Below are 144,179 nucleotides of genomic sequence, written 5' to 3' on the forward strand. Positions count from 1 at the left end.
GCCTAATTGGCTATTTATTCTTTTTGTCACTTTCTTGCCCCTAGGGGAGGGGGTTCCGTGGGGGTCAGAGCCATTGGTGGACAGATTTTGTAGGCCAACGGCTGTAGCCTATGAGCCTTAATATGACTTTGGCGGTGGGGCATCGGGCTGCCACGCCAGCGCCCCGCTGCCACACCGCCAAAGCAATAATGTGACTTCCCGCTAGATACCACCAGGAATCCAGGTCGGGCAGTTTTGCGGCAGCTGGCCCACAGAGGGTCAGTACTAAGGCTTATACATGTGCCTTAGCAAGGCACTACAATGGGAATGTCATTACAAATTACTGCAGGGCATGGACTATGACGTCCATGCTCTGCAGGATCTGGGGGTGCATGCAGAGAGGGGAGCACCCCATGTGCCCCCTATAATGCAGAGTCACCTTCCTCACGACACAGTTTTCATGGTGGGCTCACCAACATGAAAACTGTGGCAGTAAAGAAACTCCAAACATGCTTGTTGGTGCCGCAGTGACACCACCAGCATAATAGGGGCCTCAGACCACTGCAAGACCATCAGGAAGGGTGGATCCCTGGCGGCAGGGTGTCCCCAGGGCAGTCAGACCGACCAACTTGCTATTGGGCGGCAGGCCACTGGTGCAGCAGCAGCCGCACCTCCACCATGAGTTTGGAGGTCCATCGGACTGCCACATTTAAAATAAGGCCCTAAGTCTAAAACTTCCAGGTTTAAGGCAGCATGCACAGAGGGAACAAAATGAGAATGATAGAAGTTGGAAAGAGACAGATATGCAGCAGGGGCTGGTTTAAACATTTGTTCCAGGCTGCTTTCAGATCCCAGTCTGGTCCTGCTTATCGAGTTTCCAATGGTCGTGCAATGAGGTTTAGATCTAAAAGGAGCATGTCCAGTAGAATGCAAACTGCCTTAAAAAATAAGACCACAAAATATCAAATGAGAGGATAGGCTAAAAAATGTTGTGACAAAGTGAGTTTCTTGTGGAACTCGTACACAGCTGTGGGTGTGGAGCTGCACCGCCCCCCTCCCCCCCCTTTACAAGACTCCACACATCCCTTTAGGGCGGCATGCCCCAAAGTTTGAAGACCACTACGTTACTCCATATCGATGAGGCCATGCAAAGCCACACTGGTTGGCTTTGCATCACCTCATAGATATGCTTGAGAGGCCTGCGTCACTGAAGCCTCATAAAAAGTGACTCTCCGGTGGCACTGGACTCTTGTAAATGAGGCATAAAGTATGTAGGGACTTATTTATGAGAGCTCTGCATCACTTTTACACCACGTAAAGTGGTACATGCATGACACTGGGCTCTCATAAAGATTTATGAAGCCACTCAAAGCCACCCTGCATAGCTTTGAGTGGCCTCATAAATCAAGAGTAAGGCGACGCAGCGCAACTCAGTGCATCACCTTACTATGTACACCGGATGCATTCTATAGGCATTATGGTGGGTTTTCCCATGCAACACCCATGGTATTTGACGCTGCCCCAAATTTACAAAGTGAGAAAAACCTGGAGAACCACCAAATCTGTACAACTCCCGAGGTGAAGCATAACAAGGAGAAATATGTTTATTTTTCCTCGTTTTTGCCTCTTTCAATGTGTGCTAAAGAAATGCCTCTTTGGATTGTTTTTGTGCAAGAAGGTGTCCCATCCTGCACACAAACAATCCTGACTCCAATGGAGGCACCCTTACACCATGGTGCAAGGGTGCCTATGTTGACGCTATGCTGCGGAAACGGCGCCAGTGCAGCCAGAAAGGACAGGATTGCACTGCATTTCTTAAATAAGGTCCCTTCCTGCCCTTTCACTTTGGCATAGGGCAGCATAGCAAGGGGCCTTGCTGCTCTGCCCTATGCCAAAAGTGCATAAATGAGGCCCGTAGTTTAACTAGAAAGATGCATGTTCAAGAGTTTAACAATGATACTGCATTTTGTGCTTCCTGCAACTAACCAGTAATTACAATATTGACAGCAAATAGCATGTTCTTGTATTTTTTTTTACCACAAAAGCTCTGTAATTATGTAAAGTGGCATAATGGCACAATTTCGTGAATTTTAGGTAACAAGTGCATTGTGAAATTCCCTAAATTACATGAATTACAACATCAAAATAAAAATTTCACTCGGGGCCTAACTATAAGGTACTTGTAATCCAGTGGAAGGGACATTTAGCATGTTTGGGACAGAGAATTCTGCCTGCCACATTGTAAATAAGGCCCATAGATAATATTCATATCACTAAACTTGAAGCTCGCGCACATTCAAATAATGTGTGCTTATGGCACCATGCATCATAACATAAAGTAAAAAGTCAATATAAGATTTTTGCAGCAAATGGCATGTTTGCGTAATTCTTACCCACAAATGGCCCACCATTATGTGAAGTTACATAATGGTGTCATTTTGAGAATTTTGAGAATTTCAGGTTACAAGTGTAATGCGAAATTCCCAAAATACATGAATTATGCCAGCATAATTTAAATTTCACTACAGGCTTAGCTATAATATACTGTAATATGGTGGAAGGAATATCTGGCACGCTTGTGACCGAGTATTCAGATATTAAATAAGGCCAATAGTTAGTATTCATATTCACATAATGTGTGGTTATAGCACGATGCTTCATAACTAAATTTTGCAACAGCTTTTATTGTCACTCAAATTAATGGTAGCCAATACACCAACCCTGAACTATAAAAGGTTCAGTTAACATTTTTGTGATTCAAATCTGAGAAATGAAGCTCATAGGAGCAAGTGTTTACTCACTGATCAAGGCTCCCAATGTGCATTGAGAGCCTTCAATTTGTGGTTCAAATTTTCTACCGAAGATATACAACAGTATAGACAAAAGGAGTGTATATGTCAGCCTCTGGACTAATTATGTGTCTAAAAAGACTGAGAAAACTGTGTGCAAGATCGTTTTTGTTGCACGACGTAGCAAAACATAATGGTGTTCATTTTTGTAATTGTTTACACAGTAGTGCAGGCCTTTGTATGTTCTCTCAATATGGCGGACATCTTGTAATAAACCTGTCAGTTGGTTCATGATTCTCCAGGTAGAAACTGCTTCTGTGGCAGAAAGAGCAAAACTCTTTCTAACGCTTCAAACTCTGCCCTCTATCCCATGTATGAATCATGCCAACACACAATACCCCTACCAACTTACTTCAACCGTGGTGTTGCATCTACAAATGCATCCAGTCTTTCTGTGATTTTCAAGCATTCTAGTCCTTAATTCATATGTGAAAAAATCAGCAACACCAGAGCATAAAGGTATACTATGGAAATGCCCTGTGAAAAAATGAGCAAGCAAGGGAGAATGACGGGGTGTCTACTGTTAAAGGGGCAAATAAACTGATGAAAATAAAAATAATGAACGTTTGCAAAGCCACTTCGCCTGGCAATGGCTGCCAGCTTCTCGGAGTTTCCATTTTTCTTAATGTGTTTGTAAATATGTTTTTTAAGGAAACTTAAAAAAAATCTGTCTACCCATGCATGAACATGTATGTAGAGGTGCAGGCGGCCATCTTTGAATGTTTTAGTAATGAAGAAGCATTCTAAGATGGGCACTCTTGAGTAGGCATACTCAAGCACTGGTGGTAATTTTCGAGTGGGCGGAAAGTCTATTGAAAGATTGATACCAGTTCATGCTCGTGCATGCATACACAAAGACAGGCATTTTTGAACGGGTTAAATACTGATATCATCAGCCTCAAGAACTCAGGACCTCTTTTATGGGGAATTGGAGTTGGGCAATGTCGCAAATCTTCCTGCGGCGCTTCACTACGCCAATATGACAGGCAGAAATGCTCCCTATTTATGTAATACGGTGCATTTCTGTCCTTTATCCCTGTGCTGGCGCACAATTTGCTACCTTCTGCCAAAGCTAGCACCCTTGTATGGTGCAAGGGTGCCTGCATTGCGTGCAAGACTGTTTTTGTGCAGGAAGGGGCTCCGCTTTGTCCTACTACATATCAATAAGGCCATACAAAACCACGCAAAGTGTCTTTGTGTGGCCTCATAGATATGTTTGAGAGATATCCGCCTCTGAAGTGTCAGAAAACGTGATCCTTCAGCGTTCACAAGCCTCTCATAAATACGCCCGAGTGTGGAATCGGATGCAAGCCTAGTGATGGCAATGTCTGGAGAGCTGCTGAGCCATTGCACTCTTTACAATGAGTTAAATAAAAAATCCCCCAATTTCCCATTTGTCCCTGGCACTGAAATGGACTACTTACTCTGTAGGTAATGCCATTATGCTTGTGCTGAATGCCGTCGCTCACAGAGGAAGGGACCAATAGTCTAAGTGGACTCACTTATTGCCCAAGTTGTATGCTCTGACAGGTGGTAGAAAAATTGAACGGCACATGAACTGACCAATTGATCGAGAGGGCCCATTAAAAACGTGTATTTTATATAAAAGTTGCATCAAAATCAAGAAGTCTTGACAGCCCTAAAAACGAAATAGGGAACTAAACATCAGAATAACTGAACATCATGAAATACACTTTTCAAACGGAAACAAGTCTCCTGACACATTTATCGCAGAGTACCTATACAATATTTTGTGTGTTTCAGAACAAAATGGTTACTAAATCACTCATGAAACATAGAATTATGTGGTCAAGTCATTAATGCTCATCAAGTCATAATGCAGTGGATGGAATTCACCAGTCTCCGAAGGCACATGCGAAGTGTGGTTGCGACACTAGTTCAGCTTCTGTGTCCTATATTTTAGTGTCACTATTATGGAATGCACCTGTAATATTTTAAGCCTTTCGGTCAGATTATTGTTTTCCGTATTACAAAGGGGAGCACAGGCACCTGTGTGGCCCTTTTGCAGTATAGATCCGTCAGGGGGACATTTTGCACTTGTGCAAGTTCATGGGGGCGTTCACTTTGTATGGGGCCAGAGTTCCTTGCACATGCGGGAACGTGTTTGCCTCTGCAGTGCCATTGTGGGCTCAGGAGCGAACAAGCTATTAGGAGACATGGAGGCTACACTCTAGTCTAGTAGGTGTGGCAAAGTCAGTCCTTTCCATGAGGGCTCGTTTCTTGGGGGGCCATGGGGGCATGGGAGTTCAAACACCCCTCAGGAATCCACTCACAGGTGGCTACAGTCAAGCACTGCTCTGCTCCGAAGGAATCACTTCCTCCCTGTCTCCATTTTCCTTTTGCATCGAAAGACGGATTGGCATCATACCTGTAATTGAGCATGCAGTCCTAGTCTGTTCCTGGCATACACAGTGAGGGACAGTGGAGGACAGTTCATTTGATGACGTAAAAAATAGGCCTGTAAGAAATGTATTTGGAGGAGTAGAAGTAATTTCCATAATTCCACGTTACTCTTTGATGTGGAAGTACTGATAATAAATAGCGCGATTACACCTGCAAGCATAAAAGTAATATGGGGGACCCGAATCCTAAAATAAACGCACACTTAGCAAACGGGAGCAGCTGCTCGCACTGCTGTTTATGTTCTGCCACATTTAGTACTTTTTCCTTAGTGTAAAATGCATCCTTAAGTCTATTTAGAATACTGTAGATGGAAAATGTTACCCCAAGTGCACATTTAATGAGTGTGAGCGGCTGCATACTGACTGACAACCAGTACCCCCACTTTCTATTATGGTTAGTGCACTTTACTCACATTTTAACATTGTTGCAGTCAAAAACCTACAAGCAATCTCATAAAATGTGTATTGCATGGTTTTTGTCATTTTGCTATTGATAACAGTTCATGCATGTGGGTCTGCTTCTATACTTATTAATTACTGTAGTGATATACTGAATGAAGTATGTTTGCCACCAACTCAAACAATCAATATAGAATGGCTTTCTTGTACAGAATGATCCCTACTAAATATGACAAAGTGGGATGGTTTTACTCTCATAATTCTCCCAGACTTTTTTAAATCATTGTTGCAGCTGGAGTACAGTGTTAATTTCGAGTAGTTTTGCAGTCAGATAGTCGATCAGTGAGACTGTCATTTTCCGAAAACATGTTCATGGTTTTTGCCCTTATTTAGAGGAAAATATTGATTATATGTGGAAATGTTGTGTGACATTGGCTCAGGCTACTTATATATAGTGTTGGACTGAACATTTCACCAAAACACAAATTGTTTGAAATCCACCAACGGGGGAATTTCAAGGTCCAAAGGATTTACAGAAGGGATTCGCTGTGTGTCTTGCAAAACTGTTTGGCCTGTGTTTTGGGTACGTTTCATGAACGTTTGGGCATCTTGTATGGTTCTTGAATCACCATGAACCTCTGAAACAGTCCCAAATGTCATCATTTGGGGCATACCTTTTTACATATTTCCCAGAACTTAAAGAGATATTCAATAAAGTATGGATTTTTTCTACGGTTTGCCAAGAGACAAATCAAGCATTTGTAATGTAATAGGTCTCGGATGTGTGAGATTTTGAGCTATCGCTGTTGTAAATGACAATGCTTTTTACCCAAGTGTTTTTCTTTGAAGTTGTTCGAAATTAGGTTTCTGGTTGTCAGTCAGTATGCATTCTGTACAAGCAGGAACCCTCACTCTACTCAGGAAGAGTAAAGTAGATGCCTAGATTTACCTGCACTCACCCTCTGGTAGCAAGGCACAGAGAAGTCAGGCTTAACTACAGAGGCAATTTAAAAGCATTTGTGCAAACATACAGTAGGAGAGTGAAAATACCACAAGAGGACTCAAAACAAGTTTTGAAAAATAGCTAATATTCACTTGTGCAGTGTACTTGTGCTTACCACAACTTTGTGCATTTTAAATTATGATTGTAAATGCAGCCATGCAAACATAGAAATGTACATAGGCACATATGTAGCTATAGATGCAAACAAGAGTACATACATGTCTATTTATACATTTACAAATAGGCATACATATATGGGCGGATGTATGACATCACAACGCATGCTTTCACAACGCATGCCTTTACAACGCGGTTTTCACAATGCATGCCTTTACAACGCATAGTGCTTTGGGGCGCTGGATAGTGAATTGTTTAATTTACTATTCCAACTCCAGTCCCCGTGGATAGTAGGGAAGGTGTTGGATAGTAAATTAAACCTATTCCCTATCCTAGAGCGCCCCCCAGCGTAATGCGTTGTAATGGTTTGCGTTGTAAAAGTTGCATCGTAATGGCACTGCGTAGAAAAAGTTGCGTTGTAAAGGTTGTCTCCCTATATGGGCATATACTAATATGGATGCAGGCATACACACACAAATACATACATTTATACACACATGAGACATCAATACATACATACATGTACATTCATACATGGATATGCATATACTTGCATGTATACATACATGCATGGAATCCTATATGCATGCATGAACGCATACAAACATATACGCATGATGCACACACACATACTGTACACATGTACCCATGGTATATGTTTCTAGGAAATCAAAAGAAAATACAGGGAAAACTACACAATGAGCAGTATCAGCTCAATGTAGCACTGAACATGCCTCATGGCATGGTGCCCACTCTGTGAAATCTAATGCCACCACCCTAGGGATGCATTGGCGGCCAATTGGCATCAACAGCCAAATTCAAATGCTTCTCATTGCACTGCGTGGAAGAAGATAAAGTGTTGCAAGAGGCAGAGGAATTCTTGGCAGGAGACCCACGCGGACAAAAGCGCAATCAGCCACCACTTTCAGTTTGAGTCCACGGTGAGAGGATACTCTTGTGGGCTGTGCCTTCCCTGGAGCCAGCTCCGGTTAGGACTCTGCTGGAGCAATGGGGAGAAGGGAGCGAGGCACCAAGCTGCTCTTGCAGCTGCTGGAATCAGTGCCTAAGATTCAACTGGAGCATCATGCCTAGCGTGTGAAGCTACAGGAACAGGCAACATCTAAAAACAAGATTGCATGCAAAGTCAAACACTTTGACTGGAGAAGAGTCTCCCTCTGGAGCTGCGAGAAAACAAAGCCATCCCTTGAAGAAGAACCCGGCATTAAAGCTTCAGGATCTGGGCAGAAGAAATGTAACTATCTGCAAAGAGAGTTCTACAGCCACACCAAAGTGAAAGTGCCTCTCTCAGCTTCTTATATGAAACACGTGATATTGTGATTTTTTTTAGGAGCGGGGGCACAGGAAAACATATATATTTTTTAATTTTTCCTCAATGTGCACTCATTGCAAATAGTCAGAGTGACGTGCACATTAAACATGGTCTGTGTTCTTTCAAATGTCTCATCTACAGAAACAGAGAATGTGAAAACAAACAAGCATACATCCACAACCGTAACAGCATGTCCCTGTGCTTTTCTCTAGTCTCCTACCTGCTTACCTCAGGCTTGCTCTCCAGTCTGGTATTGGGGAATAGGGCTGCACAGCAGCCCGATCACTAAAGTAGAGTTGAACCTCGGCTTTAGACGGCAGAAGCAGCAGCGAATCGAGCCACTGCTACGAATGTGCTCATCGCTCTAGGTATGGGGACACTCAGAAGGGGTTTGAATAAAGTGCTTAACTGTTCCGTTTGAATACACCGTTAAGAATAGGAATAATAAAGATGCTGAAAGTTGCATCTGAGCATGTTACAAGTTGCACAACTTAAAAAAAAGAAAGTAAATGTGCTGGAGTTAAAGTGTCTCCTAGAAAGTAAATGTGCTGGTTAACAAGGGGTGTGCGCAATATTAACAAAAAAAGTAACATGAGTGCATGCATGCACGGTTATAAATAATAATGATAAAGTTGCCGAAAGTTGCAGGTGAGCGTGTTTCGAATTGCACTATATTAAAACAAATGTTACCTAATTCTGCTGGAGTTAATGCGTCTTGTTAACAATGAGTGTGCATAAAATAAATGTAAAGACTATAACACTTAAAACACATAGAAAACAGTGTGCAAAATGTTAACAAACAGGCTGGAGACAAAAGGCACAGAAACAGGAATATGTAAAAAATAAATGTACACGCTGCTAATAAAAAAAAAGAGTGTGCAAACAGAAAGGGAAAAAGCCTTGAGAGAAAAGGGATCCATAATAGGCCAATACTCTAGGGGGGAGAGGGACACAAGAAGGTGGGAAAAATAAGTGGCAGAATGAAACCCCACATACTGATAAAGCATTGCTCAAACGCATGAGTTGCCTAGGCGAGACCTAAAAAACTGGGCTGAGGCTTACCGATAATGGGTTTCCTTGCTGCTCATAAGGAGGTCTTTAAATCATTCCACGGAATTTGGTTCATATTCTTACTACATTATATCCGTTATTTCTGCAGTCAACTAGTGTAGTATCCTAGTTTACTGTCCATGCTTGTGTATGCCATTTTCCGCTATATGCTCTGCCAGTGGAATGTTACAGTATGATTATGTAGTACTGAATGTTGTGGGTCTGTCAAGAAAAGCCACATTTGTGATGGGGCTGAGCAGCATGCTGGATACTCCTTGTAGGGTTCATCTATATATCTACAATAAATCATCTTGAACTACATCAATCTGTCTGGACTTCATTACTAGATTTTTATGGCGATGATCTGGAAACCTACCCTCGTTCTACGTGCTCAACATGAGAAGTCAATGTCAAGGAAGTCTGGATGTTGAGAACAAGCATCAAACTACAATTGGAAGAAGGATCCTGGCATTCTGAGCCCCACTAGTGACCGCTACACCGGTCGCCCCCAACCTGTGAGTGCCAGATCCCACTTCACACAAGTGAACGGACTTCACAAGCACCACCCTGATTCTACAGATTTTTCTGTCTTCACAAGCGTTTCTCAAGAGTAAAGCAACTCAAGCGTGCTGTACTCTGCGTCATGTGTCTACATCAACAAGGACTGCGCCTTCAAGTACAGTATGTCACTACAGTGTCATTCTGCATCTTGACACTTCTACTAGAACTGCGCCTTTCATCAAAGAATTGTGAGCTGGAGGTTCTAGGTTCACTTCTACCACATGTGAGTGATCCAGTGACATCTGTCCTCAAAAGACTTTTAAGAAAGTGTTTACTGTTGTGATCCTGAGTAATTCCTTAACCTGGATGGGAGTTTGCAACATACAGCACCTGTTGATTTTCTAATAGAATTTGAAAGTGAAGGATCAGAGTCTACATATGTTTTCTGTGAGTGCCTCTTCTCCCACTCTGCGCTAGTATTCTGAATCGAGTTTTGTGGTGCATTTTTACGAGCAACTACACAAAAGGTTTTATGAACAGTACTTTGCTTTTCTGTAGGCAAGATGGTTCATGTGTCATAATTAAGTCCCTGTCTCATTATGAAGTGTTTACTTTGTTCCTGAAGATTTTACGGAGGTCCATTTGGGGGAAGACATTACATTTATTTATTTATTCTCTCTTTCCCCAAGACTGTTAGCAGTTGGAGCACAGCGTTTAAGTTTCAAACCGTGGCACGAGCTCTACATACCGCACGCTCTCTCTAAGTTTATGGACATCGTACGCAGCCTTACCTGCATCTTCTGTCCTGCCATGTCACCATGGAGGCTTCTGACTTCTCGGTCGTTTGCTGTGGTTTCCTGTTCCTACATGCCTGCATGTATGTATGTGCCGTGAGCCACCCAGCCAAACTTCACATACGTGCAGCCATCTTGTGGTTGTATGATGCAGTATCTGTAGAATTGGACCCTGTTTCATGCTTGTTTTCGCCAACCATGTGTAGTTCAAATACGCATTTGAGGTGTTTTTCTTTCATAAGGTGGCCAACGTTCAAGCCTACGTCAAGAGCAATCAGTGGTTGAAGGATGTGTGGGAGCAAGCAGCAAAAATATATTGGTGTACTCGAGTTATCTATCATGGAGATCTATTGGTCAGTGCAAGTATCTTCAAATGAATCTATTACATAAGGTGATTCTTCTAAATTGTGTGACCTTCTAACAGGGCGTTCTCTCTCCTGCCGTTGGCACCTGTATGATGTTGGCTTTTTGTTCACCAGTAATTTGAAAATTATTGTGTCTCCACATATTCATTGCTATCAAGAGAAACAATTTGTTTAAACTTCACACTGAGATGTGTTTGAGATATATATTTTAATGATAAGCCGGTTTTACTATATCCATCTATGTTGTTATACATTGCACGAAGTTACTGTTTACTCAAGTTTTATCCTTCAGAGGATTGTTGGTTGTTTTTTTTGTAGGCTCAACATGGTACTTATGTGGATCCTAGGCACACACCTTAAAGAGTTCAATTATTCGATTGTTTCTGTTCACATGCATGCATTCAGTTTTCCCTACGGAGAGATGACTATGGGTTTTAGTTCCATTTGTTCTATGTACATTTGCCCACTTGTACTACTCATGGTTTCTACCCTCACACAGGGCACATGTTATGTGCATGAGTGTTAGACCTTTCCACACCAGTTTATCAAATCAATTTCCAGGAATATGTCATGGGTACAGACCCATATATTCTACCTGTTTATATCTATCCTTCCTCAAGTTTGGGGGTAAGTTTTGGGTTCAGGTTCAATCTTCAATTATACCATTACACCACACAGCATGTGTAGTATGAGTTTTAGTTCTTGTACAGTGCATGTCAAGTGACCTCTACAAAAGGTTATCCAGGTTGCTCTTATTTTTAACTCACACAGTGTTTTTCCGATGGCCTATTGCCCCATTATTACAGCCCCCAACATGTGACCTCTTTACGAGGTTGTCTCTGCGTGTGTAATCCCTCTCTCAATTGTTCCTCACCCTGTTTTTCAGGTTGGGGTTGGTAATGGGTTTTACCCCATACTCACATATTTTGGCTACATCTTTACCCTTACATGGGGCGCTTTCCTTTTGAGCAATCTCCCTTGATGGATTTTGTTACATTTAGCTTATTGCTTTACAGTGTCAATTTTCCACTGCTGTGTTGTTTATAGGGAGGTATGAGTGATGTTATTGTATTCAATCATTCTCTTCTCTGTTTTCTTTATTTCTCATGCTGTGCTTTGCCTCCTGGCATAACTGTCTGGCCAGTGGGTGTGTCTGGATGTAAGGATCGGTGCTTTCATGTTCTTTCTTTGGTTTCTTTCTTATTTGTTTTGTTATAGAAGAAATGGAGATGTGTAGTATCCTAATTTACTGTCCATGCTTGTGTATGCCATTTTCCACCATATACTCTGCCAGTGGAATGTTACAGTATGATGATGTATTATGGAATGTTGGGTGTCTGTCAAGAAAAGCCACAGTTGTGATGGGGCTGAGCAGCATGCTGGCTGCTCCTGGTGGGGCTCATCTACATATCTACAATAAATCATCTTTAACTACATCAATCTGTCTGGATGTCATTACTACAACTAGACATTCAGTTATAATGTCTGACAAGTGTTTCATGGTGTTTTCAAGGACTGGAGTGGAGAGAGAATATTCCTTCTAGTCAGTAGTAATCACATGCTGCTTGTACGATATTGTGGAGACATACCAAATAAAGATTTTTTTATTCATGGTGGGTCGCAAATAAAGCAACCTCATGAATATTAAGGAGATAGGTCACAATTAGTGACCAACTATGATTTGCTAGCAAAAAAATGGTCAGGGGTTCTGCCCATTTAACCCTCCCATACCTGAGCAGGAGACATCCTAAGATGAAAAAGTAGCAAAAAAAGGTACCAAAGGGATTGATCCAAATTTAATTTTCAAACAAGAAACAATTAATTCTCTTGTGACACAGAAATCAAACATGCAAAAAATTCCATATGTAAAATCTTCGGCACACATATGAGCGGACATCAAGGGGAGCACAACAACCAACAATATATCTACAAAATATCACATATACATATATACAAATATACATTACATTTACAATAGCACGTTTCTATGTACCCCAAACACAACAAAACAAATATATATAAAATATATATATATATGTATCCTAATTTGGATCAGTGCCTCCACTTAGTTTATAATGAGAGCACAACACAATGGTAGTCCCAAGAGTGAAGCACCTGGGGGTTATAAAATCAACCCAATCTATATTTATATAGGTGCCAATCAGAAAAAAATCCAACAAATTATTTCAACGTAACAAGGGACTCCAATTGAAGCAAAAGGTGTTGACGCAGTCGCGGTCGCGTTTCAGCCAGATGATGTAGGCTTCATAAGGACAATGGGTACTCTATACTTATCGGTCCTCTTAGATTCTCGGACAGGTGTTGGCAGCCTGCAAACACACCCACCCTCAAGGGAGGGGTGTGTGGGGGAGGGGCAGAGATCACTATCTGACCCCAAGACAGGGTAATCTTCCTTAATATACACGTAGTGAGACCACTTGGATGAGTCAAAATTGGAACAGGCGTGGCTTGAATTCCACGTGCTGTCTGCAGTAACAAGCTTAAGGCAACACGGACAACCGATGTTCGCTCCGGCGAGACCGAAAACTATGATTTGCTGCCATCACAGGGATGGTGGTCTGCTGGGGTCAGCTGCCCACCATGTCTATGAAAAACTTTAAATAAAGAAATCATTTTTTTTACATGCACCCCATTTTCCTTAAAAGAAACCTGGAAGCGTTTAAAAATAAAAAATGAACAGTTTCATTTTTGTGTTTTAATGGTAGGCAGTGGTCCGTGGGACCACTTCCTGCTCTTACATTTATTCAACCATTCTCAAAGAGAAAGGGGACCCCCCTCCCATTTATGAAAGGGTTACCATCAACTTTGACTTGCCGGTACAGTGCAAATGTTTTGCGACTGTATTTCAGTCGCAAAACATTCGTACATACCAATGCAAATCAGTATTTGGAAGGGACGCCCCAAACACGTCCCTTCGAAATATCGATTGGCAAATTGAAATTGCTATTCAGTAATATGCGATTTGTAAATTCTGGGAATGGGACTGTTTGCGAACACAAAAATGTGTCATACATCTAGCCCTAAGCAGGGTGTGTGCCATCATCTCAGACTATCATTGCAAGATGTTCTTGCTCAGACGCAATCTTTTTAAATACCTAATTGAGTATGATTTGCACTAGTTCTCCCACAATGGTTCATGGTAGTTGCAGCTGAGTTTTGCGACTTTGGAAAAAAAATATCTCTAATACGTCCTTGGGAGAGGCTTTGAGCAGAACAGGGAACTCCATGAAGCCCAGCAGTGAGCCCTGAGGATATCAATCAAATGCACACAGATCACCTGCCTGCACTAACAATTTCAGGAAAAGCAGAGCAGCTTGTTAATTTTCACTTCAGAGCAGGGAAACCACAGCTCCTACTCTCACACTTTAAGCCCACTTACAGATAGCAGGATAGCCCACCATTATTTGCATGTACATTTGAGTCTAGCTTGAGTTGGAATATGAGAGGAGCTGCCACTATTCACAAGTATAGACAGCAGGGGCCGTATTACACAAGTGCCCTGGAGGCACATCGGGCTTTTACGCCCACTTTACATACCCCTGGAGCACTTTGGTATAACATAAGGGGCAGCAAATGCTTGTGCTGCCCCTTCCGTAATACAGATAACCCTGGCATACATGCAGGGCCCGCGCAATCATTAGAGGGTGTTCCCTCATTTGCACGGGGGCATGATCCCATGCAAATGAGAGAATCTCATCGCCTATGCGCCTGCGCTGTGTTACTGACGTGGGCTCAGAAGCAAAGATGCCTTTTGTGGGTGCATTGAAATTGCACCACAAAAAGGTGGCGCACTATGAGTGGGCCTGTTAAATGCAGCCCTCTAAAGGGATCACATTGACCCCAGAGACATCCCTTTGTAGGTGGGTGCAGTCACTCACTGCACCTGCCTGCAAGAAGTTTTCTAATCCCTTTTAAAAGTGCATGTGGGTTTCCGCCTAGACAGAGAAACAAAGGGAAGCTTTAAAACAGATACTCCATATTTTTCTTGAATGCGCTGCCCTAGAGGGCAGCACGAGGTAGGGCCTGCCCCGGGGGCAGCGCATTCTTCCTGATAGGAAGCACTTTCCATATTTGCACCCGGCGCACCTTTTTTAAGGTGCACTGTGGCTCAAACATGGAAAGTACACCATAATATAAAAAGTGCCTCATGGTTGCAATGGGTGTTTGTGCCCGCTTTGTGCGCATTTGGGGCATTTTGGTATTACAGAAGGAGTCACAGACACTTGTTCGGCCCCTTCTGTAATACAGATAGCAGTGGCGCACATATAGCTCCAGCGCTAACATCAGAAGGAATTGCCTCATTTGCATGGGGAATGGCCCCATGCAAATGAGGGTATCTCTTTGCCTCTGTGCCTGCGATAAATTATAAGCGTGGATGCAAATGTAAAGAAGCTGTCAGAAGGTGAGCTGACAGTGTGCCCCCTGAATGCAGCCCTCTGGAGGGGAGAAAGGGGGTCCTATGGACACCCTTGACATACCCTTGCAGGCGGATGCAGTCACTCACTGCACCCGCCTGCAAGGGGATATCTCACCCTCTTAAAAGTGCAGGCTGGTTGCTGACTGCACAGTTAATTTCACTTGAATGTGCTGCCCCAAGGGCAGCCTGAAATCGCGGCTGCCCTAGGGGCAGAGCATTCAATATAACACAGTGCATTTTCCTTCTTAGCGCCGAGCGCAACTTTTGAAATGTGCAACCAATGCTGACAAGAAAAATGCGTCGCCTTGTATAATATGGCCCCTGGAGTTTGTGTTTCTTTCTCACCATGTCAGTATTAGAAGGGATGATGAAGGAAGTACCTTTGCTTTCCTCTCCACACCATAAGGGAAGTCCTGCCACAGTTACTAGAAGCAAGGACCTGCACTACTGTGGCTCCACTTCATAAGTGCCACCCAGATCCAGCAACCTGCACTTTGAGGGAAGAGGAGCTATTGGGGTCAGGCTTCCTTATGTACTCATTTATGGACTTTTTTCCAGCACTTTCTGCATGCTGAGTTTACTTCCCTTAAACTACATCAGAAAAACATTCACTAACATCTCCAGACACCTGTCTGTCATGCCCCTGTGCATGATGTCCTCGCCCGCTCCAACACAATATTAACCCTCTACCTCTAGTACCCTGCCAGGTGGGTATTGTTTCATCCAAAAATGGCAACACTACCCCCCCACTCTGAGTTCTCTGGGAACCTAAGATGAATGGCTAAATGTACTTTCTCATGATTTGTAACTTATTCATATTTAGCATCCTAAGCGCTCTGAAATAATTATTAAAATGGAGATAATAATTAAGAAGAAAAAGAATGGGCATTTAATGATTGACGGTAGTGCAAGAAAATCAACTGCCATTCTTAAATATGCAAATTTCAAAGTGTTAATATTTGTCACCCAAATATCCCGGATGTCTGCAGTATTTATTTATCTAGCTGAGAGGAGTAACTACTTTCATTTAATTTTGACTGAAGATCAAGTATTTCAACATTTCTAATTTGATGCATCATTTATGAAAATTAACAGAGCAATGGTTTCTCATTTTAGAGGATCTGGTTGGCATGCACGGGTAATAAGGCGTTGCACAATTACAGCTGAACTCTATTCTTATCAGCTACTGCATGGGGCCATTGAAGCTGGCTACTTTGGATATGTTGAGGCCATACATTCTCAGAAAGAGTACTAATATTAATGAGAAGCGGTCAAATCGTGTCACAGTGTAGAGCTAATAACACTCATCAATGTTGATCACTCTGACTGGGTGTTACCTCCTATTACCGTGTGTGAGTATTCATGATTGTTACTTCGTGGGGCCACATTGAGCTAAATTCTGTGTTAGGCTCTTGATGCACATTTACTGACTAGTGCCACTGATGCATGTAGTATCTCTGGCTCATAAGACACATACTACCTTAAATAAATAACTGTGTGAGATAATTGGTGAATGCGATTTTACATGTTGCTGTCAGGGCTAGTGATACATTAGTGCAAAGTAAAAACATCATGCTCATTGCTGTCTGGGCTCAATAACCCATTATTCCTATGAAATGGCTCGTGTTACAGTGTGCTATACAGGAAGACTCCCCGGCCCAGATCAGCAGGGATTGGTGCAAATGAATTTACGCATTATGAGTATGCAAGGGCACATGGTTGGTGAACCACTTTCGCGAAAAAGAGGACTGGTGAGGACCAGATAAGGTCAAACCTACTGCATTGGTGAATATTTGTTTTGCTTGACATTTGTGTTTATACACTGATTTACATTACGCCCTTGATATGGGCCAAACTGCAACTTTATTATTATATCTAATCTTTGCATGCGCTCTCTAGTCACACCATAACATTGTGGGCATTTCTGCATTGTTTGAAATTCCAAAGGCTATAAATATGCATATGTGTCTTGAGTCTGCATGTGACAGAATGTAGTCAGGCTCAGAAGCAAAATTAAATGACCAAGACATTCTTGTAATCTCATTTTCAGGGCCAGGGCTTGTTTCAAATCCACCTTAATTTATTAGCATAGTAATAGGAAGAACCACCAGGCACAAATACATCCAAGTAATGAGTTGAAGAAATAGATAAATTGCAACTTCAGACCTAATTATCTGGCACAATAGGGAGACTGTGACATGCTTAAAAGGTTTAAAAGCAAGTATTGACTGATTTAGATAATGTCTGAAATCATCCGCCACAGACACCTTAGCTATAGAAATGATTTTATTGAAACATGCGACTTGCTTTATAAAATGCACTAAAACGCTCTAGGCCAAAGATTGTAAGCCTCAAAGAAGCGGTGTCCCTGGCAGCTTCTTCTCAGTACTGCTTTCTCCCAAAAAATAGAAAAATATTATTAGACACTAATTAATAGGAAATGCCGTGTACCTGGCTTATCGCCCTGCAAACAGTATATCTGTGAGTAACAGAGTTTGTGTCAACTGCATTTAATTACTAACACATTTCATAAGGGATTTGCAAAATAAATTAAAAACATGTTTCAGAAAATGATTGAAGGATTTACAAAGTGCTCTCTTGGCTCTTCTTCCACTTTATCATAATTAGGAAAAATAAGCTTCCCAGGCTACACTTGAAGGCCTCAGCAGTTATATTCTACAAATCATTTATTACCATAACAAAGTTCAGACTGCTAATGAGCAGCTCATTTTGTAATTACTTTGCAAACACTGAACTTGCTGACCAGAATTCATTTTTAGAGAAGGACCTCTGAGATTCTGTGTGTGGCTGGCTCTGGGACAGAGAAGCATAACGCTGAAGTCAAGACACGAACACTTCCGTTTTGTAATTCTTAGAAAACTACAAGCTATTAGTATGAATATCCCACTCGCCTTCTATGAAACCCAAACTCATGTTCTGTTGAGTCTCCTTTTTATAGGCCCACACCGGAGGTTTTGGGTCCACATTTCTTACTTCAGTCCTTGTGTAGCTTTGTTAGATAGACTTCTTTAACCATCGCTTGAAATGGAAAAATAGAAGTGCAGATACTATGCACCAGAGTGCCTGCTCCTTTCTGAGACGTGCCAGTACTCTCCAATTAAAAGTATTACGTTCTTCTGGGAGTCTAGGTACTCGCTCAAAATAAAAAAGTGCCTGTACTCAGTACGGGACAATAGTGGCCCTTTTACATCACTCCTTTTACCTAGTTCTAAAGGAAATTATGTTTACACCACCATCCATTTCTATAGCAATTCAGCCGCTATATAAAAGATTCCACTGAGGCTAATTTGAGTGTAAATTTCTTCTTTATTTCGGAGCGCCGGTGTAACGCTCTGCCGCTATGGACTCCGGCCGGTGCACTGTCATGGCCGCCCTTCCGGTTCCGGTCTGCGAGTTCCTTGAAACACTAGACCGTCACCACATATCTCCCCCCTTTAACACAATGAACACAAAACAGGAACAGTCTTATTTGGTGCTCATGATAAAGTCTTCAAAATTCTTGGGGACTCTTACAACTCTGCCAGCTCTGGTTCTGTTCATCCCCTTCATGCACTGTCCATCTCCCAACCCGTGGGAAATTCCTTGCAGACTCTCCCCGGAGGTGCACCTTCGTTCTTGTTCATTGCGCCTCTTGTCTGCCTCCTTACTGACGCTTCCTCGGCGTGTCTCCACTCCCTTTCCTTTGTCTATCTCTTCTCCTGTGTTGGGAGCGGTGTACTCCTTCACATCTTCTCCTGCACCTTCTCCTCCTGGTCCTTCTGTCCCTTCTGCCTGATGCTGTTTATCTTCTCTTGTCTCTTCCCAGTTAAGCATCTTGTTGCATCTTGCCATCCTGTCTTGCGACCACACTTTCCCATCGCTGAGAAGTGCAGATCGGGCGAATGGCTCAATGACCTTGAGGGGTGGGGTGAACTTGCTTTCTCCTTTTCTTTTCATGATCACCAGTTTCACCCTCACCCATTCTCCTTTTTCCAATATCTTCCCTCCCACACTGTGTCTTTTATTGTAATGTTCCGCATATCTTGCCTGGGCTTCCTCTATATTCCTCTTTACCACTGCCGGAGACCACTTGCTCTGCACCACCATGTGCCTCCATGCTAGATTGTCCTTTGTGTACGGTTCTCTTCCTCGCAACACCTTGGACGGACTGTACCCCGTGCTTCCCGGGGTAATGCGGTATGCCCACAGCATTTTGGGCAGCTCCTTCTCCCAGTCCAATCCAGCACTGATCGCTGCTTGGGTCGTCCCCATGATCACTCTGTTGAACCGTTCTGCCAGTCCATTCCCAGCCGGGTGATATATGGGCGTGTGTTTGACCTCGATCCCATTCCTGGCCATAAATGCTCTCCATTTGGCTGACACAAATTGTGGTCCATTATCACATGTTATCACTTTGGGGATGCCTTCCCTTACAAATATTGCATTCAGGAAGGACAGTACTGCTTCAGTGTCCACTGTTCCTTTTACTTCCACCTCCGGCCATTTAGAATATCTGTCTATCATTACTATTGCATACTTCTGCAATCCTTCCTTGTTGAGGATGGGCCCTATGATGTCGATGGACACCATTTCCCATGGCCCGCTGGGAGTTGGAAACTTTCCTAACGGGGGTCTCATCAAGGTCTGTGACTTGTCCGCACGGGAGCACGACTCGCAATTCCTCACGTGCCTCTCCACCTGGGCATCTATTGCAGGCCACCAGTACATTTGTTTCGCCAGTGCCTTTGTCTTTGTTATCCCTTGATGGCCTTCATGTAGGATTGCTAGCAGGTGTTCCACTAAGGCCTGGGGAGGGATTACTTTCTCCCCTCTTAAGAGGAACATAGGATTTTCCCCCAAAGACAGTTCTTCCCGGACTTCCCAGTATTTCCTCATCTGGCTGTCCAGGTATCTTTTGTCCGGCCACCCATGCATCACATATCATATGACCACTTCCAGGGTCTCATCCTGTTCATACGCCTCAGCCCACTCCTGCGCGCTGATGCTCTGTTCCATATCCTCCATGGTGGCCACCATGTAACCCTCCCATCCAGGGCGTTCTTGTTCATCCACTCCTTCCTTCGCTGCTGCTCTTTGGCCAGGTATGTACTCCACCTTGTACACATAGTCCAACAACCTTAGTGTCATTTTCGCTATTCTAGGCGTTGCGTGTGCGTGTTCATTGGAGGTAAGCACCTTAATGAAAGGCTTGTGATCAGTGCATACTAGGAACTTGGCTCCCCACAGGAATTGTCTAAAACGTTCCATGGCCATACCACTGCTAACATTTCCTTTTCTATAACACTACATTTTTCCTCATTTGGCGCCAGGGATCTCGAAGCAAAGCAAACAGTGGATATCTCTCCCTTTGTCGTCTTCTGCATCAGCACTGCGCTGAGCCCTTTGTCGCTGGCATCCGTGGTAAGTATTGATGCTGCTGTTTGATCGAATCCTTTGAGCGGTATCGCCTCGCTCATCTCTTTCTTCAACGCCTCAAATTCCTCTTGTTCTTCTTTGTCCCACTTGAACCCGTTTTTCTCTTTCAGCAGTTGTCTGATGTGGTGGGTCTTAGTGGCAAAGTGGCAAAGTGTGGAATAAATGTACTATAAAATTCGGCCATCCCCAAGAATGACCTGACGTCCTCTTTCTTCGCGGGGGCCGGTGCATCTCTTATGGCTGCCATGTTGGCTCTTTTGGGCTCAATCCCTTTCTCGCTAATTTCATGTCCCAGGTAGGTCACTAATTGCTCTCCGAATTTGCACTTCCCCCATTCGGCCGTGAGTCCGTTGTTCTTCAGTATTTCCAAGACTTTGCGTAATTTCTTGTTGTGTTTCATTTTCGACCTTCCCATCACGAGGATGTCATCTTGGAAGTACTGTACACCTTCCACCTTCTGGAACATCTTGTGCATTAACTTTTGGAAGACCGCTGCAGCTGATGCCAACCCGAACGGCATCCTCACGAATTTGTAACACCCGAATGGTGTTATGAAGGATGTGAGGTGGCTGCACGACGGGTGCAATGCTACCTGATGGTATGCTGATGATAGGTTAGAATGTTTTTGTTCAGCTCACGAAGGTCGACACACAATCTCACCTTCCCATTGGGTTTCTGCGCCACGACCAAGGGGGACAACCATTCCGCGCTTTCAATCACCTTTATGATCCCATTCCTCTCCAACCTTTCTAGTTCTTCTTGTACCACTTCGCGGCACCGGAATGGGATGTTTCTGGCCTTGTGGCTCACCGGAATAGCTCCTTCTTTCAGGTGTATCATGTGCGTGTACTTGGTCAATCGTCCTATCTCCCCACTGAACACCTCTGGGTATTCCCTTTTCCATGCCTCTCCTGCGTAGACTTCTTCTGTGTCTGTTGACATCACTTTTTCTATTCCTCCTCGGTTAAGTTTGATGCCTAAATCGCCTTGGTCCCTCCATCCTAGCACCGAAGGCCCTTTTTCTGACACGTATAGCTTACACTCTGTTCGACGACCTCTGAACTCAAATAGTAACGGACAATATCCTACCATGGGGATTCTTTGTCCTGTGTAGGTGACTGGCCTCACGTCTACGGGTTGCAGCTCCCTCTGTATTGTCCCCATGAATTCTTCCTCCCATACCTTTCTCTGGACAATCGTGATGGGAGATCCTGAGTCCGCCACTATGTCAATCGTTACCCCTCCTATCTTCATCTTCAGCACTGGCTTGCTGGATGCCTTACAGTTTACGTCCAGTACTTGCGCATCTATGTAGAGAATTTCTTCGCCTTCCTCGTCTTCTCCTTGCTCTTCGTCTTCCTCTGCTTCGCCTTGGTCAACGTACTTTACTGCCGCCCCCTAGGGCTTTCGCCTGCAGACTCTTTCGTAGTGTCCAAATGTCTCACGATATGCGCACTTGGCCTTGAACGCTGGGCATATTTTGTCATTCCCTACATGCGATAAGCTGCCACACCGATAGCAACTTGTTTTCCTTTCCCAGTTCACTTTCTGTGCCGCTCCCGTACTTTGCTGTTTTTTCCTTGCAAACTGATTTCTGGGCGGTCCTGTTTGTCTTGTTTTTTTCTCCCTTATTCCTTACCATCACTCTGCATACTGTTTGTTTGTTGCTCGTGTCCTTTCTGGCTGCTTCCGCGCATCTCTTGGACAACTCCTCCTTCTTCACCAATGCCCATACTTCTTTGAGTGGCGCTTCCCCATTTACCCACAGCTTCTCTTGCACTGCGGTGTTTGAGGTATGCATTATGATTTGATCCCTCACTAACTCGTTGTGCAGGTTTCCGAAACTGCACGTCAACGCTAGTTTCTGGAGCGCTACAACATATTCATCGATGGTCTCGCCACTCTCTTGCTTTCTCTGGAAGAAATTGCATCGGCCTATGGCCACACACCCACAGTCCTCAAACGGCATTGTGGGTTTACCTCTCTTTGGCGAGGTGGAGGGTGTCGCCATTCTTACTCTGTCTCTCTGGGGCCCGTGGGCTTGTCCGCTGTTGCCTGGCGGGCTACATGGAACTGGTCTCTCCTCCCCTGCTGTGCTGGGGCTTGAGCTGTTTCCCTCACTTCCTGACGCACCTCGGGAGTCCAGGATTGCCTCCCGTTCTGCTCTTTGCCGCCCCCTTTGCTTCTTGCTATACTCGTGGGGCCTTGACCTTCACTTCTATGTTTCCTCCCTTGGTGGGCACCTGGTGGTGGTTCACTAGCCCTGTGCGTGGTCCCTGTTACAGCTCTGCTCCTAGGCCACATGTGGCTCTTGTGCACCTCTTCTCTTATTTTTTTTCGTTCGCGTAAAGCTGTGGCGCGTAGGCACGCGGTCTGGGCCGCCTGTATATTTGCACTTGAGCTTGGTAAGTATTCCACCCTTATGCTTGCAGAGTTCATCTGTCCTCTGTCCACTTAATGCCTCACCTGCCGTCCGTGGCCGCTATTTGTTTTGGATTTTCCCGCCACTCGGCTCTCCTCCTCGCTTCCTGTCGCGCACCACCTGCCTCGCCCGTTTCTCTGGCTGTAGGTATCGATGTGCTCGCCGGCGGCGTCCCTGCGTATCCTCTCTGCCGCGCTCCGTGGTGTGACCTTTCACTCCTGCCTGTGCACGTGGTTTGTCGGTTTAATATATATATTTTTTTTTACAGGATCCTGTGTGTAATTCGGCATCCCGCCTCGTCGCCATTTATAGCAGTTCAGCCGCTATATAAAAGATTCCACTGAGGCTAATTTGAGTGTAAATTTCTTCTTTATTTCGGAGCGCCGGAGTAACGCTCTGCCGCTATGGACTCCGGCCAGCGCACTGTCATGGCCGCCCTTCCGGTTCCGGTCTGCGAGTTCCTTGAAACACTAGACTGTCACCACAATTTCCAGAATTTTATTTTACGTTATACTTGTTACCCAAAGTGCCCGAGACTACACCCTTACAGTACGTCACCTAATCCTATCGCCCGAGCACCAGAACAACTCAAACAAACAGAAAGCGAGAAACTATTGTTCATGTCAGGTGCCATTTTGCTCTATTTTTTTTGCATAAAATGCACGCTTGTGTGGAAAATGAACATGAGAATGTATTTTGTGCTAAAGAATAGCACCCATTTGACATTTTGTTTAATAATGCATAAGGTTGCTGTAGAAAAGAGTATCAATTTAATTAAAATTGAAATTGAACTAGGCAAAATCCCCCCAAATGTTCAATTTTCAGGCATCCCGGGGTAGGGCAGAAAGGTCCAGGACCACCAGCAGGTCAGTCCCCCCTCCTGCCTGTCCAGTGCCCACATTAATAAAAAAAACCCTTCCAAGAGGAAAGTCCAGTAAATCAGTCCACATTTGGGGTAGCCCCCATTTCTGCAGCAAGAAATTCCGCCACAAGGCGTGTCGGTCACTGTCGAACTCGCCCTCCCCCCCGCTACCCCTGATGAGCCTCTTTAATACCACTACGATTGTGCTGTTGCCCACAAAAGGAGCTGCTGGTTCTCGTACGACCAAAGGTGCCTCCTCCCTAAGGGGCCTCTCTCCATCCCCCGCACCCTCCTCTACGGGTGCTTAAAGATATGCCTCTGTCTCAGATTCTCCCATGGGTACCCATATACTACTTGGTGATGACTGCACCTTGTACACTGGAAGCCATATCAACCTTGTTGTCTGGCTACTGACCATCCTAGCCTGCGTAGTTCGCTCCATTGTGATATTGTAAGAATACCCACCCCCAAGCTTGGCTTTCTCCAAACTAGGGGCTAATAAGACTCTATACCTGTTGAGCCCCTGGTAGATATACTCTTCTGCGTCCTCTTGCCATCCTCATATCTAACCTACGATTTAGAATCCTACGGATGTGTCCCCGCCACTGCTTAATATGCTCAGCTTACCTGACCCTAGAATCCTTCCCTTGCCTGCCGGAAACCTAGCTGCCGACCCAGTTGGGCCTGTGAGTTGTGAGAAGGGTGCTGGCTGCGGAATACCGAATACTTATCGAGTGACCTCGCACTCAGGTCCGGAATCCCATGGAAAACAGATCCAGGTGCTAACACTGACTCACCACATTTCTTTAGTGCCTCCGCAGCACCCTTCCCCACCCCCAGAGTCAATTGCTCCCCCATATGTCCCTAGTGATTCACACTCCGGGCGTAACTATGACCTTGGACCCCAGCGGAGCTCTGCAGGAAGGAAACCGGATTCTACGGCAACCTTAGTGTCACTCAGCTAATACAGACTTTCCCTTATAGGAGGATTGTTGGCCCGCCTACTTAGTGCTCAGTAAGAACCCTCCTCCTCCCTATTCCATCTCAAGGCACCTCTGACTTCGTACCTAGATGTCCTCAAGCTGCAGACTGTAAGACCAGCAAGGGGTCCTTATGATGAGTCATACCAATCCCTTACTGTAACCGAGCTCCCGCACTTCCTAAAGTGAATTGCACGCCCGTGCCAGGTGAGTAAAATAAAACCGGAGCCTGGACACCCTATGCTGTCCTCTGTTTTTGGCACCCGATTGCCACGGCAGCTGCCCTGCCGTGACCTCGCTCTGGGTGGGGGGGGAGGCACCTTGGGCAGAACGTACTACATCATTGCACCAAATTCATGAATCTTGGGGGCCCCAGCCGCGCCCTAACCCAGCGTGCTGCAGAGAGCCGCCGGGCTGTTCCCCATGCCATTATGCATTTTGAGGGGATATAATTCCTATTCCACCTACCTGGACTAAACGCCCTTGAGAAATACTGGTTTTCCTATATACAAGGTTAACGCCTCAGTCCCCACGACGGGGCTTTGGGCCTACCCTTGTGCTAAATGGGGGGACCCGCTCTTTTCCCTGAAGTGATCGCCTGCATCCCAGTGCTGTAGTGCGCAAAACTATACATTCATCATACCACTACGAGGCTCCAAAAGCCCCTGATTAATATAGAAAGAGGAGGGGGAGTACGAGACCTGCCAATACTGCAGTCATCTGAACAAGGATGCTACCCTGTCTCTGCATCTTTAAAATGAAACTTGCCTATCGATGCTTACCCATCTTACTTCAATCCTGGCCTGCTGGAGGCCACTGTTTACATTAGCCTGGTCCTGACCCCTGCTTACTTGTTGGATTGCTAATTAGCGACCCTATGCGGGCCTCTGCCAGGCATGCCAACCATACTGCGATGCTGTATCCCCCTTTAAGCCTATTGAAATCTCCCGAGCTGATTATACTTGTGTCTCTGTCTTGCACTGGCCCTGCTTATGGCCTAGTATATTAGCAGCTGCCCTGGCGCATCAAGTGACAACGGTCTGCAGTAGCACCACCCCGACGGCTATAAGATTTACTGGGTCGACCTTAGTGATGCTGTAGCCCTGTCCACGTACCTTGCTCCCCCGCGGTGGCAATATGTGTATCCCCTAACGCACGGTGTACACCTGATAATTGGTTATGGCCCGAAACGCCAAGTCATGAGCAGACACTGAACCAACCCTATGTAATGGCTCATATGCCATACCACACAGTGCTAACGACTGCATCATGTGAAGCGAAAACATGGATGTTGTCTAGTGTAGGCCTTGAGCGGTGTTGCCGTAGCACTACATCACCTCACTCCTCATTCTTTAGGCACAGTGGCCAACCTGCCACACCCTTACTTTGCCCCCATGTCCCTTAATGTTCAGGGGGTTACCATCTTGCTCCTAATGACAACTTGCTTTGGGCCTGACTATACCTTTCGCCCTTAAGACTCTCTGGTTTACTTGCAGCAACGTACATACCTGCACGCCCCAATTCTTGAACAAACCTGTTAGCAGCGACCCATGACCGCTGTACCAGCGACATCTTAGATACCCACGGCATCTCTGTGCCTGGCCTCCGGCATAGTTGATGGCAGTCTTAAACCCCATCTTCTTGGCCGCCGCAAGTGTAGCTGATGGTGCATGCCTAGCCTCCCCATCACTCGATGCAACTCCGAGACACATGTGGAAACAACGAGAAAACAACTGGTTAGAGTTTAACAGAGCCCGACCAGCATCAATGCAGCTTCATTTTTGCCAATTGGTTCATACTCTGAATTCGTAGGCTTCAAATTTTAAACAAGCCATGCCATAAATAAGGAATGCCCCAAGTTATGTTTACTTCACACAGAGTTCCCAGCCCCTTGGCAGCCCCTTCCCACAGTCCGTCCCCCATACCCTCTCAAAATGGCCTCCTCACGGAGGTCAGCAGGAAGGGCTGCCGATATCGCCTTTGACGGACCTGCTTTCCTAAAAGGATGTTGAAGGCATTGACAAGGCTCAACCCAGGCTGTGACTAACATAAAAAAGACCTGGCAAAACCCCCTAATTGCAGATACCACCTGTCCCAATAGGACATCACTTAGAAACAGTATCTTAAATTAAGGAGAGTTTTGTGCCTATGGCCAGGTCACCCAAATTATCCCTATTTATTGCATCAGATGAGCTCCCTCGTCACTGAGTATGCCTGCGTTTGGGTCAATTGTCTTATACGGCCCGCTATATCACACCGCCAACGACTATATGGTCCACAGCATTGCATTTCAGGATTTCATTTATTGTTTCAAACCCTAAAGCGGCCATGCAGGAGAGCTTTGAGCAAGAGCTCTACAGGGAGAAATAAACCTGAGAAAAGCGCAATTCTCCCTCCTGCTAATCACAGGTCAAAATTCATCCGCCGTTGTGTCAAACGGAAAGAACACCGTGGTAACTCCTCCAGTTTACATTATAGCACCTAAGCACCCCTGGAAAAGCGTTGCAATGTACTTGATTGGTTTAACATTTTACCCTGCGAGTGCACCAGTTGCGTGCTCTCATACTGTGATCTATGGCAAAATGACTAAAAAGGCTCCTGGCCGAGCTGCATGTGGACGCAACAGAAAACGAAGCGTAGATTGCACGATTTTTTGGGAGATAGGTGCCAGGAAACATTGTAACATTCAGTCATGGAGAACGACTTATATATGCCTTACATTAACGACTCCTCAAGAGCAGTGGCGACTAATTTTGAGAAACCTACAAGCTATTTCTATAGTAAATTTACCTTTAGTAAATCTCCATGTGCAGCTTGTGAATAGCTTGCTAGTGATTTGCCCGGTATCTCAAGATGTCGCGCAAATGCTGGTACTTGAACTTAAGGCCGGTCCACTGGGGCAGCTCTTCATGACTGCACTGATCGAGGTTCGTGACTCAAGCGGCCAAAACCTCGTATTTCGATGGCGCAACCTCAAAGGTCTTTGAACACTTTACCTGCACACCGGTTGCCAGAACCTATCCATTTCCTGGCAGGCATCAAGAGATTGAGTGGTTTGCCCCTAATTAACTCAAGCAGAGCATGCACCGATGCTCCAACCCGGTTCCCTGGTTCCAGTTCCAAAGGTGGCCGCTGAAAGGCCGCAACTCTCCCCTCTCCAGCCAGCAAAGTTAAAGATGCTTTGGTGCGCCGTACACATCTCCCCAGAGGGCATGTGCTCGAACCAACTTTTAGTCTCACTGCTTCCTCTACTGGTCGGAAGCACTCTTACTTAACTTGGCCCTGTCCGAAACAATTAAATATCTTTTCCTACGACCTTTCCCTCTTCTTCTAGTCCGTTGGTGTACTTGTGCATACAGCGGAAGTTACACCATAGTGGTTAATTAATCAATATTAATATACAGAGAGGCCTGTGAATTTCTCAGTTATTGCCTGGGTTTATTCAGCTCTTACTTCCTATATAAAGGAGCATGAAATCTCATTTTTATTTAGGGAAACAGTCGACCAATCAGTGCTATTTTGGAGACTATGTTCCATTAATTTTCGGAAATATATACAATCTTCGTAAAAATGAATTACGTTGATGTGATTACCATTTATCAGAACAATGGGAAGCAATTAAGATCGCGCAATGTATAATTTGTGTAAGACATAGAAAGAAATTAGACACTTGCATCTTGCGCTATCACGTCATTGTGCTTGTCGCTTCAATTGGTAATTTTAACAGTGTATTCAAGAACATTTCTGTGGGCCCTCTTACCCCACTTCGATGCCACGAACCAGCTTATTATCCTGCATCCCTGCTGATATCCGACGATAACTGGCTGCTGGTCCGGCATCCGAGGGAGAGGACAACGAGGGATCCGGCCGCCATGATGCACTTCAGCTTGCCTGCCTCGCGCTTCTTACTGTCCAACATCCTCCAGACACGTCGGTCGACTTCTTCGACTTGTGCTATCGCCATCTTCCGAGGAGTCCCGACATGCAACAAAATAAAGTAGGAGTTATCCTCAGCAGCCTGCTTTTTCACCGAAACAACACAATTGTAATGCTAGAGCTATAATACATTTTTTCTCCATGGCTACGCTATTGGTCATCCCCCCCACTGTGCCCCACCATCTACTGGGCTCACCTTTTGTGCCCCATGCGCACAACTTAGAACCTTGTGCGAATCGGGTGTGGTGGATCCCTGAGCTTGGTGGAGGGAAAAAGAGGCCGATCCCTCGCTTGCTGGGCCTTATAAGCTGCTGCCCCCCTTTGGCACCCTCCGATGATGTCATGGGTGTGACCCCTCCATTGTGCCGACACCGAGGAAGGACGACTCTCCACCCTTGGCTACTCCTGCCTGCATCGTGACTAAGGGCACCCCTCTGCTATGCGCCGGGTGCGCCTCCAGTATCTCAGTCACTTTCTTCCAGTAACCATTAACATCTGGGTTTTCCGTTACCGGATGAAAGTATCTTGTGTCAGAGAAAGAACATGTAGGGAACAGTATTAGTCTTTGTCATAGAGTGTATGAGGTTCCTCTTCCCGGTAGCTCAATTGTGGAGCTAGACAGAAGGACCTGTCCCTCAGTACAGTATCTAGCACTCCTGACGTAGCACTCGCCAACCATCTCTTTTCCATCTCTTATCCTGAATACAAGTTGCTTGGTCGCAAAGTAAATGTATGAGGTTCCGGAAAGGCATGTCAAAGGGGGGGACAGGGCATATATAGGTGAGCGCTTGGTCAAGATCACGCTCCCTTTCCAGCTTAACTCTTTTTACAGAAGCCTCTGAGGTTCCCACCACTCTCAAGAGTGGGCCAGGAATTGCTTTCTTGACCCTTGCATTCCTGTACAGTCCAGTTAATTGGCATGCCCGCCTCACCCCCCAACCCAGTGAACAATCCAGCTCTGTGGTATCGCAAAGTGATAGTGTTTGAAATGCACTGCACACAGGATGCCCTGCGGTATTGGAAATTCGTCTAATAGTGCACCAGATCAGCTGGGCCAATAAGGAATCTAGGGTCAGATGTATCAAGTCAATTTGTGTTCACAAAGGGCCTGATTCACAGGAAAAGGCGTTTTTGTATATATTAATCCCAAATCTCGATTTGGGTTGTGAGTACATTCAGATTTGGCATTGGGAAGGGGCGTTTATAAGGACTCCCTTCCAAATGGGGAATTGAAATGGTATGTATTCATGTTTTGCGGCCAAATTCCAGTCTCCAAATGTTCATATTTTACCACTAATTCAAAGTTGTTGATAAGCCATTCGCAAATGGGAAGGGGTTCTAAGGGACCCTACCCCTTTGAGAATGTTTGAAAATATTTTTGAGAGCTGGCATTGGTCCCGAGGACCATTGGCCCTGCGGGCCAGCCTACTCCTAAATAATGAGACTTATAAGTTTAATTTCCTTCTTTCAAATGCATCCTGTTTTCCTTTGAGGAAAACAGGCTGCATTTGTTAAAAAAATTACTTTATTAAAAAGCAATCACAGACATAGTGGTCTGCCTAACCCAGCAAGCCACCATCCCTGTGATGGCTGCTATTCCTTATGGGTTGCAAATTGCTTACTAACTCATTACAATTCATGATGTAGGTCAAATTGTAGCCTACTAGGAATCACTATTTGGAAATAAGAAGTTTCATATGTTAGGAATACCTATATCCTAAGTGTGATTTGTAGATAATCGCAATTAGCAAATTGGTATTCCTAATGTTAATACATCTGACCCCTAGTTCTCGAAAGAACATTCTAGGTGTCCATATCTGTTATTAGCAAAATAGTAGAGATGTTGGGGCAGCATTACCATCTTTGCAAGAGCTGTTTGCCCCTTGTGGAGATGGGCAGGGTGTTCCAAAAAATCTATCCACCCATTAAAAAGATTATAGCCGTTTCCCTGTCAGCAAAGTAGGAGGTCAAAATTGGAAAGGAATATTCGGATTCCTAGGTATCTAAATACATCTGCTTTCGAGGCTATAACCAGTCTGGTTAGGCCTCAATCTGGCAATGATGTAATTGGTAAGACACCTATTTTGTTCCAGTTGACCTTGAGACCAAATTATCAGCTAGACATTTGAAGGCCATTCATCATTGGGTTTAGATGCAGATCATGATATTTTGCAAAGAGTGATAGATCGTTTGTATATTAGCGATTGGTGTGCACTCCGTCAGAAAACCACAGTCCCCTCCCATTTTCCTCTTTCCTTGTATTGCTTGCACAGGGCTCCATTGCTAAGACAAATATCATTGGTGACAGCAAGCATTCTTGTCTTGCTTCTCAAGAAATTAGTATGGGGGATCAGTATTATCTTGCTCATGTTGGCCCTGGCATAGGGTCTGTGATATTGCAAGAAAATCTAGCATACCACAGCGCTTTCAACTCCCACGTGGCCAAGTACAGCAAACATATATCTCCAGCCAAGTGTACATCCCCACGCACATATCGAAACAGAAAGACAGACACAAACACACAGTAGCATCTGAATGTAACTCTTACAAGAGCTAAATATTTAGACTTTTATGAAGTCAACCAGCCAGGGGGAAATACCCTAAACCAGGGCAGCATCAAGAAGGGACCCCCACCTCGCTGATCACTGTGGTTTAAATCCACTTATTAGAAAATGGGCGCACTGAAAAGTTCATCAGCTTGTTAATTAGCCATGGAGTTAGGGCCATTACTTGAAAATATAATGATTTATTACAAAGTTAATGCAAACCACATATGTTAAATAAATAACCACATTTACAGAGAATAATTTTAAAGTTTGTAGCATTTGTAACCTATGTTACCTTAGTAAAAAATATACTTACAATCACCAGCTATAAATTTCAAAATATCATGGTGCTAGCAGGGGAGTTCATGTATTAATAATGCACCTTCAGCCCACAACATGTATCTGTTAATTGGTACATTATGATTGTCTTTTATTATATATTTGTTTCCGGGATGCCTACCTTCTCAGCTTTCTAGATACAGAATAACCTCTAATGTATTTCTGGGGTCGAAGAATGTAGATGACACTCCAACATGTATTACTGTCCTGCAGCTTAACTAAGACCCTGTGTACATGTAGTCCCGTATAATAGGGACTTATAAGTATGTTATATTTGCCACTCAAGTGTAAGCCAATTTTACCATGTTTAGTGAGAGAGCTCAGACACTTTAACATGGGGTAGCAGTGGTAAAGTGCACAGAGTGTTAATGCCAAAAAAACGAAATTTAGAAAACAGGAGAGTTGAAGGCAAAATGTTTGGAGGAAGACCACACCTAGGATGACAGGTCTAACAAGAAGAAAGTTTGAAAACAAATTAAATATTTTCCTCTAGAGTGTCAGACTTTCAGCGGATCCCAATGGATACCAGAAGACCAGTAGCTCTACAGCATTGGACTGGATTTCAGATTCTTCTCATTCATTTGTCCCAGCACCTCTCAACAAGAAATCTCCAAAGCTTCAGAGATTGAGAGGGACCAACCAGCTTCAGATATCTGGCCTTTGGTTCCACAGGAGTGGCTGGTGCAGGGAGAATTTATCTTCCCAAAAAGTAACTAAGTCTTATTCTGCTTTGGGCCTGAGAAAAAGTGGCACAAAACCTTTCTGATGTGGGACTCAGAAATGTTTTCAACCTTTTTTACTTCTGGACTTTTCACCGGGACCAATGCACTTGGTGTATCTGACCAGGGCTCCATCGTGGTTGGCCTTAAATCGGGCTTAGGACTTATTTTTTTTTCCATTGACTATCATTGGCACTTAGAGCTTTTTGGGACTATTTTTACATTAAAGTTTTGAAAATTCGAATAGATGGGCCCCCTTATGGCACTTTTTGTTATGTTGTTGTCATTTTATTTATAAAATGTTACATATTTTTCTAATTTAGTTTTTGATTTTTATTGCTTGGTGTTTTCATGTTATTACTGTTTTTGTACTTCATAAACACTTAAAACATTGCTGTTAGGACAGAAATGTACTCTGCATGGTAAGAGACGTGTACCCCTGCCCAACTGTACTGGTGTTTTGATCCCTAATGTGAATCTTTTGTCATAGACATGCACAGATCATGTGAATACCCCATGACATAGACCTGTGTCAAGGATTGCAGTCTTGTTGAACCCAAAGCTTTACTCACGTAGTGGGGGAAGGCTACCGCCTTCACCAAGAGTTTAGCAGCTTGAGAGCCGTGGTGGCTGAATACCATGTAAGGATCACTATTAGTGAAAAGGACCTTTTTACCCCGTGATACTGGAATGAGGCCTACAGGCTCAGTCTCCTTTTAAAAGTTCAGCTGCTGTAAGCTTAACTCATCCTGGGAAGGTACCGTAAAGGATGGAGAAGTACTGTGTAGTGTATGTGTTGTGAGTGTAGGTATGCTGAGAGGATTACATTACATGGGAGATGTAGTTCGGTGCAGTGCATCTGTGGATACAATGTGTGCTGAGTGTTTGTGTGCTTGTGTGGAGTACAATATGAAAGGTGAAGCATTGTGCAGTGCAGATAGCGAGTGTGTGTGCTTTACGAATGGGTACATGTGAAGTTACAATGCATGGAGTAATAGTGCTACACTAAATGTGTGCTGTGAAAGTACACTGAGCGAGTGTGCCTGCAATATTATATTTTATGGAGGACCATGGGTTTCATTTTGAGAAGCCCAGGCTTGTCTGGTAAAGACAGGATGAGGAGAGTAATATCCACACACAGATTTGTGTATTTCTGCAATCCTGTGATCTGGCTGGGGACACACTGAAGTGAAAAGGATTAGACTCCCTTTACATTTCAAAAAACTGTTCTTTGGTTCAGTGATAGATGTTAAGGAAGGGGCCTGTACAAATCTGAGGAAGGAAGATGGGACTGACAAGAAAATCATAAGGAGTAGTGCTCGGGGTCTGGGATTAACCTTTTGAAGCACATATCACTGTGGCTAACATCAAGATGTGTACTCCGGTCACTCCTATGAATTGTGTTTTTGACAACCAGCTTTGAAGTTGTACCTGCTGTGGCAGACCTCTTTCATGAACGAATATGAAAAGGAGAAGTGCTAACTTCAAAAGAAACAGAACCCCAGCACAAATCTTTAAAGACCCAGCCCGATATTTGCTTTCTAAAAAAGGACTAGAAGAAGGAGAGGTTGTGTCCCCAAAGGTTTATCAGATGCCAAGCAACCAGACGGGCTGTGTGAGAAGGAGAAGTTCTGCTAGACTTAAGACTTCTGCCTGTGACCAGGACTGGGGGCCAAGGCCTGCTAGTCTCCCTCCTGCGTGAGGGTACATCACCTAGGAAAAACCAACACCACCTGCCCTGGAGCCTGGAACACCAGCCTCTGCCTGCTTGCCAAGACCTGTGTGCCCTATGAGGAAGAGGACTTCACTCTAGTGAGCAAGCTTTAGTGGTGAGCCCTACCATGAGAACTCCCTTTGCGAGGTGTGAGAACTTGACTAAGCACAGAACGGGCTGTTGCCCATGTGCAAGAATAATTTTGGTGACTTCCGAATGCCAGAAGAGGGCTGTCATAGACTGAGCCATGTGTGGAGTGCCATGAGGGTCTTGCTATGCACATACCACCATGACATGGTGATTCCATATGGCAGAGGGAGCCACTGGTAAAGTTACTGCTTAAAGGAGGGCCAAGACTTGTAACTGTCTGGGCCGGAGCATGTGTGCTGAGAGAGCCTGCGCTGGGTTAACCCCATACCACAGCAACCCCATATGTCAGCAGGGGTTGCTGGTACCAACATAACAAAAGGATTTGGACAGCCACCGAGGGAGAGACTGAGGTAATGATTCATGGGTTGGACTTGCCCTGCAGGGACCTTCCCCCAACTCAACACTGAGGACTGTTGGAGACACTGTGGACAGCATCACACCCTTGCTGACTTCAGTCGGAAGCTTAAGAAAGAATTCCTTCCTCCCCTTTCACCAAAGCCAACTATCTGTGCCTTTATGAGCAGAATTGCGTTTTTAGATTGAAAGTTTATACTGATAAAAATGGTCTAGCAACAACATTGTTCAAGAAACCTACTGATAGGAACAAATCTCTCCTGTTCACGAGTAACCATCCAAGAAGTTTGCGCGAAAATTTGCCATACGGGCAATTTCTCAGAATTCGCCGAAACTGTTCCCACAAAGAAGAATATTTTGTACATGCCAACAACTTAATGACTAAATTAAAAGCGCATGGGTACCCCAGGAAACTTGTGAAGACGGCGATGAAGAGAACTTGGTGAACACCTCGGGAGACGCTTTTGGAAAAGAAAATCAGACCAAGGATGGAACGACAAGTGTGCGTTACTACCTTTTGCCCCGAGCCCAATGCACTAAAAAAGGTGATCAACCAAAATTGGCACCTTGTGAAAAAATTCCATTGGGATTTTAACTCCAATCCTCTATTCGCATTTAAAAAGGAGAGTAGCATTTTGAACTATTTAGTTCGAGCAAGCTTGAAAGAAGGACCAAAACCCACACTACGACATCTAATGGGCATGGTACCGATTAAAGGACATCGCAAATGCGGCACATGCATCTGCTGTGAAAATACAGTGGAAGGTGAGATTTTTACCCACAAAGGAATATGCTGGAAGCATGACACATTTTCAAATTGCAAAACGAAGTTCGTCATCTATGGGATCACCTGCCCTTCCGGATTACTATAAATCGGCAAAACCAGCCAGGAAATCCAGCAGAGAATAAGCCAACACAAGTCACGTATCAGGAGGAAAGTAGAAACAGCTCCTCTTATTAATCATTGGATTAGGAATTCACACCTAGAAAAAGATCTAAAATGGACGGTGATTTCGACCGTGGAATCGGATCTCCGTGGTGGTGACAGAGTTAAAACTCTCCAGAAGAGACGCTTTTCTGATAGTGAAATTTGATACAGCGGCATCAGGCCTCAACGAAAGCTCTGAGCTTTATAAATTATAAACTGTTTTTGCCCCAAAACAAAATTAGAGCACACTGGTCTTAACTACGAGATCTGAATATATGACCGACGCGGATATGACCATGGCGCCATGAAGGACAGAACAGTACCCACTTGAACATAAGGTTGGGAGAGAGTAATGTTTAAATATAAGCTTACCAGCCCTGCCAGAGATAATCCTATCCATATAAAAGACAACTGTTTAAGGATGTTCGAACATATAATAACCTTCAGGTGCCGTCTTTGTCCATTTACAAATAAACCGTGTCATGCTGTGCATATATAAGATACGAGTCGCACACTGCGACTCTTTTACAGCAGTGTCGCCTATTACGAATGTGTGTACAAATACTTTCAAGCAGAGTGACTCACACAGTAACGCGCAGTTCTATCATAAAAAACTTTACCACCCTCCACCGGGCTTTACAATGAAAGAGCATGCGCAATCAAAATAGGCCGTATTTTGAATAACCTTCGGCATCTGATAAATATTCCTCAAATATGATACACCATTTAATATATTTCAAAACATGGATCAGGGTTTAAAAATTAAAGAATAAAAAAGAAATAGATAGTGCGGGATTGTGATTATACGTCACACCCTACAACCAATGAGGAACGGTATAAACAACTGGACAGCATGCAGGTAAGCGACAGGCCCTGTGATTGGCCAGCGGTTGACTGACGCAACAGGAACTGATTTCTTCTGAAACCGGTGAGTGCTCACCTCTGCACCACGTTACATGAAGAAAGCAAGAGACGGCGGGCTTGATTGACCGTTTTTTCATGCTTTCATTTTAGATCATCAAACAACATCCCTCATTTCAGTAGAAGCAGCGCTTCTATAGAGGTAAGCGATTACTCACTCTCTTTAAAAGCACAGCCCTGCCTGTCTTCCTCTTCCCCCCTTGGGGACTCGATTTCATACGCGCTTTCTTTTGGTCACTTGCAGAGCATTCAACCAAAGTCATACAAACCCACAAACCCCTACAACACCGGGGACCACGTGACACAATTAAGATGTAAGTGCCAACCTGTGCCATTTTGATTCCCCCAGGGTGTTTTTGTTGGTAGGACACACTACTAAGAGCTCTTTTTATTTATTTATTTATTTTGTTTGGTTTGATTATTTCTTTAGAAACTTCCTAATTGGCCGTTCAAAATATGGTGCCTTTGTGTGGTTCGTGAACTCATTTAGAGGTAAGCCTTGGCTGTTTCACTGGTGTTGCCATATCAATAAGTAGCTTTCATTTAGGTAATTTTTTGATTCGTTTTTTCTTCTTTTTCTTGTAGTGAGCTTGGCCCCGATGAGAACCTCTTAAATATTGAGGTTTGAAACGCGTAGGCTTGGATAAACCAAACGCTTGTGTTTTATCAACAATACTTGCTACTAGATTTACACAAACATGTATTGAGTGTTTCAATAGTTTTGATTGTATATAATATTTTTCTTTGGGGAATTGAAAAATTGACATCAATTTTTCAGACTGTTGGACGTTTGGTTTATCATTGTTGAATGTGTCTATTTTGTGTAGAAGTATGAATGGAGTTAGTGTGAATTAGTGTATGTGATGTGATTGTGTTGTGTAAAGTATTAATTTCTCTTGTTTTTGTGGGATATTGATCAAAAAATTGTTGTACATATGGATTTAAAATGAAAAATATTTCTTCTTTATAAAAATTGAAATAACTCTTCAAAAAATAAACAAGCGACTAATGAGCTTACACATGTTTTGAGGTTTCTTAAATGGGAGAGAAAAAAATAGTAGCATTGGCAACCAGTGTAGTTTGTTTGTTTATGAGCAGTGAGCTGCTCTGACATCTGGGAGGCCTCCGGCAGTGCTGATCAGGAAAGAGAGCCTGCACCACCGGGTGCTGCTGCATGGGCTGCCTGAAACCTGATTTCACCAAACTGAGCAAGAGTAGAGGGTGCAGCTGCATTGCTGAACTAGTTTGTGCTGTGAGAGCAGGTAAGACATGAACTGGGCCAGTTCGGCCCTAGGGAATCAAGCTGCTAAAGGTGCTGTGGCACCGTAGACACGTTTGACTATGGGACTGATTTAGATCTTGGCGGGACTCCTGTTGACCCTCTGTGGCGGCGTGTGCAAGTACTCTGCCGAGCTGAGAGAGTTCTGCCTCCGTATTTAGATGTGGGCTGGCTGAACTGCTGTTCGCATCAACAGACTGTCTTCTGTTGCGTATGCGCCACACCTCCTTCTACGGATGCCTATGCTGGCTAACAGTACTCTGTTGCCATCAGGTCAGTGGGTTTGCACCGAGACTATTTAGATTTCTCCATTGTGCTGGCGTTGTCCTAATTGTGGATTCCTGATGGAGTGAGTCACTGGTGGAATGGAGACTGGTAAGTACTACATATTAATGTGCCACTTCACATATATGTTGTATTTGCTTCCAAAACATATGTTGGTAATCTGTATTGCCCCTTTTTTATGTATAGCATAGCACACATACAACATACATACACTATTAAATGTACACAACATTGTGTTTTTGTTGGTAGGACACAAGCGCAACACCCACAACCACAACAACAAACAAATATGTTTTTAAGTGTCTATACAGGTGTGTTCATTTTCCCTTGATAAATTGTATAATGAACACTACAGCATTACTCATAAGAAAACATTGAATGTAAGAGCAATGTAAAAATACCCAAGGCCAAAGCAAATGTTAACACACAATTCATAGTAAGACAAGTGACAAAGAAGCTTATCTTAGATCAAGGTGACAATGGAGCTGATTAGTGTTGTGGTCAAGTAGTAGCAGCAAAGGAGGACCTGGACAATGGGGTTCAAGAAGGAAACGTTTCAGCTTTGTTTCCTTCGATTCCGCTAAATCAACTTTGGAAGTGTCCCCACCACAGTTTCCTGAAAGGAACGTCGTGAGTGGCCTGGCAGTATTTTTGGTTGGACTACCTCCAACAGCTGCTTTTGCCTATGACGCTGTCGATGCGGGAAGAAAATTCGTGCAGAGATGGTGGTACTGTGACAGACTACCATCCATAGATCCGCCAACATCTAAATAGAGCGAGTGGACCGCCAAATTAGCAGCTAATGAAACTGTCTGACAAAAGATGGCAGGACCAAATCCACCAAGTTCTAAACTGCCAGGGAGATGGGCTCAGGCTAATTTAGTGACAAGAAGTGTTATTGTTCCTTGGGGTGGGCAGTCACCCACACAAATAATAATCTGATTACTTAGATTACCCTAGTTCAAAACAAAATCGGGACAGGGGTATTGCGACTGCAATATGTAGGCTCCTCAAAACACAGCAATAAGTTTCACAAAATCACAGTCTTGCATATGCCTGTGGCATAGGAGATAGACAATAGTGAGGCAATTCATTTAATTTCCGTCTTCTAATGGGACAGTGTTGTAACTTCGCACTTGGTATCTCCCACCCTCCTCTTTTCCCCCCTTCCATTTCCTTCCCTCTTGGTATGGCCTGTGCTGTCACTTGAGGCAGCATTAGAATGTTCATGGTTTCGGTCCTGTCAAGCTGGGAGCACCTTGGTGAATTGAACTTAATAAACGTTCTGGAAACTAACCACGTGTGGGCTACTTTACTACATTTTGTGGCGACGAGGTGAACGGAGCTGAGCCAGGGTCAGTGGGGTGCTCTCCCCTGGAATAAGTTGAGCTTGGACAAAGCATTTCATCAGAGTCAGCCTTTTACAGACTGTCTACCTAAAAACATTAAAAGTGCGCTTTGTGAAACACCTAAACACAGGATTTTGAATGCCTTAACACCGAAATTTGCCAAAAGAAAAGCGACAATTATTTTCAGTTACATCATCCAATTACTTAATATCTAAGAACAGACCAGGGAAACAGCTACAAGCTAAACCCCTGAAATTGGTTGACCTAATTTTAATGTTCGCAAAAAGTCAAATAGCGATGTGGTAGAAAAATGTGGATGCGCCATCGTTGCTTAGATGGCATGCAGGAATGAGTTAAATGGGTTACAGCGGAGATAATAACTTTAATTATCTTGGCTAGAACTGGGACTACCCGACAAAGATGAACAAAGTGAGATAGGTAACTGCTGCAATTAGAATTAAAATATGACAACAGGCCACCTCAGCAACCTGGCCTAAACTTTGCTGTTAACCTGGACCACATTCGGGAAATAGGTAGTAATAATCGGCATGCATAAATAAGTTATATACTTAGTTTAAATTGCTTTTGATGATGTGGTACTCGACCTTACGTATAAGAATTTAAGAAAGCTGTACTGCATGATTGATTGTGATAATGCCCTGCTGTTACACAGATGGACCTGGAGTTGTAAATTGGAAAATATATTTTACTGGAAAATATGCGACCACCATTGCAAGTTTGTTAGTTGTATGCAGTAAAAAACATTACATAGCATTCACCGTCGGGCGGAGGTAAAGTTTAGATTTAATGAAATAACCGGCGCTAGGCGTGGGCAGCTGCTCAGAGCCCGGCGCCTGCTCTCAGCAAAGGGGCCTTGCACCAGTGCACCGCCTTTTTGAAAGACCTAGGCCCAGGGGGCCCTTCAAGTTTATGTTTTTTCTTTTTATCAGCTTCCATGCTAGCCCCTCTCAATGGGCCTACTTGCTGCATCTGCATAACAGACAGTAGACAGGTACTTAAAGAGCCTTTGGGTGCGACGTGAGCCCTGCCCTTCCCTGCGCGAATGAAAACTAGGGCTAAAATTTTTTTTAAAAAATTTGCATCACAATGGCCACTGCTCGCCTAGGATGAAGAGAAAGAAAGACAAGCAAAGAATGGCAGTTAAAGGTGAATAAAAGGGGAGAGACAAACGGAAGAAGATTAGAGGGGAGAGTAGATAGAGTACAACAGTAAGACAAGAGGTGCTCACAGAGGAGCAGAATCAGTAGAAGAGGGACGAAAGGGATGCGGAACAGGACGATAGATGGATGAGGTAGAGTTCGTGGGAAGAGGCTGGTAGAGAAATGAGGTGAAGGGCATCGCATGCAAAAGAGAGAAATGGTGGGGGGGCAGAAACCATGCAAAAAGGTAGGAGGATTGGGTAGAGTTGCAATGTTGAAGGGGAGAGGCGGACAGTGGCGGCTCCTCCGCTAATGCAGAGTTACGTGGCCCCACTGACTTCAATAGGAAAAATGAAAGGAAAATAATGTATCGTTTTTATAATTGTATTTTTCCTATTGAAGTGAGTGGCTCACAGGGTGGGGCTGGGCTGGCCAGAGCAGGAAGAGGAGTGGCCTGAACTCCTTAATTGTGCATGACTGCTTGACCGGCCCCCTTGGACCAGCCAAACAGAACTGCTCACTTTGCATCTTCCCCACCAGGCTTACATTTCACATCCTGATAAGGAACATGCAAAGCCTCTTAGTACCTGTCTGATCGCTGTGGCTCAGCAATCAGACCAATCACAATGCTGCATTGCAGTGTTGTGATTGGCTATGGGGAGCATGGGAGCTTCCTGCTCCTTCCTGCAGCTGACAGAGACAGGAAGAAGAGGAGACAGAAAGAAAAGGACGAAGAAGAGGCGGCGGCCAGCCCAGGTAAGTGTTTGTTTTTATTTTAGTTTGTTCCATCCCAAACCCAGCACCCGGCCCACCACTCCCAATTGGTAGCAGCCGCTACTGGAGGTGGATGTAAAGGAGAACAGGAGAAAGTTGTGTAGACCATCACATGAAGGGGCGAGGTGGATGTTAGAGGGACAGAACCTGTGAGAAGAAGTTAAAGGCAGGGGAGAGATAAAACATAAAGAGTAGAACATGGAGGGAAGAGGTGGATGTAGAAGGTGCAGAACCAGCGAAATGTTGAGGCTAGCTGGAAAGATAAAAGGTGAAAGGCAAGGCATTGATGGTAGAGGTAGCTTAAGAGAGGCAGAATAATCAGGAGAACTTAAGCTGCAGGAAAAGTAAATGGTGAGAGGTGGATGTAAGAAACAGGATCACCAAGAGAAGGTAGGAGGATTGGAGAGAGAGGCAGGAGAGAAATAGTTGTTAGAGGATCAGAACCAGTAAGAGAAGATTAGAGGCTGGGGAGAGATGAGTGTTTAAGTGTTCAGCAGAGAGGAGAAAGATAGATGTCAGTGGAACAACATCAGTGAGGAAAGTGAGAGCAGGGGTAGGAACAAATTGAAATGTATAACATGGAAGGGAGAAATGAATGTAAGAGAAGCAGAAACAGTGAGAGATAGGAGGCTGGGGTTGAAAGGGAAGAGGTAGATGTAAAGGGTACAGACCTGAAATGGATACATGGATATAAGAGAGGCAGAACCAGCAAGAGAACATATGCAGAGTGGGGAAAGAAGGAATGTCAAGAGGTGGATGGAAGAGAACAGAAACATCAAGATGGTAAGAGACTGGGAGAGGGAGATGGGAGGGGAGGGTAGAGGTGGAAGCTAGGGTAGCAGAACAAGCAATGGAAAGTTAAAGGCTTAATGAGAGATGAGTAGATCAGAGCGGTAGAGGTTGAAGCAGGAGGGGCAGGATCAACAAGAGAAGGTGAGAGGCTGAGTGGAAAAACAGAACTAATCAGTGGAACAAGACAGGGAAAGATGAATGTTAAAGTGGAAGAACAGATAGAGAAGGTAAGTGGCTCCAATTAAAAAAAAAGGTGGAGGTGAGGAAGCCTAAAGTTCTTGTAAAAACTTTTAGAAGTCCTATATGTCGAGGGCAATGCACCTACCCGAGTGTGCTTAGCAGTGCATCACTGTCACTAATTGTCTGAGAAACTAGAACTATACATGCCACATTACTAGTGACACTGTCCCAAATCATGCAGTATGAGTGAACATCGAAATAACTAGATCAGTTTTGGTGAGATGTAGGCCCAGTTTTACCACCTAGTTTGATTAATTTATTGCATCTCCACTTAATAGAGATTTAAAATATAGGTTCTTATTTGTTAGATCATTAATTACATATATAAACATTTTATTGATATTCACACCATGTAAGTGGCTTCTTGCAAAGTGGCTTCTTGCAAAGTGGCTTCAGCAATGCAAGAAAAATATGGTCAATTGATGTCACTTCCTGTAATGTCACTTTCTGTGAGGTTACATCATATACAAATTATAGAAGCCTCGCATTTTCCTACTTTGTCCAGGGCCCCACAAATCAAAGAACCGGCCCTGTGCATTTTCATATTGTTCACTTCTTACAAACCTGCAAATAACATTTGCAGAGTCACCATTAATAGATATTAAAGCACCGAGGACTTGATAATGTAGCTAAAGGCTTCAGTATAGGAAAATGGTCGATGATTTGGTGGAGTAAGTGTGGTGAGTATGCAGTCTGGCCCACATCGTACTTCAAGACACTCAATCTTGGCTCTGAGGTTTAGACCTTAAAGCCATATCAGCTTTGAACTATTTGTTGTCTAACATTCTATGCTTTTGTGTACAGAATTTGAACCCTGTGTATGTGTATGTAATACTGTCTCAGCTGACACAAATCAAATGATCTTGTAGCATTAAACCCATCAAAAAACTGAAATTTGAAATTTAATATGCTTCAAAGGGAATAACGTAACGGGCTGAACTGGCAATATTATTTTTAAAAATAAATAATATTATTTTTTTGCTGCCAGGGCTTTGTTTGTGATTTCCTATTTCCAACACCTATCGGTCCTTTTCTCCTCCTTTTGTCTTCTAGTGGTTAATATCTGGCCTCTCAGCTCCATGTCCCTGCTTTGGCCCTTAGTAGGTATAGATATTTATGTTTGGCATGGCACCATACTGTGTCTTTCTTATTTGTGTCATTTGAGATGTCAGCAGTGATATAATCAATTATGCCAACTACTATGTCATGAATGATTTCATATGTAATACAATTAGCTGAGCCTGATGGGGATAGGCGTCATGGTTAGTTCACTTAACCATAACTGGAAACATTCAGAGGTTTTTTTGTTTTGTGTTTTTTTGTAACCTTTCTTCAACTCAGGCTTTTTTCAGTACATTTCTATTTTTTAAACGTTCTATGAGGTCTTATAACTATATCCAACCATAGCAACACTTTATCATTAGTTTTTCCCAATTCATTTATGTTTTTTGCATCATATACCACATCCATATATTCCTTGGACTTGACCTTCACCTGGGCCCTGAGCCTAACCTACTGCGGGTGGTCAATGCACACTGCACGTGACTGAAAGCCATGCATAGTGGAGATTGACCAAGCACAGCTTTAAAGCAGCAAATTCTTTTCTACAATTGTTTTTCAGGATTCACAAACTCTGAGACCCATGGAAGGTTTGAGCACCAAGGGGGCTCTAGGATTCATGAATCTGCCACATAATTAAAAAATGTGTAATATGCAGGCGGCTCCTTTCTGCCTCATTTACATTGACCTAGGGGTTATAATGGTAGGCTCATGCTTCCCCTAATGACATATTTGCTCAGATTTTTTCCAACAAAGTACTCAGTGCACAATGTTGGGTCAGGGCAGCTGCAACAGATATTTTTCTTTGATGGCCCAACAAGGTGAGGCAGAGTTGTAAATCTGCAGTCTGATTCCCAAATCAGCGATAGGCAACTAAAGCCCTTAATCCAGTTGTGTAGCTTTGTGTTTTTTAAGTGGATTAATTCATTCTCTGTGCATTTGCAAATATGCACAGGATACACAGATTAAAGGTCCAGATAGTTCTGAAATATAACCTCATCAACCCCAGACCAAAACATTTTTTAAATGCTAACATCTCAAAAACACTGAACAGATTTAAATCAAACCAAGTAAAGACACTTCTGTGAGTAAAGTTGTATTATTATGCCAAGTGTGATGCAATTCCTTTTAGCCATTTTTTATGTATTGAGGAAAAAAGAACCTGTGGGAGTTAAAATGGGTAATTTAACTTTCTAATGTTCTGTAGAGTTCTAGGTTAACATTTCTGTGGATCAGATCACTTGCTCCCTTTACAAAAGTAGATGACTTTTAGATCTGGCATCCTTAGAGTGGCTCCCCTGACTTTTCTGTCTTTGACCTTCTGTTTTGCTGAATTCTTTTCTGCTAGCATTAGGATTTTGGGCACTTCTGACCCATGCTAAAGTGCATGCGCTCTGTCCCTAAAATATGGTAACAATTGCTTACCCACAGTTGGCATATTTAATTGTAACTCCATAGTATTGTGCACTATAAGTTCCCAGGGCCTGCAAATTAAATGCTATGGCCCTCTAATCGGAAACTCTGGGTCCCTGTTGAAAATCACACACTACCTAATAGACTCATGATTAGTTTTGCATTTTTGCGGAATTTCATTAATTCCAAGTAGGAGGACTCCGTGGATGTATCTTTGATTGTGAATCTCCACTGTGATTGCAGTGAAACCGTCTAATACAGATTTAGCATGTAATGCTGATCAGAATAGGGACTGCAAAATAAAAATGCGGCCCAGTAACTAACCAGTGGTTGAATACAGAAGAAAAAGTTTTTGCTCGATCTGCTTCAAATAGACATTGCACTCCAAGTAAATGCAAGTGACATGTGATTCTCAATCACGTCACAAGAGGGTGCTAAAACCTCTTTTTTAGGTAGTAGTTTTGAGTATTCCATAAAAACGAAAGTGTTTATGTGATTACGAAAGAATTCCATGCTAAAGAGGCAATTAACCCTTTCCGTGCTGATGACCGAACCGCTCCGTCATCAGCCACGGTGACACTGTGCTGATGACGGAGCGGTTCCGTCATGGCCCGCCCGACGCGCCTGTGAGGCGCTGATTTCGCGCCTGCACGGTGCGTTCTATTGAGCGGGAGGGGCCATGACGGAACCGCTCCGTCATGAGCACAGCTCAACTGAGGCTGGTGACGGAGCAGTTCCGTCACCAGCATGGGCGCGCCGCGCGCCCCCCCCCGCCCCCTTAGCGCTGCGGCAGAATAGCCACTGCAGCGAAGGTGTTAATAAGCTGGCGGGTGGTACGATAGCTAAACTAGTTAACTAAACATTGAACAGAGAGATCTGTGTTATGCCCTTAAACTACATGCCCCATAATACACCAGTAGAGGAGGTGTGCTAACTTCCGGTCTCCGGCCCGATTTTAGTAGTGTCCAGCGTGGTGGCGGACTCCTAAAATGTTACGATGGAGTTCCACCCGCATTCGAAAACCGCTTCTGAATCAAAGTAAGTGAATTCTAAAATAAGCGGTGCAAGTTGTTATCGGTACGAGGATGTTTAAACATCGCACATGACCGAAAGAAACACTCATGGGTTTCTCTGTTTCTTCTTCTCTTTTTTACTTGCTTGAAATAGGTGAATGGTGGTTTGTACAAGCCGTTGGAATATTGTTGAAAAGACAGAGAAACAAATATTAGTATGTGCAGTCTTTTATTCGGCACGTGTATTTTGACATTTTTATTGAGTAACAACGCTTATAAATAACTAGGGGTGCATTGTTTGTTGTGGCAGATCGAGACAGAAATACTTCACAAATTGGTTAAATAGGAACGAAGAGTGATGGCGAGGTGCTGACTGGAGGTCATATAAGTAAAACTTTTCCTTTGGCGTCCTCCTATTTTCAACACATGAGTGTCCATGATAAAATCTAAAATAGTGGTGTAAAAATCACACAATAGACTGTATACTGTCACATAATAGGTATGTCCTTGATAGTTTTAGATCCTGTCGTGATGATTTAAAGGCCATATCTATCATCTTGGAAGCAACTTCATGAATTTCAGGTACAAAAACTTTCATTTTTGAAAAGACAAACAAAGTGTAGAAGAGGAGTGGGGTCTAGATTTTAATTAGTTCATTTAATCTCACCTTTCAGGTTACAACGTGCTTCAGTGCCCCGATGATAATCCTGTGATTCTACGCAGGGATTAGAAACACGTCGGCCTCTCCAGTATATTTGCCACATAGAGCATCAATTCATTTCTATGCTCCAGAATTAGGGTGTACAATGACTTATGCACCCGGCAGGGGTTAAGAAACATTGCCCATGTGGTTATAGTATCTCCGTGATAATTAGCTAAATGTTAGGTCAACGGAGACCGTGTTATGAACATTTCTTGCTAGTGTAATTCTCTGAACAATTTTTTGTATTTTGTATATTGTTTATGTAAAATTGTCATATTGTATTATTTGTCTACTTACTTTACCAATACAGTCTCTGGTGGATGTTAGTTGTATTGTATCTCAGACTTGAAATGAATGTTTACTTTTAGTAACTGCTATGTGAAAAAAATTTAAATCATATACACTGAACATATGAATGTAACGGTCATTGTTACTTCTCCACATAAAATAAATAGCGGTGAAATACATAAACCAGGTACTCTCTCTTGTTATACATTATTGTAAATTCGTCCATACCTGGTTTGCCAAGGACGAAATCCCCATTTTACTTTACATGTACTAGTGGGCCTGCAGCACTGATTGTGCCACCCACTGCAGTAGCCCTTCAAACACATTTCAAGCCTGCCATTGCAGAGCCTGCGTGTGTAGTTGTAGACTGCCATGCCAATCTTGCAAGTAAACCCTCTAGCCAGGCTCAAACCTTCCTTTATAATGCACATAAGTTACCCTTAATGTAGGCACTAGATATCTCTAAGGGAAGGGTGCAATGTATTTAAAAAGTAGGACATATACCTTTAAGTTTCAGATGTCTTAGTAGTGAAAAACTATTACATTCATTTTTGACTGCTATCAGGCCTCTCTGTCCGATACATTAACATTTGGATTACCTTATTAAATTGTAAAAGTGTTATTTTTAATTGTGAAAAGATAGATATTTTGAGTTTGGTGTTTCTGGACTCATAATTTAAAATCACAACTTATGGTAAAGTTGGATTTTAAGTTACAATTCTGAAAATGCCACTTTTAGAAAGTTGGCATTTTTTTACTTTGACCATTCTGTGCCTTCTGTCTCTTTATGAATACATGTGTGGGGTGGGTAACAGCGGGTCTTTGTGCATTCCCTCTAGTCAGCCGCAGACATATGGTGCTAAGGTGTGACTACTGGGTCATCAACATTCCGGTGGGTCATCCCAAACAGGATGGGAGGGAAGAGCTGTCATACCTGAATGGGCTGTGCCTGCTCCCACACAAAGAGTTGCATAGCTCCCTTTAGTGAGTCAGGAGCCAGGGTACGGAGGACAGGGACCTTGCACACTTTAAAGGACTATCTTTGAAGTCTCCCCCACTTCAAAGGCACAACTGGGTTTAAGTACAGAACTCCTGACCCCAGTAGCTCAGCATATGTTTGGACCTGAGGACATTCTGCAACAAAGGACTGATGTGCTGATGAAAGGACTGTCACTCGGCTTGACTTTGTTGGACTGCCACTTTGCTGTGCCTGGCCTTCTGCCTGCAGTCCTACTTGCCAAGGAATAGGAAGGACTAGACCTGCAGCACTACATCCTCAGAACCATAGTGTGTACAAGAGCTTGCTGTCTTGCCTTCTGTTCTGAAGTCTCAGGGGCATTAAATCAATCAATTAATCGATCATTTGTAAAGCGCACTACATACCCGCGAGGGTCTCAAGGCACTGGGGGGGTTATACTGATCGAACAACCAGGTCTTGAGTATCCTCCTGAAGGTCAGCAGGTCTTGGGTTTGTCGTAGGCTCAGTGGGAGGGTGTTCCATGTCTTGGCGGCGAGGTGGGAGAAGGATCTCCCCCTGGTGATTGTTCTTCGGATGCGCAGGCTGTTGGCGAGTGAGAGGTCGGCGGAGCATAGCTGGCGGTTGGGGATGTGGAAGGAGAGCTGTCTGTTGAGGTAGGCTGGGCCGGTCTTGTGGAGTGCCTTGTGTGCGTGAGGTTTCTCAGGTGGGGGTGATGTGGCCGTGGCGTGGTACGTCAAGGATAAGTCGAGCATTCTGCACTATTAATCCATAACAATTTGAACAAAACACATATTTAAAGAAAAAACTTTATACATGAAACGTTCATTAGCCTTAAAGAACATAGATCAACTTTAAAGTCCCACCATATATATAGCTATCTGCTATCACAAGAACCATATCTCACCATCCAAGCATATGCTAAGCGAATATATATGTTAAAATACACTCAGTGAACCTAACACTCCAGTGGAACCAGTAGGTCATAAGTTCACAGCACATTCTAGAAGGAACATGCTACTTCTAAAAGAGATACAGCAGGTATGGTTTAATCTACAGATTCAAAATCATATCAATGTCTTTATTACATTTCTTTTTTAAACAACAGCCAACAATAAGACTTCTTCCTGAGCCATTCAACACGTAACCTAATTTTATTCATTTTCATCCTAACATGAAACATATACATATGTGTATATATATGAACACCACGCTCACCCTCAAAAGAAAGAATGAGCCCGACATATGCTGGCTCCCACCTGGATTTATTACGCGCAAAATCACAGCAAAGTTCAGGAAACGTCAGGCAGACGCGTTTCTAGCGAGTGTCTTAGCTTTCATCAGTGCCGGTTCTCGTTTCCTCATAGAGCCTCACAGCTGGGGATAATCAGGGTCCTGAGCATAACTCTGGTCACTCCTTTTGTAGATGTAAATCCCCCGCCACCGCTTTCAGTAGTACTGCCTCCTGTGATGATGTCGAGACCAGAGGCATGCTGGTACTTTGAGTTCACAGTTTCAGCCCATACAGTGATGGCTGACCAATGCCCAGTGGCTTGACTCGAAGTTTCACACACCCCCGACCTCGTCTTCAGGGATAATTTTTGCGGTACCAGGTGGGGCCCCTGCAGACACGCTGCAGCCTCTTTCCCCAAAGCAGTAAGTCCCAGCCAAAATACTGTGAGACCGCTTGGGGGGGTGACACGTTGTAGTTTTATACAAATACCAAAATTGCTGATTTTTCGTGTCACGCCAGATCAAGAGGGCATGCCGGTGAGCCAGGAAACAGCATACTGGCTCTTTATATGAACACCACGCTCACCCTCAAAAGAAAGAATGAGCCCGACATATGCTGGCTCCCACCTGGATTTATTACGCGCAAAATCACAGCAAAGTTCAGGAAACGTCAGGCAGACGCATTTCTAGCGAGTGTCTTAGCTTTCATCAGTGCCGGTTCTCGTTTCCTCATAGAGCCTCACAGCTGGGGGTAATCAGGGTCCTGAGCATAACTCTGGTCACTCCTTTTGTAGATGTAAATCCCCCGCCACCGCTTTCAGTAGTACTGCCTCCAGTGATGATGTCGAGACCAGAGGCATGCTGGTACTTTGAGTTCACAGTTTCAGTCCATACAGTGATGGCTGACCAATGCCCAGTGGCTTGACTCGAAGTTTCACACCCCCCCGACCTCGTCTTCAGGGATAATTTTTGCGGTACCAGGTGGGGCCCCTGCAGACACGCTGCAGCCTCTTTCCCCAAAGCAGTAAGTCCCAGCCAAAATACTGTGAGACCGCTTGGGGGGGTGACACGTAGTTTTATACACATACCAAAATTGCTGATTTTTCGTGTCACGCCAGATCAAGAGGGCATGCCGGTGAGCCAGGAAACAGCATACTGGCTCTTTATATGAACACCACGCTCACCCTCAAAAGAAAGAATGAGCCCGACATATGCTGGCTCCCACCTGGATTTATTACGCGCAAAATCACAGCAAAGTTCAGGAAACGTCAGGCAGACGCGTTTCTAGCGAGTGTCTTAGCTTTCATCAGTGCCGGTTCTCGTTTCCTCATAGAGCCTCACAGCTGGGGATAATCAGGGTCCTGAGCATAACTCTGGTCACTCCTTTTGTAGATGTAAATCCCCCGCCACCGCTTTCAGTAGTACTGCCTCCTGTGATGATGTCGAGACCAGAGGCATGCTTGTACTTTGAGTTCACAGTTTCAGCCCATACAGTGATGGCTGACCAATGCCCAGTGGCTTGACTCGAAGTTTCACACACCCCCGACCTCGTCTTCAGGGATAATTTTTGCGGTACCAGGTGGGGCCCCTGCAGACACGCTGCAGCCTCTTTCCCCAAAGCAGTAAGTCCCAGCCAAAATACTGTGAGACCGCTTGGGGGGGTGACACGTTGTAGTTTTATACAAATACCAAAATTGCTGATTTTTCGTGTCACGCCAGATCAAGAGGGCATGCCGGTGAGCCAGGAAACAGCATACTGGCTCTTTATATGAACACCACGCTCACCCTCAAAAGAAAGAATGAGCCCGACATATGCTGGCTCCCACCTGGATTTATTACGCGCAAAATCACAGCAAAGTTCAGGAAACGTCAGGCAGACGCGTTTCTAGCGAGTGTCTTAGCTTTCATCAGTGCCGGTTCTCGTTTCCTCATAGAGCCTCACAGCTGGGGATAATCAGGGTCCTGAGCATAACTCTGGTCACTGCTTTTGTAGATGTAAATCCCCCGCCACCGCTTTCAGTAGTACTGCCTCCTGTGATGATGTCGAGACCAGAGGCATGCTGGTACTTTGAGTTCACAGTTTCAGCCCATACAGTGATGGCTGACCAATGCCCAGTGGCTTGACTCGAAGTTTCACACACCCCCGACCTCGTCTTCAGGGATAATTTTTGCGGTACCAGGTGGGGCCCCTGCAGACACGCTGCAGCCTCTTTCCCCAAAGCAGTAAGTCCCAGCCAAAATACTGTGAGACCGCTTGGGGGGGTGACACGTTGTAGTTTTATACAAATACCAAAATTGCTGATTTTTCGTGTCACGCCAGATCAAGAGGGCATGCCGGTGAGCCAGGAAACAGCATACTGGCTCTTTATATGAACACCACGCTCACCCTCAAAAGAAAGAATGAGCCCGACATATGCTGGCTCCCACCTGGATTTATTACGCGCAAAATCACAGCAAAGTTCAGGAAACGTCAGGCAGATGCGTTTCTAGCGAGTGTCTTAGCTTTCATCAGTGCCGGTTCTCGTTTCCTCATAGAGCCTCACAGCTGGGGATAATCAGGGTCCTGAGCATAACTCTGGTCACTCCTTTTGTAGATGTAAATCCCCCGCCACCGCTTTCAGTAGTACTGCCTCCTGTGATGATGTCGAGACCAGAGGCATGCTGGTACTTTGAGTTCACAGTTTCAGCCCATACAGTGATGGCTGACCAATGCCCAGTGGCTTGACTCGAAGTTTCACACACCCCCGACCTCGTCTTCAGGGATAATTTTTGCGGTACCAGGTGGGGCCCCTGCAGACACGCTGCAGCCTCTTTCCTCAAAGCAGTAAGTCCCAGCCAAAATACTGTGAGACCGCTTGGGGGGGTGACACGTTGTAGTTTTATACAAATACCAAAATTGCTGATTTTTCGTGTCACGCCAGATCGAGAGGGCATGCCGGTGAGCCAGGAAACAGCATACTGGCTCTTTATATGAACACCACGCTCACCCTCAAAAGAAAGAATGAGCCCGACATATGCTGGCTCCCACCTGGATATATTACGCGCAAAATCACAGCAAAGTTCAGGAAACGTCAGGCAGACGCGTTTCTAGCAAATGTCTTAGCTTTCATCAGTGCCGGTTCTCATTTTCTCATAGAGCCTCACAGCTGGGGATAATCAGGGTCCTGAGCATAACTCTGGTCACTCCTTTTGTAGATGTAAATCCCCCGCCACCGCTTTCAGTAGTACTGCCTCCTGTGATGATGTCGAGACCAGAGGCATGCTGATACTTTGAGTTCACAGTTTCAGCCCATACAGTGATGGCTGACCAATGCCCAGTGGCTTGACTCGAAGTTTCACACACCCCGACCTCGTCTTCAGGGATAATTTTTGCGGTACCAGGTGGGGCCCCTGCAGACACGCTGCAGCCTCTTTCCCCAAAGCAGTAAGTCCCAGCCAAAATACTGTGAGACCGCTTGGGGGGGTGACACGTTGTAGTTTTATACAAATACCAAAATTGCTGATTTTTCGTGTCACGCCAGATCAAGAGGGCATGCCGGTGAGCCAGGAAACAGCATACTGGCTCTTTATATGAACACCACGCTCACCCTCAAAAGAAAGAATGAGCCCGACATATGCTGGCTCCCACCTGGATTTATTACGCGCAAAATCACAGCAAAGTTCAGGAAACGTCAGGCAGACGCGTTTCTAGCGAGTGTCTTAGCTTTCATCAGTGCCGGTTCTCGTTTCCTCATAGAGCCTCACAGCTGGGGATAATCAGGGTCCTGAGCATAACTCTGGTCACTCCTTTTGTAGATGTAAATCCCCCGCCACCGCTTTCAGTAGTACTGCCTCCTGTGATGATGTCGAGACCAGAGGCATGCTGGTACTTTGAGTTCACAGTTTCAGCCCATACAGTGATGGCTGACCAATGCCCAGTGGCTTGACTCGAAGTTTCACACACCCCCGACCTCGTCTTCAGGGATAATTTTTGCGGTACCAGGTGGGGCCCCTGCAGACACGCTGCAGCCTCTTTCCCCAAAGCAGTAAGTCCCAGCCAAAATACTGTGAGACCGCTTGGGGGGGTGACACGTTGTAGTTTTATACAAATACCAAAATTGCTGATTTTTCGTGTCACGCCAGATCAAGAGGGCATGCCGGTGAGCCAGGAAACAGCATACTGGCTCTTTATATGAACACCACGCTCACCCTCAAAAGAAAGAATGAGCCCGACATATGCTGGCTCCCACCTGGATTTATTACGCGCAAAATCTCAGCAAAGTTCAGGAAACGTCAGGCAGACGCGTTTCTAGCGAGTGTCTTAGCTTTCATCAGTGCCGGTTCTCGTTTCCTCATAGAGCCTCACAGCTGGGGACAATCAGGGTCCTGAGCATAACTCTGGTCACTCCTTTTGTAGATGTAAATCCCCCGCCATCGCTTTCAGTAGTACTGCCTCCTGTGATGATGTTGAGACCAGAGGCATGCTGGTACTTTGAGTTCACAGTTTCAGCCCATACAGTGATGGCTAACCAATGCCCAGTGGCTTGACTCGAAGTTTCACACACCCCCGACCTCGTCTTCAGGGATAATTTTTGCGGTACCAGGTGGGGCCCCTGCAGACACGCTGCAGCCTCTTTCCCCAAAGCAGTAAGTCCCAGCCAAAATACTGTGAGACCGCTTGGGGGGGTGACACGTTGTAGTTTTATACAAATACCAAAATTGCTGATTTTTCGTGTCACGCCAGATCAAGAGGGCATGCCGGTGAGCCAGGAAACAGCATACTGGCTCTTTATATGAACACCACGCTCACCCTCAAAAGAAAGAATGAGCCCGACATATGCTGGCTCCCACCTGGATTTATTACGCGCAAAATCACAGCAAAGTTCAGGAAACGTCAGGCAGACGCGTTTCTAGCGAGTGTTTTAGCTTTCATCAGTGCCGGTTCTCGTTTCCTCATAGAGCCTCACAGCTGGGGATAATCAGGGTCCTGAGCATAACTCTGGTCACTCCTTTTGTAGATGTAAATCCCCCGCCACCGCTTTCAGTAGTACTGCCTCCTGTGATGATGTCGAGACCAGAGGCATGCTGGTACTTTGAGTTCACAGTTTCAACCCATACAGTGATGGCTGACCAATGCCCAGTGGCTTGACTCGAAGTTTCACACACCCCCGACCTCGTCTTCAGGGATAATTTTTGCGGTACCAGGTGGGGCCCCTGCAGACACGCTGCAGCCTCTTTCCCCAAAGCAGTAAGTCCCAGCCAAAATACTGTGAGACCGCTTGGGGGGGGGGTGACACGTTGTAGTTTTATACAAATACCAAAATTGCTGATTTTTCGTGTCACGCCAGATCAAGAGGGCATGCCGGTGAGCCAGGAAACAGCATACTGGCTCTTTATATGAACACCACGCTCACCCTCAAAAGAAAGAATGAGCCCGACATATGCTGGCTCCCACCTGGATTTATTACGCGCAAAATCACAGCAAAGTTCAGGAAACGTCAGGCAGACGCGTTTCTAGCGAGTGTCTTAGCTTTCATCAGTGCCGGTTCTCGTTTCCTCATAGAGCCTCACAGCTGGGGATAATCAGGGTCCTGAGCATAACTCTGGTCACTCCTTTTGTAGATGTAAATCCCCCGCCACCGCTTTCAGTAGTACTGCCTCCTGTGATGATGTCGAGACCAGAGGCATGCTGGTACTTTGAGTTCACAGTTTCAGCCCATACAGTGATGGCTGACCAATGCCCAGTGGCTTGACTCGAAGTTTCACACACCCCCGACCTCGTCTTCAGGGATAATTTTTGCGGTACCAGGTGGGGCCCCTGCAGACACGCTGCAGCCTCTTTCCCCAAAGCAGTAAGTCCCAGCCAAAATACTGTGAGACCGCTTGGGGGGGTGACACGTTGTAGTTTTATACAAATACCAAAATTGCAGATTTTTCGTGTCACGCCAGATCAAGAGGGCATGCCGGTGAGCCAGGAAACAGCATACTGGCTCTTTATATGAACACCACGCTCACCCTCAAAAGAAAGAATGAGCCCGACATATGCTGGCTCCCACCTGGATTTATTACGCGCAAAATCACAGCAAAGTTCAGGAAACGTCAGGCAGACGCGTTTCTAGCGAGTGTCTTAGCTTTCATCAGTGCCGGTTCTCGTTTCCTCATAGAGCCTCACAGCTGGGGATAATCAGGGTCCTGAGCATAACTCTGCTCACTCCTTTTGTAGATGTAAATCCCCCGCCACCGCTTTCAGTAGTACTGCCTCCTGTGATGATGTCGAGACCAGAGGCATGCTGGTACTTTGAGTTCACAGTTTCAGCCCATACAGTGATGGCTGACCAATGCCCAGTGGCTTGACTCGAAGTTTCACACACCCCCGACCTCGTCTTCAGGGATAATATTTGCGGTACCAGGTGGGGCCCCTGCAGACACGCTGCAGCCTCTTTCCCCAAAGCAGTAAGTCCCAGCCAAAATACTGTGAGACCGCTTGGGGGGGGTGACACGTTGTAGTTTTATACAAATACCAAAATTGCTGATTTTTCATGTCACGCCAGATCAAGAGGGCATGCCGGTGAGCCAGGAAACAGCATACTGGCTCTTTATATGAACACCACGCTCACCCTCAAAAGAAAGAATGAGCCCGACATATGCTGGCTCCCACCTGGATTTATTACGCGCAAAATCACAGCAAAGTCCAGGAAACGTCAGGCAGACGCGTTTCTAGCGAGTGTCTTAGCTTTCATCAGTGCCGGTTCTCGTTTCCTCATAGAGCCTCACAGCTGGGGATAATCAGGGTCCTGAGCATAACTCTGGTCACTCCTTTTGTAGATGTAAATCCCCCGCCACCGCTTTCAGTAGTACTGCCTCCTGTGATGATGTCGAGACCAGAGGCATGCTGGTACTTTGAGTTCAAAGTTTCAGCCCATACAGTGATGGCTGACCAATGCCCAGTGGCTTGACTCGAAGTTTCACACACCCCCGACCTCGTCTTCAAAGATAATTTTTGCGGTACCAGGTGGGGCCCCTGCAGACACGCTGCAGCCTCTTTCCCCAAAGCAGTAAGTCCCAGGCAAAATACTGTGAGACCGCTTGGGGGGGTGACACGTTGTAGTTTTATACAAATACCAAAATTGCAGATTTTTCGTGTCACGCCAGATCAAGAGGGCATGCCGGTGAGCCAGGAAACAGCATACTGGCTCTTTATATGAACACCACGCTCACCCTCAAAAGAAAGAATGAGCCCGACATATGCTGGCTCCCACCTGGATTTATTACGCGCAAAATCACAGCAAAGTTCAGGAAACGTCAGGCAGACGCGTTTCTAGCGAGTGTCTTAGCTTTCATCAGTGCCGGTTCTCGTTTCCTCATAGAGCCTCACAGCTGGGGATAATCAGGGTCCTGAGCATAACTCTGGTCACTCCTTTTGTAGATGTAAATCCCCCGCCACCGCTTTCAGTAGTACTGCCTCCTGTGATGATGTCGAGACCAGAGGCATGCTGGTACTTTGAGTTCACAGTTTCAGCCCATACAGTGATGGCTGACCAATGCCCAGTGGCTTGACTCGAAGTTTCACACACCCCCGACCTCGTCTTCAGGGATAATTTTTGCGGTACCAGGTGGGGCCCCTGCAGACACGCTGCAGCCTCTTTCCCCAAAGCAGTAAGTCCCAGCCAAAATACTGTGAGACCGCTTGGGGGGGTGACACGTTGTAGTTTTATACAAATACCAAAATTGCTGATTTTTCGTGTCACGCCAGATCAAGAGGGCATGCCGGTGAGCCAGGAAACAGCATACTGGCTCTTTATATGAACACCACGCTCACCCTCAAAAGAAAGAATGAGCCCGACATATGCTGGCTCCCACCTGGATTTATTACGCGCAAAATCACAGCAAAGTTCAGGAAACGTCAGGCAGACGCGTTTCTAGCGAGTGTATTAGCTTTCATCAGTGCCGGTTCTCGTTTCCTCATAGAGCCTCACAGCTGGGGATAATCAGGGTCCTGAGCATAACTCTGGTCACTCCTTTTGTAGATGTAAATCCCCCGCCACCGCTTTCAGTAGTACTGCCTCCTGTGATGATGTCGAGACCAGAGGCATGCTGGTACTTTGAGTTCACAGTTTCAGCCCATACAGTGATGGCTGACCAATGCCCAGTGGCTTGACTCGAAGTTTCACACACCCCCGACCTCGTCTTCAGGGATAATTTTTGCGGTACCAGGTGGGGCCCCTGCAGACACGCTGCAGCCTCTTTCCCCAAAGCAGTAAGTCCCAGCCAAAATACTGTGAGACCGCTTGGGGGGGGTGACACATTGTAGTTTTATACAAATACCAAAATTGCTGATTTTTCGTGTCACGCCAGATCAAGAGGGCATGCCGGTGAGCCAGGAAACAGCATACTGGCTCTTTATATGAACACCACGCTCACCCTCAAAAGAAAGAATGAGCCCGACATATGCTGGCTCCCACCTGGATTTATTACGCGCAAAATCACAGCAAAGTTCAGGAAACGTCAGGCAGACGCGTTTCTAGCGAGTGTCTTGGCTTTCATCAGTGCCGGTTCTCGTTTCCTCATAGAGCCTCACAGCTGGGGATAATCAGGGTCCTGAGCATAACTCTGGTCACTCCTTTTGTAGATGTAAATCCCCCGCCACCGCTTTCAGTAGTACTGCCCCCTGTGATGATGTCGAGACCAGAGGCATGCTGGTACTTTGAGTTCACAGTTTCAGCCCATACAGTGATGGCTGACCAATGCCCAGTGGCTTGACTCGAAGTTTCACACACCCCCGACCTCGTCTTCAGGGATAATATTTGCGGTACCAGGTGGGGCCCCTGCAGACACGCTGCAGCCTCTTTCCCCAAAGCAGTAAGTCCCAGCCAAAATACTGTGAGACCGCTTGGGGGGGGTGACACGTTGTAGTTTTATACAAATACCAAAATTGCTGATTTTTCGTGTCACGCCAGATCAAGAGGGCATGCCGGTGAGCCAGGAAACAGCATACTGGCTCTTTATATGAACACCACGCTCACCCTCAAAAGAAAGAATGAGCCCGACATATGCTGGCTCCCACCTGGATTTATTACGCGCAAAATCACAGCAAAGTTCAGGAAACGTCAGGCAGACGCGTTTCTAGCGAGTGTCTTAGCTTTCATCAGTGCCGGTTCTCGTTTCCTCATAGAGCCTCACAGCTGGGGATAATCAGGGTCCTGAGCATAACTCTGGTCACTCCTTTTGTAGATGTAAATCCCCCGCCACCGCTTTCAGTAGTACTGCCTCCTGTGATGATGTCGAGACCAGAGGCATGCTGGTACTTTGAGTTCACAGTTTCAGCCCATACAGTGATGGCTGACCAATGCCCAGTGGCTTGACTCGAAGTTTCACACACCCCCGACCTCGTCTTCAAAGATAATTTTTGCGGTACCAGGTGGGGCCCCTGCAGACACGCTGCAGCCTCTTTCCCCAAAGCAGTAAGTCCCAGCCAAAATACTGTGAGACCGCTTGGGGGGGTGACACGTTGTAGTTTTATACAAATACCAAAATTGCTGATTTTTCGTGTCACGCCAGATCAAGAGGGCATGCCGGTGAGCCAGGAAACAGCATACTGGCTCTTTATATGAACACCACGCTCACCCTCAAAAGAAAGAATGAGCCCGACATATGCTGGCTCCCACCTGGATATATTACGCGCAAAATCACAGCAAAGTTCAGGAAACGTCAGGCAGACGCGTTTCTAGCGAGTGTCTTGGCTTTCATCAGTGCCGGTTCTCGTTTCCTCATAGAGCCTCACAGCTGGGGATAATCAGGGTCCTGAGCATAACTCTGGTCACTCCTTTTGTAGATGTAAATCCCCCGCCACCGCTTTCAGTAGTACTGCCTCCTGTGATGATGTCGAGACCAGAGGCATGCTGGTACTTTGAGTTCACAGTTTCAGCCCATACAGTGATGGCTGACCAATGCCCAGTGGCTTGACTCGAAGTTTCACACACCCCCGACCTCGTCTTCAGGGATAATTTTTGCGGTACCAGGTGGGGCCCCTGCAGACACGCTGCGGCCTCTTTCCCCAAAGCAGTAAGTCCCAGCCAAAATACTGTGAGACCGCTTGGGGGGGTGACACGTTGTAGTTTTATACAAATACCAAAATTGCTGATTTTTCGTGTCACGCCAGATCAAGAGGGCATGCCGGTGAGCCAGGAAACAGCATACTGGCTCTTTATATGAACACCACGCTCACCCTCAAAAGAAAGAATGAGCCCGACATATGCTGGCTCCCACCTGGATTTATTACGCGCAAAATCACAGCAAAGTTCAGGAAACGTCAGGCAGACGCGTTTCTAGCGAGTGTATTAGCTTTCATCAGTGCCGGTTCTCGTTTCCTCATAGAGCCTCACAGCTGGGGATAATCAGGGTCCTGAGCATAACTCTGGTCACTCCTTTTGTAGATGTAAATCCCCCGCCACCGCTTTCAGTAGTACTGCCTCCTGTGATGATGTCGAGACCAGAGGCATGCTGGTACTTTGAGTTCACAGTTTCAGCCCATACAGTGATGGCTGACCAATGCCCAGTGGCTTGACTCGAAGTTTCACACACCCCCGACCTCGTCTTCAGGGATAATTTTTGCGGTACCAGGTGGGGCCCCTGCAGACACGCTGCAGCCTCTTTCCCCAAAGCAGTAAGTCCCAGCCAAAATACTGTGAGACCGCTTGGGGGGGGTGACACATTGTAGTTTTATACAAATACCAAAATTGCTGATTTTTCGTGTCACGCCAGATCAAGAGGGCATGCCGGTGAGCCAGGAAACAGCATACTGGCTCTTTATATGAACACCACGCTCACCCTCAAAAGAAAGAATGAGCCCGACATATGCTGGCTCCCACCTGGATTTATTACGCGCAAAATCACAGCAAAGTTCAGGAAACGTCAGGCAGACGCGTTTCTAGCGAGTGTCTTGGCTTTCATCAGTGCCGGTTCTCGTTTCCTCATAGAGCCTCACAGCTGGGGATAATCAGGGTCCTGAGCATAACTCTGGTCACTCCTTTTGTAGATGTAAATCCCCCGCCACCGCTTTCAGTAGTACTGCCCCCTGTGATGATGTCGAGACCAGAGGCATGCTGGTACTTTGAGTTCACAGTTTCAGCCCATACAGTGATGGCTGACCAATGCCCAGTGGCTTGACTCGAAGTTTCACACACCCCCGACCTCGTCTTCAGGGATAATATTTGCGGTACCAGGTGGGGCCCCTGCAGACACGCTGCAGCCTCTTTCCCCAAAGCAGTAAGTCCCAGCCAAAATACTGTGAGACCGCTTGGGGGGGGTGACACGTTGTAGTTTTATACAAATACCAAAATTGCTGATTTTTCGTGTCACGCCAGATCAAGAGGGCATGCCGGTGAGCCAGGAAACAGCATACTGGCTCTTTATATGAACACCACGCTCACCCTCAAAAGAAAGAATGAGCCCGACATATGCTGGCTCCCACCTGGATTTATTACGCGCAAAATCACAGCAAAGTTCAGGAAACGTCAGGCAGACGCGTTTCTAGCGAGTGTCTTAGCTTTCATCAGTGCCGGTTCTCGTTTCCTCATAGAGCCTCACAGCTGGGGATAATCAGGGTCCTGAGCATAACTCTGGTCACTCCTTTTGTAGATGTAAATCCCCCGCCACCGCTTTCAGTAGTACTGCCTCCTGTGATGATGTCGAGACCAGAGGCATGCTGGTACTTTGAGTTCACAGTTTCAGCCCATACAGTGATGGCTGACCAATGCCCAGTGGCTTGACTCGAAGTTTCACACACCCCCGACCTCGTCTTCAAAGATAATTTTTGCGGTACCAGGTGGGGCCCCTGCAGACACGCTGCAGCCTCTTTCCCCAAAGCAGTAAGTCCCAGCCAAAATACTGTGAGACCGCTTGGGGGGGTGACACGTTGTAGTTTTATACAAATACCAAAATTGCTGATTTTTCGTGTCACGCCAGATCAAGAGGGCATGCCGGTGAGCCAGGAAACAGCATACTGGCTCTTTATATGAACACCACGCTCACCCTCAAAAGAAAGAATGAGCCCGACATATGCTGGCTCCCACCTGGATATATTACGCGCAAAATCACAGCAAAGTTCAGGAAACGTCAGGCAGACGCGTTTCTAGCGAGTGTCTTGGCTTTCATCAGTGCCGGTTCTCGTTTCCTCATAGAGCCTCACAGCTGGGGATAATCAGGGTCCTGAGCATAACTCTGGTCACTCCTTTTGTAGATGTAAATCCCCCGCCACCGCTTTCAGTAGTACTGCCTCCTGTGATGATGTCGAGACCAGAGGCATGCTGGTACTTTGAGTTCACAGTTTCAGCCCATACAGTGATGGCTGACCAATGCCCAGTGGCTTGACTCGAAGTTTCACACACCCCCGACCTCGTCTTCAGGGATAATTTTTGCGGTACCAGGTGGGGCCCCTGCAGACACGCTGCGGCCTCTTTCCCCAAAGCAGTAAGTCCCAGCCAAAATACTGTGAGACCGCTTGGGGGGGTGACACGTTGTAGTTTTATACAAATACCAAAATTGCTGATTTTTCGTGTCACGCCAGATCAAGAGGGCATGCCGGTGAGCCAGGAAACAGCATACTGGCTCTTTATATGAACACCACGCTCACCCTCAAAAGAAAGAATGAGCCCGACATATGCTGGCTCCCACCTGGATTTATTACGCGCAAAATCACAGCAAAGTTCAGGAAACGTCAGGCAGACGCGTTTCTAGCGAGTGTCTTAGCTTTCATCAGTGCCTGTTCTCGTTTCCTCATAGAGCCTCACAGCTGGGGATAATCAGGGTCCTGAGCATAACTCTGGTCACTCCTTTTGTAGATGTAAATCCCCCGCCACCGCTTTCAGTAGTACTGCCTCCTGTGATGATGTCGAGACCAGAGGCATGCTGGTACTTTGAGTTCACAGTTTCAGCCCATACAGTGATGGCTGACCAATGCCCAGTGGCTTGACTCGAAGTTTCACACACCCCCGACCTCGTCTTCAGGGATAATTTTTGCGGTACCAGGTGGGGCCCCTGCAGACACGCTGCAGCCTCTTTCCCCAAAGCAGTAAGTCCCAGCCAAAATACTGTGAGACCGCTTGGGGGGGTGACACATTGTAGTTTTATACAAATACCAAAATTGCTGATTTTTCGTGTCACGCCAGATCAAGAGGGCATGCCGGTGAGCCAGGAAACAGCATACTGGCTCTTTATATGAACACCACGCTCACCCTCAAAAGAAAGAATGAGCCCGACATATGCTGGCTCCCACCTGGATTTATTACGCGCAAAATCACAGCAAAGTTCAGGAAACGTCAGGCAGACGCATTTCTAGCGAGTGTCTTAGCTTTCATCAGTGCCGGTTCTCGTTTCCTCATAGAGCCTCACAGCTGGGGGTAATCAGGGTCCTGAGCATAACTCTGGTCACTCCTTTTGTAGATGTAAATCCCCCGCCACCGCTTTCAGTAGTACTGCCTCCAGTGATGATGTCGAGACCAGAGGCATGCTGGTACTTTGAGTTCACAGTTTCAGTCCATACAGTGATGGCTGACCAATGCCCAGTGGCTTGACTCGAAGTTTCACACCCCCCCGACCTCGTCTTCAGGGATAATTTTTGCGGTACCAGGTGGGGCCCCTGCAGACACGCTGCAGCCTCTTTCCCCAAAGCAGTAAGTCCCAGCCAAAATACTGTGAGACCGCTTGGGGGGGTGACACGTAGTTTTATACACATACCAAAATTGCTGATTTTTCGTGTCACGCCAGATCAAGAGGGCATGCCGGTGAGCCAGGAAACAGCATACTGGCTCTTTATATGAACACCACGCTCACCCTCAAAAGAAAGAATGAGCCCGACATATGCTGGCTCCCACCTGGATTTATTACGCGCAAAATCACAGCAAAGTTCAGGAAACGTCAGGCAGACGCGTTTCTAGCGAGTGTCTTAGCTTTCATCAGTGCCGGTTCTCGTTTCCTCATAGAGCCTCACAGCTGGGGATAATCAGGGTCCTGAGCATAACTCTGGTCACTCCTTTTGTAGATGTAAATCCCCCGCCACCGCTTTCAGTAGTACTGCCTCCTGTGATGATGTCGAGACCAGAGGCATGCTGGTACTTTGAGTTCACAGTTTCAGCCCATACAGTGATGGCTGACCAATGCCCAGTGGCTTGACTCGAAGTTTCACACACCCCCGACCTCGTCTTCAGGGATAATTTTTGCGGTACCAGGTGGGGCCCCTGCAGACACGCTGCAGCCTCTTTCCCCAAAGCAGTAAGTCCCAGCCAAAATACTGTGAGACCGCTTGGGGGGGTGACACGTTGTAGTTTTATACAAATACCAAAATTGCTGATTTTTCGTGTCACGCCAGATCAAGAGGGCATGCCGGTGAGCCAGGAAACAGCATACTGGCTCTTTATATGAACACCACGCTCACCCTCAAAAGAAAGAATGAGCCCGACATATGCTGGCTCCCACCTGGATTTATTACGCGCAAAATCACAGCAAAGTTCAGGAAACGTCAGGCAGACGCGTTTCTAGCGAGTGTCTTAGCTTTCATCAGTGCCGGTTCTCGTTTCCTCATAGAGCCTCACAGCTGGGGATAATCAGGGTCCTGAGCATAACTCTGGTCACTCCTTTTGTAGATGTAAATCCCCCGCCACCGCTTTCAGTAGTACTGCCTCCTGTGATGATGTCGAGACCAGAGGCATGCTGGTACTTTGAGTTCACAGTTTCAGCCCATACAGTGATGGCTGACCAATGCCCAGTGGCTTGACTCGAAGTTTCACACACCCCCGACCTCGTCTTCAGGGATAATTTTTGCGGTACCAGGTGGGGCCCCTGCAGACACGCTGCAGCCTCTTTCCCCAAAGCAGTAAGTCCCAGCCAAAATACTGTGAGACCGCTTGGGGGGGGTGACACATTGTAGTTTTATACAAATACCAAAATTGCTGATTTTTCGTGTCACGCCAGATCAAGAGGGCATGCCGGTGAGCCAGGAAACAGCATACTGGCTCTTTATATGAACACCACGCTCACCCTCAAAAGAAAGAATGAGCCCGACATATGCTGGCTCCCACCTGGATTTATTACGCGCAAAATCACAGCAAAGTTCAGGAAACGTCAGGCAGACGCGTTTCTAGCGAGTGTCTTGGCTTTCATCAGTGCCGGTTCTCGTTTCCTCATAGAGCCTCACAGCTGGGGATAATCAGGGTCCTGAGCATAACTCTGGTCACTCCTTTTGTAGATGTAAATCCCCCGCCACCGCTTTCAGTAGTACTGCCTCCTGTGATGATGTCGAGACCAGAGGCATGCTGGTACTTTGAGTTCACAGTTTCAGCCCATACAGTGATGGCTGACCAATGCCCAGTGGCTTGACTCGAAGTTTCACACACCCCCGACCTCGTCTTCAGGGATAATATTTGCGGTACCAGGTGGGGCCCCTGCAGACACGCTGCAGCCTCTTTCCCCAAAGCAGTAAGTCCCAGCCAAAATACTGTGAGACCGCTTGGGGGGGGGTGACACGTTGTAGTTTTATACAAATACCAAAATTGCTGATTTTTCGTGTCACGCCAGATCAAAAGGGCATGCCGGTGAGCCAGGAAACAGCATACTGGCTCTTTATATGAACACCACGCTCACCCTCAAAAGAAAGAATGAGCCCGACATATGCTGGGCGCTACCGGAACTGATCGAATAGGTAGTCTACAGTGTTTCTGGATGTTTCAGACTGAAGCTGGGGTTAGCATGGAAGCACCACCATTTCGTAGCTCCGTTGTGGCCATTCCGCAACCAATCATGGCAGCCGCTCTTTATCGTTATTTTGGGCGGGGTGGGTGGCGGAGCCGAGCTGTTTTGCAGCCATCATTGTGTGGAGTTCAGTTCATCTCACTAGTTTTGTATTTGTCATGAGGGGTTGTTCCTAATGTTTCTATTTTAGCGAGGTCAAAAAGAGATCCCATTAGTGGCCTACTGATTTTGCTCGATTCCTTTTCTTTTTTTTTACACGATTTTTCGTTATCTGCAAAGACTAAACAGAGTATTGCAACTCTGTGTTTGTTTGTAAATAGAGAATGAACCAAAGAGAACTAATTCTAAAACAGTAAATACTTGGATAACAATCAATCAAATGGAGAGAGAAGCAGGCACGACGGATTACAACGGGGGGCAAAGGCCTGCGTTAACTACCTTTCACTATCTGCAAAGAGAGAGTACTCCTAATAGAAATGAGGGGGGGGGCACCATTCAAAGCAGATCAGTGTGCATAAACACGAAAATGTTTTCACTTACCACGTACTTGACATTCGACAGCTTATGATATTTGCTATTAAAAAACCATTGAAATTCACTGAAAAAACCATAGGTTATAGACCATATATAGTTAGGAATTAGCATTTACAAAACCTTGAAAATTCACTGAAAAAACCATAGGTTATAGACCATATATAGTTAGGAATTAGCATTTAAAAAACCTTATTTTACTCACACAAAACCATTGAAATTCCATATATAGTTAGTTGCACTAACTATATATCGCGCACCCGCAATCCACTGCTGATCATGTCACATATTACATCATTCATGACATGGTCAGTGACATCACTGATGACATCACTGATGACATCTCAAATGACATCACTGATGACATCACTGATGACATCTCATTTGACATCATTCTTGTGCTAATACGATAAACCTCTTCAGACTCTAATATAACCTTAGATACACTCAGTGTATACAGACACTCACACACTGCCACTCATCCATGGAGTTACTCACACACCCAGTCAGTCATGCAAAGAAACAATCTCACCTCCATTTCTTCAACTATACAGTTAAACACACCTTACTTATTGAAACATATACTAACACATATTTACTCTCTTATACAATCCCTGATACAAGTTCACAATGATCGATACAACCACTCACTCATTCAGTGGCTCTCATGCACAGTTATTTATATATGCCAACTCTCACATGTACTGTGTTTTACATATGTACTTACTATGACATGTAGCATTGAGATATCCATTCACTCATCAATACACTCATGCACACAGTCAACTGCCCATGTAACTGTTTCCACATGCACTCTTGAACTCATACACCTAGTGAATAAACTGCTCACACATCTATGCATAGAGTCACACACCTTCCAGCCACCCCCACACAAACTCAATCTGCCATAGAAATACTTGGGCAACCAATTAATAACACATATAGCCTCTCGTATAGCTAATGATCAACACATGCAGCAGTTTACAGAACAACAGACATAATGATGCACAAATTAAGACAGTTTAGTCACTAACCCATGCACTCAGTGAGACACATTTAATCACTCACTCATACATTCAGTCATGCACCTACTAAATCCTTCGTCCAGACACTTATACATCTACTCATTCTTCAATATGTAAAACATATTTAAACTTTACAGAAACACACAGTCACTGGATGACGTCATCAGTGATCTCATCAGTGATGTCATTTGAGATGTCATCAGTGATGTCATCAGTGATGTCACTGACCATGTCATGAATGATGTAATATGTGACATGATCAGCAGTGGATTGCGGGTGCGCGATATATAGTTAGTGCAACTAACTATATATGGAATTTCAATGGTTTTGTGTGAGTAAAATAAGGTTTTTTAAATGCTAATTCCTAACTATATATGGTCTATAACCTATGGTTTTTTCAGTGAATTTTCAAGGTTTTGTAAATGCTAATTCCTAACTATATATGGTCTATAACCTATGGTTTTTTCAGTGAATATATATATATATATATATCCATCACCTACTGGCGGTTGCCAGTAGGCAGTTATAGTTAGGACCTTGTTTTCATAGGGAATGCTTTTTTTGTTTTCTCAATATCTTTGACGCCGTTTGACAAATCTTTGCGAAATTTTCAAAACTAGTGTCCCGCTCCGGTCAGCTCCTGTCTTGAAAGTTTCAGGGTGATTCGCCAAGCGGGGGCAGTGAAAAAAGGGGGTCGCAAAACATGCTTTCACCATGTATTTTTCCATAGGAAATTTTAGACAGAGCTGCAGGCCGAACTGCTGAACAGAATTACACCAAATTTGGCAAAAAGATAGCGCTTGGTTCAGAAAGAGACCATATTTTAAATGGTGTAAATCCGTTCAGTAGTTCTTGAGAAATTTGAAAAAGAAAAAGTTTTGATATCTAGGGACTCAGTAGAGTGGCGATCCCTCCCGGGCACAAACTTCAATCTGATTGGCTGCCAACACTCCAAACCAGGAAGTGTTGGCAGCCATCCTGTGACTCGGTAGAACTGAGTCACAAGCATTTTTAATTTTTGTACTTTTGGCGAAATGCGCGCTGGAGCCTCGAATCCCGCCGAAATGTAAAAAAAAAATTTGAGGGCTCCCACGCTTCATTTAATTGAGGCTCCCAGATGGGCCAGGTCCCCAAAAATATTAGTGGGGCCCACAGAGGACCCCGCAGCCACGGGGATCGATACTTCTCTGGGGCTATGTTTATAATTTGTGGGAGGGCACACAACCCTCCCGCAGCCCCAGAAACCACCACCCAGCGGGGCTTTGGTAATTTGATGGAGGGACTCCAAGGACCCACCAAGCCCCAGGGACCGCCACCCCCCAGGGATTTTCTGAAATATTCGTGGCAACAAATGGCCACCCTCGCAGCCCCAGGTACCGGCACCCTGGAGTTTTGTTTTTTTATTATTGAAAACTGTATGGGGGCTCGACTCTCACACGCCCCGGGGACCGCCACCTCCCCAGGACACTAACTTTGTAAATGCGGGGAATGGACCCCCGAGCCTCTGGGACCACCATCTACCTGGGGCTTTGCACTAGTTGGGACGGGGGCCTGTTGGCCCACTCCTGGAGCCCTCGATGACCCTGGGGACTGCCACCCCCCAGGATCGGCTCCTGCAGTGTCCACAGGGTGCCCACCCTCTGGACACTGCTGTTTGCTATGACAGGGCGGGTAGCTGAAAAGAGGTCTGTAGCTAAGGTAGTCCGTCTGTAGAATGAGAGATATCTAAAATGATGGAGAAGATGCTGTTTTTAAGAAGGTAGAGATTTGATTGGCTGTTTAAGAATATTATACATTCAAAGATAGGGTGCATTTTACTTTGTTTAAAAAGTATGTTTCTTATTGGTCAGTAAAAAATGTTTGAAAGGTATAGCAGAAAGGATAAGAGCATGTTTAGCAAAAGCAACCACACTTGCAGTTCTTATTTGCAACATTCTGTAATGAACTTTTGACCTGACTGTTAAGTTGAATGTTACATGAGATGTTGCTATGAAAACTGGCCTTAAGCAGAAGGAGTGAAGAAGTCAGTTGAAAAGTGTTATTATGTATGACCAATGGAAATGTGTTTTGAAAATCTCTGGGAAGCAATGTGATTTGTTGCTTGTGTGTATTTGTATGGCACAATAGAGGGGAATCTTGCCATTACTGGTTTTACCTTGGAGAGTGTGGTGATCTATATTCTCTGTGTGTAACAGAAAAACCTGTCTAAATATGTGAGATTTTTCATTCAACAGATTTATTTAAAAGGTGAGTTATATATTTTTGAGGTTTATTTAAAACAGATTTGACATTATTCTAAAACTGTGTTGTTTGAAATATATTGTTAATTGTAGAGATGTATATTGGGATTCATTTTATTTTATTGTACTTGAAGTTTGTTTAAAAAACAGTTTGTACTGTAATATATATATTTTCAAGTCTGTTCAAAGTTATAGCTGAATGATGATTCATATTTTTTGATAGTTGGTTGAACATGCACTACAAATGTGTATTTTCAAAGATGTTCATATAAGGTGTAGTTTATTAGGCATCATCCTTTCTTCTTTCTATAAAGGTATAGTTTAATGATACTGCATAATTATAGGTCGTTTGGTCAAACGTAGCACATCTGTGCTGTTTGAAAGATTCTCATATAAGGTGTTAATAATTAGGTTTCTGGCATTAGTTTGTACGGAAGGTAAATTTAAATGATGCCATATGTTTTAAGATAGAATGGTGAAATAAGGTGTTGTTTTTTATGCTTCTTTTTGTAGTTTGAGCTAAGGTATAGTTGAATGATGCCACATATTTTAGATATAATGCTGAAGATGTATAATACAAGTGTGGTTTTAGAAAAGCTAATAAAAGGTGTTGTTTATTAGTTTTCTTCCTTAAGTCTGTTGAGAGGTATAGTTTGATGCTGTTGCATATTTCTATATTTAATGTTCAAGATGTAGCTCAAAAATAAACCACCACATTTAACTCTTTTTGCTATCTTGTAGTTATCTACTTAACTAAATAGTATTTAATGACTCATTTATGTGTTCAAATGATATTTATATAGTTGTATGTATATTTACTGATTATTGATAGGTGCTTGACTGATTACAGGAGTGCAAAGGTAGTGAATATGTGGTTTTATAAGTACATGAGAGATGATTTACTGATTCTATATTGTGCAATCACCCAGTTAGTATGCAAGCACTAACCATGCATTCATGCAATGACTCATGCACTATCCATTCAGTCCCCTTACCATCTATACAGTACTGATTCACTCCTCCAATTACCCAGGTAGTACCTATGAAGTCCGAGAATCACACAGTCACTCTCTGTGCACTCCTCTAATCATCCAGCTAGTACCATGTCCTTATCTAATCACTGCGCCAAAATCCAAGCGCTTATAATTTCACCATGCTGTCAACTTGCAGCACTCTAAGGGGCACATTAGGATAGAGGGCGGGCTTTGCCCGCCCACCACCCTAGCGGAAATCGGGACCGCCCACCTAAAGGGCGGGGGTCCCGACATTGGTATTAGGATGCGCCCTTCACAGTGGCGGGCGCATTCCTCAATTTAACATTGTGGCGGGCGGTGCTCACTGCACCGGCCGCCACAATGTTAATAAAAAATGTACGCATTTAAATGATCGAAGCATCAGTCACCGCACCGCACAGGGGGCCCCCAGTGTGAACACCGCATGCCTTTCTGTGGCGGCAATGCAGACACCGCCACCATATTACTCGTTTTCCGCCCCGGCCGCAAGGCGACCGGGGCGGAAAACAGGCGGGCGGTGTTTTTCACCGTCGTCATCCCCCCGCCATCCTAATATGGCGGGGGGGATTTGGGCTCGCGATGTCGGGCAGATTGCCTCAGCCAGGCCGGCGGTGGCCACCGCCAGCCTGGCGGAGGCAATCCGCCCGACATCGTAATGGACCCCAATGCATCCAATCACTATCCATGTACTTGTATAATTACTAAGGCATTGAGACATGCAGTGCTACAATGAAATGTGCAGTATCCATGCAGTCCCCTAACCACCTACGCAGTACGGATTCACTACTCCAATTACCCAGGTAGCACCCTTGAAGTCCAGGAATCACACTGTTATTCTCTCTGCACTCCTCCAATCATCCAGCCAGTACCATGTCCTTATCTAATTACTGCGCCAAAATCCAAGCACTTATAATTTTACCATGCTGTCAACTTTCAGCACTCTAAGTATCCAGTCACTATCTACGTACTTGTATAATGACTGAGGCATTAAGACATACAGTGTTACAATAAAATGTGCAATATCCATGCAGTCCCCTAACCACCTACACCGTACTGATTCACTTCCCAAATTACCCAGGTAGTACCCATGTAGTCCAGCAATCACAATGTCACTCTCTGTGCACTCCTCAAATGATCCAGCTAGTAACATGTCCTTATCTAATCACTCCGCCAAAACCCAAGCTCGTATAAATTCACCATGCTGTCAACTTGCAGCACTCTAAGGGGTCCATTAGTATGTCGGGTGGATTGCCTCCGACAGGGTGGCGGTGGCCACCGCCACCCTGGCGGAGGCAATCCGCCCGACAAGCACTCTCGTTTTCCCCTCCGCCAGATTAGGATATTGGAGGGGACAGCGGCGGACGGAAAGACCGTCCGCCGCTTTACAGCTGCGGTCGCAAGGCGGTAATAGATTAATATGGTGGCGGTGTCCAATGGACAACGCCAGCCATATTACCATGGCACAAAGTAGAGGCCTTTCCGCGGTGGAAATGCCGCCACAGAAAGGCAGGCGGAGATTGCTGCGGGGGCCCCCTGCAGGGCCCCCAGGTTGCCACCACTGTTGGGGGGCACATGGGGGGTACCTATGGTACCCCCCCACATGTACATATGCAAAACGGCAGGCACCGCGCAGTGCCTGCCGCTTTGCATCTTGAAATGCGTCAGCATATGTTTTGCATTGTGGCGGGCGGTGCAGAGAGCACCGCCCGCCACAATGCAAAACATATAGGATGGGCCCGCCACTGTGGCGGGCACATCATAATACCCACAACGGGACCCCCGCCCTTATGGCGGGCGGTCCCGATCTCCGTTAGGGTGGCAGGCGGACAAAGTCCGCCTGCCATCCTAATGGACCCCTAAGTATCCAGTCACAATCCATGATGACTGAGGCATTAAGACATGCAGTGTACAATGAAATGTGCACTATCCATGCAGTCCCCAAACCAACTCCACAATATTGATTCACTCCTCCAATTACCCAGGTAGTACCCATGAAGTTCAGGAATCACACTGTCACTCTCTGTGTACTCCTCCAATCATACAGCTAGTACCATGTCCTTATCTAATCACTGCGCCAAAACCCACGCACTTATAAATTCACCACTCCACTGTATGTCACACAACTCTACACTGTTCCACTGTATGGACTCCACTGTACACCACCCAAACCTACATCAAATCACTCTACTGCACTCCATTCTACACTATTCCATTTGACTCCACTCCACTGTATGCCATTTTGTGGATGATATTCCAGTTTATCACTCTGTACCAAATGTCACTCCAGCCTATGCCACTCCACTGTACACCACTCTACTGTACACTACTCAAATGTATGCTAAACCACTGTTCACCACTCAACTATACTCCACTGCACTGTGCGCTATTCCACTGTTTGGCACTCCACTCTAGGATGCTCCAGTGTACACTATTACACTTTATGGCTATCCACTCTTCTAGACTCCAATGTACAGTATCCCACTGTACACTATTCCTCTACCTGCTACTCCACTGTACGGTACTCTACTTCACACCATTACAGTGTATGCCACTGCACTCTACGCAGCTCCACTGTACGCCACTCTCCTCCACTCTCTAGAACTGCACTCTATAAAACTAAACTAAATTTTATGGCACTCTACGAGGCTCTACTTCACTCTATCCACCTACACTCCACTGTCTGACTCTATAATCCTATCTATACCTATTCACTCCTTTGAACAACATTCTTTTCCACAAAAAAAAATACTTTTTAATACTCTTCGATATAGCACTGCAATCTATGGTATAAGAAGCCACCCCAATTTATAATATTTTAATTGACTATGCTCTACGCAACTACACTTTAATACACTACATGCATCTCTACTCTATCACATACTACTACACTGAATTATGCTTTACTCCACGTGTGTTACACAACTCCACTGAACTGTACTCCATTCTACACCTCTGTATGAGACTTTACGTCACTGTACACCAGTGTCCAATCAGCCACTCTGCGCATCTCCACTGTACAACACACTACTTTACTCTATGCAACTCCACTCTCCAACACTCTACTACACTGTTTGCCACTCTACCCATCTACATTCCACTACAGTGCACTGAATTTCACAATACAATACTCCACTCTACGACGCTCAACTGTACAACACTCTTTTTCATTTTACTGTGAGGCACTCCAATTAATCAAACATTAATAAATAACAGTTAACACTATCATTAAAAACATACAAACCATTGAAATTCCATGGAAAGACCATTATAACTTAAATTTATGATTTACACACCACTTTCAAATTACTATAAGTTGTGTAGCTAAGTACATAGTGTTACTTATAACTTATATGTGAACTTAACACGCCACCTTCAAATTACTATAAGTAACACTGTGTACGTAGTTGTGCAACTCAATAGTAATTTGAAGGCGGTTTATAATTCTAAATTTAAGTTACAATTGTAACTTTAACATTTCTTATGTTTGTGTAGTTACAGTATGGTCAGTATGGAACAAATAAATAAAGATTTCTTACCTATACCTTATCCCTAACCGTAGGTTTTTCCATGGAATAAATATATATATATTACACTAATGACACTAGACCCAATGTGTAGTTATAGTTATATACATAGAGAAAGGCATTCCTCACCTCTTTATTAATGTTGGTGCTATTCAATGATCCTGTATGAATCTTTTCCCCAAAAATATTTGTTCTCTTCAGTTCCCTTAATTCATGGAAAGTTTTGCATGATCCATCAACAGGGGATCCAATAGGAAAATGTAAATGTTAAACTATATTATTTTCCCTTACACTTTACCATCTCTGTGGCCAGGAGTGTGGCTTGGTCAGTAAGACTAGGGATGTGAGTTTCATATTTTCTGACAATCACACTGGCACATGTTAATCAATATAAGAGAAACAGCACATGAGGGGGGCTAAAGGGCCAGTGGAAAAGGAAAGGAATGCTGATTGTGAAAGGCTACTTGAAACTGTGTGTGTTTGTGTGTGTTTGTGTGTGTATGTGTTATTTAGTCTGAGTGAGTATTTGAAATTCCCAGGTGATCTATTTGTTGAATAAGACATTTATTAGGGGGACAAAACACCCCAAACATCTCCCCTGAAGCTACTCTCCTGTCAGTTACGTAGACTGCTGTCAATGTATGAAAAGTTACTTTGCACACATAATTATTGTTCTAGCAGGCTCCGCCCCCCAGTTTTGAGTGGGTAGAGACATATAAGTCTGCACCTAGTAGTAAATATACACTTGGAAATGGTGAATAGCAAAAGTGGGAAGTTACTACTAGGTGCAGTAGCAAGTTAACACATTAGTAAAACTATACTTTAAATCTACTTTTGTGAATGGGGCCCTGAGAGTAGATAACATGCATAAATTAGGATGTGCAATATCTGAGAGTTCTGTGTTTCTTCCCCCATTGCCAATAGTGGGCCTGTCAGTGTTAGATGTTGTTGCCCTCCTTCTCCTTTTCTAGTACAATATCTTGTGTGTCTTGTCTTTTGCATGTCTGTATGAGAAAGTCATCCTTTTGTCCCTGATCGCCCTCATTTTTTTTAATGATAATGGTGGTTAGGGTCTCTGATTGTGCCCTGGGCTCTGCTAATCAGTCCCAGGACCAGTGCTCTGTTTAAAAGGTAATTAAGTGTTATAACAACTGCTATGACAACCTTGCTGTAAGTCCCTAGTATATAGAAGGGCATGTAGATTTAGAAGCCTAGCAGATTTAGTGCATTTAAGTGTACACTGCTGGGTTCCCTGCTGCCATTTTAAAGCCAGCCCTGCTTCTAGGCTGATTTTGAAATTACATTATATGCAAATTCAACGTTGGAATTAAAGGTCATTCCAAATTATTAAACAACCTTATTTTTACATATAGGTCACACCGAAGGTCTCCCCTTAATGTCCCATGGATAGGGTGCCTTGTAACTATAAGCAGGTTTGAAGTGGCCTATATAGAGACAAAGGACATCTGGTGGGAGGAGGTCTGTAGCTGCATAGCAAAAGGCAGGATGGGATGGAGTAGCCAAACTTCAAAGAGGGAATGACAGGATAGGACACAGACTCAACCCAACATCCTGCTCCCCCAGCCAGACACGAGACCCAGTAATTGAATTAGCAGAGGGGCTAGAAGAGCAGTGTTTGGAAAACGTGGCCACGCCAGTTGGTTGGCTTATCCAAATCTTAAACTCCAGGAGACAGTTTATCCATTTTGAATTTTCAAAGAAAAGTACATTCTTGCACAATAATTGTGCCACGCTTTGGAGGAAGCTGTTATACTTCTGGGTGGCATCCTCTACCCCATTAGGCAGGGGTTCCTCCCTGCTTTCCAACAAAGAACACTGGACAAATTTGGGAGAGCTGTCCAGCAACTCATATCCCCGCCTGAAACTGCAAGAAGAAGAAGCACTGCCCTGCTGGAACTCTAGCCTGCACCAAGAGGATTGCACTCTGAACGTCAAGGGGTCACATGCTGCTATCTCTTGACTGTATACTCAAGTACCATGCTGTGATATCATGTGTAACAAGTGATAATGTTTGTTGTAGGCATTCTGTGTAGCAAAGACACTCAGGTACAATAACTTGTTACAATGCCTTGTTATATGCCTTACAGTTAGCAATGCTTATTGCTCTAACACAAGTCCTTGATGTTACCTATGCTTGTTGGTTGGTTGCTTGACACGTTTAGCAGCCGCTCCCTTCATGTGTACAGTCGTCTTAACAGTTTGCGTATCTCACGTGAGGGTAGCGAATCTTCCAGGCTCTCTACGCTCCAAAAAGTATAAATAGAAGCCTTGACAACGCGGTGACGCTTCGCTTCATTTTAGAGCGTCACCGCGAGAGCACCTGTTGCTTCCCGTCCTCCGCCCAGTGATTCTCGACCTCCGCCCATCCCTTTGGATTCCACCCGCTTCTTGTGACTTTTCGGTTTCCCTCCGCTTACCTGGAAAGCCGGTCCCCGAGGATTTCAAGACCCTGAAGATGGCTGTAATGCCAGAAACCGGTCCTAGGAAGCTTGTTTCCGGTCCAGGGAAGGCATGACTTGGCAGTTCGGGCTTGGCTGTTCCCATGAGGCACAGGGTCAGACTGATTTGCATATGGCCATGTCTGAACTGGGGTGGCAAAGTGGGCTAAAGAACAGTGATGGATTAAACCCAGATCTGTTGACTGGGTGTGAGTGTTTGATTGGTTCAGATGCTCCGTCCATCACCACCCCCTTTTGTACCGCTTTGTTCACCATAAGTTGGCAGGGTATGCTCAGACGTGAGTGCCTTGCTCACTTTGCCACTGGATTCAAGCAAGCCTGGCTGAAGACGGCTGTAATGCCAGAAACCGGTCCTAGGAAGCTTGTTTCCGGTCCAGGGAAGGCATGACTTGGCAGTTCGGGCTGGACTGTTCCCATGAGGCACAGGGTCAGACTGATTTGCATATGGCCATGTCTGAACAGAGGTGGCAAAGTGGGCTAAACAACGGTGATGGATTAAACCCAGATCTGTTGACTGGGTGTGAGTGTTTGATTGGTTCAGATGCTCCGTCCATCACCACCCCCTTTTGTATCACTTTGTTCGCCATAAGTTGGCAGGGTATGCTCAGACGTGAGTCCCTTGCTCACTTTGCCACTGGATTCAAGCAAGCCTGGCTGAAGACGGCTGTAATGCCAGAAACCAGTCCTATGAAGCTTGCTTCCGGTCCAGGGAAGACATGACTTGGCAGTTCGGGCTAGACTGTTCCCATGAGGCACAGGGTCAAACTGATTTGCATATGGCCATGTCTGAACTGGGGTGGCAAAGTGGGCTAAAGAACGGTGATGGATTAAACCAAGATCTGTTGACTGGGTGTGAGTGTTTGATTGGTTCAGATGCTCCGTCCATCACCACCCCCTTTTGTACCGCTTTGTTCACCATAAGTTGGCAGGGTATGCTCAGATGTGAGTGCCTTGCTCACTTTGCCACTGGATTCAAGCAAGCCTGGCTGAAGACAACTGTAATGCCAGAAACCGGTCCTAGGAAGCTTGTTTCCGGTCCAGGGAAGGCATGGCTTGGCAGTTCGGGCTGGACGGTTCCCATGAGGCACAGGGTCAGACTGATTTGCATATGGCCATGTCTGAACAGAGGTGGCAAAGTGGGCTAAAGAACGGTGATGGATTAAACCCAGATCTGTTGACTGGGTGTGAGTGTTTGATTGGTTCAGATGCTCCGTCCATCACCACCCCCTTTTGTATCACTTTGTTCACCATAAGTTGGCAGGGTATGCTCAGACGTGAGTCCCTTGCTCACTTTGCCACTGGATTCAAGCAAGCCTGGCTGAAGACGGCTGTAATGCCAGAAACCAGTCCTATGAAGCTTGTTTCCGGTCCAGGGAAGACATGACTTGGCAGTTCGGGCTGGACTGTTCCCATGAGGCACAGGGTCAGACTGATTTGCATATGGCCATGTCTGAACTGGGGTGGCAAAGTGGGCTAAAGAACGGTGATGGATTAAACCAAGATCTGTTGACTGGGTGTGAGTGTTTGATTGGTTTAGATGCTCCGTCTATCACCACCCCCTTTCTATGATCATGCTGTGTTTACAAGAATGTTTTAGATACTATTACCTAGCATAGAATTATTTTGAAACTGTACAACCAATACTGTAAAGAGGACAATTACGCTGAGAGTGGTGGAGTGCAGATCAACCCTGAAGATTTAGCGTAGAGTTAATAGTGAGCAATTTGGGCAGACTTTTATTCTTGTTATTGGATTTTCTTGCTGTTTTCTTTTTTTGTTGTTTGTTTTCTTTTCCAGAACCCCTCATCTTGGAACAATTACACGATTATCAGGTATGACTTATAAAGAGTAAAGAGTTCAGATAACCCATAACCCAAGCACTAATATACTAACCAGTTGACTGTTTTCATGCACTGTGATGGTAGTGAATTCTGTATTTCATGCCTATGTTTGATTCTTCTTGAAGGCACTCACGTTGTTAAGAGTCGTCTGATAATTGTAGAAGTGTCAGCAAGGGCCCAAAGGAATTTGGTATGTGACATCAGAGTATATAATTGGTTTACTTACTTGTAATCTGAACCATTTGATGAAGGAATTGATTTATTGTTTCACGTACACAGTATACTTGTTTCTTCACCACGAGAGGCCCGGAACACTTCAGCAAGAGAAACGTCACCTGGACTCCGCAAGGACCAGTGTTTTGTCTTGTTTCTCTCTCCACTTCCCCTTTCCCTTGAGGATGAATGAGAGTAGTCAAGCGTTTTAATTCCTTGTTACCTGATTGATTCACAAAGGAATTTGGAGTTTGCATCATCAAGAAGGAACATACAGGAGCCTCGTGGATGATCGCTCAACACTGAATGACTGCACCTGCTGCACACTTTGAAATTACAGACCTAAGGACTTTACCTTGCTTTTAAAAGTGAAGGAGTGGACTCGCTGAAAGCAACAGCTTCAAATAGCTCCATCTGCATCATCTCCAGCAAGAAGAAACCAGCTGACAACCTTCAAGTTAATTTTAAAGCACTTGGCCAGGTGCATTATGAGAGACGTAGTCTCAACATCCCAAGGAGCAACTCAGAGCTTCTGGAACCTTGGGTTGGTGTTGTGGAAACTTTGGACACCCCAAAAAGACCTTCTGGAAGAAGATTCAGAAGTTTGAGAAGATTTGGAGAGTTTTTGTCAAAAAGCTCCATAGGTTGACCAACCACTTCTTGAGAGACAAGCTAGGCGATATCGAACTGCGACTTGGCCTGAGATACAGGATTGACCCACTGATTCATCAACAAAACTTCAAGGAGTTGACCGAAGCATCTTGTTGAAGCAAGCCACCATCGTTGGCCCAAAGCTAGCCTGACAAGGATCCTCGCTCAACGGAAAAACCTCATAAATGAGGTCTTCATGGCCTCATTTATGGGTTTTTTTGTCACATGGCAGCACAGCAGGCCTTGCTGCTACGCTGCCCTATGGCAAAAGAAAAGGATAAAATGTGCTGTATCTAATTTGATACGGCACATTCCTGTCCTTTTCCCAGGCTACTGCGCACAATGGACTACTGTGCGCCAACGCAGGCACCTTTGCACCATGGTGCAAGGCTGCCGTCGTTGCGGGATAATTATTTTTGAGCAGGAAGGGAAACCTTTCTGCTCAAAAACATTCACAAGAGGCTTTTTTTCTCTTTCTATGTGTGCTGCAATGCAGCACACATAGGAAGAGGAAAAGCGAGGAAAAATAAACATATTTCTCCTCATTGTGTTTCTCTTACGCCTCCGCTGGGGAGGTGTACATTGTTGGCGCTGCCTTAGACGTATGATTTCTCGTAAATCTCGTAAATCTGGGGCAGTGTCTAAAAGCCATGGATGTTGATGGGAACGCCTCCAGCAATACCCATAGAACGCCCCTTTCACACAGTTTTCTGAGTGAAAGGGGCACATATTTATAAGCTCATCAAAGCCACGTAACGTGGCTATACTTGGCCTTATAAATATGCCAGTAGCACAGTGCGCCGCTGGAAGGTCAAAAAAGTGGTGGTCCGTGGCTCAATAGTTCTGGTAGGGCCTCATAAATGAGGCCCAAAGATTGCGTAAATAATGAAATTTGTATTTTAACAAAGCAGACTTTCATGGATGACACATTATTTTCCAATTGCCAATGTGAGAGCTGATGGGAAATGTAAGTGGTTCTGTGTTGTAAATTATACAATAACAGAATTTGTTTAAACAATGAAATCAGCTAACTATATATATTACTGGGATCGGTAAAGTACTTCCGAAAAAAACAGTAACTAGAAGTGTTAATGTGTTAGAGCTTTTGAAATGAAAAGGAATTAACATGTCAAAGGGACTCCTGAGAGTGAGAATATTAAAGAAAGATTAGAAGAATAAAGTGTTATTCTGTTACATTAAACCTAAAAGAAATTGCATATGCATAAGCATGTGAAGTATCACTATTAGGTGTTAGATGAACAGTAACTAGTACGATAAACTTGAACATATAATACTGTGAAACACAGGAATGTAAAATATTTGGAAGGTGTTGCAAGTTATTGTATTTTGGTTTAGACAGCAGCAGTTCCCTTATGAGAGCCATGCATTATTGCTTGGTGTGATCAACACAGTGCATCAAATTGCCAATGAGAGGTGAAGACATTGTTAAATCTAACGGATTTGGAATTTTAGTAGGGAGACAACAACCGTACTAAAGACTACATTTATGTCAATCGGTAGCTTGCCCTTAAGTATTAACTTCTGAGTATTAAACATTGGTCAAAAAATCAATTGAGCTCAAGTGCAGCTAATTATTCTTCATCCACGTTAAAAGATTATTATTCTTCCATGCCTGTTGCTGTAAAAAAAATATAAGAGATTGCAAACTCTGAGATCACTACAATAACTGCAAAGACAAATGGAACACGTAATGAATGGCATGATGATGATGATGATAGGGGTCTTGTATAGCGCAACTTTGCCAAAGGCGTCAAGGCGCTGGAGATGGAAAGAAACAAGCTGCGTGTAAAAAGAAGCAGAGTGTCGGCTAGAGGTAGGCTTCCCTGAAAAGCCAGGACTTCAAGGCCTTCCGGAAATGTAGATGAGTAGGTTGATCCCTAATTTCCACTGGGAGGGTATTCCACATCCTTGGAACAAGGGAGAAGAAAGCTCTCCCGCCCCATCTTGCCTTCAGAATGCTGGGAACTACCAGAAGGTTTTTGTTTGCTGAGCGAAGGTCCCTACCAGGGACATAGAGGGACACAAGGGAGCTTATGTCCTCTGCCCCAAGCCCATGAAGTATTATCATAGAACAATGGTCCTTGACAGGGAGGAATGTAGCAGTTAAATAATTATAGGCCACAATATGCACTATAATAAGTAATGTGTCCAGCCGGACCCTTAGATTTAATCAATAAAAAGGATGCAAACAAAGTAACAACACAACAATGATGAAGTGGGACACAAGCCTGTATCAATAGTGTACAACAGGATTAGACAAACAAGGGGGTAGAACGTTCATCAGGCAATAAATCTTTTGTGAGAAGCTAGTACATATGGAACCTAATATCATAGCTTTACTCAAGTAGTCAAAACATAATTATGTCGCACAATGGAGAACCAAAGTTTAAACCACATTTACTGTAAATGTGGTTTAAACTTTGGTTCTCCATTGTGCGACATAATTATGCGGCTGTAAGGTCGAGCAGGACCAGCAAGGTGGCCTGGCCACTGTCGACCTTAGCCCGCTGTTAGGGCACACTCGGTGCTATGGGCTTTGCGGAAGCCGTGTTGGGATGAGTCAAGAAGGCTGGTGTGATCTAAGAAGGCATTCAGATGGAAATTTAAGTGGGTCTCCAGTATTTTCGCAGGGGCTGGGAGCAGGGAGATAGGGTGAAAATTCTTAAGAATGCCAGGGTCTAACGTGGGTTTCTTAAGGAGGGGCTTAACAATGGCCAGTTTCCAGGACTTCGGGTAAACTCCCTCACGGATAGCCTGATTAATCACCTCTAGGAAGGGAGGAAGTAGGACATCCCTGCATTCCTTAAACATTTTAAGACGGCAGGGATCAAGGGGAGAACCTGACTTCAAATTGTTTAAATGCAGATTAAATTGTTCTATGGTGAGCAGGGGGAAGTTGGTAAGATAACCACCCTGTAAAGTAGCGGGGGTTGCCACTGGTGGAAGAGTCTCCAGGTCAGAGGGGGGCCCTAGGTCATGGTTACGGGCTTCTAGGCCCGAGTAGATATCCGTGATTTTCTCATGGAAGTAGGTGGAAATTTGGTCATATAGGTCCTGTGAAGCCTCAATAGGGTCCGGAGATTGAAGGGCACAGAGGGAGGCCACAATTTTGAATAGCTCCCGAGGGGAGCTAAGGGAGGAGGTGATCTTGGTGAAATGAGAATTCTTTTCCACCAGCACCGCAGTTTTATACTCCTTGAGCAGTCACTTGTGGATATCTTTTTGGAGGCGGTCCAGGTGGAGTCTCCAGAGTCTCTCCTGCTTTCTGCAGCCCTGCCCAAGCACTCTAAGAGCGTTTGAGAACCAGGGTGCTGTGGGGCATTTCCTAGCCGTATAATGCTGTTTCAGCGGAGCCAGAGTGTCAACGGCTTTAGAAATAGCATTATGGAGGGCAGTTGCCGAAGTGTCAGTTCCCCCAATGGAGAGGGGCATAGAGCTGGATAGAAGAGGGACCAGGGTTTCATTGTTTATCCCCCGAAAGTTTCTCTTTAGTTCCCATCTGCTAGATTCTCCCTGTGCAGCATTGGGAAGGGGGAAGGAAAAGTCAAAAGGGATAGCTAGATGATCAGACCAGTACAAGGGAAGGGGGGTCCCTATTATTATTCTAGTGTCGTTTGAAAATACCCCATCCAACGTATGACCGGCGGAGTGGGTAGGCCCTATCACTTTTTGTGTTAGCCCACACGTAGTCATTGAATCCAACAGATGAATAGTGTCTCTGGAGGTGTCATCCTCCATATGGAAATTAAAATCCCCTAGGATAGTTAAGTTAGGCCTACCCATGTAGGGTTCCAGCACTTGCAATAGATCGTAGCCAAAAGTCGACCTGGAGCCCGGAGGTCTGTAAATCAGGATGCCCGCAAAGGAGGCAGTAGGGGCAGGGCTAAGGACAAAATACATGGCCTGGAAAGACACTACCGGGAGGTGTTCAATGTGGCATTTTATCGAGGTTTGGTGCAGTATTCCTAACCCTCCCCTTCTCCGGACCTGCCTATCCATTCTGGCCAAGGAATACCCCTCGAGAATGGCGTTTAAAAGTTCCGGCCCAGAGCATTCGGAGGCCCAGGTCTCCGTGACAAATGCCCATGCGGGGTTTCTTACTGAGATAAAGTCCCTAAAGGCAAAGTTATTTTTAACTAGGGACCTAGCGTTGATGAGAAACCCAGCCTCAGTGATAGGTGTAGGGGGCTCAGTTTTCTCAGGCCTAATTCGTTTATGGCGGGGCGTAAGGCGAGGCAAGGTGATATCTCTCTCAAAGCAGTGGCAAAAGGGAGTATTTACAAGCAATTCCGGGGTAAGCGTATGGTAACAGCTCTTAGTGGAGGGTTTGAGTGCAATAAGCATGTGTGGATCGTAGTAAAAGCTATCCTGGTCAGGGTTAGCTAGTCTGACAGCCGTCCCGCCCCCCCGGCGCCTCCATGGCGCTGACGGGCGCAGACGGGCAGTACTCTGGCACTACTCCGGCACAGGTCCGGCACGTCCGCTGGTCGCGTCCGCTGCGCGGAGATAAGACCGTCCCCTCTTATGCGCAGCTAGAGCGCGTCAGAGCGCTTGCACCCATCCAGTATGGCCACTATGAATCCTTGTCTGCCCAGGACCGAACTACTCAGCGTCAACACTCGGCTGAGAGTGGCCCAGGTAGTGGGGGGAGGAGGTAGTGAGTTAAAAAGCTTATTAAATCAAGCCAGGTGAAAACCTATTAAATCAAGTTACAGGTATTTAAAACACATTTGGGACTTTCAGAAAGAAAGAGGACTTTGGCAGCTCATCTTTATTTCGTCAAACATTTCACTATCACATGTGCTTCCTACAAAGAAGCATTTTGGGGTTATTGAGCAGCACACCCATGACCAACACTTCTTCTTTTCTTAGGGTCTAAATCAAAGAATTATTTGGCATAGAGTAAAAAAGGGAAAGAAAGGATGTGAACCGTGGTAACTCCTCTGGTCATAAGACTCCTTGGCCTGGCAAGGATCACACGTCTGATTTAACCCCTCCCCTGCTGGTGACGGAACCACTCCGTCATCAGCTGCGGTCGCGCTGTGCTGATGACGGAGCGGTTCCGTCACGGCCCGCTCGGCATGCCTGTGCGGAGCGGATTCGGCACCTGCGCTGAGTGTTCCATTGAGCGGGCGGGGCCGTGACGGAACCGCTCCGTCATAAGCACAGTGCAACCGCGGCTGGTGACGGAGCGGTTCCATCACCAGCATGCGCCCGCCCCGCCCCCTTAGCACTGCGGCGGAATAGCCGCCGCAGTGAAGGGGTTAAATAACTCTACAGTGGAGCTGTCCACAATGACAGACGCACTGTACGCTGTGTGAAATAGTTAGACGTTGCCTTGATGTTTTGCCCCAGTTGTCATATCTGTTTCTTTTACACAAATATACACTCAGAGGGTCGGCCAAACTGCGCTAAAACCCAAATTGTTCTCCCCAAACCATCAAGCCTGAGAATGCTTCAAAGAAAGCAACTGAGTTCGCTATATTCTTCGATCAAAAGGTAAAATCTCTGGTGGAACAGGTCACCCACCCCACCCCCATTGAGGAGCGAAAAGCCTTAGTCACCTGGCAGAACTTTGCCGCTATCTCGGAGGTTGATCTCCTTAAATGCATCCGCAAAACCAATCCCTCCAACCATTCTTCTGACCCCATACCCAGTGGCACCGCCATTGATTTCTATACTAACACTCTTTCCTACTGGACCAAGCTAGTCAATCTCTTCCTCAGTCAAGGATCCCTCCCAGTTGTCCTCAAAATAGGATAGGTTACCCCCTTCTAAAAAAAAACACTGCAGATGCAAATGACCTCAATAACTTCCGCCCCTTCACCAATCTCCCTTTTCTTTCAAAGATCACAGAAAAATGTGTTGAAAAACAACTGTCCCAACACATTATGGACAATAATCTCCTCAACATGTTCCAGTCGGGCTTTATTCAAAATTGCAGCACTGAAACAGGCCTGCTGCAGGTGATCGATGATGCGCTGCATATTTTCGATTCGGGGGAATCGTGCCTTTTGATTCTTCTTGACCTCTCTCAAGCTTTTGACACTGTTAATCACAACACCCTCCTGAACATTCTTCATCAGAGAATGGGCGTGGAAGGCACAGTACTCAAATGGTTTGCCTCTTTCCTCTCAGACAGATCCCAAATGATTAAGATTGCGAACAGTCTCTAGTCTCCACTGGTGGTTGGTCAAGGCGTCCCTCAAGGTTATATCCTTGATCCCACTCTGTTTAACCTTTATCTGGAACCATTTGGGAACCTCCTAAGCAAATCTGGAATACTCTACCATCGCTATGCGGATGACACCCAAATATACCTCAAGGTGTCTTCCCCTCATGATCTCTCAATACTCAGCTCTACTCTCAACGCTATTCACAACTGGATGTTAGTGCACCAACTCATTCTCAATCCCTCTAAAACGGAATTCCTCCTCTTATCTAGCTCTCTCTCCCAGCCTCCAGTTCAATCCTGGTTGGATCAGTTGAGTCTACTCAACAGTAAACCCATCATTGTGGACTGCGCTAAATACTTAGGTGTCATACTTGACAAAATACTCAACCTAATCTCACACATCAATTCCATGGCCAAGAGCGCACGTTATCAGCTGCGCCTTTTATGGGGGATTTGTCATTTCTTCCCGGAGAATGACCTAAAAACTTGGTCCAATTGCTAGTTCTCTCTAGACTGGAATATTCTAATTCTCTTCTGACTGGCCTTCCCAAATCTCACCTCTCTCCCCTCAAATCCGTCCTCCATTCAGCAGCTCGCTTCATCTCAGGGTCCAAAGGAAGTGACCACATCTCTCCTATCCTGTCTTCTCTCCGATGTCTTCCCATCGAGGCTAGAGCTATCTACAAAACGGCGTGCATCACCCACAAATCTGTGCACTCTTCCTCCCCTCGCTATCTGGCGAATAAACTGAAATTGTCTGGAGGCTCAAGACCGTCTTGGAATGCGGGAAAGTTTCTTCTTGAGCCCCCCCTCCTTCAAAAAGGGAAAAATTGATGGCACAATTGTTCTCAGGTAATGTGGTGAGAATCTGGAACTCGTTTCCTCCTTCGCTCCGTGCCATCACCTCCATCCAGATCTTCAAAGCGGACCTCAAATCTCTTTTATTCCAAAGACACTTTCAGAACTAATTCCCTCCTTATCAGACCCCGCCAGGAAGTTCTTTAGCCATTGTAAATTTGTCACATATATTTATATTTTTGTTTGTACATCCTGTGCTTGCTGCGTTTGATTTTTTGTTCCATTTGCATGCGTTGTTTTGATTCTATGACCTGCTATTTTTTGCCAGGAAGTTCTTTAGTCATTGTAAAATTTGTAATTTATATTCATATTTTTGCTTCTACAGTCTGTGCTTGCTGTGCTTGAGATTGTGGGCCAGATGTAGGTAATTCGTATTTACCGATTCATAAATACCAAATTTTACAGAGTCAGTATTTATGAATCGGTAAATATGAAGGTGTGACATGTAGGTAAAATCGGTAATTGAATTACCGATACTGTAAAAATTGGTATTTACCGAATCGGTAAATACCGATTCGTTAATGCCCATTGATTCCTGTGGGCATTGAAGCCCATAGGAATCAATGGGAATTACCGAATCGGTATTTACCGATTCGGTAAATACCGAATCGGTATTTACCGATTCAGTAAATACCGATTCCAGCAAGGGTGCAGGGGGTGTCACTTTGACACCCTCTAGCACCCCAAATACTGGCATGTGTGCCATGTGGCAACAGACATGCCCTACGGGCAAGTCTGTCTGTCACATGGCATAGGTGTGCATGCACACATGTGCATGCACACCTGGATTCGGTATTTTACCACCCAATTGGATTGGGTGGTAAAATACAGAATCTGTAAGGCCTTAGGGACTCTGAAGAGTCCCACCTACATCCCGAAGTTACCGACTTGGTAACCGATTCGGTAAATTTACCGATTCGGTAAATTTAGCCCCCTACATACCAAAAACCCATTTACCGACAAAAACCCATTTACCGGTCGGTAAATGGCCTCCTACTTCTGGCCCTGTGTGCCTTATGCCTGCGTCGTTTTGATTCTATGGCATGCTATTTTTATTTGTTCCATTCCTGTAACAGTTGTCTCATGTAACGTAACTGGTTCTATTGTACAGTGCTCTGACACCTTCGGGTAAAGTCCGCGTTTTATAAGAATGCATTAAATAAATAAAATAAATAATTAAATAAATAAATTTAACACGCGAAGCCAATTGATGGACTATTGGTGGAAAATCTGTGCTTTGTCAATGCCAAGTGATGCAGTCTAATAGCGTCTTTAGATGGGTGGATGGAGCGCTGCTTATTTAAGGTTGAACTTCAGCTTTGTGAAAATGTAAATGCAGCCATTTACTTCAGTGAAGGTAATAGAGGGACATTGATATCTGCAGTAGTACTATATCCTTTGTAACCAGCGAAATGATAACATATACGATTTAAAACATTCTGCATAACGAGTATGTGTTTCTTTGTTCACTTATTACAATGTCATTGATCGTATTGCTAAATAGCTTTTTTTTTGCTTTGACGTATCTGCTCAATTTGACTCTGAGGAGCACCGTCATGTTTACTCAATATGACATGTTTAAAAGTTATTGGAATTAACAATGGTATCAAAGGGCAGAAAGTGTTGGAACTATTAAAAAAATCCCAGCTGATAATCATGCTACAGGAAACACATATTGTTGACCTACTTTCAAAAGTGTTTAGTAAGGGCCACGAACACTAGAGCTGTTGTTCAGACTAGTCATTCGTTGTAAGTATATTGTTCCACAAAAATAAGAATTGAACTCAAGCAGCAATTCCATGTAAATATCCATTTATTTATATGGGTTTTATTTATGTAGGTTTAGACAGTCACCAGTGAGTGTTTCCATAGTGGCAGGGAATTTCATGGTGGCAGGGAACCAGTGCTGGACTGGAGTCGAAAATTAAACTTTCTATGAGATTATAATAGAAAGTCCTATTCACAAAGACATGCATAAAGTAGTACTCTTTTAGGTGCTATTACATGCTTTTGTGCAATATTCAAGAAACATCTAAAACAGGAAAAACATGGGCATATTCAGAGGATATTAATAGTACAAATAGAAAAGACAATCATCTCCTTGCACTTGTTCATATAGGGAGTTGGATCTTCAGGGACAATTAACAAAGGCATGTGTGAATATGTGAAAGAGTACTACTTTTCGTCCTCATAAATGATTTTGCTAATCAGCTCGCAGTAATATTTGAAGAAATATGTCTTCAGATGTTTCCTAAACTAAAGCAAGATAGGGGCAGTCAATGTGGATACTTGGATGTTGTTCTACATCCTTGTTGCATCTATTTATCGATTTCAAAATGTCCTTTCATCTTTATTTCTTTTTTTAAATTGTTTGGTTCTAGTCTGGTATTGCCCTAGCTGCAAATGAGTTGGAAGCGACTGGAGATTGAGTTTTCAGTCAGATAGCCAATAGTGCTGATTGTAATTGTTATGTAAACAAAGCAGTTGGCCTTGAAAATGATTTCGGCTAGCAAGCACAGTCAGTAGGGTTCCATTAGACCCAGAGTGATGAGGTCAAAGTGTTTCAGTCCCTTGATGAAATGTGTTTAAATGTAACGTAAAGGATGCTTTTATAGGCTTAGGACAATGAAGAACGGTATTGCCATCTTCCAGGTGCAAAAATACAGGATCTTGGAAAGCAGTTCTAAAGTCACTCTCTGCAAAGAATAATTTCACTTCATTTCGTAGAGAAAGTTATTACCAGGTTGTCTTGTTTTTTTTCTCGCAATGTATTCCTTGAACTAGAGGTTACTATTCACAGTGAATCTGTATGAAATGGAGTTGATTGTGATTGGTGGTTGAATCTGTCCATGTTCACTTCAGTTCATTGTCTCAGGCTTGGACTACTTGATTGTTGTTGGTTTCTAATTTGTTCTTGAGTTTCAGGTAGGTGCTAACCACAACAAGGTCTGGGTGAGGTATAGGCAGTGTTTGAGGCACTGCATGTTGGGGTGGAGTATGCTTTATGCTTTTATTATGTTTTATTCATGAATTTGTGCAGTTTGAGTCTGTTGTTGAGAAGAGTTCCAAGAGGCTCCATGTAAAGTTTGAAGATGAATTGGGAAGGATGGATCCCTGAGAATTCAGGTGATAGAGAGTTTCTGAGGGCCCATTAGGATTAATAAGCTTTGGTTGGATAGGCACGAGTGTCTTTCCAGCAAATCCCATTCAAGACTATTGAGTGTGGATGAAGGGAAGAATGGTTGTGTGCTTTGGAAGGTGTTTGAATGGTCAAAGTAGCAGAACCTAGGAGTAACATTTATTAATGATGAGGTGGGTATTATCTATAGTTGCAAAGTGGCTCTTTCTATGCCGCAGCAGCATCTGAATTCAGATTTGCAGTTGTGGAGGTTATGTTTGGTGTTAAAGTGATCCTGCAGTTTTATGTGGATTGCTTTTCAATGAAGGATAAAAGGGTGAGGGGCCTGTCTTTGGTAAGGTCATTAGTGTCCAGCTTGGGTTTCATCAAAAGTGAGAGGATCTGATCCCTTTTAATGAAATCTGGTGAGATGCCTTATATGATGGGGCCATTGAAAATCGTGAGCAGGGATAAGTTAGACTCAAAAAGGATTAGGATAAGATGTAGTTGTTATAGGAAGTGGCTTTGAGGGAGTTGAGGATATTGACATTGTCAATGCGTGTAAAAGGACAGAGGTTGAGGTGAGACCATTATGGAATGTCGTACAGCAGGGTGGGGGGAAATAGGTTTTTACAGTCAATGTACTGCTAAGTAGTAAATGTGACTGAATGGTCTACAGAGAGTTGTGAATCAGCTCTGGCTCTTAAGCTTTCATGGACTCAACAGACCCAAATAAATGATGCCCTTGTCTTTGTCTGCCCTCTGCTGAGGACACTAGGGAAATGTGCCATCCAAATGTTTGGACTTATACATGGTCATGTGTGACACCAGGTGATGGGAGGCATGGTGCAGCCGGGCGTGCTCCTCAGAGGGATGTACTGTGTGACCAGGAGTGGTAATTGGTCCAGAATTTGAAGGGGTCATCGGTTTGAAATTGTAGCCTTACACTCATTGGTAATCATAGAACTCCTGGTAATGGTAGGCATATTTCAGCCAGGGTCACTTATCCTACTTATCCAAGAACTGTGACCTGAGAGAAGTGGTTATCCCAGATTATGAAGAGACCAGAGGTTGGAAACTGTAGTCTTGTATTGATTTTCTGGATCTTCTTGTTTTGCAATGGGGTGCACAGGAGGCATGGTGCAGCCTGGGGTGCTATTCTGTGCTGATTTCGAAAAGCAATAGAATGTAGATGTATGACCCTAATGGCAGAATTTGAAGGACTAAAATGCTCCTCTAGTCAATATTTAGTTACCATGCTCAAATTCATAAGCTTTAATGGATGAAACAGATGCTAATAACATGTTGTGCTGATAAATAAAAGTGTCTTCAACCTTACACCTCATCCACCATTATACTGGTGCTCTATTTAGCAAGACAAGCAATATCTAACAGAAACACAAGTTCTGAAAAAATCTGGGCATACTAGATATATGGAGATGAAAACCTTATCACACATGACTGCTCTGTCACTGGACATACTCAGCCAACAGTGACAGACTGTAAAATGGACAATGTGGTAATCTCAGACAATGCTCACTTTTAGCTCATAAGAAACCTTCATTTATACAGAGACGCATCCAGAAGATTTAAAAATACCACATTTGCAAACCGTAGCTCTGATCAGTCTGGAAAAGTTTTAAATGCTATATCAAAGTAATATTCATAATAACTAGTAAAGTAGGGGTGTGCAGCTGAAGGGGTTGCACATGTAACTAGACAGGACCCTAAGTCATAATGCAAATGTAGAAAATCTGTGTGGTGGTCACAACCCAAGGCCCACGCTAACTGGAAAGTAATTGTCAATGAGGGAACAGCTCCTGCAGGTTATACATTAAATAGAATACATTCTACAAATTCCACTGTCAAGGCATAATGGTTCATCATTTTATTGGTTTTTAGAACAAGTAATCAAGATAGCATATGAAATGAATAGCAGGAACATGTTTCGCCCATCTGGCTATCCCACCAAGGGCTTTCTCAAGGCATATGTGTTAATGTATATTTGTCAATATTTTAATGTTCCATATGACGGTGCTACTATTTCTCACAATCTCTATTTGACATTAATGCAATATCGTTCAGATACTATTTTTTACTAACAAATGCACTCCTTCTAGGTTGTAACCTTCCATATGCATTGTTGTTTGCATTTATAAAACGTTCAATCTTTTGATCCATCTGCAGATAGCGTTGAGATCATAGAAATGTAATTTGAAGCAGTAACCCGTGTATATTTTCCCCATGATTCACATCAAAATCAGAGAGTCCTTAAAAGCAAAGACGCTAAGGGATCGTATCCCCTAAATAACTAAACTGAACATGGAGACACCATTAAAACACATGCAAACCAGGTTCTCAACACAGGCTAAAAAACGAATAAGGATTGCCAAAAATGGCACGCACACACAAAGGCACATACATTTTCCTGGCCAAAGAAGGGAATCTTCAACACTAACATACTTGAAGACATGAGAGTATACATACAAACGAAATACACAGGTCAAAAGAAAGATAAAAGTGATGCTTTATTAGAACTATGTTCCATCTTTGAGGAAGCACAGATTTACAGTCCTGCACTAAAAGGAAACAAACAAGGCACTAAAAGGCAGCAAACAAGGCATGAGCACTACCCCCACCATTTGCAGATATGGATGTGTCTCGCCCACTCTTCCAGCCGCATGGTATTCTAATCCACCAATAGTAGAAGCCAGCGGGCCTCCCTTCGGACAATTAGCGGTTAGGCCCACGCATGAAAGACTAACTGGCCAGCATACCGAGGCAATCACAGAGTCCGGTGCAAGGGCTCCCAGATGTTCGACCCTTGTCTGTTGTTCCTGACACAAGAAACCCCAGCAGTACAGAGAACGTGCCCCTTCACTGATCTAGGTGAACACATGCAAGTGACACGGAGATTGTGGTGATTCAAGACGGCGATACCACTAGTGGGTGTGAGGAAGGGGGCCCCAGTCCCCCGGCAACTTATGACGAGGGAGGGCACTGTCAAACCTAAGCATGTGAAAGCTATAGGTTGACCCTGAGGGAGATAGTATCGAGAGAGAAAGGGGAGAACTTTGAATGCCCATTCTTTAACCTACTAGCAGACTGGACTGAGGAGGGTAACCAATTTTACATGTCCGGGCATGAGGGAGGGTCATTTGAGACAAAAGACATGGCTATCGTGGAGGATTACATCAGGTATTGAAAAGAAAATTCCAAATGGAACTATCTCTACATGCAGCAATGCCTTGCAGATGGGAGAATAGGCAAGTCATAGAAACAAAGAGTGAAGGAGAGTACAGCAAGAAGTTGGGACAGAACCATAACATTGCAATGAAATCTTTGTGCTGGGAAAGGGTGGCCCTGGTTAGATTAGCTGTAGCTGCCATGGCACAGAAGGCAGCAGCACCAATGGGGGTACCACCGCAGAGGTTCAGAAAAAAAAAGCACATAGCAGCAAGAGCAGAGGAAGTAGTACAGAGAACTCCCAAATGCAGGACCTGGTCACAATCCTCCACTGCTACCAGGAATAGATAGGCCATGGGGTCAACTAGGGTTGGTCCTGTGTCCGGTGGATGACACACACACCCCCTCACTCACTTGTCCCATTCTGTCAGTAACTTGTCGGTCCAAGGAAGAAACCACTGTAAGAGAATGGTGCTAGTAAATAGTACATCGTGAGCTTCTGAATTGACACTGGAGCAACAAAATCCTGCCTGAAAGAAGGGAGTATCCCACTATCCAAAGTGTACTACAGAGGTAACCGCCAGACATTAGAACCACTTCAATTAATGCACAATCTTATTTTCAGCTGAGAGAATAAGTCAACCATTACAAAAGACAAAATGAAACATGACCCCCCAGCCCCTACCACTCCCCGAACCCCCCTCCCCCTGACCCCTTACCCCCCCGTCGCATGGTCATCATCCCTGTCACTGGTTCAGTGTCTAATCCCTGAACACTATATATGTACCTGTCAGCATCCACTCATCCCGCCTCTACCAGCGGGTCTTGGTCCACCGGAGGCTCTAGCCAGAGGCCTCTAAAGTTGCCTACCTCTTCCACATTTTGTAGTGTTTCCATGGACAGCCTCTGGCCACGAATATTGGTTCTTCCAGTCCCATGCAAAAATCAAGCCCCCTCTTCCATGCTGCAATCGCAGGGGCCCGGGTATCTTTCCAAGTTCTCGCTACATCCCTCTTGGCTAGCGTAAGGCCCAACAGAAGCAAGTGCCTCTTGTACACATTTCCCCCTACCCCTTCTAAGACGTGCAGGAGTCCCAGTCGTGGTGTACTGTGGAGTTCCCACCCCAGCACTTCAGACAAACAGTCCCACACTCCTCTCCAAAATCGAGCCAGGGCCGGGCAGCTCCACACCGTGTGCATGAATGTCCCCGCCTCCTGTCCACAACGCAAGCAGTCCGGGGACGCTATTAGGTCCGCCCTCCATAAGTGATGCCTGGTGAAATACGCCCTATTAAGGTACTTGAATTGAATCAACCGAAGGCGTATGGAAATGGCCGCACCCCGAGGCCCTGCCAACGCTTCCCTCCAATCCTCCTCATCCTGGGCCCCCACTTCCGACTCCCAGGAGCCCCGCAGTTTCTGTAGTGACGTGGAACAATGCGTAACTAAGGTTTGGTATATACTGGATATCTTTTTGGGACCTAGCTCTCCCATAAATACCTTGGCCTCTATGGGACTAAACACAGGGAGAGATTCCAATCCCTCTAAGCTTGGGGAAAGGGCGTGGCGGAATTGGAGGTAGCAAAAGAATTGGGTGCGGGGAATACAAAACTCCTGACTTAATTCCTGAAAAGACTTAAGGGTCACCCCTGAAACTACATCCCCCAGTGAGGATATCCCAATGTTATCCCACCCCCCAAATCCTTGTAGTGCAGCTAGGCCCGGGAATCTACCATTACGCCAAAGGGGGGTTTCAGCCATCAGCTTGTTCCACAATCCCATACGCCACAGGGCTTGCCTCCAATTTGGGAGGACTAACTGTGTGCCGGGTGGCAGCAACTTTCGCAGCTGCGCCGCGTACAGTAATGTGTGAAGCGAGGTGGTCCCCATGAGATGGCGCTCCAATGCATAAGCGGGTTCCCTCCTGTCCCCATACCACCAATCGTTCAGCACGAGCAGGTGGGATGCCTGGTAATAGGATAAGAGATCAGACGTTGCCAGTCGGCCACAATAGGAGGAGAGGAAGCATGTTTGCACCGCCACGCGTATTGTGCCCCCCGTCCAGAGGAACTGTCCTAGGACTGCGTTGACCTGCCTGAACCACTGGGAAGGGACCGAGTAGGGATGATTTTGTAGTTGCCTGGGGAGGGTTACCATTTTAAATATCGCCGACCTTCCATAGATAGTCAATGGCATACGGGAACAGAGTTTGATATCCGCCTTGGCCCGCTCCCACACCGGCACTACATTCCACTCCCATGCAATTGCTGGGACCTCAGATAGGAAGACGCCCAGGTATTTTATGCCACCAGTTGCCCTCTGGAGCGTTGATGCCCCCCCAGAACCCACAGAGTAGATTTGCGATGGTTCATATAAAGTCCTGATGTCTCGCCAAAAATCTGCATGATTTCCATGTTACGGGGTCCTGACCTATCAATGTCCGTTAGAAAGAATAAGACATCGTCCGCATATAGCGCAATTCCATCTGATATGCCCCGTTCCCACTCAAAACCGTGCAGCTGCGCATCCATGCGCACCCACATGGCCAGCGGCTCCATGGCTAGAGCGAACAAATCGGGCGAGAGGGGACAACCCTGTCGGGTGCCCCTTTGAATGCAAAAACTAGTTGAGGTAATGCCTGCCACCCTGACCGAGGCCGTCCGATCTGAATATAGCAGTCGGATGTACGACAAAAATCTGGGCCCCAGATTTAGCCGCGTCATGAGGGCGAATAGGTAGACCCAACTCAGGGAATCGAACGCTCTGTCCATATCCGCCAGCAGAAGTGCCGTTGGCACCCCGGCGTTCCGGACTGCCGCCACTGCCACATGCGCTCTGCGAATGTTATGTCTGGTTGCCCTCTGTGGCATGAAGCCAGCCTGATCCGAGTGGACTAAATCAGTAATGTAGGGCAAAAGACGATTGGCCAGAGCCTTAGCTAGAATTTTTGCTTCCACATTTAATAAGGAAATCGGGTGGTATGAGGCATACTGCTCGGGGGGCCGACCGTGTTTATGGAACACCACAAGTTCTGCATGCCTCCAGTCGGGGGGAAGGCTGCCTCACTCCCTGGCCTCCTCGACCGCCGCTCTATAATGTGCCCCTAGCTGTAAGTGATATTTCTTGTAGAATTCGCTGGGGAACCCATTAGGCCTGGGTGCTTTGCCCGTGTTAAGTTCACCCAGTGCTGTGCCTAGCTCTTCCTCTGTGAGGGGGAGCTCCAGGCGGTCCCTCACCTCATCTGGAACTGCGCGTGGTGGCATGTCTGCGAGAAACTTATCGGTCACAGCAGCTGTGAGACATTCGTGCAGGGCATAATGATCAGCATAGTAAGAGGCAAACCCCTCCGCCAACGCCATTGGATCCGTGACCGGGGACCCTGCCACGTCCAATATCCCGGGCAGGACTTGGACCTGAAATGTACCTTGACAGAGCCGGTGAAGCATCGTCCCAGATTTGTTCCCCCACTGATAGACCCGGCTGCGCGTAGCAAGCCGCTTTGTCCATCAGCATGGACGCATAAGACTGCTGCGCCAGGAGAAGCTGCCCCTCCACCTGTGCCCCCCCTTCCATACTCCCCAGGAGCTCCAGTGTCGCAATATTGGCCTCTGCTTGGACTAGGTCCTCCCTACGTTTCTTTCGCGCTGCCGCGCACCACGCTATGTCCACCCCCCTGAGTGTTGGCTTCATTGACTCCCAGACTGTACTCACCTCATCCACTGACCCTACATTGTCTGTCAAAAAGTTGGCTATGGCCTCACCCATGTGCTTCGGATAATCCGGTTGCTGCATATGCCAGGTGGAGAGGCGCCATCTGAATGGCCTCCTCTCCCTACTTAAGCCTATGTCCACTGTACTGGGGGAGTGATCTGAACGTCCCCGCAGCAGGATAGCCGCTGCTTCCACCCTGTACTGCAACGCACCTGGCACAAAGAGGTAATCCAATCTAGAGGAGGATTTATGGACCGCCGATATATATGTGTACCCCATCGTAGTGCCATGTAGATGCCGCCATGTGTCCACCCAGTTTAGACCTCGCACCATGCCATGAAGTTTAGTGGGAGGACCCGCCCCTCCGCTGCCCCCAGTACGGTACCTATCCCTTTGGATATCCATGTCATCGTTCCAATCTCCTCCTACAACTTGTAGTGCATCCGGTAAGTCAGCCCAAATACCAAGCAGCTTTTCAATCAGGGACCACTGCAGTGGAGGTAACACTATCGGTTCCTCACCTATGGTACCCTTGAGATGATGACATATCTACCCTGCACATCAACCCACTGAGTGGAATGGACATAGGGGATTTTGTGGTGTATAAGTATAGCCACCCCCCTTGAGCCCCTCGCAAACCCAGCATGAAACACTTGATGAAAGCCAAATCGCTGTAAGCAAGGTGTTTTTGTGCCCAAGAGGTGAGTTTCCTGGAGTAGTAGCACATCTGCCCCCGCCCTCTTTGCCTGCCGTAACACAGCCCCCCTCTTGATCTTATCTAGGATGCCCCGGACGTTCCAGCTGAGGACTCTCAGGGAGCCCCCGGACTCCTGGGCTCTATTTTCAGACCCTGCCATCACGGGACATCAAAAGTGAACTGCCAGGCAGTGGACCCGACTCGTGCCTTCCATTCAACCATCCAGACTCTCATGAGACCATGCAACCCCACCCCCCGACCCCACCCCCAACTCCCCCCTCCCCCTACCCCCACCCCTCATACCTCAGAAACATTGAAGTACCTGTCGCGGCGTAGTATGTAGCCGACCCCCAACGGGAGGCCGGAAGCCATCTACCCCAATGGATCCCCATCAACTATCCCCCTTCCCCCAATCACCACTATCCCCTTATTCCTCAGGGTGTTGCCCACCCACAACGTTCCCCCGCCCCGCTCCCTCTTTCCCACTAGTACCTCCCATGACATGAGGAGCCAGTCCAGCAGAGCCACCTATCCCCATTACAATACCAGTCTGTGAAAGTAGACAGGATACAAGTCCATCAATATATAGCTGGATGTGGAGAGTCGCAGCCGGGTATTTCCTACCCCAAATCAGTGAGGTGCTGCCTCAAGCTCCATCGATTTCGCTGTCAGGGGCTACTTTCCCTCCTTCCGACTCACTCTCGGATGTCGTGCACTGTTGGGACCTGGACCTCCAGTTATTCTTCCGCTTAGTCCCCCGAGAGGCCTGCGACTGCGGCCCGCCCTGTGAAGAATCCAGCTCTAACCCGGGGGGTGTGTGCACTCTGACCGGCACTGTCTCGTCTGTCCACTGAAACACCTCCTCCGGGGTATTGAAGAAGTGCGTGCGCGACTGGAATACCACCCGCAACCGGGCCGGATACAGCAAGGTGTATGGGAGTTTCAACTCGCGCAGGTGGGCTAGGCTGTTGCTGCACCATGCGGGTATAATCAGGGAAAATCATGATTCGACGATTCTCATAGAGCAACGGCTCCTTCTCTCTGGCAATTTCCAGGATAGTGTCCCGGTCATGGTTATTAAGGAGTTTAGCAATCACTGGTCGTGGCCGTGCACCCTCCGGCGGTTTCTGGATGAGGGCCCGGTATGCCCGCTCGATCACTAAGCAGCGGGAAAGCGACCCCTTGGTGTGCCAGCCCTCCAGCCACTCCGTCAAGAAGCCCTCCATGTTGCCCTTCTCACAGCCCTCAGGCAGTCCCACAGGCGTAGGTTGTTCCATCTCGCGAGTCCTTCTGAATCCTCCACGCGGAGAGCTACACCCTTCTGGACCGACTCCATGGTAGCCACCTTGCGCTTTAGGGCATCAACATCATCTTCCACTCCGGAGAGGCCGTTTCAGCCTCCGTGATGCGGGACACTGCGTTTCTCAGATCTTGGCGCAGTAAAGTCACATCAGACCCCACAGCCCCTATTTTTGCGTCTAGCATATCTCAGGAATGCGTTATGGCTGCCATAAGGGCGGCGTTGTCCGGCCCGGCCTCCTGACGACCGCCGGAGATGGTCACCTTCTTAATCCAGTTTTTTCCAATCTCCGTCTTATGAAGGTATCAACCCCATCCACATGACTTGAACAAACGATTTTTTGATCCTCATTTGCTTAGAAGGCCATAACCAGACTCCTGTCCTGGACTCTACTCTCAAACGTCCATGGCACAAATTAGATTTTAAAAAATGTGTAGATTTTCTTCAAACTCGGTATCCTCAGCTGGCCTCCAATGTAGAGGTGGTGAACAATGTGTTTCATGACAGGGTCAGTCCATCGCAGGAACAAACTTGTCGACCCCTGGTTCAATAAAACCTTGATTTTGACAAGAAACAACTGTATGGTCCACAAATGTTCTTGGGGGCACTCTTATGATCGTCCCAAGAAAATCCAGTATAGAGCAGCTATTTTATACCATGAGTTGATTTGGAAATCCAAAGCAGAATATTTTGCAAATGAAATAAAGAACAATAACAACACTCCTTCCTAATCGCCTTACAAAACCATTACTCACTGTGGAGTATATTGAAGCTTCCAATGACCAGTGCGGGAAACTGGCAAATTATTTTATTGGCAAAATAGAAACCATCTATTCCAGTTTTGCCTCTGATTCTTCCACCTCCAGGCCAGGTGGACTAACCAATATTACCCCACCTCTACTACAACTTCTACCCCGCTGTCTCTTACTTTGCTACGCACTTTATGCGATAAAGTAAAATCATGCTTACCGGCTAATCCAGTCGAGCCATATGTTTTTCTTAAACTCCAGGGCTGTCTCCTTCCACGCTACCTTGAACTGATCAATCTTTTCCTGGCATCAGCATCTGTACCGGGTCCCTGGAAACATGCCAAAGTCCTTCCCCTTTCGAAAACTCCTGCCATGGATGCTTCCAACCCTGATCAATATCTATATGCAACATCTGGCTCAGGTGGTGAACACCCTGGGGTTCGTGCTGGCATCTTATGCAGATGGCACCCAGCTCGTACTCTCTTTTTCTGACAACTACACACTGGACCTGGCTAATTTCAAGAGGGGTATGTTGGCTGTCGCAGAGTGGATGGCTGCCAACTGCCTACAGCTGAATGCAAGTAAAACTGAAATTCTTCTTCTTGGCATTAATACCCACTCTTGGGGTGACCACTGATGGCCTCCTTTACTTGGGCTCCCTCCCTGTTCCAAGTTGGTGGTTAAAACCCTAGGTGTCTTGGTGAACAGAGCATTTAATTTTGAAGCACAGGCAAAATCATTGGTAGGCATCTGCTTGGGGATTTTATGTGGGCTCACACCCATTCTGTTTTTTTTATTCCCACATCTGACAAGTCATCATGCAGGCAGAAATCCTGCTATTATAGGAAGACTCCAGCTGGCCCTAAAGTGCAGTGAAAGGCTATTCTAGAGTTTGATTGTAGAAACTAAGAAAGTCCTATCACCCCATGAGACTTTTTTTGTTTTTGGTACCTTCAGGAGGTTTGCTGTAGATGAGCGTAATGTTCGTACAGGGGTGTAGGGACATAGTGATTGTTTTCGAAATGCTGGTCTGGAGGCATGGATTGCTTTAAAGGCAGTACATAATGCTTTAAATTTTTCTCTGTTTCTTACAGGTAGCCAGTGTAGCTGTCGAATGACTTTGGAGATAGGTTTAAATTTAGGGGTCCAAGTGAGCAATCTAGCTGCCGCGTTTTGCACCAGCTGCAACTTGTTTATTACTCTTTCCTGAGCATTGATAAAGAGCCCGGTGCAATAGTCAACACGAGACATAACTAGTGTGCTGACAAGGGTCTTTACAGCAGCAGTGGGAAGATAGGGGAGGAGTTTCTTTATCATTCTAATGATAAAAAACGAAGATTTGACAACCGTATTTGCATGGTGCATGAATGACAGTTTACTGTCAAAAATAACCCCTAGGTTTCTTACCTTAGCAACTGGAGATGGTGGTGATCCCAAATCATCACCTCCGTCTTATCCGAGTCTAATTTAAGGCATTTTACAGTCATCCATGCACTCATTGCGAGCATTCCCTGCTGGAAATCGTGGGCCATTTTCTCTCCGTTGTTAACAGCCAGCACCAATTGAGTGTCATCTGCATATGATGTTAATCCCAGGTGATAAGATTTAATGACCCTCGCCAAGTCGGACACATAAATGTTAAATAGCGTCAGACTTAGAAAGGATCCCTGGGGAACACCACATGGCAGAGCGAACGTCCGAGAGTTAAAGTTGCCAAGGTAAACAACTGTACACTATTAGTAAGAAAGGAGGAGAGAAGAGCTTTTGCCCCTCAGGAGATCCCAGCTGCTGTGACACGGTCGATCAAAGTCGCATGATCGACCGTGTCAAAGGCAGCAGAGAGATCCAACAGTATCAAGACTGCGGCCCCCCCTCCATCTATTATCTTCCTGATTTCATCAGCGGCCTTGATGAGTGCAGTTTCGGTGCCTTACCCCTTTCTGAATCCGAATTGAGATTCATCAAGGCAGTTATTTGGTCAATGAAGTCAGATAACTGAGTGTTCATGACTTTTTCAACAATCTTAGCTGGGAATGGAAGACAGGCTATATGTCTGTAGATAGTTACATTGGCCGGGTCCAAAGTAGTCTTTTTGATAAGGGGTTTGATGATAGTTTTCTTACAAATGGAAGGAAATATGCCTGTTTTGAACATTGTATTGAAGATCTTGGATAAGTTGTTTCCTATAGTATCAGGAAATAGCTTGAGAATTGAAGGAGTACAAGGGTCTTCAGGTGATCCAGAATTGATGGTAGTGAGGAGATATGCAATATATTCTGGAGTGACCTGGGTAAATTCTTGACAGGAACGAGATTCATCAGTGTCCAAGGAAGGTGTTACAGTTTCAGGCAAACATTTTGAGTCTTCTGATGGGACAGGTGAAGGAGAGTTACTGGAAGTGTGAATTTTAAAGTGTGAATAAATGTCACTCACTTTTCCTTGAAAGTAAGTTGCTAATGAATTGCAAAGATTTTGAATAGCAGCTATGGGGGTGGATGGGCCTTGTCCAGATAGACAAGTAACAACCTGATAAAGATGTTTCACTGAGTATTGTGCAGTTTCTATTTGGTTACAGTAAAATTTACTTTTTCTGTAATCAGAAGTTGTTTATATTTGGACAGTGCCTGTTTATAACATAATTTTTGGACGGGGTCACAGTCCAAATGCCATTTACGTTCTTGGCATCTACAGATTTATTTTTCAAGCCTGAGGGTTTCATTAAACCAAGGAGCAGACTTTGTGGCCCTATTGGTGGACCTTTTTTTTGTGGGGACCGTTGTATTAACTGCATCCAGAATCCAGTTTGTATAGAAGGAGACTGCGATCTCAGGATCAGGGTGAAGATCTGAGTGAGAAGCAAGCAATTTGGATTTACATTTTTGTGACTCAATATTGTTCCATGCTTCAAAATTGTTGGAGATGGGACGTATGGTCGGTAAGACAGGGTTAACTCTATTTTGGATGTCAAAGAGGACCGCACAATGGTCTGTCCATGGCAGAGGGGTAATATTTCCTATAATGAGTTTATGATTTGAGGAAAGGCCATCTAATGTGTGGCCCACCGAAAGGGTAGGGGATAAGACCAGCTGGTCAAGGTTTACCACTTTGATTTCTGCCACGAGGGTCATGGTATCTTGGTCCTTGTAAGCTTCAAAATAGAAATTGAAGTTACCCAAGATAGTATAGTTATTTTCCCCAGCCACCAATTCTAGGAGACAACCCATAGAAGTGAGAAATTCTGGTCGAGAACCAGGAGGACGATAGAGAAGAATGCCTTTAAAGGGGGTAGAATATGGTAATGAAATAGTAAAGCTCACTGCTTCACATATCGTAGTGGGGACAAGTACTGTTCGCACTATATAATCATCACGGTGTATATTTGCCAGGCCTCCTCCTTTTTTTGTGGCTCTATCGAATCTAATATTCGTATAGCCCTCGGGGGTAGCTGTAGCAAAATTTGGGCCGCAGGAAGGATCAGCCCGGGTTTCTGTTAGAAAAAGAAGATCCCGCTTAAAGTCTTCAAGAAGATTTAAAATTTCATATTTGTGTTTAGGTAGTGATCGTGCATTTATTAAAGCAGACCGGATGGTTCTAAGAGGCGAATCCTTTTTTTTAGATGAGGTAAGTGAGGGGGTATAGTGATCAATTAAAGAAAACAAACAGGTGTTCTGCACTAATGCCCAGGCATCTGTGAGGGTAGCTGTTTATTACTTCAAGCTGTTCTGAATTGTAGGTCAGTATTGCTGTGTCAACCAGAAGTGGGGTACTGCCGGTGCATGAGTGTGTGCCCTTCCCCCCACAACAAACTGAGAGTTCAGCGGTGGACAGGGGAAGTGAGGTATAAGTAAGTGCAGTATTTTTAAAAAGACAATGCAGCTCGAGTTAAAACATTACAGTTGTCCAGTCCTTCCCTCCACAACAAACTCAGAATTCAGCGGTGGACTGGGGAAGTGAGGTTTAAGTAAGTGCAGTACTTTTTTAAAAATACAATGCGGCGCAAATTAAAAGAGTTTACAGTTATCCAGTCCTGAGAGCCTTTCACCAAGCGCTTTTAAGTGTCTAACAGCGGGTGTCTACTTGCTCACGTTATCCACAGCACGTCGTGGGTAACATGCTGCTTAAATAATGAAGGGGAAGCAGACTAGCCTGCTAACCTTCGTGTTGCTGTGTCAACCGGAAGTGGGGTGCTGCCGGTGTATGCGTGTGTGCCCTTCCCTCCACAACAAACTGAGAGTTCAGCGGTGGACTGGGGAAGTGAGGTATAAGTAAGTGCAGTATTTTTAAAAAGACAATGCGGCTTGTGTTAAAACATTACAGTTGTCCAGTCCTTCCAGTCCTTCCCTCCACAACAAATTCAGAATTCAGCGGTGGCCCGGGAAAGTGAGGTTTGAGTAAGTGGTGTACTTTTAAAAAAACACAATGCGGCGCAAATTAAAAGAGTTTACAGTTATCCAGTCCTGATAGCCTTTTACCAAGCGCTCCTAAGTGTCTAACATCGGGTGTCTACTTGCTCGCGTTATCCAGCTTTGTGCACAGTTCATAAGATCTGCTCCCAGGGGGTCCCCATTTTGTTCAATCTGCTAACTCCATATCTTCCCTCTCCACCATTGCGCTCAACTTACCTAAACCTGGACTCTGTTCCTCGTGGTAGGAGAGTAAGAGCAGAAGGCCGTTCCTTTAAAGCTAAAGCACATGCCCTCTGAAACGCACTTCCCCTTATCTACTAGGATTCAGAACCATTGGTCATGTAGGAAAGTTTTGAAGACCTGTATGTTTTCCTTTTAAGTGCCCCCTCTGGCGCTTTTTTGCTAGGTCATTCTGTGCAGCTTGGTCTTTATGAGACTAGCGCATAGATGCCCTGTTGTTGGAGCAACCATGCACTCGGGAGGCAGCCGGGTGAAGGGACAATTCCTATTTTATCCCTCCTCCCTGACTAATCTCCTAGGTAGAGACCTAATGGCCAAACTAAAAATGAACATTTATTTCTCGGAAGATGGGGCAATGACCTGCGTGACCCCAGGAGTTTCCCCATTATGACTCATACCCTTAAACTGACTTATCACACAGATGGGCCATTGAAGGCATCGCTCACTGAGCTCACAGTCTTCACTAACACTGTACTCAAAATGATCGGCAACACACTGAATTTGCTAGGGAGAATTTACAACTACCCCACAAATTTGTGTTCCGCAGGAAAGGACATCATGACTGGGAACCCCGAGAGGAGGTATTGTTTTGCTTGGAGACCGTTGACATACGGCCTTGTTATGGGGTCTTACTGGCCACCCAACACGCAACCGTGATGAGGGCATGCATTACCTTTGTTACCCCTGTTCTCAGTGTACGGGATGCAACAGATGATCGTTTGTTCAACCATTGCCCAGGGGCCTCAAAAATAGTTTTCACCAATGCAATCAAGATTAGGGTAGGATTGGATAATAGGACCCCCCTGCCCAAAGCGGTACTGAACATGTGGCAGGAGAAAAACTTGTTAGCAGTACCACTGCAATTAAGGGCCGAGGGGCCCTATGACATAAGTCTCATCAACACCACTGAACCTGTAAGGATAAAGTTGCAGGAAGGGGCCATTATACCTAAAGTGCGCGAGTACCTGCTCTCCGCAGAAGCTGACAAGAAAATAGTGCTCACATTCAAGGCACTAATCGGTCAAGGGGTCCTCCATGTGGGAGTTGCTCCCTGAAACACAATGAACTTCCCTGTCAAAAAGTAAAGGACCTACTCCCCCCTCAATGACATTGTGGTCCCAGAATTCCTGGTAGTGCCATTATCCTAAATATTATATCTGTCGACGCAAGCCACTTCTCTGTGATAGACATCAAGAATACGGTCTTTAGGGGCATAGTTAAGCGCCGATGAACATGACCATGAGCTAGAGAGGCTCTGGCCGCCCATAACCCTCCACGATGTAAATATCCGAAATAATCTGGCAATGTAGCACAGGCGATAGAGTGAAATCACAGTGCGAGCCAAGTAGATCTGGCTGGGAATGACTGAATGCAGCCTGTTGTGGCTTACGGGAGGCCCTGATCAGCGGATGATCCTAATACCCCGGGGTAACCAGACAGGCCGAGTGAGGTACATTTGCCCCACAGTCAGGCGGTGATTACTACTCAAGAGACTATAACCCCCTAGTTGAGACCCACTCATCGGGTGTTATAGTGCCCATCACTAAAGGAAATAGAGATACTCACCAAACCAAACTGGATAAATACAGTACCCTCAAGAACTTAGAGGCTGATGCCCCTACTGGTGCAAACTCAGCCTCCCTAGAAGAGACCACCGGCACCAAAGAGGAACCCACCCTCGAAGACACAATGATGGCAAAAGGAGGTGTCCGTACATCCCTTGAGAACAGGATGGACTCCATCACGGCTGAGATGACGCTATTCAGAGCTGACCTATGCAACATGAGTGACAAAGTTAAAAACATTGAAACATGGCTGAATTGCAGTCGGTCGCAGTTGCTTTGAAAACACATGTTGTATCACTACAGGCCACCAGTTATATACTAGAAATGAGGCTTGATGACTGTAAAGGAATATTACGCCGCAACAACATCAGAATCCTAGGTGTCCCACAACAGGCAGAGGGGCCAGCGGAGGACCTTTTTGTGGAGGGACTTGTGATGCAACACCTTCAGCCAAAGGGTCTATCAAAATTGTTTGAAAAGGCCCACAGGGTCCATGGGGGTAGTGCCAAGCTTGGGGCTCCCCAAAGACCTCTACTAGCCAGAGTGTTACATTTCAGGGAACGAGATATCATGCTGCAGACTGCCCAGACTACCCCCCAGTCCGATGTGAAAATAGTGGCATATAGTTACTGCTTACCTATATACCGTGTTAAGTTAGCATGAGCTTATTAAAAGTTTAAACGCCATTTTTCCTTTTTGCTGCTTCTGCACACGGCACATAATTGTTGTTTTAGCTTTCAGCCTAGAAGAGCGTTGTGATTTACATGAGAATAATATGTTATTGCTCTGATATCAGCTTTGCTTGGTAAACTATGTCTGTACAGTGATTGCTGAAGCTTCAAGGATAACTCGACACAATATTGTTGTAAGGTCTGATCTTCGCACCTACATAGACATAACATGAGTGCAGCTCCTGCCAAATTCTGGCTTTATGCGCGTTTTATATTGCTTTGCTTAGAGCACACGTAACACACTTGATGCGGTTTGCATGCAAAGAGCTGGTGGAAGCTGATGTGATCTCTTCACACTAGGATCTTGAGGTATGGGGTCGCCCTGCTAAAACCCAAAGAGACCTTCTTAGATATTAATATAATATGCTAGTTAGGGAGGGTGAGAATTAGGTGTTGTTAACCCTTATTCATTACAGCATTTTAGCATGCTGTCACCTTTTGCTTTCTATGGACTAGTAACTATGCTGATAACTTTGCTTCTGATAATATGTTTCCTTGTATTATCTAAGATACTGCGTTTGAGAAAACGGCATTAGTAAATAAATATTTCAAATGTGCACGTGTCCTCATTTACTCCACGTTCTGGTTTGAAATGATTGTATAACGAAAGAGTGCTCATGTGTTCCACGTGACCTGAGGTATTGTAAGTTCATGTTCTGGTTTGTCTAAACATTGGGAGTTTGTTATGACCAGTGAGACACTGTAGCTTGCTCGGTAAGGGGATTTTGGGTACTGAGGTGAATTTTGGGCCACCCTAATTCACTGAGGTTCCAAATCTCTATGCACATTTCTGTAAGAGAACGGAATCCCTGCTACTTGGCGCCCGATCGTTGGTGGTCTTATATCATGACACTCGAGTAGTATATCATTCAAACCTTAACCCCTTCACTGTCGTTTCCGGAAAACGGTGGTGTCGGACAAAACCTACCTATTTTTGAAATAGGTCTTTTCAAGCTTGAATCTTTCTAAAACGGTTTCCTTGAATTACTACCCGGTTGTGCTACAAAGTTTACTTTGTTTTTCTACGTTCCTGTGCTGTGATGGCTCAGCCGGTGGACATTCCACAGCATAGTCGCATTGCGGTGCGCAATCATTTGCTGACTTACAATGTACCCGCGGAAGGCTTGGCTGTGATAATGGTGGTGAGTGCGGAAGCTGCTTACCCATACAAACTTTTTTATTCGTGGGTGACGTTTCCGGCTGTGGACGCTAATTCTGGTGTGTTCCACACTTACACTCCCTCACCTGTACCGAATGAATATACTCCGTACAGGGCACAGGAAGTACCTATTGATACTTGGCAGCATCGCCTTTGGTTTGGTGGCGCCCTACCCCATTCTTTAATAGCTCCAAGGTTAGGTCCTTTGTCCCTTCCAGACGGAAATTGGCCTGTTCTGGCTGGATTCACTCCTTTCCCTCAACACGGCAATTGTAACCTAGCTGAAATTCGTAGACTACGCGTAGTCTCTATTGCCGTGATTAGAGCTTTAGTGCAATACATAGCCTGTAATCTTCCGGGTGGGCCCCCGGGGGGTGCGGCGCTTCCGGCCGGACAGGGCAGTTTGAAGCTCAGTCCTGTAATGGTCAATGCAGTGATGGGCAAGCGTCCCCAGGAAAAGGATGATTTTCCTTTCTGGCTTGCCGAGCAGTTTGATCAGCTGGAAGCAGTATTTCCTAACATGACTCCTGGTGAAAAACACAGAATTCTGACACTTAGTTTGCCTAAACATTTGGCCCCTGAAATCGGTGACTGTGAGACCTGGGGTAGAACATTTGCGGCGGTCTATGCGAGATGTTACGGCACTCCGTCTATGGCTGTCCTGTCTACGGTCCTTAAACGTGTTCAGGATGATCACGGACCAGAGGCTGCGGTTGAATTGGGTATGCGCCTGTGTGGCACCTTTGATGTGGTTTGCGATCTCATTCTTGCTAATGTCAAGGGAGATGCAGTGAACTTTCAGGTGGCTAATGCTTTGGCGGCGATTCCCGATGCCGAGAATCCCCGACAGTTAGCGAGGATTATTGTGGCGGCTTATAAAACCGTGGGTCACAATAGTAGGGGTCTCAAGCCTTTTTCTGTTAAAGAGAAAAAGCAACCCCAAGGGCAGACTTCAGAAACGGAAGTTCAGCCCAAGTCCAAAAAACAAAATTGGCCCAAAAAACAGAAACAGGGTAAGCAACAGCAACAACAGCAGACACAAGAATCTCGTCCTGCATCTCCGATGCCTGCGCCAACAGAACGTGTTTATGACTTGCCCGATCGCGTGACGATTAAATCACCTGATCGATTTCAGGTTTCTGATCAACGCTCTCCTCGTTCCTTTCAAGACTCATCGGCCCCGAAGACCGGTGGTGGAGGAGGCGAAAGGGGTCGGGGTGGTCAGCAAGGACGTAACCAGCCCCGCCAGACAGACGGTACAGGAAAGCAGGACGGGTCAACGCCGAAGAGACCGCAGTTTGCCAAAAAGAAAGTCGCGGCTTTAACAGCACATCGATATGCCACAGATGGTGAGAACGCGGCTTCGGAATCTGACATGGGCTCTGACTTTGCTGAACAGCGCGGCGGAGATTACCATTGTGAGAGAGGCCCTGCGTCAGCTACTGAAGGTGACAGCGATTGATATTTATGTTGTGATAGAAACAGCTGATACAAGAGTTGCTCCCCCTGATAGACTTTATGAAATTGTCCTGTTAATCGAAGGTGACATACAACGTACCATAAAAGGGGTATTTTGGCAAAATCTTTTGTCTTCGTATGACATTTTGCTTTCGGAGGCTGACTGGCCCCCACCTTTTGTGCTCGCAGCACCGCGAGGGGAGGAGGTAATCCTCCCGAGTTTCGGGAACACAGTCTCGAAAGAGGATGCGCTGTATTTTGCAGAAGAGTGGGCTAAGGCTCTAGCGCCGGCTCTGTACCGCAACCAATGTGGTTGGGATAAATTGTCCCCATGCCACGAGATTCCTTTACGGTCTCAGCCGCAGCCTCAACCTCAATATCCCATACGGCGTGAAGCCAAGGCTTCCGTCGCGGCAATCCTTGAACAATTGGAATATCAGGGAGTAATTGAAACATGTGTGTCACCGATGAATAACCCTCTTTTTACTGTGACCAAGCCTGATGGTTCATATTGTTTGGTATTGGATTACCGGCATTTAAACTTGCATTGCCGTAACTGTGCAGTACAGAATACTCACGGCTCTGCCCTAGTGGATAGTCTTGTGCGTAAGCGCTTTAAGACCACGCTTGACATTTCCAACGGTTTTTATGCCCATCGATTGGATGGTCTAAGTTCCCAATGGACCTCCTTTACTTGCGGCGGTGTGCAAGAACAATATCGGCGTTTGCCTATGGGCTATAAGAATAGCCCTGGGATTTTTACCGACCGCATTGTCTCTCTTTTGGAGAGAATCGACCCAGATGCATGCTCGTATGTGGATGACATATATCTCACAGACGACGAAATTTGGGAGCATCTGTGTCGAGTAAACAGCATAATTTGTAACTTTGCAGACATGGGTTACAAGTTTAACTTTGGGAAATCACACATTGCAGAGTACACAGTGTTGTTCCTGGGCTATGAGCTCAACAATGAAAGTAGAGGTTTGGCTCCCCACTTCTTGGAGAAATGCGCACAGTTGCGCGCTCCTACAACACTGAAAAATTACAGTCTTTGCTGGGTTTTTTAAATTTTGGGAGAACTTACATTCCGGAATATGCCCAGCGTATCAAGCCTTTGTATGCTCTGATACAACCAACTTTTTCCAAATCATGCTGGCTGCCTGAGCACTCAGCCATCTTGCAATCCTTGCAGGCTGATCTGCTCGCTTCTAAATTCTTACTGACTCGTGATAACCACACTAACCTGGTGATAAGAATTATTCCTGGGACAGTGGGTTTCACGTACCTAACTTTTAATGAAGGAGACAGAGTACCTATTGCTTACAAGTCACACTTATACACTCCGGCTGAAATGCGGTTTTCCACTGTGGAGAAAGTTTTAACTGCTGTGCAGATGGCGATTCTTAAGGAACGTGCTCTGTCACAGGGGAAACTCATGTTGGTTGTTACACCCTGTCCTCATTTGGAGGCAGTGACGAAAGCCAGTGTACCAAATTCTAAAGCTTTGCATCCTCGGTGGATTCAATGCGCTGCTTCCTTGACGTCCACGGATGTCACGTTTATTTTTGACGCCTCATTACGGTCGCAAGAGTACTTGCAGTATGAATTCTTTCATCCTGCTCCTCTAGCTATGCGACCTTTGGAGGATTTCCATTGCATCATTTACACTGATGGGTCGGCGCAGGTTGCGCATGGCTCTAAACACACCTACGTTTCTGCATGCGCCATTGTGGTTGGTGCCATGGTGAACGATGAGTTCAAGTCCAGAGTAGTGCACACGCAGACTCTAGGGAACTGCACCGCACAATTGGCAGAGCTTCGTGCTCTTTTACTCGCGTTGGAGTACGCTGATTCTAATGTGACTACTCTTATTGTGAGTGATTCTTACTACTGTGTCCAGTCTTACAATGAAAACTTGTTCTTTTGGATTCAGAACGATTTTCGTGACTCCAAGGGTAGCACAATAAAACACAAGATGATCTGGGTTCGAGTGGCTGAGCTTAAGGCTACTTTGCCACTCGTTTTTGTGATTCATACTCTCGGCCATCAGCGTGTGGGAGTTCACGCTGTCGGTAACTCGCTTGCTGATGAAGCGGCGAAATCAGCAGTGTCTACATATTTAGTTGCAGCAGTTACACGGTCCAAAAGTAAGATTGATAATGACATCTTGGCGGCTGTTGCTGCCACTGAGAAGGGAGGAAAACATCCTACGGGGCTCCCTTCAAAGTACACATACTACTTAAGTCCCGAAAAGGCTCCTTTTGTGACAATTCCAGAAGTTGGGGAACGTTTGATTCCCAACTCGGATCGCAGAGCTAGCTTGATTACAGCGGCGCATGAAGGTGTGGCGTCTGCGCATGCGGGCGTCTCGGCCACTGTAGCTCAATTACAACAACGTTTCTGGTGGCGGGGACTGTACAAACAGACGCGAGACTATGTCCTTCAATGTGACATTTGCCACAGACACAGTTGTACATATCTAATAAACCGCTAGGTTGTGTTTATTTAGATCACTGTGGTCCTTTTTCCTCTGATACTGCGTTTAAGTACATATTAGTAGCAGTTGATTCATGCACACGCTTTGTGTGGGTATGGGCCCAAGGCAGCGCTGATTCACGAACTGTCATAAGAGATTTGCGTGTCTTTGTAGGGATATTTGCCTGTGGTACCTTCCATTCGGATCAGGGTCCGGCTTTCACCTCTAAGGTGTACAAGGATGCCATGACTTTGATGGGGGTCCAAGTCAAGTTTTCGTCTCCCTACAGACCTGAGGGTAATAGTGTAGTGAAGCGAATGAACCGTGAATTAAAGCAATCATTGCCAGCTCGAGTTATAGGCACTGGCAGAAACTGGCTGGCCCACCTCAATGCATGCAGCATGCACTTAATAATCTCCCTAGAAGGTCTCTGGGTGGGCGGACCCCATACGAAATGCTCTTTGGCATCAAGATGTACGTCCCTGACCTTGATGGTCTAGACTGCGTGGCTCGCGCCACAGCCTTTGACGTAGATGAACATTGCAATGTTTTACAGAATCTACAAAAGACAAGAGACAGTCTTGCAAAGGAACATTTGCCCTCCACATCGGATGTTGCGTTGCAGATCCCGGTAGTTGGCTGGCTACCCCAAGTTGGAGAACTGGTTCGAGAGAAGATCGATAACAAGAAAGAATTTGGACCTTCCTATCGAGCTCCGGTTCCGGTCCTTGGAGTGAAGGGCACAAGAACAGTCCTTTTACCACCGCTTCCAGGTCGTAAGGAAAACAGGTTTATCTCAATCGGCAATGTCAAGATACACAAAGTGGCCGATTCTTCTTAGTATGACACCGGCAGTTTCCTGTCCTTCCATTGTGAGAAATTCTGTTTTGGCCACTGCTTCTAATCCTGAACCAGAAGTGGCCATCAAGTTGCCTATAATTTCTAGTCCTTTTTTAAGTACTTTGCCTGGTACAGACCATAATGACATTGATTACACTTACCCCACTGACTTATCTATGCCTGACCTGCAAACACGTTTGGCCACAGAGTCCAGATTTGCATTTGACACTGTTTCCAATGCCTCAAAGAAGCCCTCACGGTTTGCGGTTTATGCCAGTTTATTTAAAAAAAGAAAAATTGATTCCCCCTTGGACATATATTTGGCTGGTGCTTTTTTCAATTTACCTTTTTATGTCAATTGGTTTTGTGTTTTATTTTTTTCGAATTGTCAATGGACACTATGTCGAGGAAAGAACATGCATTCGACATCTCAATGGAACTTTGGCCCCACTTTCCTCATCGCATTCTGCACACAGACTGAAAAGAGACTTGACATTTGTTAACATCACTGCTTGGCCTTTCCTTGATGGGATAGTGTGGGATGCCGTTAGATTTCAAATCCATGGCCCTACTGAGGTTGTTAATGTCCCTAATGTGCTTAGAGTTAACATGGGGGATGTAGTAAAACAAAACATACGTTCTGATGATTGGGATGCTCAGGCCGTAGAGACTTTGTTTTCTGATTTGAAATACTATGCTGCCTTTGATGCTGAAGATTTGTACTTAGAATCTGCTAATTATGGTGATTTGTTTTGCTTTCAACATTTTGGGAATCACTTCTTACATAAAACGACTTCCAGAAGGAATCCTGTAAATTATACGCAATGGGAGCATTGCCCAGCTCCTATACAAGGCAGTTCGAGTACTTTTTTTAAAAAGTACACTTATTTTACCGACTTCAATCAGTCTACTCCCGAGTCCTTTTATTTTAAAATGACACAAAAGTCCATGTCCAAGGTTAGACTTACTGATACCAAATTATTGTACTCAAAGTCCTTTCTTGATCAGCTGGCTGTTGGCGGCTACGAATTGTGGAAGGAAGCTATTGACCTTAAATCTGTTTGGGGTTCTAAAAGCTGGCAGGTACAAGGCACAGAGGCTTTGCACCGAGCATGCCTCATCCCAAATCATATGTTGTTTTTGAATTCTCCTATTTCACAAACAACATACTTTGGATTGGCTACTTCTAAAAAATTAAATACACCTACCATCCCTGAGTTAGAAGAATATTCTGGCTGGAGTAATTTTACTCAGTTTTCCATTAGGGACTTGCAGACCCTGTTGCTAAATTCATCCTTTAACATATCCAGTATGGATCCAAAAGGTTGGGTGATGGTGCACAGAAGTGCTGATTCATGCCAGCACCGTTTTCTGGGTTTATCTGATGGCTTTAAACAGGTCAGACCTGATCCACGTTGTAAACTGACCATTCTGTCTCGACTTATTCAGTAGGCAAATTATGTCAAAATTGGCTGAAACATTCTACCTTGGCTGCGATTAAACTGCATCTATCCAAGCTGAATGAAGATGTAGATTTAAATGATTTCATAAAAGGCCCGGCTAGTGGTAGATCAAAAAGATGGATATATGCGATTTACAATGAAATCTGGAAGACATCACAGATTGAGGCGGCGACACGCCTTAGAGCTATTGATCAAGCTAATCTAGAAAAAGTGCTTGCAGTTGTTGATAATAGTATTAACATGCTTTCTTCCCGCATTTACACGTTAGATAACATTGTGTCCTCTGTAGTGGATATAGTGCAGGATGAAGTGTTTGTGTTGTACCATGGTCAAAACCAGTTGCGTTCTATTATGCAATTTGCGTGGACCCTGCAGACGCTGAAGGCTGGCAAGGTGCCATGGACCTACATGAATGTGTCCTCCCTTTCCGCCCCTTTTAATTTGACTGACAAGCAGCGCTTGCTTTCTACACGAGATGCGTCTTTTTCCATGTTACATATCGAAAGGTTGGAATCCTTACCATTCTCTGTGGCAGAGGTCACTGCTGCTATGGGCTTATCCACGGTTTAATAACATTACCATTTGCTTCATATAAATTTACAAATTGTATGCGATATGTTGCTATAGGTCGATATGAACCATTAGGTAATGCTTTTCTCCAAGAAGTCTGGTCACTCCCATTTACTTACAGATGTTTGAAAGACGGACAAGAAGTTTATCTGAATGGGGAGGAGTGTACAGAGACACCAGATCACTCTTTAATGTGTAGACACATTCAATTGCACGGTTCTTGCAACCAGGACCGGCCAAATTTAGCCTGTGTTTTGAAAGGAACACCAGTTCCCGCAATCATCCCCACTTTTACTTTACTGGCAAACGGCAGTTATTTACTTTTAAATAATGAAGATTGTGGTGGGTTAATTAAAGGTGTTGCTTATGTGGTTACCATATCTGAACATGTGGTTTGCTGCAAAAATGTACTGTACCCACCCCCGCATGGGAAAGGGGATGTTTCCATTTGGCCGCGCATCCCAACCTTGACGGCAGAGTTCAATGGCATGAGTAGAATAAGAGCTCTTTTGTCCCAAAAAGAAGTGGCCTTGAGTTCGGCTCGAGAAACATTTGTGCTTCACATAGCTAACACCCGCACAGAAGTACAGGCCCTTTTAAATACTGATTTGCCGTTGCATTTCAGCGAGCTGATTCATTCAATCTTTAACGCGTCCTCCACGACTGGGCTCGCGCATTTTTTTAAGATAGTTAGCAGTGGTCTCGTGACTTCATTTGAAAAAATATTTGGGGTCATTCCTGCTTTCTTCCATTCTATATTTTCGAGTCTGTTTGGTGGATTCCCGGTTTTGCTGGCACTAGCGGCAGGCGTTCTGGTGATATTTTGCTTTATTAAAAATGGATGCCCTTCCTGTGCTAGACACCGCGCAGCCCCTACTGGAACTGTTTCACAACAGGATGCTTGAATACTATGGCACACTGCCGCTTGCGACTTTAAGCACGGCATATGGATTATCGTTTCGATTTTCCTATTTTACATGTGTCCAGCCTGTGTTGCATTGCCTGTGCTGCGATTTTGACTGGGCCCTTGATTTGTGTCTCTGCAAGACGATGTCTCCTGATGTCGATTTTAATCAGCTGATGAGTCCCATCGTTACTCACGAGTTGGTTTGTTCTGGCGAAAGGATTATGGCCTTGGCAGCGATGCATGGACTAATGGATCATTGGAACATACTCGCAGCAGCACAAGATTTCTTGGCACAGAGCTTTCTTGAGAACCCACCGAGTTGTCCTCTGATGGTGATAGAGGCTCCGGTACTAGAAGAACACGTATGTTCTTTCCCGCTATTAAATTGGATGGCTGAACTGTTTTCGGATGAAGACGGTGACTTCATATTGGAGGCTGTTGCTGCATATTTTGCATATTCGGTCTTGCCCTAAAAACTTTCCACGTTTTTGATCACAACCCCTTTTCTACGTACGTAACTTTAAATTTTTTCAAAACCCAGACCTATTGGCTTGAGTGACAATAAACAAATGTATTGACTTATGATGATTTTTTTCATCGTTTTTGTATTTTTTGACATTGCTCATCGTTCTTGAACTCTGCTTTCATGATGTGCCCCTGGCCTTGTCTTATCTTATCTTATCTTATCCGTGCTCGGATCATGGGGGTGGTGTCATATAGTTACTGCTTACCTATATACCGTGTTAAGTTAGCATGAGCTTATTAAATGTTTAAACGCCATTTTTCCTTTTTGCTGCTTCTGCACACGGCACATAATTGTTGTTTTAGCTTTCAGCCTAGAAGAGCGTGGTGATTTAGATGAGAATAATATGTTATTGCTCTGATATCAGCTTTGCTTGGTAAACTATGTCTGTACAGTGAGTGCTGAAGCTTCAAGGATAACTCGACACAGTATTGTTGTAAGGTCTGATCTTTGTACCTTCATAGACATAACATAAGTGCAGCTCCTGCCAAATTCTGGCTTTAGGCGCGTTTTATATTGCTTTGCTTAGAGCACACGTAACACACTTGATGTGGTTCGCATGCAGAGAGCTGGTGGAAGCTGATGTGATCTCTTCACACTAGGATCTTGAGGTATGGGGTCGCCCTGCTAAAACCCAAAGAGACCTTCTTAGATATTAATATAATATGCTAGTTAGGGAGGGTGAGAATTAGGTGTTGTTAACCCTTATTCATTACAGCATTTTAGCATGCTGTCACCTTTTGCTTTCTATGGACTAGTAACTATGCTGATAACTTTGCTTCTGATAATATGTTTCCTTGTATTATCTAAGATACTGCGTTTGAGAAAACGGCATTAGTAAATAAATATTTCAAATGTGCACGTGTCCTCATTTACTCCACGTTCTGGTTTGAAATGATTGTATAACGAAAGAGTGCTCATGTGTTCCACGTGACCTGAGGTATTGTAAGTTCATGTTTGTCTAAACATTGGGAGTTTGTTATGACCAATGAGACACTGTAGCTAGCTCGGTAAGGGGATTTTGGGTACTGAGGTGAGTTTTGGGCCACCCTAATTCACTGAGGTTCCAAATCTCTATGCACAGTTCTGTAGGAGAACGGAATCCCTGCTACAATAGCATGCTTAAATATTTTCCAAATTTTACAATTAGGGTCCGAAAGCAACTCAGATCCTTCTTGGAAGTAACAAAACTGCTCTGAGACAAGGGGTTGAAATACTCTGTGCTATTTCCAGCACAACGTAGGGCTAAAGCAGAAGGAACAGTTTCGTTATTTGACATCTTTGAGGTGGCACATGAGTGGCTCAAAGGATGGAGCTCAGTGTGGGGCACGGGTCCAGGACGCGCAGAGAGAAACCTCAAGAAAAGACTCCTGACCGTGGTGAGCCCAGAACATGCAACTCTGATCCTGCACACTCAGTAGACTCGGGACATATAATCTCTAACATAAAACAATCAGGAGGTGAGCCATGGCCCTAGGTGGTATTTACCAAAGAGTTGAAGGATCTCAGAAGATGAAGCAAAATAGTTACATAAGGGACAATATCCTATACAAGTAAATCTTAACCTTTGCAATTATTACGTCAGGCGTGGAGGGAAGGGTCAATGCAGTAGTGGCGCAGGTACTAACCCTCCTTTTCTTTTTCTTCTTGTAGACTAGTTGGGGAGGGGGGCGACAGGCGCTCTACACAGATGTTGAACCGGGTAGTTTTAGGCCTGAAGTGCAGGGAAGCAGGGAGGGGGGATGTGGGATTGTTGATAATATACCATACAAGTTTGAAGGCACTCTGGATATACTAAATGCAATGCATGAAAATCTAGACTTATTTTGTAAATTAGCTGATACATGATGCAATTGCCACCTCCAGAACACCTAGGGGGGGACAAGGACACATTAGAGCATACATTCAGAACACCAAAACACAAATTCACCAGAATGCATGCTAGGGACATGACAGGGAAACAGTAGATAGACCCAATGCTTGGGACGAAAGATGAGGGACTAGGACACCTGTCCTGGAATGTGAATGGGATGGGAGACAAGCTTAAATGAGGGATTGTATTTTGATAATCAAACAACTTGCCCCAGACGTTGTTCTACTTCAGGAAACATATCTCAAAGGCAATACTTGCAAGGCATTATTGCGCAGGGGTTATAGATTAGTGACCCACTCCGGGTTTACCACTGGCTCCAGAGGGGTGGGGCTACTTTAGCGGAATACCTTCCCCCTCATAATGGACCCGTACTGGACAGATAAACGGGATATATGCAGCTGTGACTGGACTTTGGGGAGGATACCCACTTACAATTGCAAATGTCTATATACCCCGGCACTCCATAGCATTGCATTTAAAGACCTAGAAGACCTGTCCTTAAAACTCCGGGTGGGGAGACTGATAATAGGAGTAGACTATAACGCAGCACTGTGTGGACCCCTTGACCGTCATCCCCTTTAAGGACCTGACAGCAAAGCCTCACAGTTCTCCGAATTTCTAGAAGCATTGGGTCTGGTAGATGTCTGGCAGGTGCATAATCCAGATAGACAGCAATTCACATTCCACTCTGGGGATCATATTATAATGTCTAGAATTGATTATATCCTTACAGTGGCAGACAAGGCTACATGGTTAAAACAGATAGGTCACCTGGCAAGGGGCATATCTGACCATTCCCCCCTCTGGCATACTACCCATTGGGAATGCAGCATAACTGGTGTGCCAAGTATTAGCCCATAGTACCCCAAGTGAAGAACAGACTAATGACAGATATACACCACTACGTTCGCGAAAACAAAGAATCGGTGGACTAAGCTTTGACACTCTGGGAATAATTGAAGGTGATGGTCAGGGTGATTGCCATTTCCCTTATAGTGGGGTTTGAAAAAGAAAAGAGGGCACTGGTGGAAAAGCTTGAGAATGAAATCACACACTTGGAAGGGGAGTTGTCGGGAGATGGTGCTGGGGGAGTCAAACACACATTGCAAGGTAAATTGAAAGAATACAAAGGCCTTGTTGGGGAGGAAGCCAGAGACAGAGCAACACGCCAAAAGATATATGAAGTGGGAGACAAGGCAGGGAACCTACTTGCCTGGCTGGACTCCTGTGAAAGAGCAAGTAGCGTAGCGCCCAAACTTACAACGGATCTCAGGGAGACTTCCCAAGACCCGCAGCTGATAGCGGAGGAGTTTGAAAATTTCCATGAGATACTCTACTCCCCAAGCAACATCTCAAATGGGAAAGCATCTGGTGAGCTCCTAGCTGATATGCCCTTGCCATCCCTCCACTCTGATGACTTAGAATTCTTATAGTCAGATATAACAGAGGAAGAAATAACCCAGGCCATCCGTGCACTCCGACCATGGAAAGTAATGGGGCCAATAGGCCTCCAATCGAGCTTTATAAGATGGGAGACACAATCCTAGCCTCCAGTCTCAGGAATATGTATAATGAAATCCAGATGCGGGGCATCCTCCCATGAGACCAGCCATTGCCACAATTGTGGTCATACACAAAGAAGGCAAATCTAGAGATCGATGCACTTCTTACCGTCCCATTTCCCTACCAAACGCGGAAGCGAAGATTTTAGAGAAACTACTGGCCACACGGATAATACATATTATACCAAAATTAGTGCACCCAGACCAATCTGACTTATGTGCCTGGAAGGAATACTGCTTTGAACCTGCACAGACCACATGAGGCATTGGGACGCGTAGTGATACTCATTGTGGACACAATCGCAGTGTCATTAGAGGCTAAAATGGCTTTTGATACCATTGAGTGGCATTACCTCTTTGCAGTTTTTTGAGAAATGGGATTTGGGCTGAACATTTTGGCATGGGTACGACTGTTCTACAATGATCGACTAGCACAGGTGGTAGTTAACTATAAGACTCCTCCGGTCTTCCCTCTAAGATGAGGAGCGAGATATCGCTCCCCGTGTCTTCCCTAATTTTCTTACTGACACTTGAAACCTTAGCCACCTGGGTCCAGGGTGATCCATTGATACAAGGTATTTGCTGGACAGAGAAATGGGTGGACTGAATCTCTCTGTATGCCGATGATGTTCTGTTGTATCTGGCAACACCTAGCACGCGCTGAATAGAGTCATGACTATATTAACCAATTTTAGGAAGTACTCTTTCTTCACTATTAACTGGAATAAATCCATCATTTTTGTGCTTAATGGGAGCCCCTATAATTTCTAAAGGTTGCAATGCCAAACTGACTGCCGAGGGGTTTTGTTACATATATCATAACTGACTCGGCTCAGTTTTATGACAGAAACCTCCCACCCCCACTGCAAAGGCTAAAAGGGGACATGCGTCATTGGAGATCCCTTCCACTGTCGCTGCTGAGCCATGCTGCGCTGTTTAAGATGATGGTGCTCCCCAGGTTTTAATATATATTGCAAAACCATACCAGTCCCGGCATCCTATTTTAAAGCAATAGAGAGCGAACAGAGAATGCTCCTATGAGATGGCAGATGCCAGAGTCGCCACAGAAAAATTGGCAAGGGGATGGTACAGTGGAGGCATTGGGCTCCCTGATATGTGGAAATATTATTGTGCATCTCACCTGATGATGATCAACCTATGTTTACACAAACCCCATGACAAGCCAGCTTTTAGGATGGACAGAATTGTGCTGCCAAATTGTAGTTATGAGAGAGCGCTGTACGGTACACCAAAACGACTGCAACTGACGGGCCCGACAAAACACATACTGCAAATCTGGCTCACAGCAAACAAAAGCCTAGGCTGGAATATTATAATTACACAAGCACCACATTATGGGACTCTGGCCAACTGGGAACCCTCAGGTACTCCAAAGACTTTGATACATGGGACCTAATAGTTATTTTTGGGGTGCAAGACCCTTGGGACCGCGCGGGGGGGGAGGTGATTCCTTTTGAAACACTCCAAAAAGAATACCAACTCGCAGACACCAAGCAGTTTTGGTACATCCAAATTAAACATGCTCTCCAAGCAGCCGTCACAAAGGGATGGGGTGCTCCCTGAATCCTCACCACTCGAAGACAGAGTCCTCACTGAATGCATGTACTGTGGGGTGGTCTCTCTGACTTATAAAAAACACATTTATAATGTCCCAGATCCCCTTACTCCACTCAGAGAGTGGTGGGCACAAGACGTCGAGGAACTAAAGGAAGAGGAATGGAAGGATGCTATGCCTTCACCTAGATTAGTGGCAATTCCTGCACAACTTAGGTAGATACAACTGATACTGCACAGAATGTACTATTCTGGTTGTACGCTTGCCAAGTTTAACTCGAGGTAGATTCGATATTCAGGAGATGATGCTGACGGGAAGGCACTTTTTACCACATAATCTGGGAATGTCCACACATTCAGAACTATTGGGGCCAGGTAACACACTCTACTGGGGAAACTCTGGCGAACAACATAGAACTAGAACAAAAACAATGCCTAAATATATGGGGACAGACTGAGTTAGAGAGCAAAGAAAAAACCTAGCCCACCCTGGGAATAATGATAGCCAAACGTAACATCACAAAACTGTGGGGACCCCGGAAGTGCCAACACTTTAAGCATGGGAGAGGGACATGGATTGGTGTATGGCTACTGAAAAAATAATCTACAAAAGTCTACATTTGGAATTTTGTCAGGAAGGCGAAGCAAGACAAGTTTGAAGGACCCTATCTGGTGATTTTCAAACACCAATGGCCCGCAAGGGTGATGGGAAAAATGCATGGGTCCACTTTTACGAACTATGTGGAGGAAACCTTCCATGGCAAACTCCCCATGAACTGAACTATAAATTTTTTTTTACTTTTTGAACAAAAAAACTCAATGACCAGAAAACCAAAAACATCTCCTCTGAAGCCATTTCAAAGACCTGCAATGTTCAAAAACAAGTTATGTATTTTTGCACTTCTATGTACCCTCTGAATAGTTTGGGTGATGCCGGATCTATTCGCTACTAAAGAACAGCCTGGCAAAATGGAGTCTGTTCAGGAACAGTCACAGCACTTGCGTAGGGATCTCTCCAATGTCACTTACCATTACACAGTAGTATTCCACATCCACTACACAGCATGGTGCCTTCACGCCCTGAAAACACTGTGTCTTCACTTATGGCAGCTGTGCTGGTGGACGGCCGTGCCCTGTGCCTGGAAGAAATTCCTGAACTAGGATGTACAGGCGACTGTGCTGGGTGCTGTACTGCACACTGGCCCTGGACTGGCTGATCTTCTCCACTTGTGTCCTGTGGACCTGCCTCCAGCAGTGGGAGTGGTGGAACTATGAGGCGCTGTCTGCTTGTCACAGGGATTGCTGGTCTGCCTTCCTCCTGTTCCTCTTGCCCTGACTGGTCTTCAGTGTGGGATGCATCATCCCCTTCTGCAATTGTTTCCTGTGTTTCAGGTGGCGCTGAGTAGAGAGTGACAAAACTCTGCAAACTCCACTGGTGGAGCGAAGTTTACTACCCACTCCTACTATCTATGTGAAACTGTTTACAAATCTATGTGTGCATATAGAAGAGCCTGCCCATCTAATGATGTAGAATGCAAAAAACAACGCTGTTATCAAAAAATGTAAAACATTGTGCACAGTTTAATGCAGTACTTCTGCATAATTTATTCCAAACCATTAATTTTAACATTTTAAAGACTTACATTTTTTTTGTGTGTTCTGAAACAGTGTATCTTTAACTGAGTAAACCCCTACACTAATCAAAATACAAATGTTTTCATCCTTCAACTATGGGGAAAATCAATTGGATTTTAGAAAAAAGACCCAAAATACTGTGCTTGTCAAACTATCATTTGCGAAGACCAGATGTTCCACATCACTATCAGTCAAACATCATTTTAATTGTGTTTCTAGATTAGCAATGAAAATGAAGACATGTTAATGGATAAAAATGTAGGGGCATATTAGCAAGAACCTCATTAAAATTATCGCCGTTTTAGCGGCAGGAAACTGCCACTAAAACGGCGATAATGTGCATGCTAATATGCGTTATAGAATTCCAATAGACGCCCAGGTTAGATGTGCCTGGGCTTCTATTGGAATTCTATAGTACATATTAGCAAGCTTATTATCTCCTTTTTAGCGGCAGTTTCCTTCTGTTAAAATTGCGATAATTTTAACAAGGCTCTTGCTAATATGCCCCGTAGTTTCTTAAGTGGTAATCACTCTTGCCAGGCTGTACGATGACATGGATGAAATTTATACAATCTCTTTCCATGTAAAACTGCTTGTAATTTTATGAGCTTATAACTCCTAGAACGTTGGTTCTGGAAATATCAGATAAAGATTAAGAAGTTTCCTAGGTAATCTGTGTCCGAATGTTAAATATGTGCCATTGCATTCAGACCAGACAGATCTATTCTTTAAGTATATAGTATATATGTATATAAAATATATATAGTATATTGTCCTGAACGGATCACTGACATAATATCGAATACAAAAATATAGAACTACATAAATATCGATGACAAAATATAGAATGCAAAAATATCGAAGTCCTATCTCCAAAAAGATAAGTACAAAAATATTGAATCAAAAATATTGTTAAAAAAATATAGTTTGTCAAAATATCGAATTTTTTTAAATGTCTTAAAAGTAATTAAAAATTATTAAAATAATAAATATAATTAACTAAAACATACTTAAAAATACTTAAATAACCTTAAAATTAGTAAATGATTCATTTAAGTTAAAAAAAACATACAATATTTTTAATACATATATATATATATATATTAACATAATATTATTAAAAAATATACAATATTTTTACTGTAGGATAGCGGGAGGGTAAAATTTACTATTACCACTCCAGTGAGTGCAACAGTAGGGAAAACGTTGGATAGCGTAGGGGTAAAAATTACTATTCCCATACCAGTGAGTGCAACAGTAGGAAATGCGTTGGATCGCGTAGGGTGAAAATTACTATTCCCACTCCAGAGAGTGCAATAGTAGGGAAAGCGTTGGATAGCGTAGGGGTAAAAATTAATATTCCCACTCCATAGAGTGCAAAAGTAGGGAAAGCATTGGATAGCGTAGGGGTAAAAATTACTATTCCCACTCCAGAGAGTGCAACAGTAGGGAAAGCGTTGGATAGCGTAGGGATAAAAATTACTATTCCCACTCCAGTGAGTTTAACAGTAGGGAAAGTAGTGATTTAATATATCAATAAAAATAAATTAAATATCAATACGACTAAAACATTAATTACAATTAATTACCAATTTAATAATACGTAATAGTTAATTAATTAGACATACAAATAAATATTAGTTATTAAAAACGAATTACCCATTCATAATCAATTAACAACTTATTAATTTACAATAACAAAAACGAATTAATAATACAAATGAATACCAATTAATAATAAATTAACAGTAAATTAATTATCAATACACAAAAAGTATTTTTAATATGTAATTAATTACAATGACATTACTTCCCACCCTATTCACCCTATACACCCACAATCCACTACAGAAAATAAATTAATACAATTATCATAATTATCAATTAATCAATTAATACAAATTAAATACCAATTAAAAAAAATGTATCACCAATTAAAAATTAATACACAATAAATAAAACATCAATATTAATAAATAAATACAAACTATTTACTTAATTACAGTTAAATTACTTCCCACCCTATTCCCCTATAAACCCACAACCGGCTGCAGAAAATAAATTAATAACATTAACATAATTATCAATTAATCAATTAATAAAAAAATCATTACCAACAAAAAATTAATTATCAATAAATTCAAAATGAATACCAATAAATAAATAAAAATATTTAATTAATTACAATTAAAAAATTTCCCACCCTTTTCCCCTATAAACCCACAACCCGCTACAGAACTAAAAGCAAAATTAAATTAAAAATAATTAATAGTTTCTAAAAATTAATATTTAATTTAAAATAATTTAATTACTTCCCACCCTATTCCCCTATAAACCCACCACCCGCTACAGAATTAAATTACGCAAAAATTAATTAACATAAAATTCATTAGTTAAAATATATTACAAAAATAATATACACTTTTCACACATATACTAACATACAAAACACTTTAAAAATGTCAATATTTAAAAAATTTGATATATTTTAATACCTATAATATATACTTCGATATTTTGACTTTTGATATTTTGAAAATCGATATTAAATTACTTACCTTCAATTCGATATTTTTCACCACTATATCGTGTCCATTCGATATTTTGTCCATTCTATATTTTTACTTCGATATTATGGCTATTCTCTATTTTGAATTCGATATTATGTCTAGCTACCGTCCTGAACTGATGGTTTGACTCTAATGGAAAATGATGGGAACTGGGATGTAGGTTTCTATACATTGATATCTGACCGTCTTTGAAGTTAGAGATATAGGAATTTATTTTAGTGCCATCTGGTGTGGTGAGGATGTAGCTTCTCTGTAGGGACCACTCCCCAAGGTGATGGGCATATGCTGTAGGGTGTTGTCAGGGAGTGACTTATCAGCAGATACACCTCCCTAGGATGATGGGTGTGCGCTGTAGGGTGTGCAAAGTGTGTGGTTTCTCCACACAGACCATCACTCCACAGGGTGCTTTAGGGTGTGAGGAAAAAGTTCCCCCTCTGCACAGATTGCACCCCAGGACGGCAGGTGTGTGCATTAGGGTGTGGGGAAGAAGCACCCTCTCCAAAAATTCAAAATAAGCCACATCCACAAATTGACCAATAAAAGGGCCCACACATACAACCCATCATCCTTTGCAACATACCTATGTGCACAAAGACACTGATAGCACACCAACAACTGCAGCGATACACCTTCACACATACACCCTATCTCATTCTCACACACACCACCCCCTTCACAATCAGACCCACACACCCTCATCCATACACACCATCACCCCCCCAATCACATACACCCCACACCATGACCACACCAAAGAATCCAAAGTTCACTAACCCGGAGATGGAGATCCTTACCAATGAAGTCATCAGAGTTGAGCCACAGCTGTTTGGTGCATTAGTCAGACAGACCAGCATAGCTGACAAAACACGCATGTGGGCAAGGATCGTTGAGAGGGTTAATGCTGTTGCACCCATCAGGCGCACAAGGGCGGTTTGCCAGGCCAGGTTGTACGATCTGCGGAGGATGGTCAAGCGCAAGATGGATGAGGACTACGCCAACGCTCATCACACTGGAGGTGCGGTCCCCGCAGACCTGCACAATACCATCCCTGGGGGGAGAAAGTCATGGCCCTGCTACCACCACTGGGAGTTCACTGAATTGAAGGAGCCGTGGAGCCTGGTGAGTATACAAACAACTCCTGTAACATGGGGGGACTCCCAGCAGTGCCTAACAGCGTGGGGTTGGTGTGGGGGTGTGTGACCATGACTCCCAGCAGTGCCTAACAGTATGGGTGGGGGTGGCCATGACTCCCAGCAGTGCCTAACAGTATGAGGGGGTGGCCATGACTCCCAGCAGTGCCTAACAGTAGGGGGGTGGCCATGACTCCCAGCAGTGCCTAACAGTATGGGGTTGGTTTGGGGGTGGGTGGCCATGACTCCCAGCAGTGCCTAACAGTATGGGGGTGGGTGGCTATGCCTCCCAGCAGTACCTAACAGTATGGGTGGGGGTGGCCATGACTCCCAGCAGTGCCTAACAGTATGGGGTTGGTGTGGGGATGTGTGGCCATGACTCCCAGCAGTGGCTAACAGTATGGGTGGGGGTGGCCATTACTCCCAGAAGTGCCTAACAGTATGGGGGTGGGTGCAAGGGGAGTGCCAGAAGTCTGCAAGGGGGAGGGGGAGAGAGTACAAGGTGTAGGGTAGGAGGCTGCACTCAACCCATATGGGCCAGGTACACACCCATTCACCATGCTCAGTGCACAGGGAGTGTGAAAGTACTGACAGGATAGCTGACACTGGGCCCTGGTGTAGGCAGCACAAGGACCTCCTCTGACCAGTGAAAACACTAACACCAGGACAAGGTCAGATATCCTGCACAGGAACTCACAACCATTATCATGGCAGCATGCTTCATGAGGGGACAGACACACCACGAGGGACGCCCACATGCAAATCACACTCAAACTTCTAGCATGGCCTGTCATACACACCCCTTACAGAAACTGAGCCCCTGGGGACAGACAATGGAGTGCACCACTGTCACAATCGTCATGTAACACAACCTAAGAAATACTGATCTGATGACGCATCCAAGCAAATAAAGCACAGTGCTGAATCACAAGTTCATTGTGCCTCTCACACAATGCTGGTGCCACAGCTTTTGGACACTGTGGATGCACTCAAGTAGCACCATGGTCCTGGGTATTGATAAGGTAATGCATCTTGGAGAAGTGCCACGTTCTAAAGCCCTGTGCCAGAAGTGGGTGTACTGGTCCTGGGCGGTTGGCAGTGGGTGGCCGTTACGGCACAGCAACACCTCTCAAAAGTTGCTGAATGAAATCAGCAAAATTCCACTCAATCTCCATCATAAACATGCTGCATTAAAACCCTGTGCATGCTTGAACCAGGCATAAGGTTTGACGCTGCATTTTACAGATTGGGCCACACAGAGCACAGCTGGATCTGTGTGGTACTGGCAACACAAGCCACAGCAATGGCTGTGCCAGTCATCGTAAACAGTACCCAACATGTCAAGCACCCCTGAGCAGATGTCAATCTCATCCCACAACATACCCATACACAAGTGAACAATTACAACAATCCAAAGCAGGTGGAACAGTGCTAATGACAATAGATATCAAAATTGGATGTTGCATGATAGTGCATTAACAGTGTTTGTCTCTCACACCCACAGGGGAACGTGTGGAAACTACCCCCAACCAGGGGGAGACGGCTCCCAGTCCCAGGCTCAGCATGGCCCTGACTCCACCGACAGCGATGCCTCTCAACACACTGTGGATGACCCCAACCAACTTGGCCCCTCTGGATCCCAAACCCATGCAGCAGCTGGAACAGATACATCTGTGCCAGCTCGGAGCCCTGCCCATAATCCACAACAGAGCCCGTCTGACAATGAGGGACAAGGTTCGCCGGGCACCCAGGAGGTGGCAGATGACACCACCACTGCCAGCACTCATGGGTCCCGTCGACCTGATGTGCCCACAAACGCAGGCCGGGCTCGTGTGGGCAGGGGTGGTGGGACTGGCGCAAGGCAGAGGGGAGAACCTGACCAGCCAACTGCAGGGCCCGGTATGGCAGAACTCAGAGACATCATGGATGTTTACCGGCGGGACACCAGGGAGTTCAGCCTGGTAGTGGAGGCCCTCAACAAAATGACAAATCAGCAGGCCCAACTACATGCCAGTCAAGAACGACACCAGGGACGGATGGAGGCACGACTGGATGAGCTCATGACGGTGCTGGGTAAATTAACCAATCACTCCGTCTGATCGCTGTCAATATGCAGCACCCTCCCTGTGTCACAAGGCCAAAAACATCAAGGCAAAGACCACAGGCACAGGGAGGGAGGAGGAGGAGAAATTGTGAGACGGAGCATCCCAGGCATCGTCAAGGCCTGCACGTGAGGGTCCCCCAAGGAAGGTGGGTCGTCCACAGTCCAGACGTTGAGAGGCATAGGGCCATGCACAACTCCCAGGTCACCTGGCCTGGCCTCTTGCCTTTGTGAGCAACAGCATCACCCTATTGACTTTCAGACTCTCCCACATGGACTTGCTGGTCGCACTGTGCCCAATGATGCCAAGCACTGTGGCCTGGACTCTGTTGACTCATACTGTAAGGCATCACATCTCCCGCTGTGAACTTTGGATTCCCCCTTGTTGTACAGCACCTACTCACGTTACACGCACAAGAGTCCAAAATAAATCTAACTAGCACAATATGCATTGCTGTATTTTTATGTACCCAGATTCAAATAGATTCGTGAGGTGACATGTCTTCAAATGCCACAGTCTCCTGCAAACTCTAGACATCCACACACTGGGATCTGAGTGCAGCTGTGGACACACATAGGTCACAAGATAGCCAAAACTACATACATGGATGGCAATACTCACCCGTGATGGTTACTAACTGCAGAAGATGGGGTTTGCTAGAAATACTGCAATGACAGACAGTCATAGAAGAGTGTGTGAGGTGTCAAGAGCATGGCTAATATGTAGGTGTCCACGGAGGGAGCACCAGGATCTGTTTAATGAGGTATAAGAACTATCAGCCACATGCTGTTGTACTGTGGATATGAAGATTGTTGGCCTGGCCAAGGGTGGCAAGACGGACTGTGGGCAATGGGGTGTTGGATGGTAGATGTCCATATCATTTATTTTGCCTGGGTCTGTGGAGTGCCGACTGAGTGTGGCTGAGGAGTATAAACGTGAACCTGCATTTGCCTGTGGGACCATTGTAGGTATCTCAGGCGGATGATCCTGTGGCAGTAGCAGGGGATGTTGAGGATGAGGTGTGTGCATGCACCCTGGATTCCCACAAGTACTCCGGGAGTCAGGTTCTTGTTCCTGTGTAGAGGTTGTTGCTGTAGTTGGGCTGGCTGGAGTTGTGGACGGCAACCAGGCTGAACACCACCTTGCCAACAGACATCACCATAGCCATACCAGAAGGCAATGACAACTCCCGCAAACACCGCACCTACAAAGTGGTAGGAGGAATTGCCATCATCCACATTAACACTCCCAGAGTCACTACCAACACCAACGACACCCTCCCCATCGCCTAGCACATGCACTTACAGATCCACACCGACACCAACCCCACCCTCAGAGGAACACTCATCTACAGACCACCTGGAGTCCTACCACTATTCATCAGCTCCATCGCTCACCTCATCAGCACGCCCGCCCTCGCCTACACGGATTACCTCCTCCTTGGGGAAATTTACTTCCACCGTCATAACAACAATGACGCAAACTCCACCGGCCTGATGGACAACCTTGCCAACCTTGGATTACAGACACTCCACACGTCTCATTCAACCACACCACCTAACACCACTGGACAGACCACAGAAGCGTCCACTTCACCTTCAGGAAACCCACCACACCCCCCGGCACACAGACCATGCCACGCCACTGCTGGTGCAAGCTCACCGAGGACTAACTGACAGCCACCTTTGCCCTGGGACCACAAGCCTACCCCACCTAGCCCCACACCACTGCCATCGGCATCAAACAGTGGATCATTGACTGCGCAGACACCTTCGCCCCACTCAAGACCTCCGGCACCTATCAGAACAACAACATTGCCGCATGGTTCACAAAGACCCCAGGACCTCCAAGTGCACCTGTCGGAAGCTGTAGAGGAGCAGGCTCTGCAAACAATCACCAGAAAGCTACAACGCCCACAAGAGTGCCACCCGCAGACACCACCAACTCATCAGGACCGACAACACGACAGCCATTAAGGACCGCCTAGACAGCAATGCACACAACAGCAAATAGCACATCAACGTCGCTATTCAACTCTCAAAATCCAAATACAGCACCAACGACATTCCACCATCACAAGACCTGTGTGACTCACTGGCCAACTTCTTTCACTGTAAGATCATCGACATCCACAACAGCTTCTAGTCCACTAGCCCCACATCCACAAACAAGACCACCCCCCTACGACCAACACCCACACAAATCACCTGATTGCCTGCTTCAACGTCAGAAATGAAGACACCATCATGACCATGGACTACATTCACTTTGGATCCCCATCTGACCCATGGCATATCCACATTTCCAACCAAGCCAGATAAGCCATCTCACCCCTTTTCCGTAAAAAAAATCCTACATCTCCTTCGAGACAGCAACCTTCACTGGGAGCTGGGAGAATGTTGTGATCAACGCCTTACTGAATAAACCAAAGGTGGGCCACAAATACCTCTCAAACTTCCGGCCCATCTCCCTGCTCCCCTTCCCAGAAAAAGTCACGTATAAGATTATCAACAGACAGCAGACCACCGCAGAACCCAGATCGTCTGCCTCCTCCCAGGGTGCATGCACACACCTGCCTCCCACAGTTCTGTTCCAAGACCACTGACACCATCCGCAGCGTCCCACAGGAATCATCCCACAGCCCAACGGTCTTAAATATCCATATGGCACAACTAGGATCTCGCACTAGAAGGCAAGCGGTGCTGGCTTGCCTGAACCCTGCAAACACGAAATTGAACTGCAGATATGTAAAGTTTCTTGCGATAATTGAGCAAAAACTGTCAAAAAACATTCCGAACATTGACACAGAAAATATGTAGACGCTTATCAGAACTCAAGGATCATGCTCTCCTGCCTTAAAAGAAATTTTCCTGGTCATTAGATCGGGTTTTTTATCGTATGTTATTTTAATGATGACTTATTGAATCGTCTTTCTAATGAGATTTTAAAGATTTTTTTAAAATGTTTGCACTGGTTTTAATTAACTATGCATAATAATAAATTTACCAATATGGCACAACTCACCCATGCGGCACAGCAACATAGCCTCAACATCATATCCTACGCCGATTACACCCAGCTGATCATATCCCTCACCAAAGACCCACATACTGCCAAAATCAACCTCCACAGAGGAATGAAGGCTGTTGCAAAATGAAGTAAGGACAGCAGGCTGATGCAGAATCCTGACAAATCGGAGGTACACATCCTCGGTCCCACCAGGTCAGCCTGCGACGACTCCTGGTGGGCAGCATCGCTAGGAACAGCCCCGGAACCCACCAAACACGCACACAACCTGGGGGGCATCCTCGACTCCTCACTCCCCATGAACAAGCAGGACAACACCATCTCTGCTTTCTGCTTCAACACCCTCTGAATGTCCCGCAGGATCTTATAATGGATCACCTCAAATACAAAAAAAACAGTCACCCTGGCCCTCTCCACCAGCTGACTTGAGTAAGGGAACGCCATCTATGCAGCTACAACAACCAAACTCCTGAGACGGCTGCAACGCATCCAGAACACCTTGGCACGTCTGATCCTCGATTGCCACAACACGGCCACATCACACGACACCCAAGATGCCTGCACTGGCTCCCTGTCAACAACAGGATCAGCTTCAAACTCCACATCCACGTACACAAAGCTCTACACCACGCAGGACCAGTATACCACAACCACAGACTCAGCTTCTACACACCCACCCGCTGCCTCTGCTCTACCAATCTTGCTCTCGCCACTGTCCCTCACATCCTGAAAAAGACCGCCAGTGACAGATCCTTCTCCTACCTCGACTCAAAGACCTGGAACACCCTCCCTACAAGTCAACGACAGACCCAGGACCTGCTGCCCTTCACAATACTTCTCAAGCCCAGGGTTTTTTGATCAGTAGCAGCCCCCCCCAGCGCATTGAGACCGTCACGGGGAGGTAGTGCGTTTAACTAATGAATCGATTGATTGATAGAAGGCTTAGCTACATTTTGTGTGCAGGATAGGAGAGCTGTAGATGATAGTTACAATGAGGCTGGTCAGGATGCTGGTGTGAAACTGGATGTGCAGATGTTTGACAACGCAGAGTGTGTCCATGGTGTTGGATGTGACTCTGAGGGTGTACCCCGTTAAGATTGACCAATCATAATCCTGTATTGGGTGTGTGATCCCTGTGGGATTTTGACAATCCCTCTGTGATGGCTAGGCAGAAGTGGTGTGCTGAGGTTGCGTACTACCACGTTACAGCATTGGAGGCGATGTGTGGTGGTGTTGTGTCAACGAGGTAATACACTACAATGTGATGCTGCTGGAAGTAGTGTGTGTGCAGTACGAGCCACATGACCTGGTTGTACGTACACGCACTGTTATGTGTGGCTGCGTCTTGTTGTCAGTATGAGTTGCACACACAGCCTGAGAGGCTGTCATGGGTGTGTTTGTGGTAGCGTGTTATCAGGTGGATGATTGTCTGGTGTTCACTGTGTGGAGGTTGGCTGGGGCATGAGTCTGTTGTGTCACATGTGTCATTAAATGATCTGAGTGTTTTGCAGTGTGCATGTTGCAGGTGCTGACCGACCTGCATTTGTCATGGCGGTTGTGCAACAGTGGCACAGACAAGCTGCGGCATGCTTCAATAATGGAAGGATGGATGGAGGAGCATCTTATAGGCGTGTGTGTTGTTGGATTGGGCTACGCGGTGCAGCGTTGTGGCTGGGGATGCAGCAGCCGGGATGAGTGAACACATGACGGCAGAAGGGGCGATAGAACATGATAAACAAGCACACAACCCAAGGATTCTTGCTAGGCAATAAGTGACATGTGTATGTGAAGGCAGGAGTGGCTGGTTACCCATGGGTCACTGCGTGAAAATGTGTGAACATTCACCAAAGATCACGGCCACAGGACGAGTCACCATAATGCCAAGCGGGGCACAGGACACACTGCGTCAGCAGCTGTAGCCTGCACGTTGTGTGTAGCAAGCTACACAACACATACACAACCATGTACATCATGCACAATATGGTCCATTAGCCATTACAAACAGCATGCTTGTTGTCACTGTACACATAACCACATATGAAAAATCATTGTAAACAATGCCATATTGAACACATGCAGACTGGAAAGATATCGGCGGTGAGAGCAATGAGGCACAATGTACTGTGTGAAACACAGTTCCTACACAATAGGATGAAGTTTGTTGCAAGGCCATGCTGCCTCAGCCAATTTACATGCCCAGTGGCATTGCTCTGACGACAATAACACTCATGCAATGATTTTACCTGTAATGCTGGTGAAACACTCTCCACATGGGACTGTCCGTACCTGTGATCATCAGAGTGGTGTGATGCTGGAAGGGTTCCATCTCCCAATATCCCCTTGGTCTGACTACAAATGACAGACACATTAGGGCGATCAGGCGAGAGAAGGGGAGGATGGGAACTGCAGGGAGGGAGATCTGAAACAAAGTAAAATAAGCATAATGAGTACATACTTTTTGTTACAGATTCACAGATTACCTTGGCACCTACACTGTACCACTCACACCTGTGTAGTGTAACCACTGCCACTGTGTCCTATTACTGATCACAGATCTTGCAATGAGACAAGATCAGATGCTTGAACACGGACACATAAAAGTTAGTAGAGATTGTCACCAAAATGGTGCATGTATGACCCTCACTAGGCTGCTATAATGCAATTAGATCCATGCAGTCATGAAGTACGTCACAGGGTATGATTGATGCTCGCTATCTCAGTAATTGTGACGTATAGCAGTGCAAATGACACAAAGCCAACAATCCGTAGTTAGCCCTGTGAATCAGTAAGGGTCATGAAGGGAAAGTAGACATCACCCGCAAGAGTCGTAAGCAACTCCTCAAATGAGGAAGGAAATCATCTAAACACCAGGAAGTCCCATAGGGGCCAGTCATTACCTCTTGCAACTGTGCCTTACTATGCTATACATGACAAGCATGTGTAACCAAACTCAACAGCGAGTAAATAGGAAAAAAGCCACAAAAACAACCCTACTGTGACCTGGATATGCTGCAAGGCACAAGAGATTTTGGGCTGTGACCTCACCAGACTGCTGCCACATAAGTGTGAACATTTGCTGCAGCCCAACGTTGTGATGTAATCAGCGCAACATACCTGGCATCATGAGAATGGAAAGTTAACATCAACTTACTGAGAAGGCTAGCGAAGCAGTGTTCTCCACCGGCACTGAGGTAACGACATGACAGTGACATGACAGTGACATGACATACTGCCACAAGGGGCAATGCATCCATGCTAACAGACTCACAGGACAGTTGATATGTGGGACATACACTGGCCCACACCGACACAACATGGTTTTCTGGTAATCAAACTGTACTGGCCCACAAGGTTGAGTGGATGATTCAGACACATCCTGCTGTACACAGTGAGGCTGCAATTCTCCACGGAGCCTGTGTTGTGTTTTTTATTTCTTTTTTTTTGTCCTCATACGCCAAAAAAGATATTCTCAGAGTAACTAATTCCAGCCGCCCCCTGCACTGCAGCAGGGGGGCCCCTTCTTATGCTCTGAAGATCTTATGGATGCTCTTTCTGCAGACACCCAATGCGTACCTCACGGTACTGCAAAGTATAGATTCAATTCAGTTCTTCCAACTTTCCAGGCCCTTGAACTGATCTTAGGGTGGCCCACTCTGCAAAAAGGCATAATCATTGGATAAAATCGTTCACAACCTATCCAGCCAATTAATACATGGGATCCAAAAATGCTTCCTTCTCTTCCAAGCTACCTTATCCAATATGAGTGTATGCCTGATTGCTCTGATCCAATCTAAATATAGAGGTGCAGTAGCACTCACCCAAAGTTTACATATCTCTCTGCGAGCAAGGATAATTAAATAAAGAGATAATTTATTAATGTCTTGAGGAAATTCCTCATAATTAGGAAAAATTCCAAAGAAAACTAATGATATACCAACCTGTATATCATAATTGAAGAGCTCTTTCATACCTTCTTCTACTTCCGACCAAAAGTTCATTAGCGCAGGGCAAGTTAAAAACATGTGGAGGTCGTCTGCCTTTTCCTGGTTACACTTTGGACAGCATGGACTAGGCCCCTTAGAAAATTTAGCCAACCTGGCCGGGGACCAATATACTCTATGGAGAGAAAACAAATGATTTTGCTTTAAATTGGCAGGTGATACTGTAACATGGAGTAAATCAAAGGATACTTGCCATAAATTCTGCAAGTCAACATCCGGAACTTGATCCCTCCAAAGTTGTACCGGGAGACAAAACTCCCCATCTTCTCCTTCCAGGATTGTCCAATAAAGCACTGATGTTTTTATTCTTCTTGCTTTCTTTAACGAGAGTTCCTCCAAAGCTGAGTTAGCACCAATGTCCACTGCCATAGCCTGAGCCCAACTTTTGATTTGTAGATAATTAAACTTAGATAGATTGTTATCCGTAAGATTCGAGATCTCCTCCCAACTCAAGAGGACCCCTTCCGGCATTAATTGGCCCCAAGATTTAATATTTGCTATCCGAAGCGGAATGGTCAGTAAATCTTTAGTCCACTCTGGAGAACCTGGTGAGTCCCAAATTGGAGCCATCGCAGAATAATATGAGATATTTAGCACCTTCCTTACTCTGGCCCACGCATATGCCATATCTCTAAGGACCTTTAAATGCACCTTCTTAAAAAACGCGAATCACCAAACTTAAACAAAAATCCCTGAGTGCTCAGATAACATAGTCTGGAACATAAAGTCTGTTTCCGTCCCTGCTGGGGAATCAAATAGCCTTATTCCCACCTTAATTAATAAAGTCCAGGCATATATTCTCAGATCTGGAGCACATAGCCCTCCTTTTCCTTTCTTTCTACAGAGCTTCTTCCATGCAATCCTTATGCCCTTTGAAGCCCAGATGAATGTGTTTCATTTAGCTTGGATCTTACTTAATCGGGTTTCCTTAAAAGCAAGTGGGATATTTTGAAATATGAAGATTATTTTAGGTAGCAGCATCATTTTAATAATGTTGACTCTTCCGATTAAGGTCAGAGGAAGAAGTGACCAGCCTTTTAAAGATTCCGCAATTTCCCGCTCAATTTGTGCCAGGTTTTTGTTGGCCATTTGGTGTATATCCTGCGTAATTTGTACTCCCAAATATCTGATTTCATGTTTTAAAATTGGGATTGAAGTTAGAGGTGTTATATTCCAGCACATGCACTCTGATTTAGACTGATTAATCTGATATCCAGAAATTTGACCGAACTGCTCTGCCGCACTATAAATAAGGGGAATTGCCTTAATAGGGTCTGATGTATATAACATCATATCATCCGCATATATACAGACTTTTTTCTCCCAGTTATTGTGTTTGAATGGAATCCTTACCCAAACTGACATTTCCACATGTCCGTGCAGGTAACGCAGATTCATCCGACGTTGCTATCATCAAGAGGAATTGCAGGAGTACCAAGATGACACGTACAGACAACAGGAAGGGCGACCTGGAAAGGACAGGCACACAAGGGGTCACAAACTGAATATATTCATTCAGACATGGTCATGTACAATACACTAACAATGTAGTACACTTACTTGTACATTGAAAGTTAACTCATTGCGCTCATGTGTGTGGCATGACACTTGTGTGACACTGCACCACAAACATCAAAGTGTCATTGTATACAGTCTGCTGGACACACAGTCTGCTACACATGTCCCTCTATGGTAGTAGCTTGCACACTATTTTACAGGTACTCACCGTTATGAGAAGAAGTTGCGTATGAGCTGACTCTGGATATCATCATCCTCCTCCTCAGCGCTAGCATCCTGGCCAAGGCCTTCATCCTCAACGGGTGGATGTTCCTCATCATCAGATATCACACACCTTTAGCGGGGAGTATGGTAGGGATCCGCCTGTCTTGTCGAGACACCTGAACCGGCTCTTCAGGAGTCCAAACGTACGCTCTATCACACGCCTGGTCTGCCAGTGTGCATTATTGTACCGCTGGTCTGCAGCAGTTCTTGGGTTGCGTAGTGGAGTCATGAGCCACGGCATATTTGGATATCCGCCGTCTCCTACAACAAAACATCATGTCAATGAGTGTGTAATGAGAAGCCGTGAGAGAGATAAATTACATTGAGACATACATGAGAAACAGGGTTTACCCACCAACAAGACATGCCCGATGGTTGCGCATCTGCAGCATCATCGGTGGTACCCTGCTCCGCCTCATGATGAATGCATCGTGGCATGATCCTGGAAAACGTGCAGAAACATGGGAAATCATCATGTTAGCAAGACACACCACCAGGGCATTTATGGAGTGGTAATGTTTCCTATTGCGGATGGCCTGCTCCTGAGCCTGTGGTGGCACCAGTCCAACATGTGTCCCATCAATGGACCCAATTACATGTGGCATGTGTCCCAGGGCATAGAATTCACCCTTGACATCGGTCAACTCTTCTGGAGTAGGCAACTTAATGAATTCATCAATGTGCTGCATAGCAGCTAAGACATCACGTAGTACATGGCTGAACATGGTCTGGGACATCCCCCCACATCACCTATGGTGAATTGGAATGTACCTGTGGCAAAGAAATGTAGGGCTGCCATCACCTTTACCTTGGGTGTCAGCACAGTTGGATACCTGTGTCGCGGTTGGAGATGTGGTCCCAGCCTGTCCGTCAACTTCTGAATCAACTAATGAGGGAATCTGTAGCGGCGGATGCAATCACGTTCCCTCATGGCATCCAAGTCAGGCAATGGCCTTGGCAGAGGGGGTGCCTTGTACGACATGTTTGGGTAAAAAGGTGAATAACTATCAGCAAACAACAATTACAATGTACATAGCACAATCAACACTGCTTCAACACATGAAATCACTTATGAATCTGCTGTGGGCTATACATCATGGACACTTATGCCAGCTAGTTGGCACTCCTACAACAAAACTGATTCACCTGTTGTCTGTGAAATGGACATGATATGCACACAAATAATCATTTGGGCAGGTCTGAGTTAGCAGACCAATGTATCACGTCAGTGACACATGTCACGTGACCTGCATGAGAAGGTTGTCAACACATCCAGAGAGCTGACTGCAAGAAACACACCCACGTCACATGTGCTATATATTTTACATTTCTATGATATTGTGCATGAGTTGTGCATTTGACAAAACTACACCACAGCCATCCTCTGAATGCAGATCTGTATGTCTGTGGACAAATGCTCTATGATGCCATCACACACATGAGCTGTAGAAATGCCCCTGTGGCATGGTGTGTGTACATGTGAGACACTTGCAATCACGACACAGATCCATCATAGATGCACCTAAAGAGGATTACGTTTACCCGATACAAACAGCATGCCCAAACTATTACATGGCACACACATTACATTGTTACACAGGGTCATGCTGAGCGTCAATTGGTCAAGTGGGACAGTGCCCCTGTCCCTGGCATCATGTGACAGATGCCCATACTGAAGAGTGTGTCATCCCAGTGTTTATGTGAATAACACCATGTTCATGATGTTACTCATGTGACAAGTGTCAAGGTAATGTGAACCACATAGTGGCCCATCACAAATGTCATGTCTCCACAGCCCATCACACATCAACTGTGCTACTAGATCACATGCCCTCTGCTATATAAATGTGAGCCACACCTAGGGCCTGCTCATGTAAGTATGCCATGCCAACACATACATGGATATCCTCATACTGACCTCACACCTACATCCCTGCCATGTGTTTTCCTGTTATCACTATAGTAATGATGCCATGCTTGAGCTTGTTGATCGCACTGTACACATGCATTCACTAGAGCGTGTGAAACTCCCAGTACCCCACTGGTGCATGCATGTGTACGGGTCGTCTCACTATTGCATTGTAGCCATATGCGTGCGAAGCGTACCCCACTGGTGCGTGCGTGTGTATGGGTCATCTCACTATTGCATTGTAGCCATACGCGTGCGGAGTGTACCCCACTGGTGCGTGCGTGTGTACGGGTCGTCTCACTATTGCATTGTAGCCATACGTGTGCAGAGCGTACCCCACTGGTGCGTGCGTGTGTACGGTAGTCTCACTGTTGCATTGTAGCCATACGCGTGCAGAGAGTACCCCACTGGTGCGTGCATGTGTACGGGTCGTCTAACTATTGTATTGTAGCCATACGCCTGCGGAGCGTACCCCACTGGTGCGTGCGTGTGTATGGGTCGTCTCACTATAGCATTGTAGCCATACGCGTGCGGAGCGTACCCCACTGGTGCGTGCGTGTGTACGGGTTGTCTCACTATTGCATTTTAGCCATACGCGTGCGGAGCGTACCCCACCGGTGCGTGCGTACGGTCATCTCACTGTTGCATTGTAGCCATACGCGTGCGGAGCGTACCCCACTGGTGCGTGCGTGTGTACGGGTCATCTCATTATTGCATTGTAGCCATACGTGTGCGGAGCGTACCCCACTGGTGCGTGCGTGTGTATGGGTCATCTCACTATTGCATTGTAGCCATACGCGTGCAGAGAGTACCCCACTGGTGCGTGCATGTGTACGGGTCGTCTAACTATTGTATTGTAGCCATACGCCTGCGGAGCGTACCCCACTGGTGCGTGCGTGTGTATGGGTCGTCTCACTATAGCATTGTAGCCATACGCGTGCGGAGCGTACCCCACTGGTGCATGCGTGTGTACGGGTTGTCTCACTATTGCATTTTAGCCATACGCGTGCGGAGCGTACCCCACCGGTGCGTGCGTACGGTCATCTCACTGTTGCATTGTAGCCATACGCGTGCGGAGCGTACCCCACTGGTGCGTGCGTGTGTACGGGTCATCTCATTATTGCATTGTAGCCATACGCGTGCGGAGCGTACCCCACTGGTGCATGCATGTGTATGGGTCATCTCACTATTGCATTGTAGCCATACGCGTGCGGAGCGTACCCCACTGGTGCGTGTGTGTGTACGGTCTTCTCACTGTTGCATTGTAGCCATACGCGTGCGGAGCTTACCCCACTGGTGCGTGCGTGTGTACAGGTCGTCTCACTATTGTATTGTAGCCAAATGCATTCGGAGCGTACCCCACTGGTGCGTGCGTGTGTAAGGGTCGTCTCACTATTGCATTGTAGCCATACGTTTGCGGAGCGTACCCCACTGGTGCGTGCGTGTGTACGGGTCGTCTCACTATTGCATTGTAGGCATACGCGTGTGGAGCGTACCCCACTGGTACGTGCGTGTGTACGGTCAACTCACTGTTGCATTGTAGCCATACGCGTGCAGAGCGTACCCCACTGGTGCGTGCGTGTGTACGGGTCGTCTCACTATTGCATTGTAGACATACGCGTTTGGAGCGTACCCCACTGGTGCGTGCGTGTGTACGGGTCGTCTCACTATTGAATTGTAGCCGTACGCGTGCGGACCGTACTCCACTGGTGCGTGCGTGTGCACGGGGCTTCTCACTATCAAAAACTGGTGTTTGCAACGAATCACGCACCGTACTTGTGTCTGGATTCCAGAAAATACATAGGGAACACCTAGGGGACGAGTAGAATGCCCAGAATACAGGCTAGTTGTCAAGGAAACAGAGATTTGAGTGTGCTACAGGTGTTCTGCAAAATTCAGTTGGCCAAAACTATACAATGTTGCAATGTTTGTTGTGTGGCTGGAGCTCAAATTGTAAACCATGCAAATGTGTGTCAGGGCCTTATGTGGTATGAGATTGGATGAAACATAGGATGCAAAGTAATCTGCCCTATCACACTGTCTTCCTGCGACTGAAAGCCCCTCAGCAGCACTGATTGAAGGCTGCATGTGGCTGTGAGAGGGCACTTGCCTGCACAACATTGGAGTGGACAACATTGCTGCTGTCACTGCATTCCCTGGACCCTGATTTTGCTGAGCATGGAGAGGGCACCTGCATTCAGTGAGGAGGAGAACCATGCCCTGCTGCTAGCCCGTCTACTTAACTACAGCAAGCTGTATGGGAAACCAGGGGATCAGGTGAGTGATGAATGTGTGAGTGTCACTACAGCCATTGTGTATTTATGGGACAGAGAGCTGCAATGTAGTTTGGATTGAGTGCCGGGTGTGTACATTAAGGTATCTACCATGCTGTGAATGATGTAGCTAAATAGTGTTTACTGCTTACCAGCATTATGCTAAGTGTGACATTCAATGCAATGTGATTCACTCTTTCTGCTGTGCCACACCTTGCATGTTTTTTGGCCATTTTTACTGAGGTGTAACAGTGCTCCCCAAAAGAGTGACAGATGAATATACTCACTGTTGTCAATTGTTTCTCGTGACCTGTGTGGATGTTTGACTAATGCATGCTTTAAAGTCATGGACATTGAAGAGTGTGTATGTTCCTTGTCACCAGGCTAATTGTGTATGTGATGTTTAGCAACACTGATGCATGGCGTATGCCACAGCTGTACCCATCTGATGTGACGAGTATGCAGTGCGGTGTGCATGACTTGGACAGTTAGCATGAGGCCTGTGTCGCATCTTTGTAAAGTGTGACATGTGCAAAGTGAGGTTGTATACACTGTTGACAGTGATAAGCAAGTGATCTGTGCCAGGGAGTGCATGTGTGGTCTGCTGAGAGTTCTTAGGTGTAGTGGGATATGTGACAGCATTTCACGTGCTGTCCACCACCCTGAAGTTGCATATCTTGTTCAGTGTTAGCCATGTTCAGTGAGTGGTTTGCACCCATTAGGGCATCTGTTGCCTTTCAAAGGCATGTAGTCCATTGGTGTTTGCTCACAGGCCACATTCACATGGACAATGATGCAAGTCCTGTCAGCATCCTCTGCCCTGTTGTCATCCTCAATGTGGTGCAAGTGTGTGTCTTTGGGACATGCAGGAGGTGTACTGATGTTGTTTCACTTTGTCTTCCTGACAGGTATCTGCCTATGAGAAGGGGGAGATCTGGCTGGACATAGCCAGGGCTGCCAGGGATGTCAGGTCTGTGGGGGGCCCTCACTGCAAGATCTGGAACATCCGCAAGAGGTGGCAGGACATCCGGTGCTGGAGCCGCCGTATCGCCCGGGTGCAGCTGAAGCTTGAAGCTCCACGGTGGCATGGCGGCACACGTCACCTCACCCCCACCCTGCTCCGGGTCCTGGCCGTGGTTTTTCCGGACCTCCTTAGGCAGTTGCAGAAGGGACAGCAGCAAGTAGGGGGTAGGTACATGTCTGTTTGTTGTCATGTGTGTCACATGCTACCTGCAGTGTTCCGAAGCCTGGTAACACTCCCACAGTTGGGGTGGTCTGGTCAGACAGACACTTTATGCATTGTCATTTCAATGGCCCATATTCAGCAGATGCTCTTTTACATCCCTTCCCCTCCTCCTGATTTGTCCCCTGCTTGGGTATTTCATTTTTGAGCATGTCCACCTAGGGTGCAATGTATTAGTATGCATATTGCTTAGCACATCATCATGTTGGAGGGAGGTCTGTGACACGTGTTGGTACCGTAAATGTTCCACGAGATGTGCACTGTGGTTGCCCTTCATGATATTTTGGTACTGATCATGAGTCTCAACATGAAGTTCAGCACGGGTCTGCCTCAGTGGCCTTTGTCCCTGGTATACTTTGTATTTCTCATGTGTTAGCTACATGTGCACACTGTACATGTATACCAAATTTGGCTTGTGCATACTCACACTGGGCAGTGCGTGTGTGCATATTCACAAGAAATGTTGCAGGTTGTTTGGGACTAATATTGATGGGCAGCCACACAATGTGACCTTGGCTTACTTAATATAGCTGCCCAGTTATTGAAACCCAGATTCTGAGTTTTCACTACTTGAGCTGTATCACTAACATTGACGGAGTGATTGGGGTGTTGTGCATGGGAGGTGTGATGGGCCTGCCTGTTTAGCCTTGTCAGTGGTGTGCTGTGTATGTTATTTCTGATGTGAACTTGTCACTATGCACTTAGCCTGTGCTGCTGGACAATGGAGTCATTGTAGGATTTACAGGCGATGTTATTGGCTCACAGAGATGATTGTTCCACATCGTTTTATGCTACATGTATGGATTGGTGGTGCAACGCAGTTTTGTCTTGGTGTGCACACTACTGTATTCACATTTCCCATGTGGTTGCGGGTGTGTCAAGAATTCATCAATGTTTTTCACATTCACAATTGTAGGCACATTAGCTTTGTCTATTTCTGGATTTTGGACATGTGTACCACTTCACTTGACAGCCAGTGTGTGTTATGTGCTAGCAACTGTATGGTCTGGTGATAGATGCCCCTGTGAGGAGTGTCACTGAAGTGTGTGGTGATGGAGGGAGCCTCTGTACCAATCATATACTCACACCCAGTCAACAGGTCAGGGTTTTATCCATCACCTCTCTGTTGCACACTCTGCCCCCCAAGTTCAAACATGGTCATGTGCAAATCTGTCTGTCTATGTGCCTCATGGGAACAGTCTAGCCATAATTGTCAAGCCATGCCTTCCCTGGACTGGTAACAAGGTTCCTGGAACTACTTTCTGGCATTACAGACGTCTTCAGCCATGCTTGTTTGTATACACATCTGTGTTTCACACAAGCCTGGCTGTAGACAGCTGTGATGCCAGTGAGAGGTGATGGAAAACTTGTTTCAGGTCCAGGGATGGCATCACATGGCAGTTCGGGCAGGACTGTACCCATGTGGCACAGGGTCAAACAGATTTGAACATGACCATGTCTGGACTTGGGTGGCAGAGTGGGCAACTGAACGGTGATTGATCAACACCAATCCTGTTGACTGGCAGTGGCTCATCCTTGTGACTCTCATCCAAGTTGTGGCCTGGTCTGTTACTTGTATCTTTGTACACAATGAGCGTTGTGTCTATTACAATTGCGCATTACTAGACTTATATATGTGCAGAGTTATGTGGCATGTGACTCATGATGCATGCCATGATTAGAAATGTCCCCAAATGATTTGTTGCTGATATGTGTGATGTGTACAGGTGACTGATATATTTTTCATTTTCTCTTTGCCAACAGCATCATCACCAAAGCCTGGAGGAGACACAGGCACAGACCAGAAAGAGGGACCCAGCAACAGTGCCACCAGCTTTGAGGAGTCGGAGGGAGGCAGTGGCACAGAGGGTGAGGGGAGTCAGGCGGCCGGACCTCATGAGCACGACACCTCATACCATGTGGACGGCTCGGATTCGGACTCCCAGGAGGAGGGGGAATATGCAGCTATGCCATCTACAACAACTATGCCTGTCCCTTCCTCCTCCAGACCCAACTCCACCCTCCCAGTTGTTAGGGTCCCTAGGGTCCGTGCTACCCCCGTGTCTCCTTTGTCCCTGGCACTGCAGCCCCTGCCCCTGTCTTCCCTGCTGCCCTCAGTGCTGAGTCTGTGGACCTGCTCCGGCAGATCCAAGTTGGTCAGACGTCAATGCTGACTGTCCTCCATGGCCAAACACATATCATGACACAGTTGTTGTCATACATGGAGGGCATGTCAGCAGCCATGTCTGGCCAAAGTCGGAGACTCTTCACTGATGGCAGCACTGTCCATCCTGCAGCATCAGCCCCCCCCACCTCCTTCAGACCCATCTACATCACCCTCTCCCATACCTGTCCAACTTACACGCAGACGCCACAGGTCAGACACCACAACAGACACACCCAGCACACCCACACGGCAGTCAAAACGCAAATCTCCACGCACCCAATCTCAAGGGGATGTAGGCACACCCACAGGAAGAAGGGACAGACGTCACACACACATCCACAGACACACGACACCTGACTCACAGCCCTCTACCTCCACCCCCCATTGTGTCCCCGGGTTCAGGTAGTAGTTTGTCTGAACTGGCAGCAGTGTGCAGCACAGAATATTTGTCATCCATTTGCGCTGCACCGGTCACTGTGGAGGAATCCAGCCCACCTGCACCCACTACACCTGCCCTTCCCTCTCCTGTCCCTGCGGTGCTGGACAATTACCCATTTGATGCCCCCCATATGTCCACAGACATTTGAACTCCATGTGCAGGCAAGTTTGCGTGTGACAACATCCACAACGTCACCACTGTTGAGGACATTTATTTGGACTGGCCATTGGCCTTCTGTGAGCCTGGACTCATTATTTTCTTATTTTTATTGTGGTGCTGAATAAAGCTTTTCATTTTTCATTCTGAACTTTTGCATTTCAGGAAATTGCTTTAGCTGCTGTGTGCCTACGAGTTGGTGTAATGTTCATTTTTGGGT

The sequence above is a fragment of the Lissotriton helveticus genome, chromosome 1_1 (genome assembly GCF_964261635.1).
Source record: "Lissotriton helveticus chromosome 1_1, aLisHel1.1, whole genome shotgun sequence".
Taxonomy (NCBI): Eukaryota; Metazoa; Chordata; class Amphibia; order Caudata; family Salamandridae; genus Lissotriton; species Lissotriton helveticus.